The sequence below is a fragment of the Leucopleurus acutus genome (genome assembly GCF_964270905.1).
Source record: "Leucopleurus acutus genome assembly, chromosome: 8".
In the NCBI taxonomy this organism is placed as follows: Eukaryota; Metazoa; Chordata; class Mammalia; order Artiodactyla; family Delphinidae; genus Leucopleurus; species Leucopleurus acutus.
The window spans coordinates 103,438,723-103,561,445 of NC_139151.1; the positions used below are offsets into that span (position 1 = coordinate 103,438,723).

The following is a 122,723-nucleotide window of genomic DNA, read 5'->3' on the forward strand; positions in this document are numbered from 1 at the left end:
TGTATCAATTTACATTCCCACCAACAGTGCAAGAGGGTTCCCTTTTCTCCACACCCTCTCCAGCATTTGTTGTTTGTAGATTTTCTGATGATGCCCATTCTAACTGGTGTGAGCTGATACCTCATTGCCTCATTGTAGTTTTGATTTGCATTTCTCTAATCATTAGTGATGTTGAGCAGCTTTTCATGTGTTTCTTGGCCATCTGCATGTCCTGTTTGGAGAAATGTCTATTTAGGTCTTCTGCCCATTTTTGGATTGGGTTGTTTGTTTTTTTAATATTGAGCTGCATGAGCTGTTTATATATTTTGGAGATTAATCCTTTGTCGGTTGATTCGTTTGCAAATATTTTCTCCCATTCTGAGGGTTGTCTTTTCGTCTTGTTTGTAGTTTCCTTTGCTTTGCAAAAACTTTTAAGTTTCATTAGGTCCCATTTGTTTATTTTTGTTTTTATTTCCATTACTCTAGGAGGTGGATCAAAAAATATCTTGCTGTGATTTATGTCGAAGAGTGTTCTTCCTATGTTTTCCTCTAAGAGTTTTATAGTGTCCAGTCTTACATTTAGGTCTCTAATCCTTTTTTTTTTTGCAGTACGCGGGCCTCTCACTGTTGTGGTCTCTCCCTTTGCGGAGCACAGGCTCCGGATGCGCAGGCTCAGCGGCCATGGCTCACGGGCCCAGCCACTCCGCGGTATGCGGGATCTTCCCGGACCGGGGCACAAACCCGTGTCCACTGCATCGGCAGGCGGACTCTCAACCACTGCGCCACCAGGGAAGCCCTCTAATCCATTTTGAGTTTATTTTTGTGTATGGTGTTAGGGAGTGCTCTAATTTCATTCTTTTCCATGTAGCTGTCCAGTTTTCCCAGCACCACTTACTGAAGACACTATCTTTTCTCCATTGTATAGCCTTGCCTCGTTTGTCATAGATTAGTTGACCATAGGTGTGTGGGTTTATCTATGGGCTTTTATCCTGTTCCATTGATCTATGTTTCTGTTTTTGTGCCAGTATGATATTGTCTTGATTACTGTAGCTTTGTACCATAGTCTGAAGTTAGGGAGTCTGATTCCTCCAGCTTCGTATTTTTACCTCAAGACTGCTTTGGCTATTTGGGGTCTTTTGTGTCTCCATACAAATTTTAAGATTTTTTTGTTCTAGTTCTGTAAAAAATGCTACTGGTAATTTGATAGGGATTGCATTGAATCTGTAGATTGCTTTGGGTAGTATAGTCATTTTCACAATATTGATTCTTCCAATCCAAGAACATGGTATATCTCTCCATCTGTTTGTGTCATCTTCCATTTCTTTCATCAGTGTCTTATAGTTTTCTGAGTACAGGTCTTTTACCTCCTTAGGTAGGTTTATTCCTAGGTATTTTATTCTTTTTGTTGCAGTGGTGAATGGGATTGTTTCCTTCATTTCTCTTTCTGATCTTTCATTGTTAGTGTATAGGAATGCAAGAGATTTCTGTGCATTAATTTTGTATCCTGCAACTTTACCAAATTCATTGATTAGCTCTAGTAGTTTTCTGGTGGCATCTTTAGGATTCTCTATGTATAGTATCATGTCATCTGCAAACAGTGACAGTTTTACTTCTTTTCCTACTTGAATTCCTTTTTCTTCTCTGATGCCGTGGCTAGGACTTCCAAAACTATGTTGAATAATAGTGGTGAGAATGGACATCCTTGTCTTGTTCCTGATCTTAGAGGAAATGTTTTCAGTTTTTCACCATTGAGAATGATGTTTGCTGTGAGTTTGTCATATATGGCCTTTATTATGTTGAGGTAGGTTCCATTTATGTCCACTTTCCAGAGAGTTTTTATCAAAATGGGTGTTGAATTTTGTCAAAAGATTTTTTTGCATCTATTGAGATGATATGTTTTTGTTTTTGTTTTTTTTGTGGTACACGGGCCTCTCACTGTTGTGGCCTCTCCCGTTGCGGAGCACAGGCTCCGGACGCGCAGGCTCAGCGGCCGTGGCTCACGGGCCCAGCCGCTCCGCGGTGTGTGGGATCTTCCCGGACCAGGGCATGAACCCGTGTCCCCTGCATCGGCAGGCGGACTCTCAACCACTGCGCCACCAGGGAAGCCCCCTAACTGCTTTTTGTAGTGGACACATTTAGGTCCAATCCATGACCTTGATGTTCCCCCATTCTCTGAAAATGCACCTCCAATCCATGGGGTTGGACCCAGCAACTATTTTTATATGACGTGATCCTACCTATCTGTAGTTGACTGGCCAGGAGCGAGCATCTCACCCAAGCTGGGCCAGAGTTCCTCCCCTTGTAATTTTTCATCAAAAGTTAGAAATTCTATTCTCAATTTGGACTGGCTTCCTGTAAGGAGAAGATATCAAAACTTGGGAGATGTGGAGCAGTCACTTCCTACCTCAGAACAAGTATGTTGGTCTGAAGGGAGGGAAGAGTGATGCCAACACACAGAGAGACAAAGAGACAAAAAGTGGGGAGAGACGGTTCCTTTCAGGTTCCCGCTGTCTGTTGCCACTCCTCAGGAAGAATTGCTTTCAGGTTTCTAAGGGTGTCTGTCAAGGTTCTTAATTTCAAGTACAGAAGCCAATTCTGGTCAACCTAAGCAGGAAGAAAATTTATGAAGGATACTCAGTAACTCACAGGATCTCCAGGCTGTTCAGGGAACTAGGCACAGTAGCTAGGCAAGTGGAAACACACCCAAAATCGTGACACAGAACTGGTCCTAAGAATACACCACTGCCCACGCTGGGCATAGCATCTTCACCACTGGCACCGCTGGCGGAGGGCTGCAGATTCTGCCGTTGGAAATACTTTTACTGCTACTTCTGAAATTGGACATAGCCACTGTCTCCTCCACATCTGCTTCTTTAGGAAATAGCCTCTGATTCAGTCTGAAGCAGATGCCTCTGCCTGGAAGAATCTAAGACATGTGTCTGCACCCTAGATGCAAGGGATGCTGGGAAAGGGAATACCTGGCATTTTCAACCTTTATAGTTGGAACTAGTCTCTGTCTCATCAAGTTGGGTTCACACACACACACACACACACACACACAGGAAAAGGTTTCAGATTATGGACAGCCAAAAATATATCAAATGTCTCTCACACTAGGATTCTGTAATACCCTGTTGCATCTAATTATGGAATCTCTCCTCTTTTTTTTCCTCCATATACAACCCATAAATAATACAGAAATTGGTGCCAGGAGTGGGGTTTGAAAGTAACAATCATAAAAACTATGGAACTGTCCAAATATGGTAGAGGCTGAGTTGTAAGTAGGGATAATTTTCATGACCTAGGATGGAAGTGGCAGTTCTTGTATACAGTGGCAAAGCAGTTAGTTCAATTATCCCCCAGTGTCTCTTGAGACTTAGGTCAGGTGCCCACCAAGGGTGAAGCTTTGGCATAGCAAAACCAGTTTTCCATGATTCTCCAACTCTACAGCAGAAAAAAGCTATCTCTGAGTCTCCATTCCAAATTCCCAACAGACATAATGTGATTGGCCCAGCCTGGGTTACGTTGGCACCCCTATTCCCTTTAGCTGTGGCCAGGGAATGATATCACAAAGATAAACATGATTGCTGGGGATGCAGCACTGGGGATTAAGGGATTAGGGACAAGTAGGTTCATTGGTGTGACCCAAAGCAAGTACTTAATAACACTGTTGATCAGTGGGTAAATAAATGAATAAATCAAGCTATCAACATTTGAAGCTCTAGGGGCCCTTCTTATCCCTTCCCATAGCTTTTCTTCTGTCTGTGCACCTGCTGTCACTGGCTTCCTCAGCTCCTCTTCACTCACTCTGGCCATGGCTATCTCAGCCTCACCAGCCTCCTCTACATCCTGACTTTTCAGCTGGAACAACTCCCTACCCATTCAAATTACAGAATGTGAGGGTTTGATTGAACCAACTCTTCTTTTTTCTTTCTTTTTTAAAATAAATTTATTTATTTTATTTTATTCATTTTTGGCTGTGTTGGGTCTTCGTTGCTGTGTGCAGGTTTTTCTCTAGTTGCAGCGAGCGGGGGCTACTGTTCATTGTGGCGCATGGGCCTCTCATTGTGGTGGCTTCTCTCGTTGTGGAGCATAGGCTCTGGGTGCGTGGGCTTCAGTAGTTGTGGCTCACGGGCTCTAGAGCGCAGGCTCAGTAGTTGTGGCGCATCGGCTCAGTTGCTCCGCGGCATGTGGAATCTTCCCGGACCAGGGTTTGAACCCATGTCCCCTACAATGGCAGGCGGATTCTTAACCATTGAGCCACCAGGGATGCCCCTGAACCAACTCATCTTATTTTTAACATTTTTATTATAAAATACAATAAACAAACCAAAAGCTCACATAACATAAATGTACAGCTTAACAAACATTAAACGAGCACTCAGGTGAGTGCCACTCTGTCAAGACACCAAACAGCAACCTGGACAGCACCCCAGACAGCACCCCAGAGCGCCCGCTGTTCTCCTTCCAGCCTGATTTTCAGGGTGTTAACTTCCTTGCCTTTCTAATTAGTTTTACCACCAAAGTAAGCATCTTGAACTGACATAGCTTAGTTTGGACTATTTTTGAGATTTATATCAATATAATTATAGAGTATGATTATATAATTAATATAATCAATATAATTATAGAGTATGAATTCTGCTGTTTAGCTTCTTCTACTCAATGTTATTATTTTTTGCTTGTTTTGTTTTGTTCTATTTTGTTCTTTTTTAGTAAAAGCTGTATTGAGATATAATTCACATATCATACAATTCACCAATTTAAAGTGTACAGCTTAGTGGTTTTGGGTATGTTCATGGATACATGTAACCATCACCACAGTCAATTTTGGAACATTTTCATTACCTCAAAGAGAAACTCATACCCTTTAGCTATCACCCCTCATTCCACCATCCCTCCCTGGCTAAATAAGCACTAATCCACTTTCTGTCTATAGATTTTCCTATTTTGCTATTTCTTGTAAATGAAATCATACAATACGCAGTGTTTTATGACTGACTTCTTTCACTTAGCATAATGTTTTCAAGGTTGTAGCATATATCAGTACTTTGTTCCTTTCTATGGCTGAATAATATTCTATTGTATAGATATACTACATTTTGTTTATCCATTCAACAATTGATGAACACTTGGGTTGTCCACGTTTTGGCTATTATGAATAATGCTACCATAAATATGTGTGTAAAAATTTTTGTGTGGGCATATGTTTTCATTTCTCTTGGGCCTATCCCTAGGAGTGGAATTGCTGGGTCACATGGTAACTATGTTTAACTGTCGGAAGCAATGCTGGACTATTTTCCCAAGTGGCTGCAGCATTTTACAATCCCACGGTCAGTGTGTGAGGGTGCCGATTTCCCCACATCCTGACAACACCTGCCTGTTTTTTTTCCTAGTCTATGTGTCATCCTTTCCTGTTGGAAACTGAAGATTTTAGATAATATATTGTGGCACCTTTGCATTTGCCACCCCCCAAGGGCTTACTATTGTTATTTGCTTGTTTAGTGACTGGGTGGATTATTTTAGTAAAGTCCATCCCCCTTTCCCACAGCCTGAGTTTAAAGCCTCTGTCCTTGGTCCTCAGTCTGCATGCCCACCGCAGTCACCTAGGATGACTGATTTGGGCAGAGCTCTCCTTGACTGACTCTTTCCCTGACCACACCCAGATGTTAAACTCCACTCATTGCCAGCTGAGTTCTCTATTGTTTTCAACAATGTCCTAGAACATAAATTGTTCCACAAGCTGATCCAATCAAGTTTGGACTCTGAAGGAATAGGGTTTGGATCCCTAAATCTATCTGAGGGGTCTGTCTTTTCCCAGCCCCACGCTTCTATCTACAACAAGACCTCAAAGGCACAGCTCAGCATCTTAGCTCTTCCTTATCCATTCCTCTGCAAATCTCTTAGCCCAGAAAGTGTTTGTTCTTGGTTTGTTTGTTTGTTTGTTTTCAACATCCTTTCTCAACTAGATGCACAAATACTCTTCCAAACTGTTTATGCCAGCCCCTATCTCTGGGCACTTGAACCCAAGAATTGAAGAAATACGGGCTGTATCTTGTTCCTTTCTTTGTCCCCTTTTTAAAAAGCAATAGGGTTGGGACTCCCCTGGTGGAGCAGTGGTTAAGAATCTGCCTACCAATGCAGGGGACACGGGTTTGAGCCCTGGTTCGGGAATATCCCACATGCCGCGGAGCAACTAAGCCGGTGCGCCACAACTACTGAGCCTGCGCTCTAGAGCCCACGTGTCACAACTACTGAGCCCGCATGCTGCAACTACTGAAGCCCACGTGCCTAGAGCCCGTGCTCTGCAACAAGAGAAGCCACCACAATGAGAAGCCTGCACACCGCAGCAAAGAGTAGCCCCCGCTCGCCTAAGACCCAAAGCAGCCAAAAAAAAGAAGCAATGGGGTCAAGATCTAGATTGAAGAGAGAAGGGAGGGGCTGAACAAAAAGGTTTTCAAAACAATACTGCACATTTTTATCCCACTTCAGGAAGGTACTATTATTATTCCCATTTTATAAATACAGGAAGTGATGCCTAGAGAGATTAAGAAGCTGGAGTTCTTTTTTTTTTTTTTTAATATTTATTTATTTATTTGGCTGCACCGGGTCTTAGTTGCGGCACACGCAGGATCTTTTAGTTGCAGCATGTGGGATCTGGTTCCCTGACCAGGGATCAAACCCAGATCCCCCTGCATTGGGAGCGCGGAGCCTTTGCCACTGGACCACCAGGGAAGTCCCGAAGCTGGAGTTCTTAGGACAGAGCATGGGCCTTAGAGCCAGAAGCCAAGGCTGGGACTTGAGATTCTGTGTCTGTTGGTGGTGTTCCAACTCACCCTTCCTCTCCCTGACCTGGACAATGCAATGCTTCAATCAGGCTCATCACGTGCTCCCAGAGGTCCCTCCTGGTCTGGCTGTACCCACCATGCAGCTCCAAGCCCAGTGCTCTACCACAGGAGAAATCTCTGCCTCCTGGGACAAAGCCTTGGAACCTCTCTTAGCCCTTCTTGCAGTCTGGTGTCAGGTCGTAGCACGGGGGCTCTGGTCAAACGTCAGTTCCATACTTGCCTGGCTGTGTGACCTGGCTGCCCACCCCCACCCCAGCCTCACTTTTCTCATCTGTAAACTGGGAATTCTAACAGTAATTCAGTACGTGTTCACAGAGGGCCTGCTCTGGCAGAAAATATGCTGGAAGCTGGGAGTGCAAAGGGGAGTAAGACTGTCGCAGTGTCCCTGTGTTCTATTATGGCTGTGCATACCTGGCATGCAGGTGGGCATACTGTAGGCAGTCAGGGATGGAAGCTACCCTGTGGTGCAGGATTTGTATGACCTGCTGCCGGCAGCTCAGCAGTCCAGCCTGCCCTGTGGTGGCCTCTCAGGGAGTTTCTCTTTGATTAATGACTGCTTTTGTCCTCAAAGGGTGTGCTGTCAGCTGCTTTCTTGTTTCATCTGGCTGCTGGGGCCCCAGAACAGTTGGCAAAGCAGTTGGTATCTTGGACTATTTTTAGGTGGCAGAGTTAGTGGGGTGTGGATGTGGTGGGGCCCAGGAGGAGTCTTGGAGACGGGCAGCTTCATAAACAACAAGTTGGGGAGACGGAGGGGAAGTGTGCCCCCTCTCAGGAATGTGTGGGCAAACTTTCACTTATCCTTCTTGACTGGGGCCAAAGGTGGCCTCCTCTGTGCATCCTTCCTTGATTTCCTCAATAAAACATGCACTCCAAAGATGCAAATTAAAGGTCCACCCTCTGGGCTTCCCCCAGCTCTTGGTTATAGTTCCAAACAGACCAAGAGATAATGAGCTCTAGGGATCTTATCTGATGCATCTCTGGGTCTCTCTGGCTCTGCACCTCTGAGTGCTGTCCAGCCTTCCCAAGTCATAACAACAAGGTATAGAAGTTAGGAGTCCGGACTTTGGAGTCACATAGCTGAGATCCACTCTTGGGCCCTTTCTAGGAAAATAACCACGACCAAGTCAGGTTCCTAAATCTCTGTTTTCTCATCTGTAAAATGGGTGATTATAGTGCCTGTCTCCCAAGAATTAAAGGGCTTATTTTGTTCAAAGCACAGCACATAGCACCTGGCACAGACTGACAGACGAGATCTCTTGCAAGCCCAGGACCGGAGGGGACTGCAAACCCCCAAAGGTCTCCATCCCCTTTGCGGCATCTCAGGTAGTGTGTGCAAGCTGGCGGGAGAGAGAGAGGAGTTCCTAGACACCTGGGGGGCCCCGAGTCAGCCGGAGGTTGCTCAGCGAGAAAGCAGCCGAGCTCGGTGGGGGAAGACAGGTCTGCTACTGGAGTCAAACGCGGCGGCTTTCCTCTCCTTCCTGCTGACGCACACCCCCTCCTCCGCCTCCTCTAGTATTTTCCTTCTCTCTCCTTCCCGCCCCTGCCTCTCTCCTCTAATTCCGCAGCTTCTCCATCTGGGAGGCGAGTTCTCGGGCAGGAGGTGGAGAGTCCCTGGCCTAAGGTGGGGAAAGGGGCCTCCAGCCCAGTGGGAAGGTCCTAGACCGCGGTGGGGGAGGGGGCGCCAGGGTCTCAAGGAGAACTCGGGAGTCCCCAGAAATGAGGGGTCAGGGGAGCCCGAACTGGGAGAGGGGTCTCGTAGACTACCTAAGAGTCCCAGAGGTGGCGAAGTTGGGCGGGGGAGTTCCTAAAATAGAGTGGTGGGCGGGGCTTCCAAGGGCCCGAAGGCGGGGCCCTATAAGGGGCGTGGTTTCCTGCGAAAGGGCGGGGCTCCGCCGACTGGGGAAGAGCTTCGCCGCAAGGGGCGGAGTCTTGAGTGGGGCGGGGCTTACACGGGGCGGGGCATAAGGACAGGGGGCGGAGCGTGGCTGTTGGCGCCCGTACCCCTCCCCCGGCTCCGGGTGTCTCCGTGACGAGGCAGCGCGGAGCCGCCGCGGGCCGGGCCCATCCCGCCGCGGCAGCCCCAGGGCCGAGCAGGAGCGAGGCGCGGAGGGAGAGGCGCCGAGCGGAGGCCGGAGCTCGGCCAGGTTAGGCCGCCGGGGCGGAGGGGCCGGGGGCTTCGCCGGGCGGGCCCCAGCGGACGCTGGGGGCGTGTTTGAGTGTCTGGGTGGCAGGGGTATTTGGCCTGAGGGCGGGCGCCTGTGGCTCTTTGCGCGATCGCGCCTGCTGTGGCGGGTCGAGGGTGGACTCTGCGCCCGTCCGGGCACTGCCCGCGGGGCTCGGGTTGTGCTGGACTGTGTGTGTGAGGTGTGAGCGCGCGTATTTGTGTGGAGGGGCCGCCGGGTGTGTATCTGCGTATGTGCTGGGCTGTCATTGTGCCTGCCCCGGGCGCGGGGCGCCGGCCTGCCCCGGCGCAGTCCCTCCTGCGCTGGGATATTTTCCAAACAGGCTTCCTGCGGGGACCGGCTCTGCTGCAGCCCGAGCGGGAGGGGGGAGCGCCGCCCCCACAGGCCTCCAGAGACCCGGGCGGCCCGGGGACTGCAGACTGACACCTGAGGGAGGGAGGGGGGTGCACCGGGGAGGGGTCCAGAGGCCTGCCCGCAGGGCGAGGACAAGATGGGGAGACTGGGGCAGATGGATGGGGAGGTAGAGGTGGCCAGACAGCCGGAGATGGGGAGGAGCGTGGGTAGAGAGATGGCGAAAAGGACAGCGGCGGGGACAGAGAGTCACTGAGAAAACAGACAGACAGACAGAGGCCTAGACCGGCAAAGGGGCAGAAAGATTAAGATGGACAGGTAGATTCCAAAAACCTGACAGAAGTGTTACTCAGAGGTCCTGGGGCTGAGAGCCAAACCCAGGAACTGAGTGAAGGATGAGCAGTAAGGGCCCCCAACTCCTGGGGTGACTTTCTTCCAAGCACATCCCAGACTGAGGTCCTGGCCAAAAAGAAGCTTCTGGCCACCCCAAGTTGGTCCATCCCTCTGCCCCTGCCAAATATTCTGACCCTCTGTGCAGCCCCACCCTCTTGGTTCCATCCCATCCATCTCCCTTCCCTGGTATCCCAGCAACCCTGTCAGTTTAGGGGAGGCAGAAGTGAAGTGGTTGCCATAGCAACAGAGTGGGTGAAAGGTCACTCTGTTGTTAGCCTAGGTGGCCTGCAGCATGCTGGAGCTGCCATTGAGGGGGCTGGGGTGGGAGGCTGCAAAGCTCTTTTTCTCCTCTCCCACTCTGCCCAGAATGGTGTTGGAAGGAAACCCTGAAGTGGGCTCCCCCCGAACCTCAGACCTCCAGCACCCAGAGAACCAGGGCTCTTGTGTCCTCTCTTCTCCCAGTGAAGATGCACAGCCAGGGGAGGAGCCCATCAAGTATGGTGAACTCATCGTTCTGGGGTGAGCCTCCCTGGTTCAGGTGGGGCGGGGCACCAGGCACCCCACAGGACAGCCAGACCAAGGGCCCCGGCTCTCCCCACTTAGGGCCTTCTGCTGTTTGTCCCTCCTCACCTTCCCAGCTGAGAGACAAAGTTGACCAAGCCCACCTCAATTCATAATTATTATTTTATCTTCCCATTTTTCATAAATTACTGAGACAACTCTAACTGCCCACCCACGTTTCTGAGCAGAAGAAAGTAACACCAGCTGCCTTTCATAAAGCACCTAGTGTGTGTAGTCTGAGGTGAAGAACTCTGGTTCTCCAGCAAAACTGCTTGGTTCAAATCCTGCCTTGCAAGTTGCTTAACTTCCCTGTGCCTCTGTTTTCCCATTTCCCAATAGGGATGCTAATAATAATACCTCAGAGGGTTGTTGGAAGGAATGAATGAGGTGATTTCTGTAAAGCATGTAGGACAGTGCCTGGCACACACCAAGTATTCTGGGAGGCAGGCCTGTGCCGAGCCCTTTCATGGACATTATTTCATTTCAATCTTCACAAAGATGCTGTGAGGAAGGAGGTGAGGAAACCGAGGCTCAGAGAGGGGAAGTGACTGGCCCAAGGGCACACAGCTGGTAAGTGGCAGGGCTGGGATTTGGACCCAGGGCTTTTTACTCTAGGTCTAGTGAACTTTTGCTAAGCTACAGCTGACCCTCATGCTACAGATGAGGAAACTGAGGCCAGGAGAGAGGAAGAGACATGAGTTGGTGGCTGAGTAGAGCTCATCCCTTCCTGGTCTTCACCTGACCAGGATCTCTGCACCACCCACCTAGCTCTTGCCCCAGGCAAAAATTCCTCTCCTTCCTCCCCTGTCTGTACCTCCTTTTGGCCTCTCTCTCTACCCCGAAGAAAGTATATGATAAGCTATGTTATCATTGTGATGATTATTTAGAAATAATAATGGCTACTGTTTGTTGACATGTACATGCCATGTACTTTTTTTTTCAGTAATAATAATAATAATAGCTAACACTTACCAAGGGCTTGCTATATATATGCCAAACTCTGTGCCAAGCATTTTTAAATGCTTTATCTCCTTTAGTTCTCACAATGAACCTGTGAGGTAGGTCCTGATAAATTAACCCCATTTTACAGAGGTCATATGATAAGCGGGAAAGCCAGGATTTAAGCCAGGCCAGTCTGAGCCCCCAGCCTGTGTCCTGAACTGTCCCACCCCCCATATGTGGGAAGAGCTTACAAGGGCAAAAGTGATGCCCCTCTCAGGGGTGCTTGCATTAGAAAAGCAGCTGCTTCAGAATTCCCTGGTGGTCCAGTGGTTAGGACTCCACACTTTCAAAAAAAAAAAAAAAAAAAGCAGCTGCTCGATGTCCCAAAGGAAGAGCTGGCATTGCAGCTGAGGGTGAGGCCACTGATGAGGGAGAGCTCAGACCTAAGGGGACAGGCCCTCTTGACTGCCATTTGTTCTCTGCAGGGCAGTGAAGCCCCACACTGGCTGGACATCAGAGCCACCTGGCGAGCACATTGGAAAATACCCATTGACAGGCCCATCCCAAACCTACAGAATCAGAATCTCCATGTGTGAGGCCGGGGAAGATTCTGATTCAAGTGGTCCTCAGCTGTATTTGCCAGCTATTCATCCTTTTCACTTCCTGCCGCCAAACCTTCCATGGCTCCCCACTGCTTATGGAATAAAGTCCGGAATCCTCAGCCTGGTGTTCAGGGCCCTCCCACCAAGTTCATTTTCCCCTGCTGCACTTTACCACCCAAATCATCACTCTGTGATCTCACCAAACCCTTCCAGCCTCAAGGCCTTTGCTCAGGGTGAGCCCTCCTACAGAAAGTCTTCTGCAGAAGAGGCTGGAGTCAGAGAGACCCGAGTTCACATCTAGACTTTTCCCACTGACTAGCCTGGGACCTCAGGCAAGTCATTTTATCTCCCTGAGCCTCAATTTTCCTCATTCGTAAAATGAGAAGAAAGATACTTGCCTGGCAGGACGTTGCACACGTTCCATTAGGTAATTAATAATGCGAAGCACCAAGAACACGGGAGGCTCCGGTACATGGCAGCGATCAAGGTTATGACTCACTCCATCTTTGCCTTCCACAATCATTCCCTCCGGACGAGAGCTGGAAAGGAAGGTAGAAATTTGATGTGTGTGGCGATATGGAGGTAGTGGCATTGTGGGTCTGTTTTTTTTCTTTCATTCTGGTTTCCGGTAGTACTTGTGATACAATTAATGACAGTTTGCTAAAGGTGAATCCTTTCTAGCTCTTCAAGGCCCAGTATGGGTGTCCCCTCTCTTAGAAACCCAATCCTGGGGCCAGAATTCCCTTCTCCTGTCTCTGGGCCTGGGGCACACTTGGCTTGTGCCTGGATCATGGCAGGTGGCACCCAGGTTCCTTGAAAAACTTAGGGCACAGAACTGACTGTGGTGTGTCACTATACCATGCCAGCACCTGGCACCTGGCCAGGCATGGTTCAGGAATCCAGAAAACACTGGTTAATTGGATGCAAGGCCTTTTGAGGATATTCTGACCCCCACCCCACTCCCCGAAGGCACCAACTGGATAGAGTAGGGTCTTCTAGTTGTGGGTGGTTCTAGGGCTTGTTTATTAAGGTAGGATCTGCCCAGAAGTTGGCAGTTCCTCCTAGTCTCTCAGGGGCTCACTTTCTCTCTCTCTCCCTGCAACCCTTTCTTCTTATCCCTCACATCCACAGCTACAATGGGTGTCTGGCAAGTGGGGACAAGGGCCGCCGCCGAAGCCGCCTGGCACTGAACCGCCGGCCACACGCCAATGGAGTGAAGCCAGACGTCATGCACCACATCTCCACGCCACTTGTGTCCAAGGCAAGCAGCTTGTCCTAGCAGTCCTGGGTGCTGGTCTTCCCAGTCCTACCTGCCCACAGCCCCGCTGGAGCAGGGGAGCCCACTGTGTCTTCACTCACTGCCCCAGAGAAATGGTGCTGGTGGGAGATCCCTTGCCATGTGTTACAGTCTGCACAGTGTTTCCTTGACCACCAGACCCCATCCGTTCGATGGAAGTGGTCAGCATCATTTTAGAGGTGGCCAAGGCTCAGAGAGGGGATGTGACAGTCACACAGCAATGACAAAGGAAAGGCCTTTGGCTGCAGAGGGTTTGGGTTAGAATTCGGGCTCTGCTGTTTCCAGCTGTTAGACCTTAGGCCAGTTTCTTCTCCTCTTGGAGCTGTATTTCCCTCAACTGTAAATCGGGAATGATAACCATGCCTCCTTCGGGTGGCTTTAGGGATCAAACAAGGTAACCTGTGTAAAGTGTCAACTGCACAATACACCCTCTGCAAAGGGTGGAGCCGCCCCTTCCCTAGGAGTGGCCACTGGGCCTTGGGCTCCAGCTTCTGGCTTAGAGGCTCACCCTTCTCCTGGCCACATGCCCGGGAAAGTGACTTCTCCTTTCTGTCACCAGGCACTGAGCAACCGTGGCCAGCACAGCATCTCGTACACACTGTCCCGGAGCCACTCGGTCATAGTCGAGTACACACATGACAGTGACACAGACATGTTCCAGGTATGCTCGGGCACCTCCACAAGCCTTGGCCACTGGACCACCAGGCCTGGACACTCAGCTCTGCAGGTGTTCCAGGGGGCGGCTCGTGGCCACGGGGCAGGTACTTTGTGTCCTCAGTGCAGTGGATCACTCTTCAGATGAGGAAGCAGGACACCCTAGTGAGGGTTGTTGACTTCCCAGTCACACAGGAAGTCAGTGGCTGGATCAAGATTCAGACCCAAGCCTGGACTCCCACCTGCGGGAGGCATACAGTTTAGGAGTTCAGAGTGTGTTGTGAGAGTCGCACTGCCTGGCTTCTGCTCCCAGCTCCGTCAGTTAGTAGCTGGATGACTTTGGGCAAGAGTCGCTTAACCTCTCTGGGCCTTGGTTTCCTCATCTATAAAGTGGGGCCCATTATAGTCCCACCCCAGGACATCGTTGGGAAGATTAACTGAGATATTGCACACGAAGTGCTTAACATGATATATAGTAAATATTTACCAAAAATTCACTATATTCTACTAACATTTGAACATTCCCAGACTATGGGTGTCAGTTACCCTTTCACTGTTCTATCCGCAAATCAGCTAGTTTTTAATTGACTGGGGTGCTTCCAGGGACTGGGGGGGAGACAGAGAAGGAGAAACACAGACACCAGTGATTGGATGTGGAGACCCCCAGGGAGCTGGGATGGTGCTGTCCCCTCCTTGTTTGGTGACCCTGCACACAGAGCAGCTGCTGGGAACCCTGGGATGGGAAGCCCGCAGGACTGACCTGTGCACACAGCATTCCTGTGCCTGCCCTCCCCTCCCTCACAGATTGGCCGCTCCACGGAGAACATGATCGACTTTGTGGTAACAGACACGTCCCCTGGAGGAGGGGCTGCCGAGGGCCCCTCTGCCCAGAGCACCATCTCCCGCTATGCCTGCCGCATCCTCTGTGACCGCCGGCCGCCCTATACTGCCCGCATCTATGCCGCTGGCTTCGATGCCTCCAGCAACATCTTCCTTGGAGTGAGTGAACCCCCCGGGCAGGGACCAGCACTACATCTGAGAGTGAGCCGAGGGGTAGGCTGGGGAGGGGCAGCATCCTGGGGTGATGGACCAGCCTGCAGTAATCATAACCATGACCTATGCGGGGATTAGCAACCCCACTTAACAAATGAGCAAAGCGAGGCTCAGAGAGGTCAGGTGACGCCCAAGGTCACGCAGCGCCAATTCTAGTCCTCTCCGGGCCACCTCTGAGCTCGAGGGTAGAGGGGCAGCACTCCTGGCTCGCAGCCTGCTGGGGGCCACTCAGGGATGTGATCTGATCCCACGTGTGGTCCCAGGAGCGGGCAGCCAAATGGCGGACCCCTGACGGCCTGATGGACGGCTTAACCACCAACGGGGTCCTGGTGATGCACCCAGCAGGCGGCTTCTCTGAGGACTCGGCCCCGGGTGTCTGGCGGGAGATCTCGGTCTGTGGGAATGTATATACTCTGAGGGACAGCCGCTCGGCACAGCAGCGGGGGAAGCTGGTAGGTGGCCTGTCCACCCTCCTCCCCACCCCCTCATCCTTCCTGGGTCCTCCCAATCTCCCCTTCCCCCTTCCCAAGCCAGGACAGATGATCTCCAGTCCTGCTGCACAAGGGATCCCCAACAGGGTCCATCTGGGGGCACGTGCCACTTGCACCACAGAGGGGAACAGACCAGCATCTCCAAGTGTAGCCCACATACTGCCGGAGGTCCCTGGGGTGATGTGAAGTGGCACCCACACAAACACACCGTGCAGTACCAAGTGGCTTTGAGGATGCCAGCAGCTGAAAAATTCACACCCTCCTATGAGGGTGACACTTGGCCTGTATGTGAGCAGTTTGTAACATGTCTGTCACGTTCACACGGGTTTAGCTTTATTCTCTCCCAGCAGGAAAGGGCCTTGGAGTAGTTCTGACACAGGTGACAGTGAACGCTCCATGTGGTACAGACCAGAGAACTAATGTTAGGGGCTGGGAGAGTCCTAGAGAGACATAGGGGCTTTGCCCAACGTCATGTGGCGAAGATCCTCAAATGGGCCACACAGAGCTTTTCCTAGGTATGAGCACCTCGGGCAAGGAGATGCCAAACCTCGAGGAAAAGCATGGCTTATCTTTCCAGAGCATCAATTCTATTGGGAGATCTGGGGAAACATTACTTTTTAAAAGGACACACTTATTGAGCACCTACTATGTTCTGGGCACCGTTCCAAGTGTTTACATTGATTCATGAAAACCACTTGCTATACAGGGAAGTAAAATCCATCTTGAGGATAAGGAAATTAAGACACAGAGAGGATAAGTTACTTGACCAGGGACACAGAGTTAGTCAATGCTGAGGCCAGCATTCACACCCCGACGATCTAGTGCTAGAGTCCTTGCTTTTAACCTCAACCCTTAGGACCCCTGCTTTGGGCTAAGTCCCCAGCGTTTTGGACAGAGGAGTTTCTGGCCTCTGCCATTAGGGGAGAGCCTGGGAAAATGTTTTAGAAAACTCCCATTTTGGTCCAGGTCTTCTGATTTGACAGATGAGGTGACCAAGGCCCACGTTCCACTGAGTGTAAGGAATGGTGCCTGCCTGGGTGTTTTTTGTTGTTGCTGTTTTTTCGGACAGTGCCTGCCTGGGACCACTTGCCTCCCCTCCCACGTGGCTTCTCAGTCTTTTCTGCTGCTCTTCCCCCACCCTCCCCCCTCCTCTGCCCCAGTCCAACCCCCTTCTCTGCCCCAGCCAGCCCCACGGGTCCAGAGTGCTCTCTCTAGGGAGGTTCAGTGGGATGGATGGGTGGCTTGACTGGGGTCACGACGGCCCAGTGGCAGGGGGTTCAGGAGCCTCTTGGGCAATAAGGCTCTTCTGCTGCCCTTGCAGGTGGAAAACGAGTCCAACGTGCTGCAGGACGGCTCCCTCATTGACCTGTGCGGAGCTACGCTGCTGTGGCGCACGCCGGCGGGGCTGCTGCGGGCGCCCACGCTGAAGCAGCTGGAGGCCCAGAGGCAGGAGGCGAATGCAGCGCGGCCCCAGTGTCCCGTGGGCCTCAGCACCCTCGCCTTCCCCAGCCCGGCCCGTGGCCGCACAGCACCTGACAAGCAGCAGCCCTGGGTCTACGTCCGCTGTGGCCACGTCCACGGCTACCACGGCTGGGGCTGCCGACGCGAGCGGGGCCCCCAGGAGCGCGAGTGTCCTCTCTGCCGCCTCGTGGGGCCCTACGTGCCCCTGTGGCTCGGCCAGGAGGCCGGCCTCTGCCTGGACCCCGGGCCGCCCAGCCACGCCTTCGCACCTTGTGGCCACGTCTGCTCTGAGAAGACTGCCCGCTACTGGGCTCAGACGCCACTGCCCCATGGCACCCACGCTTTCCACGCTGCTTGTCCCTTTTGCGGGGCCTGGCTCACCGGCGAGCATGGCTGTGTCCGCCTCATTTTCCAGGGGCCGCTGGACTAGGCTCCCTGGGGGCCCCCTGCTGCTGCGCCCGCCTGCCCACCCAGGTCCCCCACCTCCTGCAGCCCAGAGGGAGCTCTGCATGTGGGACTCTACCTGCTGGCACATCGCCACACCAGATGGACGGGTTGGATGGATGGTGCCCTTCCCCTCTTAACTCTGGCTCCAAAGGGGGGTCTCTGGGACCCCTACCTTGGTCAGAATGATGGGGCCCTCAGCACCAGCTCTGTCCCGGGCTGATGGAGGGAGGCTCACCCCTACGCCCTGGCCCTTCCTGGGGCATCCCACATCATGCCACCTACACTGTGCCCCTGGGGGAATGAAGGGGCCATGGGCCCCTGACCCCCAGCTTAGGCTGGCTGTGCCCTGAGCCTGCCGACCCAGTTCCAGATAATCACCCTGCTGCTGCCCTGGGTTCCTCTATAAACCTTGCTGCTCAGCTGCCCTCACAAATCCCTCGTGTCCTGCATGTGTGCAACGCCTCCAGCCCCTAAGGGAGTGCCGGGTGGGCAGCAGGCTGGGACCGACATCTGCGGATACCCACTGTGGGCAGGACTCCTTGCCAAGTGGGATCTGGGGACACAGAGACAGTCAGACCTGGTTCCCTGCCTGGTAGAGTTCACAGCCTAGTGGATGACAGACCAATTACTGAAGGACAGCATGGCTTCCTGTGTGCTGGGATCAGAGAATCACCAGGAGCTGTGAAGCTGGTCTCACTGGAGGGTAGAAAAGTGAGGAGTGAGAGAGGCTTCACTGAGGAGGCGCAGAAGGATCCACAGGAAGTGGGGGGGGGGTACTTAAGGCAGAAGGGAGGCCGAGCACAGGCTCAGGTGTAAGTATGCAGGGAACTGAGTGAGAGGTTCAGAGTGGCTGGAGCATGGGCTTCAGGGGGCAGAAAGGTGGCTAGAACGAGATGCTGGCGCCATGCTGACAGGGAAGATGCTGGGTGAAAGTTCCGATTCTCATTTCTGGACAGTCAGGAGTTGAGCAGGGGCGGGGGGGCGGGGAGAGGACTCATGGTTCCAGAGTGTTGGCTGTGACACAAGGGCTACCATCACCGAATGCCCACTGTGTGCCCTGCACTGTGCTAATGGTAATAATAACTGTGTTCATTGAGCACTCACCAGGCACCAGGCTCTGCTTCTCAGAGGTTTTATTATTTAATCCTCCCAGTAACCCAGGGAGGGAGGTGTTACCATTTCTGTTTACAGGGAGATTAAAACACATGCTCCAAGTCACACAGCTGGAAAGTGGCCAAGTCAGATTCGAATCCACAGCTGACTGCCTAGCCTCAGAGCCTGCCCTCTCCTCCATCACACTGGGCTGCTTTCCTTGGACAGGGATGGAGGGGTCTGGAGGGCAACCCAGGTAAGGGGAACAGCATGGGCAAAGGTGTGGCAGGGAAAATGCTTGATGACCAATGAGGTGGGTGTGGAGGAGGCAGAAAAGAGGAATGAGGGCTGGGAATGTTGGGCTGGGGTCTGGTGGGCCTTGGTTGCCATAGAGGCCAAGTCTGAACTGGATCCCTATTCATCTTGGCTAAGTGTCGCCTCTTCCTAAGAGCCAAGGCAAGCTCGGGGTGCTGCTGGGATTGCCCCAGAGCTTTCCTGGGGCAAACAAGTTGGAAAGACAGGTAGATGGAGGTTCTGGAAATATAAAAATCTGAACAAGAGGCTCTGAGTACCAGCCTGACCTGGGCATCATCCCAGTGGAAGACAGAGCCTTAGGGAGTACAGATTCCAAGGGGAGGGACCTGCCCTAATCCACACGGTGGGCTGCAGCCACAGAGACCAGACCGGGGACTGTTGAGAGGAGAGAGGGCACTTGCTGGTGGTGAGAGGAGGTGATCAGACTCTTGCTTCTAGGGCATCACACTGTCACAGAGGGGCCCAGATGGGGATGCTGGGGTGGACTTGGGAGCATTGCAACTACACACACACACACACACACACACACACACACACACATACACACACACACACACACCAGTAAGAATCCAACTCTTTCCAGTTCCTCTCTTCTCACTCTTTTGAGAACCAAACGGGGGAACACTCCCATGCCATTTCTATCAGGGAACCTCAGACTCTCTAGGAGGAGAGGCAAGCAAAAGGCACAGGTGCCACACGAGGGAGAACTCAGAGGTGTTGGTGGAGGGGGTCAGACAGCCCTGGTCTTGGTTCAGCTCTACCCCTTTCCAACTCTTGGAGCCTCAGTCTCCTTAGCTGTTAAATGGAATAACAGTCCCTATGTTGCCAGATGGTTGTGAATGTATGGAGGACACCTGTAACATAGTATGTACTTAATATTACTTCCTCACCTTCTCCTTCATTCCCATGGGCAAGAGCCAAGGTTGGGGATGGTCATGACTCCAGGGATTAGACTGCTGCATGTGATACTGTGCGTGTGTGTGTGTGTGTGTGTGTGTGTGTGTGTTGGGACAGGTGGAGGGGACAATGTGGTGGAAGGCGAGACCCCAGTTCAGGGACACCTGAGGACTTCCTGGGTGGCCTTAGGGAAGTCAATGAATCCATCAGCATCCATTTCCCCATATGTGCAACAGGTAAAATGATATCCTATCTCAGGGTTTCTGCAAGAATTAAATGGGATCCTCCATGTCAAGCTGCTAGCACAGACCCTCAGGAAGTGCTCATATTAGCTGTGAAGATAAAAATGCAGCTTGGTTGGGGGTTTCCCAGAAGTACTGGGATCTTTCCTTGGCCTGAGCTGCCCACTGGTGTCCATGGAAGGCACTTCCTTCTTTATCTGTGTACATTTCAACCTCTCCCAAGTCAAGGAAGACTTTACACGCATGTTAAAGACAATGAAAATCGAGGCACAGGGAAGAAAAGTGATTTTCTAAGGACACAGACCAATTTATTGAGCTCCTCCCTACAATGAAAATCACCATCAGAGTCAACAGTTCGCACCACTGTGCCAAGCAGGGCCTTGGGCACTTTTTGTGAATGAGAAACTGGTGCCACTGGTGGGCAGCTGCTGCTCTGGGCTGAGACACAGGTGTGGCCAAGGCTGGCAAGAAGGGTATCCCCTCTCTTCCACCCCTCTCTGCACAACACTAGGGGGCAGCACTACCCTGTCAACACTTCACTCAAGCCTACAACATCCCTCCGAGTAAAGACAATTTTTAGCCTGGTTCTCTGGCTGAGGAAGCCAAGACTCAGAGAGGTAAAGTGTCCCACTCAAGGACACACAGCCAGTAGGCAGGGGAGGCCTGACTGGACCGTAGATGGCCTGGCTCTGCCCCACCACTGACTTGGGACCCTCACCATGTTCCCCATTTCGCCCAGGCTGGGCGCTTGGCCTTTCCACGTACCATTCCCCGCCCAGGCCATCCTCCTGTGAGTCTCTCCAGACATCCAAGGCTCGGCTCTGCCCTGGGCAGCCTTTTGGGGTCACAGGCGGCTTTCTCATCCGTCAGGCACCCGGCAAGCACCGGGGAACTGCCAGGCCCCTCGCCCCTTTGTGCTGAGGAAACTGAGGCTCGAAGATACTCAGCTGCAGCCCCCATCAGGCCCACGGTAAGTCGGTAGCGGTGCAGGGAAGTACTTGGGGGCGTTTCTCCGCGCCCCCCACACGGTAGGACCATGTCAGCCCTGGCAGGAGCCCGCTCACCTGTAGCCTCGATTCCCTGCGCGAAGGGTTTTGCAGTCTCGGAAGAGTCTCCGCCCCCTGGCCCTCGACTCCACCGAGGAAGGACCACATCACTCCCACGGTGCAGGTTCCCCCATACAAAACTGAGCTCGGGGGACTGGGAGAAACCCCAAAGGAGAGCGGAGGTCAGGACTGTGGGGGGGGAAATCCCTGGTGCTCTGTCCGCGACAGCTACGCCGCCCCGCCTGGACTCGGGGTCCCTTGCCAGCCCCGTCTGCCGGAACTAGGCCGCCACCGGCCCGGCCACTGAGGTTCCTGACCCCCGCGCGGGCGCCACCTGCCGACAAAAGGCCAAGGCCACAGGGGCCGTTCTGCTTACGACGCCGTGGTGCCTGGGGCGGGGAGCCGGCATGCCGGAGAAGCTCGCCTCGGCGCGCCTATTGGCTGAAGGCGATGCCCGTCCGGGCCCCGAGGCCCGGCAATTGGCTGGTGGGGGCGGAGTTCGCGGAGCCCCAATGAATGGGGGGGAGCCGGAAGCAGGAAGTGAGTTTGCGATCGGAGCAGCTGCTGCAGGTGAGGTGAGGGCGCGGCGCCCGGGTTTTGGGGTCACAATGTGTCATCCTCGGGAGACAGGGCGAGTCTGGGCCGAGCGCAAGATCATTCTCTTTCTGCCCCCCCCATCCCGTACCCCTGCCAAATTCATCGCGGCCCCGAGGCCAAGGAATGCTCCAGGCAGCAAAGGGTTAACACTCCTTTTAGAGCCCAGGGGATTGTGCTACTGGGGAGCAGCATCGGGAGGGGCGGGGGAGGTTGGAAACTCATTCCTAGTAAGAGAGGGCTTTGTGGAGTATACTGGGTTGGGAGACACCCGGATCCCAACCGGGCAGTGAGACCTTCGGCAAGTTGCTTGGCCTCAATCTCCCTAACTGTAAAATGAGTTTTCTCCCAACTCTGAATTTCTGTAGCTAGGGTAGCTCCTCTCGCCCAGTACAGGGAGAGGACAGGAGGACGGAGGACCGAAGAAAAGGCAGAGGGATGAGGGTGGGACAGATCCTGCGATCAGTGAGAGAGGAAGAGTTCAGGGAAAATCATTTACTGCTGTAGGTACATTCCATTCGATTGGGGTGACCCTGTGACCTCGTGACCTCATCTAATTTGCATACCCACCTGGTGAGGCTGGGGTTACTATCAATCTCATCTTACAGAGGCTGTAACGGAGGGGCAGAAAAGTAAAACAATTGACTTGATATTAGGAGTCTGGGGCTGAGCCAGGATTGGAACCTGGGTCTTCCAACTGGGACTTTGTCCTTATGAGCACAGTGGTGGGCAGAATTGAAGAACCCGCAGGATGATTCTGAAGGAGGAGGCTAGGAGGTCAGAGAAGGAGGAGGGGAGGAGTGAGGCCTGGGGCTGGGAGTCCAGAGATGCAGATCTCTGCTTCTGACCTCTCCCTTGTGTTATTAGGCAAAGCTCTAGCCTCTCTGGACATGTTTCCCCAACTGTAATACTAGGTAGTTGGATTCAGTCTTTAAGTTTGAGAGGCCATGGGCCAAACATTGCCTACCAGAATATTTTGTAATCTCCTTGGGTGAGTCACCTAACCGTCACTGAGCCTCAGTTAGCATATCTGGTGCATGGGTACAGTGGTATTCCCTTCCTCATGGACTTTGGAGAGGATTAAATCAGACTGTGAGAGTGCAGAGTCAGGTGTGCAGTTGGCGTACGATGAATGATGGCTGTGATCATGGTGATGGTTCTCAGCAGGGCCCATGGCGGACACCCAGTACATCCTCCCCAATGACATCGGCGTGTCTAGCCTGGACTGCCGCGAGGCCTTCCGCCTGCTGTTACCCACAGAGCGCCTCTATGCCCACCACCTGTCACGGGCTGCCTGGTATGGAGGCCTGGCCGTGCTGCTGCAGACCTCCCCTGAGGCCCCCTACATCTATGCTTTGCTCAGCCGCCTCTTCCGTGCGCAGGACCCCGACCAGCTGCGCCAGCATGCCCTGGCTGAGGGCCTTACCGAAGAGGAATATCAGGTCAGTTCTCTCAGGCCAGCCTGCATTTCCTGAGTGGCTTCTGGGTGTGAGGGGCCAGGAAGCAGGGGTACAAAGGACTTTCTGTCTCTTTGCATTAGACGAAAGGTTTCAAACACAGGGACATCCCCTCCTGGAGCTTCAGTCTTCTCATCTGCAAGATATGCGTGAGGATAGTCTGTACCTCTTAGGGTTGTAGCAACCTGATGCCAAGATAAGTGGTGGCTGCTGTGATTATAACAAGGGCTGTGGAGTAAAGGAAACAGCTGTGGAGATTCGGAGGCGGTAGAGGAATGAGTCCAGTGTAGGAATCAGGAGTTCTGTGTTCTGACCATATCTTCCTCTACCGTGTTGTGTGTCCCTGGGCAGAATGTTCTGCCTGTCCCCTTGTTTTTGTCTGTCTGTGGGTCTGTTGGCCAAGGAATACATTAATGCATTCTTAATGCATTACAGAAATGCAGAAAGACACAAAACAAAACAAAAAGATCATTTGTTCTCAGTGTCCTCCCCAGAGGTAACCACTGAAGATGGTGGGATATATAACCTTTTCAGTCCTCTGCCTGTATTGCATACCTGTACATGTACATATGCACATGTATTAGTTCCTTATTTTCTCTTTTACATATGAGATCACATTCTATGTATTCTTATGAGTTCTGCTTTTTTCACTGAACACCATGTCTTGGAGAACTTACATGGGGTACGTATAAATCCAACTCATTCTTTTTTATTGGCTGTGAAGCATTCCACAGCAATGTACACTATAATCAATTTAATCTTTTCTTTATTGATGGACATTTAGGTTTTTCTCTACTCTTCTTACAAACAATACCACGATGAGCATACTTATGCACATGTGTGAGTAGGATCTATTTGTAGAAGTAGAATTGCTGGGTCAAAGGCTCTGTACATTGGCAATTGATTGGTGCTGTTAAATCATCATCTGAAAAAGCTTCACCAAGAATGTATGAGGATATGGTTTGTCTTTCTATATGTAAAATAAAGGGATTGGATTGCTTATCTCTGCGCTGAGGCCCAGGCTGTTTCTTCTACGTTTTTTTGAACTGTGAGTAATCACGTCCCGTCTCTAGGCCTTGATTTACTCATTAAAAGAGCTAATAGCTGGGGAAGTACTTATTAATGGAAAAGTGCTACCCAAGTATTCATTATTTTCAGTGGGATTCTTTTGTTTGTAAGTAACAGAAACCCACCTCAAATTGGCTTAAATGAAGAAAAAAAAAAAACCTTGACTCCCAGTCTGGTCTGGCATGTAAGGAAGCTGAAGAAGTTGAAAAATCAACAACTCTTCTTAGATCCTTAAGAGAAGTGAGGTCACAGGGCAAACTGCTGCCCCCCAAATTGGAGAGACAGACAGGCAGGTACAGAGAATCACAACTTACCAGAGCAAAAATTCATGAGCAGAAACCTCACAGAACCAGTGCTGGGGTAGGAAAACCTGAACTGTAACTGATGAATTGCTGGAGGCTCAATGTGGACAATTCTAAGAGTTAAAAACTCTAAGGGGACCCAGTCATAAGGGGGGCCCACAGTTTGGGGGATTTTACATCCAGGAGCTTGACCTGGTTCTCATAATGAATTTCAGAGAAAAAGTCCCTCATGCTCCTCACAGGAGGAGAGGAAAAGTAACCATTTTTGAAATATGCTAGAACATTCTGTTCTTCCTAACACAGTCAGCCCTCAGGAAAAACTGTTTAACCAGAACCAAACCTGCTAGGGTTTTATCAGAGCCTAACTGATCTGGAAGAAGGGAAATACCCAGCTCCATAGCTCTGACCATCTGTCCCACCTAAGAGGAGTGGTGGGAACATGGGACTGAGAAGCACATGTGAAGTTCATAGTCCAGCAGCAAAGGCACACTAAAGGACTGAGACCTAATCATGGGATTCTAGAATGCTTCCCCTGCCCCCACACCTTACCATCACCTTAATAAAGGCCTATTTATGACAGTTCCTTTTACCTAGCACATCATGTCTGGCTATCAAGAAAAAAATTCCAAAACATTCTTAAAGGCAAAAAACACAGCTTGAAGAGACAGAGCAAGTATCAGAACCAGACTCAGATATGGCAGGGATGTTGGACTTATCAGACCAGGAATTAAAACTACTATGACTAATATTCTAAGGGTGCTAATGGAAACAGCATGCAAGAACAGGTGGGCAGTTTGGGATTAACATATATACACTACTATATATAAAATAGGTAAACAACAAGGACCTATTGTATAGCACAGGGAACTATACTCAGTATCTTGTAATAACCTATAATAGAAAAGAATCTGAACAAGAATACATATATAGGGCTTCCCTGGTGGCACAGTGGTTGAGAGTCCACCTGCTGATGCAGGGGACACGGTTCGTGCCCCGGTCTGGGAAGATCCCACATGCCGTGGAGTGGCTGGGCCCGTGAGCCATGGCCACTGAGCCTGTGCGTCCGGAGCCTGTGCTGCGCAATGGGAGAGGCCATAGCAGTGAGAGGCCCACATACCTCCAAAAATAACCCCCAAAAATCCATATATAGATATATACATATAGATATATACATATATATATCTGAATCACTTTGCTGTATACTTGAAACTAACACAATATTGTAAATTAACTATACTTCAATTAAAAAAAAAGAACAGATGGGCAATGTAGGCAGAGAGATGGAAATTCCAACAAAGATCCAAAAAGTGCTAGAGATCAAAAAAACACTAATAGAAGTGAAGGACACATTTGGTGGGCTTATTAGTAGACTTGACATAGCAGAGGAAAGAATCTCTGAGCTTGAGGGTATCTCAATAAAAACCTCCGAAACTGAAAAGCAAAGAGAAAAAAGACTGAAGAAAACAGAATAAGATATCTAAGAACTGGGACAACTATAAGCAGTGTAACATATATATAGTGGTAAAACCAGAAGAAGAAAGAAAGAAACAGAAGAAATATCTGAAATAATAATGACTGAGAATTTCCCCAAATTGATGTCAGATACCAAACCACAGATCCAGGAAGTTCAGAGAACACCAAGTAGGATAGTAAGTGCAAAACAAAAAAGAAAAACAAACAAAACCTACATGTAGGCATATCATGTTTAAACTACAGAAAATCAAAGAGAAAGAAAAAGTCCTGAAAGAACCCAGAAGGAAAAATTATCTACAGAGGAACAAAGAGAAGAATTACATCTGACCTTTCAGAAATCACGCAAGCAAGAAGAGTGGGCTGAAATATTTACAATATTGAGATAAAAAGCCACCAACCTAGAATTCTGTACCCTGTGAAATTATCCTTCAAAAGTAAAGTGGAAATAAAGACTTTCTCAGACAAACAAAAATTGAGGGAATGTGTTGCCAATAGATCTGCTTTGCAGGAAATGATAAAAGTTCTTTAGAGAGAAGGAAAATGATATAGGTCAGAAACTCAGATGTACAGTAAAAAAAGGAAAGGCACTGGAGAAGGAATAAGTGAAGGTAAAATAAAACCTTTTATTTTTCTTATTCTTAATTGATCTCAGAGATAACAGTTTGTCCAAAATAATAGCAGCAACATATCCAACTATGTGTGCTTATGTGTACATGTATGTATATGCTTATGTACGCTTATGTAGAAGTGAAATGAATGACAGAAGTGATATGAGGGAGAGGAGGCAAGAATTAGGATCCTTTTGTTATTGTAAGGTACTCAAACTGCCCATGAAGTGGACTTGAATTAGTTGTAAATATATATTGCAAACTCAACCACTGAAAAAACTAGAAAAAGAAGTACAACTGATATGCTAAGAAAGGAGAGAAAATGGAATCATATAAAACGCTCAGTTAAAACCACAGAAGGCAGAAAAAGAATGGAAGACAGGTGCCAGCATGGTTGGGTTCTGGTGAAAGCCCTCTTCTGGGTTGCAGACTGCTGACTTCTCACTGTGATTTCACATGATGGATCATTTGAGCTGGCTCTCTGGGATCTCTTTTGTAGGGGCACTAATCTCAATGAGGAGGGCTATTCCCTCATGATCTAATCTCCTCCCAAAGGCCCCATCTCCTAATACCATGGCCTTGGACGTTAAGTTTCAACATACTGATTTTGGAGGGACACAAACATTCAGATCATAGCAATTGATAAACCTCTAGCCAGGTTAACTAAGAAAAAAAGTGAGAGGTCGCAAACTGCTAATATCAGAAATGAAAGAAGGGACATCCCTACAGATCCATGGGCATTCAAATGATAATCAAGGAATACTATGAAAAATTTTATGCCCACAAATTTGATAACCTATATGAAATGGACCAATTCCTTGAAAGACATAATCTGCCAAAACTCACACAAGAAGAAATAGATAATCTACATAGGCCTATATCTATTAAAGAAATAGAATCAATAATTAATAAACAACCTTCTAAAACAGAAAACATCAAGCCAATATAGGTTCACTACTAAACATTTAAGTTAGTAGTACTAACTTAATTGGTACTAAACATACCAATTCTCTACAATCTCTTTCAGAAGAGAAAAGCAGAGGGAATAATTTCTAACTCATTCTGTAAGGCCAGTATTACCCTAAAACCAAAATCAGACAAAAATTACAATGAAAGAAAAGAAAACTACAGACCAATATGTCTCATGAGCATAGATGCAAAAATCCTCAATAAAATGTTAGTAAATTGAATCCAACAACATATAAAAAGAATCATGTATCATGACCAAGTAGGATTTATCCTGCCAATCTGGTTCAACATTCAGAAATCAATAAATGCAAATCATCACATCAACAGGCTAGAGAAGAAAAATCACACGATCATATCAATAGATGCAGAAGAAGCATTTGGCAAAATCCAACACCCATTCATGATAAAAACTCAGAAAACCAGAAATCTTACAGCTAACATCATATTTAGTGGTGAAAAACTTTCCCACTAACATCAGGAATAAGGCAAGGATGTCCCCTCTCACCACTACTTTTCAACATTGTACTGGAAGTCCTAGCTAATGCAATAAGACAAGAAAAAGAAATAACAGGTACACAGATTGTGAAGGAAGACATAATACTCTCTTTGTTCACAGATGACATGATTGTCTATGTAGAAAATCTGAAAGAATCAACCCAAAACTCTTAGAACTCATAAGTGATTATAGCAAGTTTGTAGGATGCAAAGTTAATACACAAAAGCCAATTGCTTTCCTATATTCCAGCAATGAACAAGTAGAATTTGAAATTTAAAACAATTCCAGGGCTTCCCTGGTGGCGCAGTGGTTGGGAGTCTGCCTGCCGACGCGGGGGACGCGGGTTCGTGCCCCGGTCGGGGAGGATCCCACATGCCGCGGAGCAGCTGGGCCCGTAGGGCATGGCCACTGAGCCTGCACGTCTGGATGACTGTGCTCTGCAACTGGAGAGGCCGCGGCAGTGAGAGGCCCGCATACCGCAAAAAAAAAAAAAAAAAAAAAAAAAACAGAATTCCATTTACAATAGCACTCAAAAATGTTGAAATACTTAGTCGTAAATCCAACAAAATGTGTGCAAGACTTATATGAGGGAAACTACAAAACTCTGATGAAAAATATCAAAGAAGAACTAAATAAATGGAGAGAAATTCCATGTTTGTGCATAGAAAGATTCAATATTGTCAAGATGTCACTCCTTCCCAACTTGATCTATAAATTCAATGCAATCCCAGTCAAAATCCCAGCAAGTTGTTTTGTGGATACCGGCAAACTGATTCTAAAGTTAATATGGCGAGGCAAAAGACTCAGAATAGCCAACACAATAATGAAGCAGAAGAACAAAGTTGGAGGACTGATAGTACTCTAGTTCAAGACTTACTATAAAGTTACAGTAATCAAGACAGTGTTCTGGGGCTTCCCTGGTGGTGCAGTGGTTAAGAATCCGCCTGTTGATGCAGGGGACACAGGTTCAAGCCCTGGTCCCGGAAGATCCCACATGCCGTGGAGCAACTAAGCCCATGCACCACAACTTCTGAGCCTGTGCTCTAGAGCCTGTGGGCCACAACTACTGAGCCCACGTGTCACAACTACTGAAGCCCATGTGCCTAGAGCCCGTGCTCCGCAACAAGAGAAGCCACTGCGGTGAGAAGCCCACGCACCACAATGAAGAGTAGCACCCGCTCGCCGCAACTAGAGGAAGCCTGCGTGCAGCAATAAAGGCCCAATGCAGCCAAAAATAAAAATTAATTAATTAATTAAAAAAAAGACAGTGTTCTATTGGCAAAATAATAGACTAATAGATCAGTGCAGTAGAATAGAGAGCCCAGAAATAGACCCCCATAAATATAGTCAACAAATCTTTGACAAAGAGCAAAGGCAGTACAATGAAATAAAAATAGTCTTTTTAGTAGATGGTGCTACAACAACTGGGCATCCATATGTTAAAAAAAAAAAAAAAGAATCTAGACACAGACCTTACATCCTTCACAAAAATTAACTCAAAATGAATCACAGCCTTAAATTTAAATACAAAACTATAAAACTCCCAGAAGATAACATAGGAGAAAATCTAGATGACCTTGGGTATGCAGGTGACTTTTTAGATACAACACCAAGTATGATCCATGAAAGAAATAATTGATAAGCTGAACTTATTAAAATTAAAGTTTTCTGCTCTGTGTAAGACACTGTCAAGAGAATGAAAACATAGGTCACAGACTGGGAGAAAATATTTGCAAATATATGTCTAATAAAGGACTGTTATCCAAGATGTACAAAGAACTCTTAAAACTCAACCGTAAGGGCTTCCCTGGTGGCGCAGTGGTTGAGAGTCCGCCTGCCGATGCAGGGGATGCGGGTTCGTGCCCCGGTCCGGGAGGATCCCACGTGCCGCGGAGCGGCTGGGCCCGTGGGCCATGGTAGTGGGAGGCCCGCGTACCGCAAAAAAAAAAAAAAACTCAACAGTAAGAAAATGAGCAACCCGATTTAAAAATGGACAAAGACCTTAACAGATATTTCACCAAAGAAGATATGCAGATGGAAAATAATCGTATGGAATGGTGCTCCACATTGTATGTCATTAGGGAATTGCAAACTTAAAAACCAAGTTGCCATTATATACTTATTAGATCAGCCAAAATCTAAAACACTGACAACACCAAATTGGCAAGGATGTGCAAAAATAGGAACTTTTGTTCATTGCTGGTGGGAATGCAAAATGGTACAACCACTTTGGAAGAGAGTTTGGCACTTCCTTATAAAATTAAACGTACTCTTGCCATACGATTCAGCAGTCATGCTCCTTGGTATTTACCAAAGTGAAAACTTGAAGTGAAACTTATGTCCACAAAAAAACCTGCACACAATTTTTTTTTTTTTCGGTACGCGGGCCTCTCCCTGTTGTGGCCTCTCCCGTTGTGGAGCACAGGCTCCGGACGTGCAGGCTCAGCGGCCATGGCTCACGGGCCCAGCCGCTCCGTGACATGTAGGATCTTCCCGGACCGGGACACAAACCCGTGTCCCCTGCATCGGCAGGTGGACTCTCAACCACTGTGCCACCAGGGAAGCCCCTGCACACGATTTTTATAGCGGCTGTATTCATAACTGCCAAAACTTGGAAGTAACTGAGATGTTCTTCAGCAGCTGACTCAATAAACAAACTGTGGTACATCAGATGATGGAACATTATCTAGTGCTAAAAAGAAATGAGCTATCAAGCCATGAAAAGACATGGAGAAAGTTAAATGCCTATTACTGGGTGAAAGAAACCAATCTGAAAAGGGTACATACTGTATGATTCCAACTATATGATATTTTGGAAAAGGCAAAACTATGGAGGTAGTAAAAAGATCAGTAGTTGCCAGGCATTGGGAGGGAGGACGGGCACAGAGGATTTTTAGGACACTGAAACTACTCTGTATAATACAGAGTAATGTATCGTACGTAATGGTAGATATATGTCATTATACATCTGTCTAAACACATAGAATGTACAACGCCAAGAGTGAACCCTAATGTAAGCTATGACCTTTGGGTGATGAGGTGTCAATGTAGGTTCATCAGTTGTAAGAAATGCACCAGTCTAGTGCGGGCTATTAAAATGGGGGAGGCTGTGCCTGTGTGGGAATAGGGGACTTTGGAGTAATCTCTGTGCCTGCCGCTCAGTTTTGCTGGAAACCTAAACCTACTCTACAGAATAAAGTCTATTTAAAAAAAGAGAGAATTACTGGCTCACATAATTGAAAAGTCCAGGGCTAGGGAGGCTTCAGGCACGACCAGATTCAGGGGCTCGGTGATACCATGGTGATGCAGTCTTCATCTCTCAGCTTTGCTTTCTTCCGTCACCCCAGTAGGGGAGCTCCAGGGGACTCAGGCCTGATGAGTCTTGGTATAAACCGGAGGCTCGTTGCCACTGGGAAATGTCCTGGTTGGGCTCTTATTGGCCACCTTGGGCCTGTGTCCAGCCCTGGAGTTGGGCAAGGGAGATTTCGCCCTATCCCAAAAGGAAGATGTGAGGCCTTATTGCCAGAGGAAGGGAGCCTAGATTTGGGGCCGGCAAAAACCACAGAGTAGTTGACCAAGGCCCCTCCAGCCCTAACGTTTGATGCTTCCGGTGCTGGCTGCCTGCCAGGTGAGGGCAGTGGACAGCCCTTCCTGCAGAAGGAGGTGGTGTTTGCACTGGGCCTCGGGGGTCACATGAGAGGGCGGCAGGTGGCTGGGAGGGTGCTGGTGTAAAGGGAACAAGGTACATGAGGGCTTGGATGTATTTGGTAGCTGTTGAGACCAGTTTGGCTGGACGATGAGTGTGTGAAGACTGGGCTGTGAAAGCATGTTGTGGCCAGACTGGGGCCTCCCAGGATGTGGGTCCCGCCCCGCCAGTCTCCCAGCCTCACCCATACTGCTTCCTCTGGGGTGTTAATATCCCAGGAGGGAACCTCCGTGGGGTAGGGAGGCTGTGCTTCCTCTGACCCCCTTTCCCCCAGGCGTTCCTGGTCTACACTGCAGGTGTCTACTCCAACATGGGCAACTACAAGTCCTTTGGTGACACCAAGTTTGTTCCCAACCTGCCCAAGGTGAGCTGAAGACGGCTGGGAAAGGTGGGCAGTTTGGGGCCGGTGGGATGGGGGGGCGGGGCATGCAGCAGATGGAGCCCCAGTGGGAGTCGGGCCCTGAGAGGAGCTTTGACCTTGTCACTACCACACTGCACGGCCTTGGGTGCTGCAGCCACCTCCTGACCCTGCTGACCCGAGGGACGAATGAGCGGAGGCTGTGAAAGGGCTCTGTGCGCTGTTAGGTGCTGCAGAGACGGAGCCTGCCTGTCACCACTGAGGACAGCGGAGGAGCCTGGGCATGAGGAGTCCCTCTCTGGGACCACGGGGCTCAGGCCCATCTGGGGCAGAGGCAGCTCTTACACCAGGGCTCTCAGCCCCTACTGAGTGCACGAATTGCCTGGCGAGCTTGTTGAAATGCAGCTTCTGACCCAGCAGGCCTGAGCAGGTGGGGCGTGAGGGTCTGCATTTCTCGGGCAAAGTCAGTGCTGCCGGTCTGTCAACTGCACTCTGGGCCAGAAGGTCTTAGACTGTGGGAGAAGAGCTTGGGGGTCGATGGGGGCAGGGAGGGGGGCACTCCAGGAGGCAGGTTCGGGTGGTGTGGCCAGGCCACGGGCCTCCCTTCCCCTGCAGGAGAAGCTGGAACGTGTGATCCTGGGTAGTAAGGCCGCGGAGCAGCACCCGGAGGAAGTCGGGGGCCTCTGGCAGACCTGCGGGGAGCTCATGTTCTCTCTGGAATCGAGGCTTCGACACCTCGGGCTGGGGAAGGAGGTGAGGCCCCCCCAACCACACTGGGGAGTGGAGGGCATCCTTGGGGGCTGCCTGGTATGGAGGGAGGGGCACCCGATGGGGAGGCAGCGGGCTGTCCGTCATGCCTGAGGCCAAGCTGCCCTCCACTGCAGGCCTCAGCGCCACCATTTGTAAGCAGGTTGGATGGAACGCTTTCTGAATGCCCTCCCAGTTCTGACATCCTGGGATGCCATGTGCAGGAGGAAGGAAGGAGAGAAGCTGAGAGCTGGAGGGAGCTGAGGAGGGGGCATGGGAAAGGAGGGGGCCAAAGCTTCCCACCTCTGGAGGCTGCTTGGGAGCTGCGTGGGGTGAGGGATGCAGCAAGCCTTAGGGGCGGGCCCGCGAGAGGCTGGCACAGAGCTGCAGGAAGGCTGGACTTGGGCCTCTGTTTGTTGTTTGTGTTGTAATTTTTTCCCCCTGGAAAGAGTTGGAGAGGGACAGTGGAGGCTGCTGAGAGGAAGTGGAGGAAGCCAGAGGCTGGAGAGGGTGGCTGGGAAGGAATTCACCAGCTTCCCCAACCCAACTCAGCAACTCCTATTTCCCATCTGCCCCTTCCCCGACAGGGAATCACCACCTATTTCTCTGGGAACTGTACCATGGAAGATGCCAAACTAGCCCAAGACTTTCTGGACTCACAGGTTTGGGGGTTGGGGAACTTGGGGTGGTGGTTTGTTGGGGTCCCCTTGGCACTGGCGCCCACTCCTGTGTCTCAGCTTGGGCCCAGAGGCATGGGCATCTTGGGTCCTTGAGGTGGAGAAGACTTGGGAATCCTCGTCTAAGGGTCAGCCTGGCGTGAATGAAGATGTCCCCGTGTGTGCCCTGATGGAGCTGCCCCTGCCCCACCCTGGGCTGAAGGGCCCTGTGACAGCCTCAGGGCAGGAGGACACAGGACATCAGAGCTGCTTGGATTGGGCTGTGGCATCCATGTGTCACTTTCACCTCCCAGCTCAGCCGCACAGCGACATTTCCTTATCTGTGGGATGGGACCTGCCTCCGGTACCCCGGGTTAGCTGAGGTCACGAAGTGTCTTGCACAGTGCTTAGTAAAAGTTAGCGCTCAGTGTACTGAGCAGAGCGGGAGTCTGCCCTGGCCTGACCCTGCTCTCTCCCCTCTCAGACAACTCAGGCACGTCCACCGGAGGCCCCGGACTGCTTTACCTGTGTATCTTCTCTCCCTGGTGTGACCCACTTTCCTTCCCCCCACCCCATAGCCCGCTCTGGACTTACTCTCCCCCAAACCCCTGCCCTGGTCTTTTCCAGAACCTCAGTGCCTACAACACACGGCTCTTCAAGGAGGTCGGCCAGGATGGGAAGCCCTGCTACGAGGTGCGGTTGGCTTCTGTGCTGAGCACAGGTGAGCTCACGCCCCTTCTCCTCCTTCCTGTGTTCCTGGACCAGCGTGGAGGGGGCCAGAGCCCAGGACAGGGTTAGCCGACTACGGTAGCTGCAGGCAGTAACCACAGTTGTAATAGTTACGGCACACGTTGATCGAAGGCTTGCTAGGTGCAAGCCCTAGTGCTCAGCAAATGGTGTTCCTGTGAGGTGAGCGTCCCCAGCCCCGGTGCTGCTGGTGGTGATGTAAAGCTAAGAGGAGGCTCAAGGGCAGGGGAAGGGCCTTTGTTCCACCTGGCGAACATCACTGCTGCAAGCCTCTGACAGGGACCACATGTTGGCCATGGTCCCCATCCTCCAGGCAGTGGCGCAGAAGATACCAATCCATGTAAACAATGGAAGTAGAGGCTGGACCATAAGTCCCATGACAGCCTAGAGGAGAAATCCAAACTGCACATCAGTGAAGGCTTAATGGAAAAGGTGACCACTTGGGCTTCCCTGGTGGCGCAGAGAGTCCGCCTGTTGATGCAGGGGACGCGGGTTCGTGCCCCGGTCCGGGAGGGTCCCACATGCCGCGGAGCGGCTGGGCCCGTGAGCCATGGCCACTGAGCCTGCGCGTCCAGAGCCTGTGCTCTGCAACGGGAGATGCCACAACAGTGAGAGGCCCGCGTACAGCAAAAAAAAAAAAAAAAAGGTGACCACGTGTGTCTTGGAGGTTGGGGACAATACAGAAAGGTGGGGGTGGTGAACTTACTAAAATCCACTTCCTAAATATCTCCCCAAGTACCTTCAAGGCAAAGCCCAGATGCACTTCTAAGGGCTCCATCATTTGGAATTTCTTGGTTATAAGTGAGGAAACCTATTTCAAATTTGCCTACAGCAAAGGGGACTTCGTAGGCTTGAGTAATTAAGAAGCCCAGAATACAGTAGCTTCAGGCACAGCTGGATCCAGCTGCTCAAACAGTATTCTCAGAAATTTCTCTCTCTGTCTCTTGGCTCAGCTCTCTTTGACTTCACCCACAGCAGGCTGCTCTCATCTACATGTCCAGTGGTAGATGTTAGCTGTTGGCTGGGGCCTCGGCTGGGGCTGTCAACCAAAACACACAGCCTGATAGCCACCAGCTGGGCCATTCCAGCAAAGAGAGCCCTTTGCTCCCCGAAGTAGTGTCTTAATGTCTGGGAGTGGCTCAGGTTTCTCTGTTTCGGGTCCCCTGTTTACCTGTGAACCAGTCCTTGTGGTTAAGGGACCCTGGTCCCAAGCCTACCTCACAGCCAGGTGGACTCACAGCCAGGTGGACCCACCACCTGGACTCGGGGTGGTTGTGAGGGGGTGGTTCTCAAAAGAAAACTGGCGTCTGTTACCAGGTGAGGGGGATACAGATGCAGCATTAAGAGAAGCATCCAGGCCCCTGTGAGGACCTTTGTAACCCCATCCTCCCTTCCACACCCACCTCCCACCTCCCAGCCCCAGCCTCCCACTTAGACTTTGGGCTGCAGCCACGCTCAGCAGCTTCCAATTCCCTGAAAACCCCATGTTCTCACCTACCCCCTCCAGGCCTTTGCACGGTCTGTTCCCCATTGCCGCTTGGAATGTCCTCCCTCCCCTCTAGGTGTTCCACTGATGAACCCTAATCATCCTATAGGCCAGGCTTGGACCTCACCTTCCCTGGACCTGTCCCTGTCTTCCCACAGCCTCTTTGCTCATCAGCACGCCCAGTAATTTCCCAGTTATTTTTCTGTTGACTTCAAGCTCCTTGAGAGGAGGAACTCTGTGTTTCATTCACCGGTGCCTTCCCAGCAGCTCTCCCTTCGTTGATCCTCAGATACCAAGCACAGGAGGACAGGTCGGGAACAGCACTCCTGGTGGAGGGAACAGCATGAGCCAAAGCAAGGTGGTGGGAAGGTTTAGGGATCAGCACATACGTAGTGCGATTTGACTAGGGAAGAGGATAAGGGTTCCAGGGAATAGGAGGGGATCACACGGGAATATGATCTGGGCCTCTAGGATGCAGCAGAGGACAGTGGTTAAGAGTGTGGCTCTGGAGCCAGGCTGCCTGACGTAACAAGCGCCCCCATTTGTTTAGTGATATAAAGCCACCTTTTCATGCTCTGGGCTCTGTGGGTCAGGAATTTGGATGAGGCACGCTAGGAACAGCATGTCTCTGGCTGACCATGTCTGAGGCCTCAGCTGGGAAGACTTAGAGGTGGCAGGTGACTCAACAGCTAGGGGCTGCATCCTCCGCCTGCTCACCGACTCACACGTCCAGTGGTAGATGTTAGCTGTTGGCTGGGACCTCAGCTGGGGCTGTCAACCAGAACATCTCACACAGCATCTTCATATTGCTCATGGTGGCTGGGCTCCAGAGCGAACACCCCAAGAGAGCCAGGCAGACGCCGTGTCGCCGTTTGTGACCTAGCCTCGGCAGTCATATGGCATCACTTCTGCTGTAGCCACAAGCCTGCCTGCCCCGCTTCAAGAGGAGAAGTCCTGATAGGAGAAGTCACTTTGGGAGATGGGAGATACTGTGGCCATCTTTTCTTTTTTCTTAAATATAAGCTAGAAGTATGTTTTATGGATCAGAGACAACAGGCAAAATACAACAGTGTTAATATCCCATTGCGGACTTCCTGGTGGCGCAGGGGTTAAGAATCCGCCTGCCAATGCAGGGGACACGGGTTCGAGCCCTGGTCCGGGAAGATCCCACATGCCGTGGAGCAACTAAGCCCGTGCGCCACAGCTACTGAGCCTGCGCTCTAGAGCCTGCGAGCCAAGGCTACTGAAGCCCACATGCCTAGAGCCCATGCTCTGCACCAAGAGAAGCCACCGCGATGAGAAGCCCGCGCACCACAACGAAGGCTGGCCACAACTAGAGAAAGCCCACGTGCAGCAACAAAGACCCAACACAGCGAAAAAAATAAAATCCTTAAAAAAAATATATCCCATTGCTTCTGTAACAAATCACCACAAATTTAATGGCATAAAACAACACAAATTTATTCTGTTACAGTTCTGGAGGTCCAAAGTCTAAAAGAAGACTCCAGTTCCTTCTGGAGCCTTCAGGGGAAATCTGTTGCCTTGCCTCTTTCTGTCTCTAGAAGCTGCCTGCATTCCTCGGCCTGTGGCCCTTTCCTCACATCTCTCCCTCTTCTTTCTTCTCTCATCACATCTCCTACCTCCCTTCACCCTCCTGTCTCCTCCTTATAAGGACTCTTGTGATTACATCTAGGGTGTGGCTAGCTTTTTAAATACAATCTGCCACACTGGGTTTGAATCCGACTCTGCTACTTGCTGCTGTGTGACCTTCAAAAACTGACTTAACCTCTCGGTGCCTTAGCTTCCCTGTCTGTAGAACAGAGATAATAATTTCCGTCTCCCCACAGAGCTGATACAAGGCTCAAATGAGTTAACATGTAAATCACTTAGAACATTTCATGTAACATAACATTGGGTTGGCCAAACAGTTCGTTTGGGCTTTTCTGTAAGGTGGTACGGAAAAAGCCGAATGACCTTTATCTATATTTTTGAAGATGAAAGTTTATACTAATTTCTGTGGGCAGTGGGGAGCCATTGAAGGTCTTAGAGTAAAGGAGTGTCACAGCGAGAAGCCTGCTGGGGTGTCTTATATTAGCCTTTTCCCTGAGCCATCCTTTTTCCCTCAGAGCCTATTCTGGACTCCGAAATGAATTCCAAGCTGAAGAGCTATGAATTCCAGGGAAGCAATTTCCGGGTGACCCGGGGAGACTATGCACCCATCCTCCAGAAGGTAGTGGAGCACCTGGAGAAAGCCAAGGTAGGGCTGGCTAGGGGCTGAGGTGCTTCTCCAGGCCCCTCTGGGCAGCAAAGGTGGGTATGGGGATGGGTGGGTAGCCTGAGGTTGACCAACCCTTGCTCACCCCCAGGCCTATGCAGCCACCAGCCACCAGGAGCAGATGCTGGCCCAGTACATAGAAAGCTTCACCCACGGCTCTATCGAGGCCCACAAGAAGGGCTCTCGCTTCTGGATCCAGGACAAAGCCCCCATCGTGGAGAGGTGAGGCGCCAGCCTTCACCCCGCCCTGCCCCCTCCCCCCACCCCGCCTCCATCTCAGCCCTTCTCTCCCCCAGTTACATCGGGTTCATCGAGAGCTACCGAGACCCCTTTGGCTCCCGCGGAGAGTTTGAAGGTAACTTCTGGGAGGTGGGCGGTCGGATGGAAACCCTTACCCTTGTCCCCTGAGGACTCTCCCCTCCCCGCTCCTCCCTCAGCAGTAACAATAACAATGACAACAGCCATTGATGATTTGCCATGTAGTGGACACGTAGCTCATTTTGACACCATCATCCTATGAGAATGTCTCTCCTCACTTCACAGATGTGGGAACTGAGGCACAGGTGGTGGGTGGCCTAGCCTAGGCACCTTGGCTCTGAGCCACTTTGCTGTGCAGCCTCTCGTGTCTGGTCCAGGCATAGGCTCCAGCTTTGTCACTTAATGGCTGTGTGACCTTGAGCCACTTAACCCCACCTCTGCGCATCCGTCACTCCTTTTTGGGTGTCGTGGGAAGTGAGGTATTATATGCAGACGGCTCAGCACAGTGCCAGGCATGGAAACGGTGCTGAGTTGATGGGAGCAGAATTAACACTGGGACTATGAACTCGACGCGGCTGCTGTCATCTCAGGACAGGTGGCAGGCTGCCTCGGCCCTTGTGTCCAAGCCGCCATGGGACCCACTAGTGCAGGGCAGGGCATCCAGCCTGAGGATTTAGACTTGTTTCTGCCAAGCTTCATCCTCCCCAGCCCCTGGATGGAGAGTCTGGAGCATCCAGCTGCCAAAAGCCCGCGAGATTAGCCTTGGAGGAGAGAGGAAAGCCCCGACAGCCCATGAGGGCTTGGATCTGAGCCCAGAGATCCAGGCCCAGGGACAAGGCATAAGGGACAGGCAGTCCAGGGGCCAGAGGGTGAGACAGGTTTCCTGCCTGGGTCCTGATTTGCCAGGCCTGCTCTGAGGGCCAAGCCCCCAGGGCCTCCTCAGCAGCCTCAGTCTCAGAGGTCCCCCCCTTTTTACATAACTCATTGTGATTATTAGAAAAGTAGTCTCTGTTCATGGTCAAAAATTATGAAAATACAGACCCAAAAAAATCAACTGTGATTGTACCCACCCCAAGGTTAAAATTTGGAATGTACTTTTTGTCTTCTGTTTTTATATAGTGCTATGCTTAAAAACGTGTGTGTGTGATTTAAAATCTGCATTTGTTGCGAGTAATTGGAACAGTACAGACGTATGTAGGATAAAATGTGAAATCCCTCCTTTACTATCCTCTCCTATGTCACACCCCTCCTGAGATCACCACAGCTCGCAGTTGAGTACAGGTCCTTCCAGGCCTTTGTCGAAGCATTCACACACACACACACACACACACACACACATTCCTTTTTTTTTTTTTTTAAATAAGTTTATTTATTTTTGGCTGCGTTGGGTCTTCATTGTGGCACACAGCCTTTTCATTGCAGTGACTTCTTTTGTCGCGGAGCACGGGTTCTAGGCACGCGGGCTTCAGTAATTGTGGCTTGTGGGCTCAGTAGTTGTGACTCGCGGGCTCTAGAGCCTAGGCTCAGTAGTTGTGGCACACGGGCTTAGTTGCTCCGTGGCATGTGGGATATTCCCAGACCAGGGCTCGAACCCATGTCCCCTGCATTGGCAAGCGGATTCTTAACCACTGCGCCACCAGGGATGTCCCCACGCGTTCCTTTTAACTCATCCAGGTAAATGAGCTTATATTCTGTGTATTGTTCTGTCACTTGGTTTTTTCACTTAATCATGTATCGTGGATACTTTTCCTATCAGTATATATAGACCTACCACATTCTTTTTAATAGATGTATAGTATTCACAATATATCATAAATAATTCCCCACAGCATTTGATATTGTATTACATATCTAACAGCTGCATGGCATGCCATCACATAGCTGCCCCCTGATTTATTTAATAATCCCCAATCATTGGACATTTATTTAGGTCGCTTTTCCTTCTTTGCTATTTTAATCATCCTCTCTTCCTGCCCTGGTGTGATGATTTCATCAGACAGAGCGAATCCAGTTGGAGAGGCATTGCCAAGCCCATCCCTCGGCCAGGTTAAGGTTGACCCCTTCCTCGGTCTAGGTCAGGCCTTTCCAGCGCACAGTCCCTGCAGGGTTAGCAGGAATTACATCAAAAAGGATTTGTTGCTGAGCAGCAGGGAGTCTCTGCTTGCAGGACTCTTTAACGTGCAAATGTGCATTGCAAACCTTTAAGAAGATGGAGGTAGAGTGTATAGTTTTGCCCAAACTTATCTGACCAGGGAGCGCTTTCTTTATGAAGGCTCTCATAGAAAATGTGTTCTATGGAGTACAATTTTGGAAATTGTACTGCTTTGAGCCAGGAACTCTAACTGCACTGAATCTGAAAGGATCAGTCCCAGCCGCCTGTGTGGCAGCCTCACTCACCACCGCATAAGCCAGGTGCACTAGCCGTGCAGGACAGTTCACAGTTCCCCCAAAAAGGAGAGCATCTTTTTTTGTTCACGTCGTCCCTTCCACTGGGCATCTGATCCTTTCCCCATCATCCCCTATGTACTCCCCCACAATCTCCTTTAAGATCCACCTCAGGTGTTACTCAGCGAAGCCTTCTCTCTGTACCCCACCCATCCCAAAACAGTGACCTCGTGGAGGCAGGGCCCAGGTCTGGGTCATTGTTCTCCCGAGTGGCCAGCACAGGGTCACTGTGCACAGCAGGCATTCAATACCTGCATGACAGCTGGAGGGTTAGAGGGGTTGAGGAGGGTGTGGGATCCCTTCCAAACCCTGCCAACCCACAGCCCACTCTGTCCCCCCACAGGCTTCGTGGCCATGGTGAACAAGGCCATGAGTGCCAAGTTTGAGTGGCTAGTGGCAAGTGCGGAGCAGCTGTTGAAGGAGCTTCCCTGGCCCCCAGCCTTCGAGAAGGACAAGTTCCTCACCCCCGACTTCACCTCCCTGGATGTTCTCACCTTCGCCGGCTCCGGCATCCCTGCCGGCATCAACATCCCCAACTGTGAGCTTCCGTGGGCCCTGCCCCTCGAACACGACAGGATGGCCCAAACCCCCAGGAGACCCCACTGAGAGTCGCACCCTCCGCCTCCACACACTCACCCTGACCACAAATCACCCTGCTCCGCTCACCATCCCGGCCTGTCCCTCTTGTCCAGACTCCTCGTCTGTGACCCTTGACCTTTGCCCCTTCTCCCTGGTCCCCGCCCTCACCTTCTCCAGATGACGACCTAAGGCAGACGGAAGGCTTTAAGAACGTGTCGCTGGGGAACGTGCTGGCCGTGGCCTATGCCACACAGCGGGAGAAGCTCACCTTCCTGGAGGAGGAGGACAAGGTGGGCACCGGCAGCCCGAGGGCCGGCGCTGGGCCTGGCCTGACCTCAGCTGATGCAGGAAGGCGGACAGGCCAGCGCAGAGGAGAGGAAAGAACATGGCTTCGGGCCTGGCTCTGCTGCTTCCCTGCTTGTGACCTTTGACCTTGTGTCTTTGGAGCCTGTTTCCCCAGCTGGCAAACAGTGGAGGCAGCCCCTTCTTCGCAGGTTGCTGCAAGGAAGGGATGGGCTTTGCGGTGCCCAGTGTAGTAGGCCTTTAGCAAATGTGTGCATCACGATGGGCCCTCGGCCTGGCACGGGGTGTGTGGGCAGGCCGTGTGGCCGTGGTGGGACAGTGGGCAGCATGGGTCTCTGCTTGTCTCGGCAGGACCTGTACATCCGCTGGAAGGGACCCTCCTTTGACGTGCAGGTGGGGCTGCACGAGCTGTTGGGCCACGGCAGCGGCAAGCTCTTCGTGCAGGTAAGAACACGGGGCTGGCCGTGTGCCCGCAGGAGCCTCTGCAGAGCCAGGCCTACGGCTCCCCTCCTCCACAGTCAGCCCCTCAGGGGTGAAGCTGCTCCAGTCTTGGCCCTCAGTGTCTCAGCCTCCCCCAAGATGTCCCAGGATTGAGTGGGACCTGCAGGACTATCCAGCTAAGGTCCCCCCACAGGAAGAATTGCTTGGTTCAGGCCAGGGAAGCCTGCCCTGAGGGTGTGACCCAGGCAGCCCCAGGGCTAGAGAGGCCAGGAGGGGGCAGTGTCTGGAGCCCCTAGTCCTGAGGCTGCAGCACTGTCTGTCTTTGCACTGCTGTTCCCTGGAGCCTGTACCTTTCCAGGTATTGAAGGGGGCCCCTTCTTCCCAGAGCTGCCCCTTCCTCCTGGCCAGCCAGAGTGACTGGAGCACCCTCAGCACCCACTCAGGGAATATGAGAAGACAGACAGCCTTTCTGGCAGGCCGGGAAGAGCCCATTGTGGACCCCCAGCCCGGAGCTGCATGGATGACATGACTGGGGGTGGGTGGGGCAGGGCTGTCAGAGAGTGCAGCGTTGGGCCTGCTCCTTGTGGGGTGGAGCTGCCTCCCCAAATGGGGATGGGCTTGGCCTGGAAGTCAGGAGGATCCAGAGAGCAGCTGATGGGGGCACAGCTTGGCATTGGGCTTTGTCCAGGCTTTGAAGTCCCAGGGAAGCGGGGACACATGTGGCCCCTCGATGGCCTTGCACAACAAGACAGTTCCCCTCCCTGAGCCTCAGTTGGCCCATCTGTAAAATGGGGTTCCTGACTCCTATGGTATGGCTTTTGTGAGGAATAAAGGCAAAGCCCTGGGATTTGCTTGGCACTCGATAGGCCCTCTGAAAATGGGTGTTATTGTTAAGAGACAGTGTGCACAGACATTATGTGCTCTGATTCCGCTTTGGGGTTCTTAGTCTCTGAGCCTTAGTTTCCTCCTCTGTGAAGTGGGGTAGTAATAGAATGTTCCTTGGAGTGTGGTTGCAAGGGTGAAATGGGTGGTGCACGAAAGACACTTGGCACATGGAGAGGACGGTGAGGGTGATGCTTCTGAGGCAGAGAGTCACATGCTGTGACCTCCTCTGCCAGCAGAGGGGCCAGGAAGGTGAGAAGCGGCCAGGCCTTCTGGTCCACCCACTGGGACATCTCCAGCTGGGCTCTGGAGATACTGAGTCCAAGTCTTCATGTGACTTTGGGCATGTGCCTCCCCATCTGGCCTGCAGTGTCACTGTCTGTGCAGGGGTAGGTGCCTGACGTTCTTCTACCTCCGGGGCTTCTGAGATGTGTCACAGGACAGGTTTGGAGGCGGCAGTGTGTCAGTGGCCCTGCTGCTCCTGCCGTCCACTCACTGCTCCCGGTCACCTTTCTGAGCCACTTGGATCCAGGGCTGAAGGCCTGGCCCAGGGCGGGGGCACCTTGCCCTCCCCTGCCCCACATTCATGACCATTCTCCTGCAGGATGAGAAAGGAGCATTCAACTTTGACCAGGAGACAGTGATCAACCCAGAGACAGGGGAGCAGGTGAGGGTGGCCTCGGCGGAGCCTTGGGGTGCTGGGAGTGGGGCGGCCCAGGGGGATGGCAGGCACCCCTAAGCTTGCTTCCTGGGCCTCCCCTCCCAGATTCAGAGCTGGTACCGGAGCGGGGAGACCTGGGACAGCAAGTTCAGCACTATTGCCTCCAGCTATGAAGAGTGCCGGGCAGAGAGCGTGGGCCTCTACCTCTGCCTCAACCCCCAAGTGCTGGAGTACGAGCAGCAGGCCTGGGGGGGGGGGCCTCCTCTGTGGATGGAGGGGGTGCTGGCAGGGAGGGCAGGGCCCGGGTAGCCTCTGGCCCCCCTCCCCCCTGCCACTTCCCCTCCCTCCCCCAGGATCTTTGGCTTTGAGGGGGCTGATGCAGAAGATGTGGTCTACGTGAACTGGCTCAACATGGTTCGGGCCGGGCTGCTTGCTCTGGAGTTCTACACCCCTGAGGCCTCCAGCTGGAGACAGGTGGGGGCCAGGGGACCCCCTCAGGAGGGACGAGCCTTAGGTGGGGACCAAGATCAGGATTCTGGGTGTAGGGAAGGGACAACCATACCTACGAGGCGCATAAACTGGGTTGATCCCAGAGTCCACTGCATATGAGGGCAAGTCAGGTCACTGTTGTGAGTCTCGGTGTCCCTGTCTGTGAAATGGGAGTAATAATCTCCTTGCCCACCTTTGAGGGTGAATCAGATGAGATGATTTTACTATGATCACTAACAGATGACTTGCATAGGACTTACTCTGTGCCACTTAGTTCTAAGCGCTTTATGTGATTAACCCATTTGTCCCCAGTGTCAACCCAGGAGGTAGGTACTGTTATTACCCTCCTTTTAGAGATGAGGAAATTGAAGCACAAAGCGATTAAGTAACTTGCTGGTAACAGAACCAGAATTCAAATCCAAGCAGCCTGCCTCCAGAGCCATTAGGCTACACTGTTCGGTGATGAGAAGTACTTTAGAGATAGGGCAAGCAATTGAAATCTTTTAAGAAGTCAAGTAAGTCTGTTTGAGGAGGCAATATTGTGTCATCAAAAGAACACACGGAGACTTCCCTGGTGGCGCAGTGGTTAAGAATCCACCTGCCAGTGCAGGAGACACAGTTTCGAGCCCTGGTCCAGAAAGATCCCACATGCCGTGGAGCAACTAAGCCCCTGTGCCACAACTACCAAGCCTGCTCTCTAGAGCCCGTGAGCCACAACTACTGAGCCCACGTGCCACAACTCCTGAAGCCCACGTGCCTAGAGCCCGTGCTCCGCAACAAGAGAAGCCACTGCAGTAAGAAGCCCACGCACCGCAACGAAGCGTAGCCCCCGCTCACTGCAACTAAAGAAAGCCTGTGCGCAGCAACGAGGAACCAAAACAGCCAAAAATAAATTTAAAATAAATTTATTTTTTAAAAAAACACTTTTTTTTTTTTTTTTTTTTTGCGGTACGCGGGCCTCTCACTGTTGTGGCCTCTCCCGTAGTGGAGCACAGGCTCCGGACGCGCAGGCTCAGCGGCCATGGCTCACGGGCCCAGCCGCTCCGCGGCATGTGGGATCTTCCCGGACCGGGGCACGAACCCCTGTCCCCTGCATCAGCAGGCGGACTCTCAACCACTGCGCCACCAGGGAAGCCCTGAACACACGTTTTAGAGTCAGGAAACTTGGGTTAGTCCTTGCTCTCTCCTATGAGCTGTGTGACCCTGAGCAAGTCACTTCACCTCTCTGGGCCTCTGTTTTGTCATCTGTAAACTGCGGATAACGGTGCCCTCTTGATCCCACTGTTGAATGCAAACAGGATTGTGGAGAAGAAAGTGCTCGGGGTCCTGGTGGCGAGGGGCCCTCTGGGGGTAACTGTTGTCATGAGGGTGGGCTGTGGAGCAGCAGAGGGGATGGTGGGTGACAAGGGGGAACATGGGGCTCTGGGTCCTGCCTGGAAATGGCCTTCCTGTCTACCAGGGCAGCCTGCCCTCCCTTGTGAGAGGAGAAGGGAAGCATTTGAGGGGAGAAGATTAGGCACAAAAGGACCCACAGGCTGGGGAAGAATAAAACGACAATAATAATTGACAATTAGTGCGCACATATGATATATCAGGCCTTGGAATGAGCTCTTGATACTTCTTGCCTCGGGGTTGCAAATGATTCCTTTCTCTTTGGCCCCGGCAGGCCCACATGCAGGCCCGGTTTGTGATCCTGAGGGTCTTGCTGGAGGCCGGCGAGGGACTTGTTACCGTCACTCCCACCACAGGCTCCGATGGGCGCCCAGATGCCCAGGTCCACCTTGACCGCAACAAGATCCGGACCGTGGGCAAGCCCGCCCTGGAGAGGTTCCTGCGGAGACTCCAGGTAAACAGGGGCCTCTCACCTTGGAGGCCCCCTCCAGCCTCACCCTGTCTCCCCACCCTGTAACAGGGAAGGCTTCTTGGAGGTGGTGGTATTTAAGCTGGAATTTGAGTGCCAAGGAGGAACCAGCTATTAGAAGATCTGATAGCAGAAGAAACAAAGCGTAAAGCCTGGTCTTGGGACTGGAAGGAGCTTGGTGGGTTGAGAGACAGAAGGAGGAAGCCTGGAGCTTGGTGAGTGAAGGAGGGAGGGACAGTGGTCACTGCAGCCCTGACGTCCCTCCCAGGTAGGGATGTTTAGAGTCAGTAGACCTTTTGGGGTTCTGGTGCCAGTACTAACCAGCTGTGTAATTGGGGTAACATACTTTGCCTTGCTGGCCTCCACTTTTCTCATCTGTCAAATGAGGTACATCACCTGCCTCACCTGGTAGGAATTAAATGAAACAACATATATGTGGAACTGAGCGATAGAATGTCGTGTTATCCAAGCCAGTGTGACACAAAGTGTGGTCCAGAGACCAGCAGCAGCATCGCCCACGACATGCAGATTCAAAGGCACCACCCCAGAGCTCCTGATTCAGAAATTCTGAGTGCGGGGCCCCGGAACCTGCACGTTTACTAGCCTGCCAGGTGATTCTGACACTCAACAAAGCTGGAGGACCACCGATGGTGACCCACTCCTTACCGGGAAGTGCCTTCCATCAGAACAGGGTCCTGCTGGCTTTTTCAACCTGAAGAAGGCCCAGCCTTCAATTCAGCAAATATCTCTTTATGATTGTACTCCCACCTATTTCCAGAAGGGATGTTAGGCAGTTTTCCTAAAAAGATAAGTTTGGCCATTAAAGTAAAATAAAATTAGAAATTAAAAATCATTAGATGCAAAACACAGTGCAGTGTCTTGGGTCAGATTCCGGAATAGATAAAAGACATTAGTGGGAAAACTAGTGAAATCTAAATAACGTCTAGAGTTTAGTTAATACAAATGTACCAATTTTGTAAGATGTTAACAACAGGCAAAACTGGGCCAGGGCCACACGGGAACTCTCTGTACTATCTTGGCAACTTTTCTGTAAATCTAAAATTATTCCAAAACAGTCTATTAATAATAATAATAAGTCACTAGATAAAGGAGTCAAATCTGCCAAATCTTCAGCCAGTATTGAACTGTGACTTAGTAGTGAGTGAACACAGAGCATTCCGTTCTAGAGATTGAAGCAGGTGGGTCTCTGTACGAGAGGAATCATTCAGCAGAATGGACAGTGTCTGCAGCAGTAGTTTTACAGAAGATACGGAATATGGAAGCATTTTTGGTGTTGCTGTTTCTTTTATTAGCCCCCAGGAAAAGCCAAGAGCAGAGCAAGGAGCCAGCCCCAGGGAAGATGAAGGCTTTTCCATAGGGAAAGGCTTCAGCCATGGGTCACAAACACAGTCATAGCTTTGGCCTACCCGTATTATAAAAGTTGGTGAGGTGAGATACAAATGTGTATTTCTGACTTCTTTGAAGGTCTGACATCAATAGACGTAATTCCCACGTGAATGATGGGCTGGAACTGAGCATCAGCCACTGCATTTGCACACTTGGACATTTGGACATGGCGTGACTCTCCAGTTTGCCGGGTCCACTACCTACCTGCCTTACTCACTTGTTCATGATAACACCTGGGTCCCGTCAGCACCCCTGTTGCCAACTCTTTGGTTTAAGCTCCTGGGGTCTAACCTGTCGACCTGATGAATGTGTGTTCACATTCTGGGTGTTAAATAACATGCAGAAGAGAGAAAGGTGAGGTATTCTCTCTAACCTTCCCCCAGGAGTTCCCAGTCGGTTTTAATTACTCCAAAGCTAGGGAAAATCATTCTAACCCTGGGTCTACGAGCGGGAGGCTTACCTGGAGGGTGCCCTAGTAGGAATCCTACTTTGCCACCTGCAAATTGGCAAAAGAAGTAAGGATCAGAGCCACAAAATGTCAGATATTTGGAAGAGAGCTACATAGACCTCCTAGCAATAATCTTTATAATCACTGAAACTAAAAATAGGCAGCTGAAACAGGGTTTAAATCAGCTGAATATAAAGGAAGTTATACAGCACAGTATAACTGTGCAGCAGTTATACTGCACAGTTATGTAGCACAGAGACACAAAGCTAGGAAATTTAAAAGAGAGATTAAGAGACATGGAGGATAGTGTGAAACGGTCTAATGGACATAAACTGAAGTTCCAAGAGGAAAGGAGAGAGAAAAGGTAAGAGAGGGAATATTAGAAGAGATAATGGCTGAGAATTTTGTAGAACTGATTAAAGACCCAATTCATAAATCCAGGAAGCTCTAGAGATACCAAGAATGACAAGCGGAACCCCTGTCTAGAAACATCATAGAATGGGAATTCCCTGGTGGTCCAGTGGTTAGGACTCTGCGCTTCTATTTCAGGGGGCCCAGGTTCAGTCCCTGGTCGGGGAACTAAGATCCCGCATACTGCGTAGCCAAAAAAAAAAAGTGAAGGCAAAATAAGAGTAGAAATTTAAAGGGGCACATAACTGTAAATATAGCAGGAATTTATGGCAATAACTTTTTAACTTGGATGAATGGACAAATTCCTAGAAAAATGATAACATTAAAATTGACTCATGAATAGATAGCTTGAATAATCCTATAGCCATTACAGAAATTAAATCGGTGGTCTAAAATCTTCATACAAAAAATGCTAAGCTGGGACTTGCCTGGTGGCGCAGTGGTTAAGTATCCACCTGCCAATGCAGGGGACACAGGTTCGAGCCCTGGTCTGGGAAGATCCCACATGCTGCAGAGCAGCTAAGCCCGTACGCCACAACTACTGAGCCTGTGCTCTAGAGCCCGCAAGCTACAACTGCTGAACCCCATGCGCCTAGAGCCCGTGCTCTGCAACAAGAGAAGCCACCGCAATGAGAAGCCTGCCGCATCACAACAAAGAATAGCCCCCCCTCACCGCAACTAGAGAAAGCCCATGCGCAGCAACGAAGACCCAACGCAACCAAAGATAAATAATTAATTTTTTTAAAATGGTAAGCTCACAGAGTTTTACAGATGAATCCTACAAAATATTCAAGTAACAGATGGTATCAATTTTATATAAACTCTTCCATACAATAGAAAAAGAGAGAATGTTCTCTACCTCCTTGTAAGTTGCCAGTTTAATCTTGATACCAAAATCGAAGATAGTTCAGGAAGGGAAAATGTAAATGCCAAAATTCTAAAACAAAATCTTAGATCAAATCCAGAAAATATCAATTTAGGTTTAATCCCAGAAATGAAAGGTTTATTTAACATCATAAAATATATTTATGAAAATCACCATATTAAAGGAGAAAAACCATGATCATCTCAATAGATTTAGAAAAAGCTCTTGAAAGTCAACATCTATTTATGATAAAAAACGCTCAGGAAACTCAGAGTCAAAAAGAATTTTTTTTTTTTTTCAAAAAGAATTTCTTTAACCGATAAGAGTTGTCAGTCACTGTTAGACTGAGGAACAAGTCCTGAGAGCAGGTGAGGGGATTAAGCAGAGACGGGGTCAGGAGGGTGGTGTACAAGCACACACACACTTTATTTCCCATCAAAACTCTTTATATATTGCAGTAGGCAATACATGTTTTAGTTAAAATCACAAGACAGAATCATCAGACAGTATTTCCTTAGTGTTGAAGTTATAGTACAAAACATTCTGCGAACCAGAATATAAACATGCATGAGAACAGACTGTGATTACCGAAACATGCCAGGGACAAACTATAGTTAGAGAAACCGCAAGCAGCCTCACGGGCCAAGACTCATATCTTCTCTAATAATCTTTCGGGTCCTGTCAAGAATTAAGCAGGACTTTGCCATGCTTTAAGCTGCAAGAACTGTCAGCTTGCAGCTGGTTCCCGACAAAGAGTGTCTCAAAAAAAGAAAGTACAGTAAATGTCATTTGTTGAAACACTAGAACATTCCTTTTAAAATCAGGAAGAAGACAAATATACTTTCTGTTTCCACTTCTGATCAACAGTGTACTGAAGGTCCTAGCTTTTAGAAGGAAACAAGAAAAACAAGTAAAAAGTTTAGGCATTAGGAAGAAACAAAACTCATCGTTTTGGGAATTCCCTGGCGTTCCAGGACTGTGCTTCCACTCCAGGGGACACAGGTTCTATCCCCCGTCGGGGAACTAAGATCCCGTATGCCATGTGGGCTGCCAAAAATTTTTTTTAAAAATTAAAAAAAAAACCTCGGGCTTCCCTGGTGGCGCAGTGGTTGGGAGTCTGCCTGCCAATGCGGGGGACGCGGGTTCGTGCCCCGGTCCGGGAAGATCCCACGTGCCGCAGAGCGGCTGGGCCCGTGAGCCATGGCCGCTGAGCCTGCGCGTCTGGAGCCTGTGCTCCGCAACGGGAGAGGCCACGACAGTGAGGGGCCTGCGTACCGCAAAAAACAAACAAACAGGCAGAAAAAAAAAAAAAAAAAAAACCCATCGTTTTGCAGATGATATGACTGTCTACGTAGGCAAGCCAAAAGAATCTATAAATTATTGAAAGTAATAAAAGAGTTCAGCAAGGTTGAATAAAGGCCCAAGAGGGTTTTTCATGGAACTCTACAAGCTGATGGTAAAATTTAGATGGAAGCGTAAAGGACCATGAATCAGAGCCAAAACACGCTTGAAGCAAAACAGGCTGGGGACTTGTTCCACCAGATATCAAAGTTTATTCTGAGACTTCTAAATTCAGTGTGGCACTGGGGCAGGAATAGAGACAAATTGACCAGTGGAACAGAACCAAGAGCTTTGATTGGTATATGACAGAAGTGGTGTTGCAGACCACTGGGGAAGGAGGGACCATTTAATAGTGGCCCTGGGACAATAGATTATCCTTATGGAGAGACACTTTGGATTTCTACTTTATACCACACACAGAATTCAATCCCAGAGAGATTAAAGGCTTACACATGAATGGCAAAGTTTTAAACTGAGAAAAGAATATCTTTATGACCTCAGAGTGGAGGAGAATTTCTCCGCATACAAGAAGCACAGGCCATCAAGGAAGAGATCGATCCCTTTAACTACATTAAAAATGACCTTTAGGGACTTCTCTGGTGGTCCAGTGGTTACGACTTTGTGCTTCCACTGCTGTGGGCCTGGGTTTGATCCCTGGTCAGAGAACTAAGATCCCACAAGCCATGTGGCGCAGCCAAAATAATAACAATAATAATAACTTTTATTCATCAAAACTTACCATAAAGAAGGTGAGAAGATGAGTCTTAAACTAGGATAGGGTATTTACCACATATGTGTTAACAAAAGGTTAGCATCTAAATATATAAAGAACTTTTTAAAAAAAAAAAAAGGGAGGAAAAGACAACCCAACAGAAAAATAGGCAAAACTCATGAACAGAAGAGGAAAATAAGTAGCCCACCAACCTGTGGGATGCTATTCCATCTCGTTAGTCATCAGAAAAGCACAACTTAAACAACATGAGATTTCCACCCACCATCTTGGCAAAATGAAAAACTGTCAACGCCACCCTGGTGTGCCGAGCCGGACGGACTGCCAGCCCCTGCTTCTGGGAATGTAAACAGGTGCAACAACTCTGGAAAACAATGTGGGCATCGTCCTTTAAGGATGAGCATTCACGTGACCTCCAGACCTTGATTCTCTGGGGAAACCTGCCTCTGAGCATCAGGAGACGTACAGGATGTCCCCAGCAGCCTCAAAGGGCAAAAAGCACAGGTTACACAGCAACAGTGGAAGAGATGAAACTGTGGCGTGTTTGTAAGTGGAATACGTACAGCTGGGAGAAGGGTGAACTATAACTACACGCACAAACACAGATGAATCTCAGATGTAACTCGAGCAGAAAAAGCACATCACAGGATGTGGGCGAAATTTATGGTTGAGAGTAAAACTCGGGGAAAACAAGGGACTAATGAGCACCAGGTCGAGTGCTGATTCCTCAGATGGGGGAGACCAGAGTGCAGTCAAGGAGGGGGCGACTGGACTGACTCTTAAGCTGGGTGGTGGTTGTACGGGTGTCTTATTCTTTATAACATACATACTATATATTTTGGGTGTGTGAAATGTTTTACTAAAAAAAGAGGGTGGGGACTTCCTGGCGGTCCAGTGGTTAAGCCTCCGAGCTCCCACCGCAGGGTCAGTACCTGGTTGGGGAACCGAGATCCCGCATGCCATGCAGCCAAGGAAAAGTATTTGTTGAACACTAAGGATAATTGCCTGAACATTTGTCATGGTGAAAATAAAACTGTTTTTATTTATTTTTATTTATTTATTTTTAATCTATTTATTTATTTATTTCTTGGCTGCATTGGGTCTTTGTTGCTGCGCACAGGCTTTTCTCTAGTTGCGGTGAGCGGGGGCTACTCTTCGTTGCAGTGCACGGGCTTCTCATTGTCGTGGCTTCTCTTGTTGCGGAGCAGGGGCTCTAGGCACTCGGGCTTCAGTAGTGTGGCACATGGGCTCAGTACTTGTGGCTCGCGGGCTCTAGAGCACAGGCTCAGTAGTTGTGGTGCACGGGCTTAGTTGCTCCGCGGCATGTGGGATCTTCCCTGGCCAGGGCTCGAACCTGTGTCCCTTGCATTGGCAGGCAGATTCTTAACCACTGCGCCACCAGGGAAGCCCAATATTTATTTATTTATTTGGCTGCACCGGGTCTTAGTTGCGGCACGTGGGATCTAGTTCCCTGACCAGGGATCAAACCCGGGCCCTCTGCATTGGGAGCGCAGAGTCTTAGCCACTGGACCACCAGGGAAGTCCCTAAAAATGTTCAAAAAAAAAAAGAGGGTGATGATAATACCTTCCTTGTCTACAGCTCAAGTGAGACACGCAGAGGAGAACAATTAGCTTCACTTTAGTGTGGGCACTTACTCTGTGCTAGCACGTGATCCGCATTCCTCGCGTATTCAGCACAGGAAAGCTGCGAGAGAGTAGATGTAGTCCAGGGCTGGGCGCTGTTGGCTGTAGCCCCTGGCAAAGCCCTGTGGATGCCGGGAGGGCGCCCATGATAGGCACTAACTGCTGCCTTCCCACAGGTGCTGAAGTCCACAGGGGACGTGGCTGGAGGCCGGGCCCTGTATGAGGGGTATGCGGCGGTCACCGATACACCCCCCGAGTGCTTCCTCTCCCTCAGGGACACAGTGCTGCTCCGTAAGGAAGCCCGGAAGCTCATCGTTCAGCCCAACACTCGCCTCGAAGGTAATGGGCTCCTGAGCCCTCACTGATGGGGGCCGTGCAGAGCCCTCTGGGAGCACAGAGAAGGCCTGGAACCAACGCGGGCTCAGGAAAGGCTACCTGGGGTGGCCCTCCTCCCCATGCCAACCCTCAGGCCCACACCTTGGCATCTACCACCCCCCACACACACGGGGTCAAGCTGCTTCTCAGACGGCAACAGAAGGTTTGAGGCAGGCCAGCTGAGCAGGGACTAGCAGAACAGGCAGACCCCGGGCCTGTGAGGAGGCCAGGCATCATACTGGAGAATCAGGCCTGTCGGGGGCCCAGGAGTGAGGTCAGCTCAGGCAGGGAGTTGGCACCCAGCAGGCTGAGTTGAGCCCAGGGGACAACAGGACTCGGCAGAGCCCGGAGAGAGATCAGCACCCCCGTGGTCCTTCTCCCTCCTCAAGCAATGATGCCGTTGCCAGAATCCCTGGCCCTGTCTGCCTTGCGCTTGTACCTCTTGTATTAAAGGCCCTTTTGTATTAAGAGCGTTTGCTCCTCACTGCCATAGTCATGGGCAGTTGTGAGGGTTAAATGAAATAATTACCTCCTCCTGGTGAGGAAAAAGCATTTAAAAGGTTTATTCTAAACTCTACTCTGGGGAATTCCCTGGTGGCCCAGTGGTTAAGACCCGGCGCTTTCACTGCCAGGGCATGGGTTCAATCCCTGGTCAGGGACCTAAGATCCCCGCAAGACGCGTGGTGCGGCCAAAAGAAAAAATTAGTAACAATGAAAATACACCTCATTTAAAAAATAAAATAGAGGAGTTTGGCCCCCACCCCTTGGCAACCCTCTCCCCGGCTCCCCACCCTCCAGGCACACCCCCTGAGCTATCACCCAGCTTCCTCTTCTTCAAACGGCTGTCACTCTGCCATTTTCCTGTCTGCTCGTCTGCTCATCTCCATGGCAGCAGGAGCAGCACATCCCTGACACCTGGCACAGGGCCTGGCCCACAGAAGCCTCTCAATGCCTGTCAAATGAGTGAGAGAATGGATCATGCCGGGCACATAGTCAGTGCTCATTACATGGACAATATCGTCATTGCTTTGACTGTCCAGCCCTGGGCAGGCATTGGGGTTGGACTACTCACTTCAAGTAGTTCACAGCCCATTAGGAGTAAGCCAGAGAGAGAAATGATCTTATAAGGGAAGTGTTCATGGGTGCCCAAGAGACACAAACAGTGGTCTGAACACTTAGAGAAGGGAAGATCACCTCTACTTTTGAGGGACTCAGGGAAGGGTCTGGGGAGGAAGTGGGGGTAAATCTTTAAGGCCTGAAGAACAGGTTGAATTTTCAAAGGTAGTGGTAGTGATGTTGATGAAGATGCTGATGATGATTGTAGCTAACTTTTGAGGACTTCCATGTGCCAGAGTCTGGGTAAAAACTTTCCATGGATCAACTCCCAACAACTCAATGAGGAAGTTATTATCCCCATTTTTCAGCTGGAAACTAAGACACAGAAGGGAATGTACTTGCCTGAGGTCACACAGTTAGTGGGTGGCAGGACCAGGATTTGAACTTGGGCCATCTGAACTCAGAGCCTGTGCTCTTAGCTGCGTACATCCCATGATGCCACAGGGCACAACAAGGTGCTGTGAGTGGGTAGAGCAGTGGAAGGATGTTAGAGGGAAGTGCTTCCCAGGAATATTCAGGAACACCCCATAAGTGAGATGGGTACCCTGGGAACAGCCTCACTTAACAGGTGAATAATAGGTTCAGGGGTCGTGATGCTCGTGGTAGCTGGCGCCTGGTGAGCATTCCCTCAATGCATTCTTGTATTTAATCACCACAGCTTCTTGAGACAAGTACTGTGCTTGCCCACACTTTACAGATGAGGAAACTGAGGCTTAGAGAGGATGAGAAACTTGCCCAGGGTCCAGCAGTAGACAGAGATAAGGCAATTCCTGGAGGCCAAGGACTGTGTCTGTTTTACCTAACATGGCACTGGTGTAAATCTTTATTAAGTGAATGAATGAGTGCAGCAATTCACTGAATACCCCCCCTTTAATATTCCTATCTCATAGGATTATTTTAAGGATTCAGTTAGATAAAGAAATATTGAGGGGCTTCCCTGGTGGCACAGTGGTTGAGAGTCCGCCTGCCGATGCAGGGGACACGGGTTCGTGCCCCAGTCCGGGAAGATCCCACTTGCCGCAGAGCGGCTGGGCCCGTGAGCCATGGCCACTGAGCCTGTGCGTCCGGAGCCTGTGCTCTGCAACGGGAGAGGCCACAGCAGTGAGAGGCCCACGTACCGCAAAAAAAAAAAAAAGAAATATTGAGCACAATTTTTAGCACATGGTAAGAGCTCAGGAAGAACTAGCTGCTCCTATGCTTATGATTATGATTCTGCTTCCCTATTAAGACCTTTTCCTGCTGCTGTTTTTTTCTCCATCTCCTCCCCAGGCTCAGAAGTACAGCTTCTTGAGTATGAGGCCTCAGCTGCTGGCCTCATCCGATCCTTCTCTGAGCGCTTCCCAGAGGATGGGCCCGAGTTGGAGGAGATCCTCACCCAGCTGGCCACAGCTGATGCCCGGTTCTGGAAGTGCCCCAGTGAAACCCCATCTGGCCAGGCTTGAGACAGATTTGCATGGCCCTTCCCCCACTCCATTAAACCAAGGCTGCAAGTGGCCCCCTTTTTGTCCGTGTCTTAGGGGCTAGGGGAGGGGCAGGAGCTCGGACCTTGGTGCTACCTCAGCCGAGGGTGGCAACACTAAGCCCTTCTATTTGACAGCACTTTCCAGCTTACCAAGTGCTTCCCCTGTGTTATCTCATCTGATCTGCACTGCCCTCTGTGGGGTGAGCAAGGCAGGACTCCTTATCCGGCTTCCCAGATGAGGCAATGCAGGTTCTGAGAAAGTGACCTGGCATCCTGCAGGACTCAAAACCTCTCCCAATCCAGTGCTCTTCATGTATTACTTTTATAACCAGAAAAATAAATATTAGAAACCACCACCATCTTTGCAATTTGTGTGGTTCTTCCTTGCCTTTACCTCACTTCTCATTTGCTCCCAGCAAGGTGCGGAGGGAGAAGGAGGGTTATTTTTAGGCTCCCATCCACAACGGGATTTTGACATCACCTCTAAATGTGGATATACAGAGAGTCAAGAGATGAACGTAGCACAATTTTTGCCGTCCTCCTTCGTGGCTTTTCTTCTATTTTAAAATATTCCAGGAACCTAAAACCTGGAAAGCCTCAACTTCAGCCACAATCCTAGGATTTAATCTCTTACCCTTTGTGTTTTTTCTCTGAGCCTGGACCTCTAGAGTAAGGAGGGAGAAAAGGAGTGGCCTCTTTTCCACCCGGTTAACCATGAGGATGAAGAGGGGAGGAGTTAGTTTTGCTGTTCATAAACACTACAAGGGCTCGTTTCCAGGGCTCAAAGCCAGAGGGCCCTGCTGCTGACTCTGAGCTGCAGGGCCCAAAAGCTCCTACTGGAAGGATCAAGGATAAATGATATGAGCTGGAATGAGAGATTGCATCTCAGTAGCTAGAAACCCGGCACAAGCCAGAGCATCCTGCTCGCTGGCCTCTGCGTCCCGGGCCGGAAAGCTGAGCGCCCGGAACCTTTATACGCGAGCTTTCCAGAACCCGGTCTCTATTAGGCGCTGCGCGGCGGCTTGCGGGAGCTGGTTGCCAGGGTGACGCCTGAGAAGATGGCTGCTGCGCCTTCGTCGGATTCCGACAGCGGCAGAGCTGAGAGGTGAAGGCTGGGGTCCTTGAGGCCTCTTTTCCTACCTATGTAAAGAGGGTGCCCTGGTCCCCGGGATCTGGGCTCCTGCGGTTCTCAGCAGCGCTGGCGGTCCTGAAGGGCTCTTAGAGATCAAGTGGGGAAACTGAGGCCCAAGGAGTGAATGGGTGCGTGTGGGTGACTCGAGGTCACTGTGCGCCGGTGGTGGAGCCTGGAATTGGACCCAGATGTTCTATACCCCTAGTTCAAAGCTGCCTACACACCTCATTCTCAGAAACCAGCTCCGGCAAGTTTTCTTCCCCTTCCTTGGGATTCATCTTCCGCGCCCCCCGCAACTCTTTCCCTCTTCTCCCAGCAGTGAAGCCAGTTCGAAATGGCTGGATGCACACTACGACCCCATGGCCAACATCCACACCTTTTCCGCCTGCCTGCGTGAGTCTCTGGGACCAGGAACCCCGGTTCTTGGGGGACGGAGGAGTCAGATGGTTCTGTAGGGAAGCCTCTAGAATTCTGAGACCCTGGCTTATGGCTGTTTTATGTTTTCCAGAGCTGGCAGATTTGCATGGTGACGGGGAGTACAAGGTAAGCATATCACCCCAGAGGTGAGACTTCCCGATGGCTCCAAAGAAGCTCAGCATAATCTGGAATTAACGTGTACTTTGAAAAAGCACATTTAAATTTTATTTTTAATGTGGAAAGTGAAGAGAACCTGTTGATTTCACAGTACAGACTGCGGAAAGTAAAGCAGAGCAAAATGCTGCCGGAAATTATACTAAGATAAAGCATCTTAATTTTGTTAACTTGAAGTAATTCTTTACTGGAAGGGCACATCCCTTGGTTGGGGGTGGGGCGTTACTCTGGAGGGAAAGTAGAAGGGAGGAGAGTGAGAGTTTTATGTTTATCAAAAGGACGGGAGAGGCCACAACAGTGAGAGGCCCGCGTACAGCAAAAAAAAAAAAAAAAAAAAAGGGCATAGGGACTTCCCTGGTGGTCCAGTGGTTAAGACTCCATGCTCCCAATGCAGGGGGCCCGGGTGTGATCCCTGGTCAGGGAACTAGATCCCACATGCCTCAACTAAAGATCCCACATGCCCCAACTAAAGATCCCACATGCCACAACTAAGACCCCAGTGCAGCCAAATAAATAATTTTTTTTTTTTTTTAAGAAAAGGGTATAGATTTTAAGATTAGCCATGAGCTAATCATTGTTGAAGCTGGATGATGGGTATTTGGGGGTTCATTATATGAGTCTCTCTACTTTTGTATATGACTGAAAATTTTCCATAATAAAAAGGTTAAATTTTAAATTTAATTTAAAATATAAAAGTAAGTAAATAAAATGTAAATAAAGAAATAAAAAATTGGGGGACTTCCCTGGCAGTCCAGTGGTTAAGAGTCCACACTTCCAATGCAAGGCGTGTGGGTTCGACCCCTGGTCAGGGAACTAAGATCCCACATGCCGCACGGGGTAGTCAAGAAAATATTTAAAAAAGAAGAAAAATAGGGCTTCCCTGGTGGCGCAGTGGTTGAGAGTCCACCTGCCGTTGCAGGGGACATGGGTTCATGCCCCGGTCCGGGAAGATCCCACATGCCACGGAGCAGCTGGGCTTGTGAGCCGTGGCTGCTGAGCCTGTGCGTCTGGAGCCTGTGCTCCACAACGGGAGAGGCCACAACAGTGAGAGGCCCGTGTACCGCAAAAAAAAAAAAAAAAGAAGAAGAAAAATAGATAAAAAATTTTGAAGGCACAGGTTTTTAAAAGTTTGAGATATATATTGGGCTAAATAAAGGAAGTTAACATGTCTGGAGTAGACTCTCTTTGAGGCAGTTTCACATACATAGATATTATTTATTAGTGGGAAAATAGATTCTGAGAGGCTGAGTTTACCGAGTTTGTAAAAGGTGGCAGACCTGGGTCTGTCAGCTCAGCCCTCAGCAAGGGCAGTGAGCCCACAATGGGTGTGTTATGTGGGCAGCTTGAAGGGAGTCATACCCTACATGGACTGTGCAGTCAGATTTGGTGACTTTGGCCCCCAAATTCCTATCCATAAATCATTCAACAATTCGGCAAGCATACAGTGAACCCCTTCTGTGTGTCAGGTGTTGTGCACACACTAAACTTAGAAATGAGCCAGTCCATAGTCAGAAGGAGATATAGACAATGCCCTTAATTCATCCATGATGTTGACTGAACACCTAGTGTATGCTTGGCGCTGGGCTGACAGCAGTGAAGGGTAGAGAAATCACAGACCCAATAACTAATGTGAAATGGTAATGCTTTTGTGTAATAACTTTTTCAGTGGCTAGTTTGCTTACTGTCGATTCCAAGCATCTAACCCAGTGCCTGGCACAAATTAGATAATTGATAAATATTTTTGGGGTAGATGAGTGGATGCTAAAATAGAATATATGGAAATTATTACAGGAGCACCAATGAAAGAACAGTGACTCTATCAGGAGGCACTAGAGGGCAGTAACATGAACTGGTGCTCAAGGATGAATGAAGTGTCCCAAGAAGGCATGGAAGAGAGGAGGGCATTCCAGGCAGAGGGAACAGCACAAGCAGAGGCAGAGAGGCTTGGAAGTTCACAGCATATTTGGAAAGAGCAAATTTTAAATTAGAAAGTTGAGGCCAATATGAAATAATAGTTAAGACCACCGGCTTTGGATCCAGACAGACCTAGTTTCAGGTCCTAGCTCTACCACTTACTAGCCGGGTGACTTTTACCTAACATCTCTAAGCCACAGCTTCCTCATTTGTGACATGAGGCTAATAATCGTACCTACCTCACGGGTTGTTGCTAGGATTAAATGAAAGGATGCATGAAGTTACTGGTGTGGCTCCTAGCACACTGTACATGCGCAGAATCCGGGCATTCTGTGGCCGCCCGCATTCTGGCTGGGGCATAGCATGGATAGGGAGGTGTTAGAAAACAAGTTGGGAACCAGAGCAGAGGGGCCTTGAAGGCCTCACTCAGGAGAATGGGTTTGCATGACAGCTACGGTGGCTTGGAGGGTGGAAAAGACAGGCTGAGGAGCTTGGTTCTCTCTGGGTCCATAGAGCACATCCTGCTCTGCGTGACTGGTTCTGCATCTTTAGCTCTGTTCCCATTTGGAAGCCAGGCCTCAGAGCCCAGATATGAGTTTCAGGCCCCCCACTGACCTCAGCAACTGTTCCAGTGTCTAGAACAGTGCCTGGCATGGAGCAGGCCCTGAAGAAATGTTTACTGAACAAGCAATGAAAACATGAGCTGCCACCTACTCCTCGCTAGGTTCTCTAGTTGATTATCTCATTTGATTTTCACTACAAGTGTGGTATGGTAGGTATTCCCCTTTTGCACGTGGGAAAACTGTGGCTCAGGAAGTTGCATCAGTTTTCCCAAGGTCACACAGCTTACAAGCCTTCTTGCAAAGCCTTTGCCCTTCCCCCACCCGCCCATGGTGCATTGTGAGCGTATATGAATGTGCACCAGCAAAAAGCTAAGCCCAAGAAGAGGGGCAGTAGCGGGGGTGGTCTTTAGACCCTGAGCCAGGAATCAGCCCGCCTCTCTCTACAGCTGGTGGTGGGGGACCTTGGCCCAGGTGGGCAGCAGCCCCGCCTGAAGGTGCTTAAAGGGCCCACAGTGCTGAGCGAAAGCCCGCTACCTGCCCTGCCAGCCGCTGCTGCCACCTTCCTCATGGAGCAACACGAACCCCGGACACCAGCGCTGGCACTCGCGTCAGGCCCTTGTGTGTACGTGTATAAGAATCTCAGGCCCTACTTCAAGTTTAGCCTGCCCCAGTTGCCTCCAAACCCCCTGGAACAGGACCTTTGGAACCAGGCCAAAGAGGTGAGTGATGTGCGGGATGAGAACAAGAAGGCGAAGGTAGCAGCCTTGGGGTTGTCCTCGTTCCCTGCCTGGCTCTGGTGCTCACAGGCTGTACCTTCTTCCCATGCTGGCACAGGACCGGATTGACCCCCTGACCCTGAAGGAGATGCTGGAGGGCATCCGGTGAGATCCCACTTCCCCCTTCGTATGCCTCCCACCCCTCCCTCATTCCCCCACCCCTACGCCTTCATCCCAGAGCCCGCAGTCTGAACCCCAGGCCCTGTTCCTTAACTAAACCTGCCATGATGGTCCCTCTCCTTACAGGGAGAAGGCAGAGGTGCCTTTGTCTGTACAGTCACTCAGGTAAGAGCCCTCTGGAGGGCCAGGGCTCCAGAAGCTCCCAGCGGGGAGGGAGCGGCCCTGGAGTGGCCTGGGGAGGGCAGCCAGGCCCAAGGCATGCAGGTGTCAGTGCTCTGTGTGTCCAGGTTTCTGCAGCTGGAGCTGAGTGAAATGGAGGCATTTGTGAACCAGCACAAGTCCAAGTCCATCAGGCGGCAGGTACTGCCCCTCTCTCCTTATTTCCCTAGAAAAAATATGGACAGTTTTTTAAAAAGACCATGTAACGTTAGTGGTAAATTCTACAGCCAAATGCGACTAGTTTTACTTTGCAGTTACCCTTCCACATATATAGTCACAGAGCTGCAGGGCTTCTACTTTCCAGTTAACAGTAACAGCTTTTTTTTTAAATAAATGTATTTATTTTCATTTAAAAATTTTTTTGCTGCATTGGGTTTTTGTTGCTGCACGTGGGCTTTCTCTAGTTGCAGTGAGCGGGGGCTACTCTTCGTTGCGGTGCGCAGGCTTCTCATTGCGGTAGCTTCTCTTGTTGCGGAGCACGGGCTCTAGGCGCGCAGGCTCAGTAGTTGTGGCACACGGGCTCAGTAGTTGTGGTGCACGGGCTTAGTTGTTCCACGGCATGTGGGATCTTCCCAGACCAGGGCTTGAACCTATGTCCCCTGCACTGGCAGGCGGATTCCTAACCACTGTGCCACGAGGGAAGCCCCACAGTGACAGCTTTGAATTGTTATATAGTTATGTAGCTTTATATAACTTTTATCATCTTGGGGGTAAAGGTAATATATTTTCATTAGAGAAAACTTTGAAAATAAAGAGAAATATAAAGGAGAAATATAAGTGACTACACTCACTACTCAGAGGTACTCTTACCAGTTTGGTACATTTCCTTTATAAATATGCTTTTATATCCTGCTTCCCTTGAGTACATAACATTATATCTTGAGCATTAGTCTTGAAGAACTCCATTTTTAATCAAGTGACCCCTTGATTATTTCATTGATTATTCATTATTTCATTCACAGTTTATGTAACTATTCACATGCAGGTCATTGGAGAAGAAATGTCTCCTTTTTATGCACTTCATATTTTTCTTAGTTATGCTTTTAATGGCTTTATTGATGATCCTATTCGTTGATGAACTCCAGTGGTTCCTGACCTAGGGGTTCCTGACCCTAGCCCAGGGATGGGCTCCCATAGCTGTGCCTGCATTTCAGAAAGCCGCAGGGGAACCGGCTACTTCCTGTAGAGGCCACGTGAGCCGAACACACTGACCAACACATACCTCAGCCTTTGGCTAGCCTTAGACAATTCTGTGAGAAACATTGTTCTCTCCTGCCGAGCAGCAGCTGAGGTCCACAGGTGTCACTATCATTGAGTACTTTTAAAATCAGGAAGTAAATGAAGTAAGTATTGCTTAAAAGATGCAGTTTTGGGGAGGCCATCGTTCCAAGTATGTGCATGGTTACATGATTGGGAGCCACTAACATCCATGTTTCTATAACTTTTCTCCTTCCACTAGGCACTGAGGATCATTCCTTTTTTTTTATCTTAAAGATAGTCACACAATGAACAGCTTTATCCAAAGAAACATTTTAGTCCCGCTAAATTACTTCCATAGGAGAAATTCCTAAAAAAGGGATCATCCCCTTCTCTTTTGTTTTCTCTCCAATCACAATTAGAAAAAGAACATATGCCCACTGTAGAAACTGTAGGAAAGCACAATGGAGAAATTAAACATCATCTATGATCTCATTGTCCAGAGATAACCAGTGTTTGTATTTAAGGGTTTAGCTTTCCAGCATGTTTTTTTATTCATATATATTTTTTAAACTGGGATAATACTAACGTAACTTTTTACCTGTGTTTTCTCTTAATACGTTAGAAGCATCCTCCCTGTCACTGAGTCTTCTTGTAAAATGTGATTTTTGTAAATGACTGCATGGGTTTTTTATCATACAGATAGTTTATAATTGACTTAGACAATCCTCTTTTGTTAGAAAGTTAGGTTTGTTGCAGTAAACACCTTTGTACATAAATCTTCTGTCACATCTCTGATACTCTTCCTCCTCCTTTGCCCTCTTTCTTCCTGGGGCATCCTGGGAGTCTCTGGGGGGATGGTGTGAGGGGAGCTACTGGGTGACCCCTGGAGTCCCTCTGCAGACAGTCATCACCACCATGACCACCTTAAAGAAGAACCTGGCTGACGAGGACGCTGTGTCCTGCCTGGTGCTGGGCACTGAGAACAAGGAGCTCCTGGTGCTGGACCCAGAGGCCTTCACTGTTTTGGCCAAGGTCAGTGTGGGGCTTGGCCGTGGGCACACCCGTGGCCTAGGCTCCATTCCGTCCCCTGTTCCCCAATATCTCCTGCCCCCCAGTTAGTTCTTGGTAATATGTGTTCATTGTAGAAAATTATAAAATGTAGATAAGCGTAAAGAAAGAGATATAGGGACTTGCCTGGCGGTCCAGTGGTTAAGACTCTGTGCTTCCACTGCACAGGGCACGGGTTCAAGCCCTGGTCGGGGAACTAAGATCCCACATGCCATGTGATGGGGCCACAAAAAAAAAAAAAAAAGAAGAAGAAGAAAAGAAAAAGAAATATATCCCCAAATCCCACCACCCACAGATAAGTCTTTGGCATAAGTCTTTCCAGACATTCTCATATTTAGACACAGATATATAACTTTACGTATTTTTTTTACTTTTTTTTTTTTTTGCGGTATGTGGGCCTCTTACTGCTGTGGCCTCTCCCGTTGCGGAGCACAGGCTCCGGACGCGCAGGCTCAGCGGCCATGGCTCACGGGCCCAGCCGCTCCGCGGCATGTGGGATCTTCCCGGACCGAGGCACGAACCCGTGTCCCCTGCATTGGCAGGCGGACTCTCAACCACTGTGCCACCAGGGAAGCCCACGTATTTTTTTTTTTTTTTTACAAATATGGCCTGTTGGTATAGGATCATGTAAGCTACTGTTTTCATGTAGCAGAAGCTTATCAATATCTTTCCATATCTATATAAAACCACATCAGCCTTTGCAAAGGCCACACAACATCGATTATATAGATGTACCCTGTCACCTACTGTACATTTGTTTGCAGTTTTTTTGCTATTATTAACACCACCTCGGTGGGCTTCCTTGCCCAAACATCTTTGCGTGCTTATCTAAATGCTTCCTTACGATGCATTCCTAGAAGTGGCCGAGTTTAGTCAAAGGGCTACATATTGCCGAGTTTCCTTCCAGAAAAATTGTACAAGTTTAAACTGTGACCAGCAGGGTGTGAGTGAGGAGATTGGGACTTGGAGGAATTACTTCAGGTCAGGGAAGGGCTGGGGCTCCAGGGAAATCGGGATGTTTGAGTCTGTTCTTTGCAGATGAGCCTACCCAGCGTCCCCGTCTTCCTGGAGGTTTCTGGCCAGTTCGATGTGGAGTTCCGTCTTGCTGCTGCCTGCCGCAACGGGAACATCTATATGCTGAGAAGGTAGCCACATCCGTGGTCTCTGGGGCTAGAGGAACATCTCAGAAACCTGGTGGTCTTGAGGGCTTGTAAGATGAGCAGGGGGCTTTGGGGCTGGAATGTGGGAATGGAAAGAGCTGAGAACTTCATATAGGAGGCAGAGCCCTTGAGCACAGGGGACATGTGGAGGCTCGTCCGATGGGGCCTGGCAAAGTGAGAGACTGGGCCGGGTGGCCGTAACACAAGTGATGCAATCAGATATTAGAAGAAATGAAAATAGTCTCTCATACTTGTTCTGTTGCTTTTATAGGTTTGTGACATTTCCTTATGCGTTAGTTTGATATTTCTCAACAGTCATTTTTTTTAATTCAAGAAATGTTTTCGAGCACCTACTATGTATTAGGCATTGTATAAGGTATTGGGGATATATTGATGAACAAAACACTAACAAAGTCCCTGCCCTTGTGGGAAGATAGATATTAAAGTCAACAAACCAAGGTAATATTGCAAACTGGATGCATGCTATGGAGGAAAAATATAGGCTCAATGGGGAAAAACAGTGGGGTCAGGGTGATCAGCGAATGCCTGTCTGGGGAGATGACTTGAAGGTTAAGAAGGAGCCAGTTGTTCAGAAAGTGAAGCAAGGGCTTCCCTCGTGGCGCAGTGGTTGAGAGGCCGTCTGCCGATGCAGGGGACTCGGGTTCGTGCCCCGGTCCGGGAAGATCCCACATGCCGCGGAGCGGCTGGGCCCATGAGCCATGGCCGCTGAGCCTGTGCGTCCGGAGCCTGTGCTCCGCAAAAGTGAAGCAAGAGTGTTACAGGCAGAGGAAATTTAAGCGAACTCTAGGTGGGAAAGACATTATCTTGTGCCACTCCCGGCAAGACATGACGTAGAGACCAGGGTCGGCTGATGCAGGACCTGGTGGGACATGGTAAAGATTTTGGATTTTATCTGAAGTGCAGTAGAAAACTATTATGGGGTTTTACTCAGAAGAATGACATGACCCGTTTACATTTTTTAAAGATTACCGTGCTGGGTGGAGGGTAGATTGGAAGGAGTCCCGGAGACCAGTGGGGAAGCTCTCAGAGGAGTCATCAGGTGGGAGATGACTCTGGCTCAGACTTAAGCAAGGTGGGCTAGAGCCTGTGATGGACAGACAGGAATTATCCCTACTTTCTGGATAAGAGAAATTAAGACTCAGAGGCCAGGAAACTGAGAACAGTGCATTTACACAGAATAAACTCCTCATGCTTTTCTGATGAATTACTAAACTGCGTCAGTCCGTTACTTTGTCTAACCTGCAGTGCACTCACTGTAAACTGGTAAGTGCCAGGTTATCACACAAATTACTGTGGTAAAGTTGAGAGGAAGACTAGGAGGGAAGACACACTTCCTGTTATCCAAGGTCATGCAGCTACTAAGTCACAGAGGTGGAACTAATAGCACAGTCATCTGCTTGTGGGCCAAGGTTCCTGCCAGGAGAGTCTGTGGGGCTTGGAAAGAGGAGGGTCAGCCGGGGAAGGAGAGAGGGTTCCTCTGGGGCTGGGAGAGTGTGTCTTTATTCCACAGAGACTCCAAGCGCCCCAAGTACTGCATCGAGCTGAGTGCCCAGCCTGTGGGGCTCGTCCGGGTTCACAAGGTCCTGGTGGTGGGCAGCAACCAAGACAGCCTGCATGGCTTCACCCACAAGGTGTGGCCTCTGGGCAAGCACCAGCCCCAGCCCCTCCACCCGTGCCTCCTTAGTCCCCCTCAGCAGGCGAGCCCTTCCGGCCTTCCCTTCCCAGCAACTCCAGCCACCCCTTCTTTCCACTCTTAAGCCCTGAGCCCCCTGCAGACATTTAGCCGTCCCCTGCCCCCCACGCAGGGTAAGAGGCTGTGGACAGTGCAGATGCCCGCAGCCATCCTGACCATGAACCTCCTGGAGCAGCGCTCCCGGGGCCTGCAGGCCGTCATGGCCGGACTGGCCAACGGAGAGGTCCGCATCTACCGCGACAAGGCCCTGCTCAGCATCGTCCGCACGCCGGTGAGCTGCTGCCTCCTCCTTGCCCCGCTCCCGCCTGTGGGGCCCCTTCGCTGCCTCTCCTGACCCCACTCCACCTGCCACCCTTAACTTCTGATGCATTTTGAAAACATTCGTTGAGCATCCCATATGCACAACTCACTGTATTAGAAGGATAAATCAGTGACTGAATCCTTACTGTTGGGGAACTTACAGCCTGAAGTGATAGCCAGCTAGAGACACAGCCGATTCAAATACAAGGCAGACTAAAGCAGGGCAAAGCACTGAAGAAGCACAGAGGCAGCCCAGTGACTGGGGCTGGGTGGGGGGGGAAGGATAAATGGGGACGGGACTCAGGGGCCATTTCACAGGGCAAACCACAATTCAGCTGGGCCTCGAAGCAGTCTGCTTCGATAAATGGAGTGGATAAATGGAGATAGAATATTCCAGACTGGAAATAACATGAACAAAGGCTGAGAGGCATGAGTGTTCTTTAAAGGAGTCCAGGTAGTTTGATGAATCTGGACCAGACTTTTTCAAACAAAATCAATTTAATAGGCCAGCAACAGAACCAGAAAAAAGAAGTTCAGAATATATCACATGTGAAACTTTGTGTACCTGTATGTATAAAGTGTCATATGTCACAATGTAAAATTGGAAAGCAGCTGGTTTGGACCACAGGCTGCTGGGAGGGCAGGCGGTGTGGTGCGTGGGTTGGGGAAAGGGCAGGGAGAGAACTGATAGAAAAGGCAGGTTGGCGTCAGATGCGGAAGGCCTTGAATGTCCTGACAAGGAGGGCAAAAGCCACTGGAGGTTTTTCAGCAGGGAATAGGTGTGGTCATATTTGTATTTTTGAAAGGCAGCAGAGGCAGCAGTGTGAAAGACACTGGGGAGGAAGACTAGGCTGGGAGACCTCTTAGAAAGCTGACCCCAAAGCCAGTGATGTTCAGTCTGGAACTGTGGCCGCGGCAGTGAGGAGGGGGCTGGGATTAGAGGCAGCGTGGCTCCAGGCCTCGCCTCACATCTCACCTCTTACATCGTATCTGGGGTCTCCAAGCCTTATCCCCCTCCCCCCAGACTTGCTCTCCTCACTGAGTCATTTTCCCAGCTAAACTCTGACATCGCCACCGTAGGATGCAGTGACCAGCCTTTGCTTTGGCCGCTACGGGCGGGAAGATCACACCCTCATCATGACTACACGAGGTGAGGCGAGTCAGGCCTGGCAGGGGTTTTAAAGTTGGGAGTCAGTGAGATAGGCCAGATCCTGGGAAAGAAGAGGCGGATGTGGAACATCGGTGGGCCTAGGTTTGGAAAGCAGGGCTTGCAGACACCTCCTGTCTGGGCTGGGCCTTCACTGGGGACAGCTCACCAGCAGTCTGATGTCACTACCTGGGGGCCAGGCCCTGGCTGTGTCTCCAGTTCACCCCAGTATCCGCCACAATGTGGAACTGGAACATCACAATGGTCAATAGATAACTACTAGGGAATTCCCTGGCGGTCCAGTGGTTAGGGCTCTGCACTTCCACTACAGGGGGCCCGGGTTCGATCCCTGGTCAGGGAAGTAAGATCCCGCAAGCAGAGTGGCGCAGCCAAAAATAAACAAGTAAATCAGCTGCTAAATGAATGTATGAATTAATGGTAGGACACACTTCATTCCTTCCAGAAACTCAGAGTCTCAGCAGGAAGACTGAAATGGGTCGATATGAGACAGATTGTTTGGGAAGAAAGAATGGGAATGTAGGGTAGAAATGGGGAGGACAAATCTGCTTCTGCCTGTCCTCCTCCCTAGGTGGTGGCCTGATTATCAAGATCCTGAAGCGCACAGCAGTGTTTGTGGAGGGGGGAGGTGAAGCAGGTCCCCCACCAGCCCAGGCCATGAAACTCAACATGCCCCGAAAGACCCGGCTTTACGTGGATCAGACACTGCGAGAGCGGGAAGCCGGCACCGGTGAGATTCAGGCTGGCTCCTTCCTCTTCCTCCTCCCTTGTGCCAAAGCAGCAGGAACTGGGTGAATGCCGCCTGGGTGCCCTGAGCAGTGGGAGGAGACCTGGGTGAACCGGGTGGGTCTCATGCCTCTGGAAGCCCAGAGACAGCCTAGGAGGTACACCCTGCCAACAAAGAGCTACAGCTCAAGGGGGAAGGTGCTGTGGGTGAGGGCGAGAGCCCTTAGAACTCGAGGAGGGAGCAGCCACTTTTAGATGGAGGAATTCTCATGAGAGAAGTAGAATCTGATCGAGGTTCTTCCTTATCCTATTTAATTTTCCTGCTCTTTTGTTCATTCATTCATTCATTCATTCACTTAATACCTATGATTATGCCAGGCCTTGTGCCAGGTGCCTAGAATTAGGCCAGTCCCTACCTAAAGAGCTCAGTAGACCTTGCTAACTTCATGTTGCATGACACGTGTAGAATAAGTCTCTGCAGAGGGCTGTTGAGACACACAAGGGAGTGTGTTTGCCTGGGAGCCTGGGAAAGGCTTCAGAGAGAGATGATATTGGATTTGGCCCCAAACGCTGATTATAAGCCTACCAGCCAGAGAGGGAGAGGGGAGGGCGATTTAGGAAGAGGCTTGGGAAAAGGTGCAGGGCCCTACCTGGATCTAAGCAGCATCTGTCATGTAGCTGCGGGTGCAGTGCAGGAAGGCTCAGTGGCCAGCGGGGAGGCTGGGAAAGCAGGTCAGCTGGCTCCGAAAGGGTCTGGAATGCAAAGTTAAGATGTTTTGGTTTATTCCGTGTAGTGGAGAGATGGGAAAGATGTTAAGCAGAAAAATACAGTAACTCAACGCCCTCTGTCTTTGAAAGGAATCTGGCTTACAGTTTAAAGGATAAATTACAGGATAAAGAAAATAGCTAGCAGGCTGTTGTAGCTAGAGAGCCCAAGAGAAGCAGCCGATATATTAGAGAAATAATTAGGGAGTTCTCTAAGGCATAATGAAAACAGCAAGAATCAATAGCTTTTGTATATACCAACAGTATCCAGTTAGAAAAGAGAAAGTGTCCATTCACAATAGCAAAGAAATCCTTAGACGTAAACTTAACAAGAAAACATACAAAGTCTAATAAAGAAAATTATAAAACTGCTTTAAAGAACAGGAAAGACCACCTGAATATTTAAATGATGAGACTTACCAAGTCTCAGGGTAGTAAGACCTAAAGTTGTAAAGCTGTTGATTAGTTAACAGCTTCTGAAATTAATCTAGAAACATAGCAAAGTTACAGTTAAAATCCCAACGGGTTTTATTTTGAGGACTTGACCAGTTGATTCTAAGAGTAAATCTAAGAAGTTTGGGGAAAACAAGAATGAGGAGACTCAGCCTATCAGATAGCAGAATGAACTATGAAGCTGTAGGAATTAGCAGCTGTGGCGTCAGTATGGGAATTGATACAGCTCAGTGGCACGTTTAGGAAGTCCAGAAACAGACCCTTGTACGCGTGGGAAGTCAGTATATGATAGATGTGTCATTTCAAATTAGTGGGGGAAGGAGAGACTGTCCAAGAAACATAATTAGGACAACTTGTTTCTAGAAAAAAAGTTAGAACTCTACCTCATACCAAACACAAAAGTTAATTCTGGGTAAATTTAAAATAAACTGTGAAAGTATTAGAGGAAAAAGGAAAGATGAAAGGATGGGGTAACATAAAGATGAAAGCTTCTGAATGGCAGAAGGCTCCTCGCAGGCACAAGGAACAAGGACAGACTGGCTGACCAAGGTGCTCAGTCTGGAAAGTAGGGACAGTGGGATGGAGGGGAGGGTGCGGGCTCTGGAGAGGCCCTGAGGAAGGGTCATCCGACCTTGGCAAATGATTAGCTGTGAGGGGTGAACCTGGGTGACTTGATGGATGGGGATGCAGTGACGGAGTTAGGGAAATGAGGTTGGTTTCCGCAGCGTTGAGCTCCAGGGGTTGATGGGACGTCCAGGTGGAGGTGCCCATCAGGCAGTTAGAAGCAGCAGGCAGGCCGGGCGCCGAGCTGCCCAAGATGAGTGCACAGTACCAGGTGCAGACGCGGGCCGGACCCTGATGCACCCCTGCCCTCAGGAGCTCGCGGTTGTTCTCTTTGGGGTGGTCACAGCTGGGGCAGGACATGGATGGGGCAGCGAGGAAGACAGAGGATGAGAAGAAGACCAAGGACAAAACTCGAGGGAACCCCAGCCCTTACTAGAAGGAGCCAGCACAGGAGGCTGCGGTTGTGTGGGCAGCCAGGTGGTGCGAGAACCAGGAAGCAGGAGCAGGGAGTGGTCCGCAGCGTCCAGTGTCACCAGAGGCTGGCTGTGGGACCTCAGTCCTCCCGTTGCCCACGTTCCCAGCCTCTGCCCACTGTGCCTTCCTCTCGCACTCTCCCCACGGCCGCCTGAGCAGCACCCTCTCCCCCAGCCCTGCCCCCTCCTCCTGCCTCACGTCCAGCATGCTCACGTCCAGCATCGGCCCTTTGTGTGCCTCCTCAGCCATGCACCGGACCTTCCAGGCAGACCTCTACCTGCTGCGCCTCCGGGCCGCCCGTGCCTACGCGCAGGCCCTCGAGTCCAGCCTGAGCCCCGTGTCTGCGACGGCGCGGGAGCCACTCAAGCTGCACGCTGTGGTGAGCACCCACGTGGCGGGGGCATCAGGCCACCTCGGGGCCAGGAGGGCAGAGGTCAGGGCTGTGCGGGCACCCCTCGACCCAAGAGCAGATCCCAAGGCAACTAGGCCCCGTGCCCCTTCTCACCTCCCCACAGGCCCAGGGCCCAAGTCTCACGTCCTCCTCTGTGAGAGCGCTCTCACCTCTTTCCTGTGCCGCCTCTTCCCCTTGGCTGGCCGCAGAGTGGGGCACGCTCTCCAGCCCCCTTATTCCATGCGGTGCCTCAGACGAGCCCCCAGACTTGGGGCAGGGCACACAGGTAGTCACCTTGGGCTGTTTCTTCCCAGGAACCTTGAGGGACTCTTACAGATGTGGTACAGGGAAGAAACCTGTTCATTTCGGTAACTGCCAGCAGCCCAAGGAGTTGGGACTGCCCAGTACTGGGAAGGGGCCATCCTGAGACTTACACTGGCACAAGGAGGATAAGGGCCCCTTGTACTCAGACACAAGTGACCGCAAGGTCGTCAGGGCTCCAGCCGGCTCTGAATGGGTCCCTGAGGTGTGCTGTCTGATCCAATTGGGCTTCTGATATCTCTTTCCTTAAAGAAAGTGGATAGATACAGAGAGGAAGCGGCTGCAGAGCAGTCGAGGATAAGAGGGAGGAAAGTGAAATCCTTGCAGCCACCAGAGGACGAGAGGAGGAGGTTGGGCCAGGCCCTGTGAAGAGCGGGGTGGGGCAGGGCACGGACACAGGTGGGAGCCAGGGCCGGCTTCCCCAGGCCAACTGTGCCTCCGACCAACTTGCTGAGTGGCCTCGGTCGAGCCCCTTCTCCTCTCTGGGATTTTGCTCATCCCTTGCACACGGAGCCAAGCTTCTGAGCTCCGTGCCTTTTGAGGGGCGGATGGACAGTGCGTTAGAGTGGTTCGAGGAAGGTGACTTGAGGGCGCTGATGGGGGAGCGGGCGGGCAGGGCCAGGGTAGGCCGTATTCGGCCCCCAAGGCCACTAGGTCCTACGGGCTTTCTCCCCACCCCACCCTCTGCACAGGTTCAGGGCCTGGGCCCCACCTTTAAGCTCACCCTTCACCTGCAGAACACCTCAACAGCCCGACCCATCCTAGGGCTGCTGGTCTGCTTCCTGTACAACGAGGGGCTCTATGCTCTGCCCCGGGCCTTCTTCAAGGTACTGGACCCACCTTACTGAGACCTAGAGTGAGAAAGGGTGGGCGGGGCCGGATTAGATGTCCGCAGGTCAGAGGTGAGGGAGCTGGCAAGTGGCTACAGCCACAGACCAGACTAGGGTACAGCAGGGGCCCTGGGGAGAGCCCCCGAGACCTGCCTCAGCTGCTTTTCTCCCAGCCTGTGAGAGGTCTCAGGGAGGCACACCGAAGGTTCTGGGAGAACAGTGAGAGTCCAGGCCTCACCGGTGCTGCTCTCAGAAGCCTGTTGGTGCTCTGGGGTCCCAGAGCCCGCCCTGTTTTCTAGCCACTCCTGCAGCAGGGGTGGGAGCCCCACGGAGACTCTTCCAGAGTGAAGAGCCTTGTTTCCCCCCAGGTCCAGGTTTGACCCTAAGTTGGAAGGACCAGAAACTGAGAAAGACTTTGGGATGTGGAAGAAATAGCCCTGGACTTGGTTGGAGGTTTAGGTTTAGGGACTTCTCTGGTGGCCCAGTGGGTAAGACTCCACGTTTCCCCTACAGGGGGCACGGGTTCGATCCCTGGTCGGGGAACTAAGATCCCGCCTGCTGTGCTGTGTGGCCAAAAGAAAAAGAAAAAAAAAGGTTTAGCTTTAATTAGGGACATGCATGCAGCCCTGCGGCATTCACTCCCCCCACTGAGCCCACATCCTCCTCAAACTGGCTTGTCATCCCTGCCCACCCTGCCAGGGCACACTGAAGTTCAGCTGGGACAACAGGTATGAGAGTGCTTTGGAATCTACCAAACACTGTCTAGGCGTGAGGGCTGACTTCTTTACCTCTTTGTCCCCAAACTTAGGTCCCCTTGCTGGTGCCAGGGCTCAACTACCCCCTGGAGACCTTTGTGGAGAGTCTTAGTGACAAGGGCATCTCAGACATTATCAAGGTAGGTTGCCGGTTGGTACTAGTTGGGGAGGTCAGTGTGAGTGAGTGCGGACAAGGCCCCCGGGTGGCTGCCAGGATGGGGTGGGTGTCTGCCCAGTAGAGGCCTCCCAGCCTCCCCCTCCCCTTTGACAGAGCCCTGCACTAGGGCCAGTGCAGACCAGACCGTGCTTGGCCTTTGCAGGAGCAGGGGTAAAGGGGGAATGCCCCCTACTACCTGGGGCACCTTCTCCATAGGTGCTGGTGCTCCGAGAAGGCCAGAGCGCACCCCTGCTCAGCGCCCATATCAACATGCCTGTGAGTGAGGGGCTGGCAGCTGCCTGACGCCTGAGCCCGTGTTAAAGCCCCTGTGGAATCAGGACCAGGGAGTTCCAGCCCCTCCCACTGAGCCGGACAGAGTCCATGGCCCCAGGCCCACTCCAGTGCAGCAGTGTGCTGGGCAACAGCCTCCCTCTCCTCTCCTAGTGCCCCTTTCTCACCACCCTGACCACTGGGTGACCTGTAGCAGCAGGTCAGTGAGTCCCCAGGAGGTTGGGCTCCGTCCTCCTCAGGGAAACCCAGGCATTGGCCCTTTGGGCTCTCTCTTCTCCCCACTTTTCCCCAGAAGCCACTCCCAGGTCTGAAGGCAGAGTTCTGAAGTGCTCAAGGTGAGATGAGGGCATAGGCCCAGCCTCCTCGTCTGCCGCTTCCCTTAGGCATGTCACTCTGCTGCTGCTGCAGAATTGGCTGGGGCCTTGCCTGAGACAATCAGAGGCTCTTCTTGGGTGAGACTGAGCCCCCTGTTGCTCCCTGGGGTTCCAGAGGCTTGGCTCCTCCCAGCTCAGCTTGCAGGCAAAACACATGCTCTGATCTCCCCTCTTGAGCTCAGCAGGGGGCCCCGGGAATAGCTGCCTTCCCACCGGAAGTCTTGGGCTCAGCCAAGGTCTCAGGCCTGTGATGCTCCGTGAAGATCACCAAGGGAGAAGCTGCTGCGGGGGGCAGAGAGCGCCGTGCAGGAGCTAGTGGCCCCAGCCCCCACCAGGCTTCTGAAGACCACACAGCTGCTGCTCCTGACTTGGATGCTCGTGCCCAGAAAGCATCCCAGGAGAGGAAGGCTCAGAGAGACAGAGCAGAGGTGGGGCCGCGGCACACAGGAGGGGCGTCTCTGGGGTCCTGGGGAGGGGCTTTGGGAGGCAGAAGCCTAGAACTGCCAGTCAAGATGCTCTTCTGTGCCCCGGAGCCCAGATCGGTCAGGTGAGTGGCAGGTTCACTGGGCAGTGGCCACAGTGTGAGATTCACTGGAAAGGCATGGACCATAGGTGTTGAGTCAGGTTGAAGACTGAATGAAGGTACATGTTTAGACCTTAAGCATCAGAGACCCACAGTCTGGGCCCTTGGTGCTTCCTGGAGCCCCCTGGCTAGTCTGCCTGGCCCGCCTCACAGCCTTCTTTTGAGTTAGCGCTACCAGGGCCGCCCTGAGCCATTTGTGAGCCAGGAACCCTACTGCCTGAGGAAGGACCTATATCTTCTGTCTGACCAGGTACAGGCTAGCATGTGGCAGACAGCTCAGGCTTGTGGGAAGTACCCAAATCCCTGTGTGTTTCAGTTTCCCCAAGCGTAAAATGAGGCAGTTTGACCAGATTCAGCTCTAACATCCTAGAGTTGGCAGCCCCTCTAGAGGAAACAAGGAGTCAACTCCAGAAAGTAAGTGCAGGAGTAAGTGCAGAGCTTTTGCTCTTGAGACCAAGGGCCCCAAGCTGATTGATTCTGCCGGGCAACAGCCTCTGTGCCGGAGACAGTGAGGGACAGCCCACAGTCACCCCCTGTCCTCCCCAGGGAATGCATTCTGGGGCCAGGTTAAGAGAAGCAAGGGGACTGGACCAGAGAAAGAGCCCCATCCCCCTCCTCTCTGCAGAGTCCAGCCACTCGCAAACAAACCAGTTGGATCAGGGTGGTCTAGACTTTCTAGATCAAGCTGACTGAGGCACAGTTGGAATAAGCAGGACGTTTCGTCTGGAAATGGAAAGACAGGTAGAGCGAGTGTCGCTGTCAGAGAGATTTCAGCTTAACCTGAAGAGTCTTCTGAGACAGCTTATCAGAGATGGAAGGGCCTGCCCTAGCAGGTATTGCGCCCCTTGTCACTGGAGCTGTGGCACTGGGGCTGGGCCAGATGACCTCACAATCCCTTTCACCCCAGTGAAGTGATGAACTGTGTGAACAAAGAAGTCTGATCTGGGTTCAACTCATAGTTATTCATGATGATGAAAGTGGAGAAACTATTCCTAAGCCCAACCTAACGTGAATTTATATGATATAATACAATGTACCTATTATTAAAAAATATGTGAATTGTACTGGTCTGGACAGTGTAAATAAAGCAATACAAAGCAAGAAACTGTGCATGATACCCCATGCCCTCACCAGTTAGAGCTCCAAGAAACTGTACATTAAGGATGAGGAGAGTGGTGCTGCCTTTTTTTTTTTTTTAAGTATCTAAAAACATGTACCTACTTGGTACTATGGAATTAGGCAGTTTATAACAAGAAAACAGCCTCTCAGGAATTTCCTGGTCTAGCAGTTAGGACTCGCGCTTTCACTGCAGCGGCCCGTGTTCAATCCCTGGTCAGGGAACTAAGATCCTGCAAGCCTCTCCCCATTCCCCAGTACTGCCTCCATGCTACAGTTCTCTTAGCTATTCTTTAAATATGTTTATGCTTAGACATTATTTCTTGGCTCCCTATCGTAATAGATGAGGCTTATAGCTCTCTTGTGGGAGCACCCTGCCCTCTCCTTTTCTCCCCAGTTTTTAGGTAAATTCATACTCACTGTTTGGATTACTGTGTGAAAGTTATCTACTTATTACAGAGCCAAGAATTGGGCTATAATTGAATTATCTTTTTTGTGTACTTATTTTTCATGGAGTTAATAATTGCCCTGTTTTTTTCATTTGCTTAGTTTTCTATATTATACCGATTGCTAATTCTTCCTCCTCCCAGTCCGACGGTTCCTCTTTTTTCTGTACACTTCTGTTCATCCCCCGCCTAAGTGAATGCTGTTGGCTCTCTAGAACTGCAGCGAGCACTTCTCCTGGGAGTTCTGTTTGCCATGTTCTGGGCTAGATTCCCTAATTCCTGGACCCCCATGTCTTTTTTCATAATTCTTCCATTTTTGGTCAGGGAACTAAGATCCCACATGCTTCATGGCATGGCCAAATAATAATAATTTGAAAAAAACACTTGGGCTTCCCTGGTGGCATAATGGTTAGGAATCTGCCTGCCGATGCAGGGGACACAGGTTCAAGCCCTGATCCGGGAAGATCCCACATGCTGCAGAGCAACTAAGCCCATGTGTCACAACTACTGAGCCTGCACTCTAGAACCCGCGAGCCACAACTACCGAAGCCCGCACACCTAGAGCCCGTGCTCCGCAACAAGAGAAGCCACCGCAATGAGAAGCCCGCACGCTGCAATGAAGAGTAGCCCCCACTCGCCGCAGCTAGAGAAAGCCCGTGGGCAGCAACAAAGACCCAACGCAGCCATAAATAAATAAATGAATAAATAAATAAGCAAACAAATAAATTATTTTTAAAAAAACTTAAAATGTAAGCAAGAGTATATGAGCAGGCAAACTTGAAAAAGAGTATATGAGCAGGCAAACTTGAAAAAGAACCAAACAGAACCTCTAGAAATGAAAAATAAAACATTTGACACATAAAACTCGATGAGTTGGTACAACCACTAAAAACAAACAAAAACCAAAAAAACTTCAATAGATTGGTTTAGCAGTTGATGAAAGACTTAACTGGAAGTCTTAACTGAAAGACTTAACTGGAAGACTTAACTGAAAGACTTAACTGAAAGACTTAACTGATGAAAGACTTAACTGGAAGATAGATTTGTGGAAATTATTCAGAATGCCAGAAACAGAGAAAATAGGAGCTATTAAGAGACAAGGAGGGGGACTTCCCTGGTGGTCCCGTGACTAAGACTCTGTGCTAGAACTGATGAAAGACATCAATTCATAGAATCAAGAAACCTAAGGAATCCCATTTAGATAAATACAAAGAAAACCACACTTGGACACATCACAGTAAAATGTAGAATACCAAAGACAAAAAAATCTTAAAAGCAGTTGGAGACAGAAAGTATCTTCAAAGGAACAGTAACAACAAAACAATGAGATAGATGACAGCTGACTTACACCAACAATAGACACCAGAAGACAGAATAAAATTTTCAGTATATTGACAGGAAATAACTATTCGCCTAGAATTCTATACCCAGCAAAAAAATAACTTAAAAGGGTAAAACACTAGCCAAGATAGGACAACAGCACAAAATAAAGGAGTAGAAATATATCCAAGAACGTTAATTACAATAGATAAAAATGACTAAATACTGGGACTTCCCTGGCTGGCAGTTCAATGGTTAAGACTGTGCTTCCACTGCAAGGGGCACAGGTTTGATCCCTGGTCAGGGAACTAAGATCCCACATGCTGTGTGGCGTGGCCAAAAAGAATGGACTGTACTTCAGTTATTAGAAGACAAAGATTTAAACAATCCGTCTACAGGCCATTCTTAAGAGGCAGAGAATGAAAGTAAAAGAATCAAAACTCAACATACTTGGAATAGAAGGGAACTTTCTCAGCCTAATAAAAGTCATCTATTAAATAAAAAAACACAGCAAACATATTTTATGGTGAAATATTGAAATCATTCCCTCTATTGTGAGAAACAAGTCAAGGGTAGCCACCCTTTCTTCCACCCAGACAGAGGCAAGAAAAATAAGAGATAGTTCCCTGGTGGTCTAGTGGTTAGGATTCTGGGCTTTCACTGCCACGGCCTGGGTTCAATCCCTAGTCGGGGAACTGAGATCCTGTAAGCCGCGTGGCACAGCCAAAAAAAAAAATTAAAAATAAGAGATATAAAAATTAAAAAGGAAGAACAAAACTATCTTTTCATAGATATGATTATAAATACAGAAAACCCAGAAGAATTTTCAAGGAAATAAATAAGTTTTACATTTGCTGGACATAAGAAAATTATTTTCATAAACTATGAATGATAGCATCACAATATCAAATACATAAGAATAAATCTAACCAAAAAAGGCATGATCTTTATGAGAAAACATACATAACTTTATTGAAAACATTACATGGAGAGATACACCATGTTCACGAACTGGAAAATTCAATTTCATGTGGATGTTGATTTTCCCCAAACTGGTCTATAGATTCAGTTGGGTTCCAGTCACAATTTCAAGGGGGGCGTTTATTGGTGGAACTTGACAAGCTGATTCTAAAATTTATATGGAAGAGCAGGGGCCAAGTAGATCTTAGGAGATCATACACAGGGGTGGATAAAATGATCAGTGGGACAAGAGAGGAAAAAAACTGTGGTATATTCAATGGATCACTATACAGCAAGGAAAAGGAGCGCTCTACAGCCACACACGTTAATTTGGATAAATCTTAGAAATATTGAAGGAAAAAGCAAATCAGAATAAACATGGCGTGGCTCCGTTTATATAAAATTCAAAAACATGCAAAACCAGTACAAACATAGCTAATAAAATCACAGGGCAAAGCAAGGGGATGATGAAGACAGCACAGTGTTTCCTCTACCAGGGAGGGGCACAGCAGGGACCTCAAAGGAAACAGTATCCATTTCTTAAATGGGGGTGGGGAGGGTGTTGTTTCTATTTTATAAATATTTCCTTATCTTTTCACTATAAAAAAAAAAACAAGAAAAGATATTCTGGAGGGTGAGGGGTAAAGCAGTAGAGGAAACAGAAGTCTTCCAATGCTTATGTACGGCACAAAGTGATAGGTACACCAAGTTCCTAACAGAGTTAAAAAATAGTAATAGAGCATGCTGTTTAGAAAAACAAAGAAGTCTTAGCAGCTCAAACCTTTGTGGGCATGGGCGGGGCCTGTCAGAAGGGTGGGCTTCTCTGCGGGTTCTTGGAAGGCAAGCCTGCCATGTCACTGAAGGACTACCCCCCTCTCCCAGCAGCACTTGTAGGTTTTCGCTTAACTCCATTTTTGGTCCAGTCCCTCACCCCCACCCTCCCCAGGGCCCCCCCGAGATGCAAAGCTTCTTCGAAAAGCCCCTGCCTCCACCCCAGCGGGGTAGCGAGGGGTCAGGTGGGTCCTGGGGGGCGGGGCAACCTAGCTGCTTCTCATAAAGACCTTGAATCAGTCCCGGCCCTTCTGTCAGCCCCAAACCTTGCCTTCCACGGTGAACCTCTCCAGGGCTCCTGGGGGTAATCGGGCTGCCTCTTAGCCCCTCCAAGAAGGGAACGCTTAATTTCAACTTCTAATTCTCTAAGAGAGTAAATGAGCCTCTATCCACTTTCCATCTTTCAGAATGTTGTCAGGCTCTTTGGTCTAGTGCTGTCTCCCTCCTATTTTCTTTGTCTTTGTAAATTTACATCATTTTTAATTTCTTTACTATCATTTTAGATTTTAAGAGGAAACAAACTCACATGTTTAAACCTGCCACATTTAACTGGAAATGTCTATTTACTATATTTATTTATTTATTTTATTTACTATATTTAAATAAAAGTGTTTAACAAGTAGCTCCTGAAGTGTCCAGAGAGGAGGAGCTTAACATTCTCAGCACCATCCAGCCAGCACAGATGCTTGAACAGCCCCACCTGATCTCTCTGCCTTGATTTTTTCGGCTGTTCAAGGGTGAAGGAGAAAGCACAAAGGTCTGGGTTCAAATCCGGACTCCTCCATTTACTACCATGTGATCTTATCACATCAACTCTCAGAGCTTTATCACCCACATAATTGCTGCCCAGTGCACCAGGTTAGCTGGAGAGAAGTTCACTGAAATTGTTGCTGTGAAATGTTCCTAACTATAAAGCACTGAACCTGGGGAAGAATTCTGGATTCTCATACCCTGGAACACTACATTCTGCCGTAAGCTGCTGGCCACCCCCCGCCCCAAGGCCGCAGGAGGCAGAGCCCTGGCTGCTCGCACCCTCAGGCATTCTGTGGTTCCCAGGCCTGCCAGTCAGAGGAACCAAAAACAGCAACCCTGGAAACAGTGAAGGTCCAGAAACCCACAGAGACGGAGGGAGTCCAAGAACCAAGTGGGCACTTTATTAACCTGGCAAAGGGGCAGCTGGGCAGGCCGAGCAGCCCCCTGCCAGACCCTTTGCTGTACTCAGGGGCCACTGATAGAGGCAGGGCCGCAGGGCCCAAGCCCTGGACACTAGGAGTCCAAGCTGGGCAAGGGCAAGGCTAAGGGCGGGGCTGGAGTTGCCGAAAGCAGGCATCAAGTACCAGCGTACCAGCCTGCCGCCCCTTCTGAGGCTGGGGGTGGGCCTGAAATGAGTTATCTGAGTCCCCTCTCCTGTTCCCCACTCCTTGTACAGCTCAGGCTCTTCCTGGAGTCAGGAAGCCATGAGTCCCACATCAGCTGTGGTCTGGAACGTGATGCCGTCCCCCGGCAACGGGGAGGCCAGGAAGGGCCAGAGCCAGACAAGGACCCAGCGGGGCCCCAGGGCCGCCTGCAGGTTGTGGGAGAGGCCCAGGTCGTAAGAGCGCTGGCCCCGAGCCCACTCCCACGTGGTCTGGCCCCTCAGCAGCAACATCCCATGGAAGAGCAGTCCAGCCCCGCACAACAGTGCACCCGCCACACACGTGTCGGTCACGAAGGCCAGCGCGAACTGCGCCAGAGACACTCTGCCTGCAAGGAGAGAGCAGAGAGGGTCAAGGAGAAGCAGCAGGCCCCAGCCGTCCCAGAGCCCAGCTCCTGCCCTCCTCCCGTCCCCTACTCCACCATGAAGCAGGGCGCATTCCTCCACTCAGCAAACACTGAGTTGTTGCTCCCTGGCCAACCCATGCCGGCTGATGGGAACACACTAGTGAAACGGGCAGACACAGCCCCCTGCCCTAGATGCGACTTTCACTCATGCATCACAAACTTGTGAGCACCTCCTATGAATACCAGGATGAATGGCAGGTAGCATGTCCGACCTCAGGGAGCTCACAGACAGACATTCAAGAGATCATGTCTCAGTTACTTAATTACAGCTATGATGTGTGTGACAATGCAAAAGTACAGCATCTTGCATCATCTTGACCCACAGAAGGCAGTAAGTATCAGGTGAACTAATGAACTACAAGATGCCATGAAATGTGATGTCAAGCGAGAGAAGGCAGACACAAAAGGTTATGTATCGTATGGTGCCGTTTATATGAAATGTCCCAAACAGACAAATCCATAGAGACAGAAGATTAGTGGTTGCCAGGGGCTGGGGGCACTGGGGGAAATAGGGAGTGACTGCTTAATGGGTTCTGGGGGCGATGAAAAGGGTCTGGAATTAGACGGTGGTGATGGCTGCACAACACTGCGAATATACTAAACGCAGCTGAACTGTGCACTTGAAAATGGTTAAAATTATGAGTTTCATGTTACGTGAATGTTTTTCCAATAAAAAAAGAGAGCCTACTGGTGGGGAGATGACATGGAAACTTATTAAGAGGCTCAGGGAAATAAACTTCATCTATTTTGACAGGGATATTTTGGGTGATGCCTGAAGGTTAAGGAGGTATTTGCTAAGTGAAGAGGGGAGAACACATTCTGTGTGAAGGTCCTGAGGCAGGATGGAGAGGTGCCTGCGAGACAAGTGAGTGGACAGTTCTGGAAGCTCAGCAGAGAAGCCCAGGCTGGATACGCAGATTTGTGAGCGGTTGGTACCCAGGCGGTTCCGAGACCCGGCAGAGTGTGGAGGGAGATGAGAAGGGCATCTCGACCTCAGCCCGGAAACCAGGTCCTTAGGGATCAGATCTAGGGAAACCAGGAAGGAAGGAGGAAACCCCAAAGTACAAGCCGTCGGGGATGTCAAGCATAGAGCCCTTTAAGGAGGCTGAAGGCCAGCAGTTTTATGAGGCTGAAAGGTCTCATAAGCAAGAAAAGAACACAGAAGGGTCCTCTGGGTTTTGTGGAGACAGAGGCCTGGGGACTGTGGCAGTCTCGGAGGACGGGTGGGGGCAGAAGCCAGTCTGGAGCAGGTGGAGGAATGGGTGGGAGGCAAGGAAAAGCAGCCTATAGCCCAGGCAAGTCCTTTGACTTGGCTGCTGATGGAAGAGCCCGAAGGCATGAGCTGGAAGAGGAGGACGTGGGGTGAAGAGAGGCTTTGTACCAGCTGGGAAAACCCAAAGGAAGCCAGTGGAGGGAGCCTGGACTGGCAGGAGGAGAAGCGACCCACGGTGTGAGGGCTCCCAGCAGGGAGGAGGGGTCGGGCACCAGGAGAAGGCGGGGCAGTGAGCTTCTGCCTCCAGGACGGGACAGCCAATTCTGGACGTGCCATCTGATGACTAATTTCCTCTGTGATGTATTTTCAGGAGAGGTTGGGGCTTGGAGGACAGGAAAGTGGGAAGATTTGAGCTGCAGCCATTAGGGGGAGGAAGCTTATGAGAAACCAGGGCAGCCAGGCACCGCTGAGGGCCTGTTGAGGTCAGCAGCCATGAACGTGACGTGACACCGACTGCCACATAGTACCAGGCATCTCTGGCAGCTCTCCGCAGCCAAGGGCAGACACAGAGAAGCCAGGAAGGCACAGCGGAAGGAAGACGGAGCAAAAAGTCTTGAGACGAGATGCTGCGGAAGGCTGGTGGAAATGAGGGCGCTACGCTGGACCTGGGGTGGTGAAGGGGGAAGGTGCTGATGGACAGAAAGGTGAGGGCCAGGAGCTCCAGAGGGGGGTCGCGGAGCACAGAATGAGAGATAGATAGGAGAGGCGGTGGGGGCAGAGAGAGGGGTGACATGGGGTGCTCTGGGAGGTGACACATTTTGGATTCTGACACGACTGGGGTGGGGATGTGGGAGTAGGGGAAGGGAGGAGGGGAGGAGAAGGTCAAGAAGCTGAGCGACTGGGGCCATTCACCCACGCTTTCAGATACCTATGCCTTCAGCAAGGCCCGGGGCTGAGAGGGAGATGAGGGGCCGGAGCCCAAGTCTTCGGTGACTGCGGGGAGCGAGTGGGAGATTGTGGATGACCGGGGGTTGGGAGCATGCAGACAGGAGCAGCTGGAGGGCTTGAGTCTCAGTGGAGGCAGGGGGGTCATGAGGAGGGCAGAGGAGGGCTGCTCAGGAAGCCAGTGTGGGCACAGGAAAACCCTGACAGCCCCACTGGGCCTCCCAAGACGCCCCCTGGGCTGCAGGGAGGGGGTCCTGGGGACAGAGCCGGGCTTGGATAGGATGAGACAGAGCCACTATTCAGAGTTGTCAGGGAGTTTAGTAATTGCAGGACAAGGTTACAGAGAGGACCGTGGACAGGTCAGGAGGAAGGAGTCAGGGAAAAGCAAGCCCGAAGCGTTTTGGGGGGCAGAGAACAAAGTATAAAAAACCAGTGGGGGGCTTCCCTGGTGGCGCAGTGGTTGAGAATCTGCCTGCTAATGCAGGGGACACGGGTTCGAGCCCTGGTCTGGGAGGATCCCACATGCCGTGGAGCAACTAGGCCCGTGAGCCACAACTACTGAGCCTGCGCATCTGGAGCCTGTGCTCCGCAACAAGAGAGGCCGCCATAGTGAGAGGCCCGCGCACCATGATGAAGAGTGGCCCCCGCTCGCTGCAACTAGAGAAAGCCCTCGCACAGAAACGAAGACCCAACACAGCAAAAATAAAATAAATAAATTAATAAACTCCTACCCCCAACATCTTCAAAAATATAATAATAATTATTATGTTTAAAAAAAAACAACAGTGGGGTTTCTACCTTGGGTGGTGTCAGAAGAAAGTGTCAACCAGAACACAGCCTCTCAATCAGTCTCCTGATTCAAAACATCCCCTCCCCACTTCCAAAGACTGGACCTTCCCCTGCCTGTAACTTTCACTGGCTCCCCACTGCCCAGTCAAGTAAGGACCAAGTCCTCACACTCCATTCAAGGCCCTCCACCATCCAGTCCTCACTTACTGCCCTAGCCTTAATTCTCACAATTCCCACCAAATGCCTTCACTACTCCGTGCCCAACCTCCAAGCCTTTGTTCACACTGCTCCCCTAGCTCCGAATGCCCCCCACTTAGAATGCTCTCTCACCGTCCTATCCCCCTCTAGGTGAAATCCCACTAGTCTTTCCTCCCCTGAGTCTCTCAGCCAGAACCCTGTACCTATGCTGAGGCCCTGTATTTTACCAGACTGCACACCCAAGTGAATACCAGGCTCCCTTCACCTCCTGTAATTGACGTGGGGACTAGGTCCCCAGGGCGCTGCCTGGAGAACCAGGCGGAAATCCCATCGCCTACCAGAATGGGCCTCTGCCTCTCTGTGGAGGCCTCCCCGGCCCCCCACCTGTGAGCAGCATGAGCCAGGGCAGCAGGAGGAGGGCGGCGGTGTGGAGGGGTGTGTGGGCTCGCAGCAGGGCCGACAGGGCAGGGCCCAGCAGCACAGAGACGTGCAGCAGGACGCCTGCGGCGTGAAGCAGCAGACACAGGAAGGGCCGGTAGTTGTGGAAGCCCACGCAGCGGCCCAGCAGGCGGCAGTGGTGGTCCCGGCGAAGGATGCAGATGCGGCAGGCAGAGCAATGCCCGCTGCGCGGTGGCACCTGGCTTTGGCACTGGTAGCAGTAACTGCAGGGAAGGAACCACAGGGTCAGTTCCCCCAGCAGCTCTGAATGCCCCATTTCATGCCCGGTCAGCCCCTGAGCCCATCCTGGGGAAGCAGGCACAGCCCCTGCCCTCTCTAAGCTTCAGGTTCTTCACAGGTAAATGCAGGCTAAACACCACTTCCCAGGCCCTTCCATTCCTGGCACAGCAGGTCTGAGGGCTCTTCCAGCTCTGAGAGCCCCAGTCCTGAGGCCTTTCTCTGGTCTCTAACATCCAGAAGCAAACTTCTCCTGTCCTCCACTGTTACCACCTCCGTCCAAGTCACCATGAGCTCCCCCCTGGATTATTGCAACAGCCTCTTGCCTGGCTTCCCTGACTCCACCTTTGTCCCAACTGGTGTAGTCTCACCCCAGCAGCCAGACTGATCCTTTTAAAATCTAAGTCAGGGGAACTCCCTGGAGGTCCAGTGCTTAGGACTCCGCGCTTTCACTGCCGAGGGCCCGGGTTCGATCCCTGGCACGGCCAAGAAAAAAATAAATCAAGTAAATAAAATCTAAGTCATGTCCCTCCTCTGCTCAAAACCCTCCAATGGCTCTCCGTTTCACTTCTAGTAAAAAGCAAAGTCTTCGAGGTCTTACAAGGTCTTTATGTCTCTGACTTCTCCCCCCTCACTCCACTTTGGCCACACTTGCTGTTCCTGGAACATGCTGGGCAAACAAATGCCTCAGAGTCTTTGCATCATCTGTTCCCTCTGCCTGGAACGTTCTTCCCCCAGATGACTGTGGCTAACTCTCCCCCCTCCAAGTCTTTGCTCAAATGCCACCTTCTCAATGAGGCCTACCTTGACCACCCTATTTCAAACTGCAATTTGAGTCTCCTTTATCCTGCTCTTTCTGTTTCCTTACCACCAACACCTTCTAACATTCTACATTATTTTCTGATTTATTACGCCTAAAGTTTATCATCTGCCCCCTCCCTGAAATCAGGAATATGTTTTATTGTACCTCCAGTGCCTGGAATAGTACCTTGCACGTAGTAGGTACTCAAATATTTGTAAGTGGATGAATGATACTCCTTCTGCCGTCTGGTTCAAGCGGATCTTACTGTAAACTGGTTCTAACATCTTCAGGTCCTGAGGCCCTCCCCCTGCCCAAAGCTCCCGCTTCTCCCCCCGCCAGATCCCGTGCCCCACTCACGCCCAGCCCTGGCCCAGACCACGGCCGGCCAGCATCACACCCCGGATGCTGGGGTCCGAGCGCAGGAAGAGCCCCACGTTGCCCAGTAGATTGAGCAGCTGAAAGGTTGCCAGCGCAAGCTGCAAGGTCCGGGCCAAGGGTCCCAGTGGGGGCGGCCCGGGACCCAGTACCAGCACGTAGGCCAGCTCCAGGCCCACGGCCGCGGCCCACAGCGCGGTGAGCACAAGAGGAAGCCGGACGGACGCCGCCTCCGCGCTCCCCACAGCCCTGCGCTGCCCCATGGCCTGGACCCACTAGCGGTCGGATCCCGGGTACCCCTCCGCTTCCGTATTGGGGCGGGGAGAGTGGCAAACGGATGTCTGCTACGACCAATAGGAGCTCTGAAGGGAGTGAGCGAGCGTTGAGGTTCACGGGGAGGGCCCGCAGATACGGAGATGTGATTGAACGGCCGAACGAGCCAAAGAGATGCTTGGAATCTCGTTGGCGCTAGAGCCGGTAGGGCAGCGCGGTTACAGCCCACCCGCGCAGGCCCCGCCCCTCCCGCAGAAGCTCCTCACGCTGGTCCCGCTGGCCCGCACTCCGGGAGGATTGAGTTGCAGTTTGGGTGCTGTTGGTGTTTCGCGGCTCAGCACATTCCCCCTCTCCCTCTAGTCGCCCCGATATTAATAGCCCTGTTTCGGCCCATCCAGCTGGCTTGGAGCCCCTCCCCATGCTCTAGTGTCTCCCTTCATCACCCCAGAAAACGTTCAAAACAGCTCGGCGCCTCGGTGTTTCTGACTGTGAAATGGGAATAGTGCTCCCTGTTTCCCACCAGCGCGACGCAGGAAAAGGGTCATGAGGCCCAAAAGGTAGCTTCTAGAGCAGTCTGCAGCCACTATTATCGTCATCTTCGTTGTACATGTGAGGAAACAGAGAGGCCCCGTGGCTTTCGCAAGAGTCACACAGCGCCCAAGCTGCGGAGCCGGAACGCGAACCCCGGATCTCCGTCACGGGGTACATCCCAGTGCCCCCAAATTCTGCAGTCTCCTAGCCTCAGGACAACCTGCTGCCTGGTCCCGACCCGAGTGGCCTCGCCCCCATCCGGCCCCTCCCTTCTCTCCCATATTTAGCAGGAATCCGATCCGGGGCTGGGCCGGGTGCTACTTAACGCGGCCCCCGTGTTCTGGAGCGCGCCGAACGGAGCGGAGCCAGGAGCCCGAGCGAGATGATGATGGTTATGCAGCCCGAGGGTCTGGGGACCGGGGAGGGGCCCTTCGCGGGCGGCGGCGGCAGGGGCGGCGAGTACATGGAACAGGAGGAGGACTGGGACCGCGACCTGCTGCTGGACCCGGCCTGGGAGAAGCAGCAGCGGAAAGTGAGTGCTAGCCCATTTCCTGATGGCAAAACTGAGGCCTAAGAAGCCAGACGGTTTGTCCTTGGCATCTCAGCAGATCAGGGGCAGAGCCTGTCTTAACCCTCAGTGCCACTTCCTCGCCCAGGCTCTGACCATCAGTCCTCTGCTGTCCCCCAGGGCCCGAAGAGAGGGCTGGAGACCCTCACGAGGGGTTTAGGAGGACAAGAAGAGTTTCAGGGGTCCCCACCCCACAGGGTTCATTCCCCTGGGCCCACTGCTCCACTTCTGCTAAGGAATATGGTTTGGGCAAAGCCCGGGAGATCCAAGTTCAGGGTGTGGGTGGGGTTGGGAAGAATGATCTTTGTCTCCACAACCCCACTCTCTAGTGAAATATTCCCAGACCCCACCTGCGGACTTGCAGCCAGGCAGCTAGAGGACTTGGGAGTGTGGGGAAGGGGTAACCGTCGCAGACCCCTTCCCCACCCTCTCTATGTTCTCTCCAGCGTGGTGTCCGTGGTCACTCTATCCCAACTGTTAAATGAGGAAACTGGGGCTGAGATAGGAGCCAAATCATATGCTGTCAGAAAACAGGGCGCCCCGCGACCTGAGGGGTTTTGCCCGTTGCTTGCCCCACCCCCATTCTTTCCCAAGATACCCCTCCTTACCCCAGGGGCCCTGAATCTGCTGAAAAGGCCACAAGGTCGGGGAGGAGGGGAGCCCTGGGTTCCCTTTCAGGTAGGTAACCTGACTCTCTGGCCAGATAGACACTTCGTGCTGAGGCAGCACCTTGGAGAGCTGAGAGGGGCACATGGGCAGCTGCTGCCCAGGCCCAGCCTTGTAAGGCACTCGGGCCTCCCCTCCCCGATCTATTTTCACTCGCAGACTTTCCCAAGTGGAGGGGGCAGGACACCTGGGGACCCAAAAGAGAAAATGATCCAGGCTGGAGTGAGGAAACTTTGGGGAGTGTGGCAGGACAGCGGTAGGAGTGTACCACGAGGTCATTAGACCCTGCTCAGCACTTGCCAACAGTGTATGAGTCCAGGAAAGGGCAGGGGAACAGGGGTGTTTGGTGGAATTTTCAGGATCTGCGAATCCCAGAATTTAGAATCAGAGCATTTCCGCTGGGTTAGTTGATAGGAGATGACCCCAGGGGCTGGGAGGCTCAGCTGACTCGGCTAGGGTGCCCGGGGTGACACGCCTCCCCCCAGGCTCCTCCTGCACCTGTCTCCAAGCAGGGCTGTGGTCCTTGGGTCCAGCAATCTCCCAGTGATGTCATCCCTGCCCCTGGCTCCAGCTGCCATCTGCTCTGCAACAACTCCTATCCCCCCCACCCACCCACCCAGGCCTCTCCCAGATCCAGGTCCACATGCCCCTCATAAGATACAGGCTAGTCTGTAACTTGCTTTCATCACTTGAAATATCAGGAGCATCCTTCCAACCCAACTTACAGCCACCCACCTCACTGACTCATTCAACGATTGCACAGAGTAGACGCTCTGTAAATTCATCAGCACCCCCTGGAGCTGGACATTCCGGTTGTTTCTCATCTAACATTGTTTATTACAATGTAATGAACATCTCTGTGCTCAGCTTTAGTCCCGCCCCCATGCCTACTTCTCCTCCATGTCTTGAAGCCCTCCTGCCTCCCCCACCTGATAACCGAGTCCTCTTCATTCAACCTCATTGCAAAATTCATTCATTGTTTCTTAGGGAGGTCCTAGTATGTGCCAGCCACTGTTTTAGGTGCCAGCAAATTCAGCAGGGGACAAAATTAAAGACACCGCCTCAGGGAGCTTATATTCTTATAATATATATATTATATATATTTGTTATATATATATTTATATTTATTTATATATATATATTTATATATATTTATATAAATATATATATATATTTATATATATTTGTTACATTCTAACAAATGTTTTCATCTCATCCACTTGATCCTGCCCTGTCCCACTCACTGACACCTTTCCTCCCTCACCCTGGTCTCAGTCGGCACCTCCTCACTTCTCCCTTCTGCTCTGTGAAGCCATTTGTCTCCCCTCTGCAACCAGAATGAGCTTTCTAAAACACAGTGCTGCCCCTCCCTGTCCTGTGCCTGAAAGCTTCCCTTGTTGCCCTCAGGATCAAGTTCAGACTCCCTGGCTTAGCACTCAAGATCGTGCATGACCTGGCCTCTGCCGCCCCTCCGGCCTGCCTCTCACCACGTATACCCCAACACCCCCAGAGCAGTGCCCAGATAGCTGTAGCTCCGCAAACCTAGTAACTGTTTCTCATCGCCAAGCACTTGCCCGTGTGGCTGCCCCTGCCTGGAATGCCTTTGCCTGCCCTTCCCTGCCTGAGTAACTCCCGCTCTTCCATCGCAGTTCTGATAAATTATTAACCTTCCCCAAGAGGTCCCCCACTTGATATGAAGAACTCCTCCCCTAGTCTCCCCAATACTAGTCTCTCCCAGCACTTCTCAGACCAACAGGACTCTTTGACTGACTGTGAGTTCCTTTAGGGCAAGGAGCAAATCTCATTAAAAGTCATGTTTGTCAAATGAAAAATGCCCCTTCCTCCACCACGGAGGCCTCACCCAGTCCTGCCTTTCCTCCTGCCCCATCTCGACCCAGCACCCACTTACACAGCGGAGGGAAAGAATTCCAAATGATTTCCAGGGCCACCTCCCTGGAGTATCTGCTTTGCGGTGGCGGCGGGATGCTCTCAATTCCAGAATCCTGCAAGGTCAGGGGAAGAAGGACCTGAGACATCACTGAGTCTGAACCCTTAATTGTGCAAATGGAGAGACTGAGCCCAAGAGAGGTCAAGGGGCACATCCCAGGTCACAGAGAATGAGTAGCTCAGCTGGGATTGGAGCCCAAGTATGGATTCCACCAAGGACTGCTGATGGCAGAATCCAGGGCCTCGAGGCTTGGTAGGTTGGTAGAAACTTGTGCACTAGGTCACTGCCATCCCCCAAAGACACGCAGCCATATACCACCCCTCCCATCTCAGACAGAGGCTGAGGCGGAAGCACGCTCTGGCCGGCGAGGGAGGGCAGTCTCCTCCAGGAACTAGGTCAGGCTGGGCCTGAGTGTCCAGCTGATCCTCTACAGCCTGCAGAAAGCTCTTGCAGCCTCAGGGTCTGCTTGAAGGCCAGTTCACAGCAGCCTTAAGGGATCGGTGAGCCTGAGATAATAAAAACACGGGTGCACAGTCCCTCAGAGCCATCTGTGCTTCAACACAGAATTTTTCAGATTTGAGGCAGTATCACCTGCACTGACTCTTGTGCCTCAGAGAGCCCCACACTTTGGAGTGTCTGCTTTACAGGTTTCTAATTCCCCCTTCAGTGCTTGTTGTGCCGGCAGTGAGGCACCCCAAGTCCAAACTGGGACCTGAATGGGCCCCAGACCCCATTTCTCCTTTTCCAGGAGAATTAAATCTCAGAGAGGGAAAGGGGCTGGCCCCAGATGCACAGCAAGTCAGTGGCTGAGCCGGTACTTGAATCCAGGGCCTTGGGCTCTGAGATCTGCCCTGACAGAGGAGCCAGGGCGCTGTCCTCAGCACTAGGGTCTGAGCACTGTCCTCTGCCCCCAGACCTTCACTGCCTGGTGCAACTCGCACCTGCGCAAGGCTGGCACCCAGATCGAGAACATCGAGGAGGATTTCCGCAATGGCCTCAAACTCATGTTGCTCCTGGAGGTCATTTCAGGTGAGGGGTGCAAATCAGTGCACAGGGACCCCAGGACACAGGGGAAAACCCAGAGAGCTGGAGGAGTAGTGGCATCAGAGTGCTGGAGGGGGATTGCTGAGGGAGGGGGAGGTTTGAGGACCATGTCTTCAGCTTCCTCTCATGACCTTTGACCCTTGACCTCTCCCCTCACACCCAGGAGAGAGGCTGCCCAGGCCAGACAAAGGCAAGATGCGCTTCCACAAGATCGCCAATGTCAACAAGGCCCTGGACTTCATTGCCAGTAAGGGGGTGAAGCTGGTGTCCATCGGTGCCGAAGGTGAGGCGGTGGCAGGAGGAGGCCTGGGCAGGGGCCGGGGGTGCGGTCCCTCATCTCAACAATGGGGATAACCGTCCGTGCCTCGCAGGAGGGACTGTCCGGAGCGAAAGTACCCAAAGTGCCAGCGCAGGACCTGGCGCCCAGTAGGTGTTCAATGAATCATTTTGAAGGAAAATGATTGAGCACCTACCTACTAGGTGCCGGCCCTGGGATGGGGACAAGGGCCAGAGGGCGGAGCAGGGGGAGGGCAGCCAAGGCCTCAAGTGCCAGGTGGAGTGTGTCTCCACCCCCCCACCCTGCAGAGATTGTCGACGGGAACCTGAAGATGACCCTGGGCATGATCTGGACCATCATCCTTCGCTTCGCCATCCAGGACATCTCCGTGGAAGGTGAGAGGCAAGGAGGCAGGTAGGGTGAGAGGGCTGGCCCAAAGCCCTCCCCAACCAACACTCACCCCCGTCCCCGCCCAGAAACCTCGGCCAAGGAGGGCTTGCTCCTGTGGTGTCAGCGGAAGACAGCGCCATACCGCAACGTCAATGTGCAGAACTTCCACACCAGGTCCGTCTGCCCATCAGCGTGTGGGGCCTCAGCCGGGCTCTGGGCCCTGGCATAAGCCACAGGGCAGGAGGGGTCACAGCCAACTTCCTGCAACAGTGTCTGATAATAGGAGGACTCAGTCAATGTTGAATCGAATCCAGGAGGGCAAGGGGAAATTCCTGGAGGAGGGAGCACAGGAGACATCGCGGGAAGGGTGTTCCAGCCAGAGGGAACCTTGTGAGCAAAGACCTGGAGACCAAAAACATCTAGAAATTGGTGTAGCTTAAGCACAAGGATGTGAAGGAACCGTGATGAGCTTGGAGGAAACGGTCCCAGGTTGGCAATCAAGGGCCTTAAATGCCAAGCCAAGGAGTTTGGACTTTACTCCATTTTACAGATGAGGCCGTTCTGATAGGGGTGCTCCTGGGACGAGGGTAGGACAGGGCTGCAGCTTGAACCCAGGCCTGACGCCCACACCCCCCTTCTGTCTGTGCAGCTGGAAGGATGGCCTGGCCCTCTGTGCTCTCATCCACCGGCACCGCCCCGACCTCATTGACTACGCCAAACTGCGCAAGGTAGGCCTCCGCCACCCGCAGCCCCGACTCCCCAGTCTCTGCCCTCAGCTGACCTTTCACCTCTCCCCCCCCACCCCACACACCATCTAGGATGACCCCATCGGCAACCTGAACACTGCCTTCGAGGTGGCAGAGAAGTACCTGGACATCCCCAAGATGTTGGATGCAGAAGGTGAGAGTAAGCCTCGCCTGGGCGAGGACTCCCCTTACGCACCAGTCGGCATGGTCCTACCTCCACACCTTTGTCCCTGCTCCTCCCTCCTCCTGCAATGCTCTGCCCCTCACCCTGCTCCCTGGGCAGAATCCTCCCTGCCAACAGGCCCCCTTCTCCAGGAGCCCGTGGCCGGTCCCCATCCCTCTCCACCCAGTGGAACCAGGCTCTGCCGCCTCTGCCTTAAGTAATGGCTCCATCTTCTACCCCATATCCCAGTAACCTGGGTCACCTGGCGGCATGATGGTCACCCATCCTGGGAGCTGCTCTCCGGTGGGTCCTGCCTCTTGTCCCTGGGCCCGTAAAGGCGTTAGTCAGTTGAACCAGCAAACATTTTCTTTGCACCTACTGTGCCTGGTACCCTGGATGTGAACTTAGGAGAAAGACAGACAGGCAGACAGACCAAGGTATGGGATGGTTAGAGACACCAGGCAGTGCGGACTGGCGCCTCATCAGGGCTACAGTGTCTGCTCACTCACCCACACCCTCATGCTCTCCTCACCCCATAGCGGGGGAGGTTGCTAGGCCCTGGGGTGATCCGAGAGGACTCCAGGGAAGAGCTGGGTTTGGAGCACCAGGCAGCTGGTGGCCATGACTAGATGTCTGTGCACCCTACCGTCCCGAGGGAACTCTCTGCCTGGGTGGGGACAGGAGCCCACTCCCCACCCCGGCTTCGGCCAGTCGACACCTCGCTGCCATCCCGCAGACATCGTGAACACCCCAAAGCCCGATGAGAAGGCCGTCATGACCTACGTTTCCTGCTTCTACCACGCCTTCGCGGGGGCGGAGCAGGTAGGGGCTCAGCCGCTGCTGCCTGGGCTGGGCGTGTGGGCCCAGGGGCCCAAGCTGGGCGGCATCTCCACGTTAGGAGGTGCCAGGCCCCATGTGGGTGGGAGTGCCACTGTCCCAGCCGCACATACTCGATCCTTGGGGGAGCTCCGGCGCAGAGGCCTCTGGCCTGGGAGCCCATCCTTACCCTACAAGATGTGCCCCCTCATCCTCTCCTCTGTTGCATGGGCCCAGGTTTGAAGGGTTTACAGAGGGAGGCTGGGTCGGGGGTGTCTGTGGCAGCTTGCTCTAACGCCAGCCCTTCCGCCCACTCCCACCACAGGCAGAGACAGCTGCCAACAGGATCTGCAAGGTGCTGGCCGTGAACCAGGAGAACGAGAAGCTGATGGAGGAGTACGAGAAGCTGGCCAGTGAGGTGAGGCTGGGGCTGAGAGGACCTCCCCCTCTCCCCTACCTGTGCTCTCCCAACCCAGCTGAGCCCTGGACTGGACCTGCAGAGCCTACCTCTCCTCAGGGTAGCCGTGGCCTCTCCCAGCCTCCTCCTGCCATCTCTACCCACCCCCGGCCCCCTTCCGCCCACCCAGGCTCCTGTCATCCACTCATCATCCATCCAGTTACTCGTTCATTTCTCCATTCATTCATCTTTAGGCAGTCTCCTGGCCCTTTGTGCTTTGCCGACCTACACTGGTCCCTGGACTCAGAAGTTAACCGTCCTGCTCCTGCCCTGACGAGCGGGGACCCCCACTCTGCTTGAGGCCCGGCCTTCAGGCCACAGCTTGGGTGTGGGTGGAGCGGGGTGGGCGAGGTGAGCAGGCCCACTCAGCGCTCTCTGCTCTGCCCCTGCCTGGCCCCGCAGCTGCTGGAATGGATCCGCCGCACCGTGCCGTGGCTGGAGAACCGCACGGGCGAGCCCAGCAAGAACACCATGCAGCGCAAGCTGGAGGACTTCCGGGACTACCGGCGCCTGCACAAGCCGCCCCGCGTGCAGGAGAAGTGCCAGCTGGAGATCAACTTCAACACATTGCAAACCAAGCTGCGGCTGAGCCACCGGCCCGCCTTCATGCCATCTGAGGGCAAGCTGGTCTCGGTGAGCCAGGCCAGGGGAGGTGGTGACCCCGGCCCTGCCCACATCCTCCGGGTGACCTTGGACTCTCTGTCCCCGTCTGTATAACGGGTGAACTGTGATGGCGGGCACCTCTGCCTGCCCCATAGGACATAGCCAACGCATGGCGGGGGCTGGAGCAAGCGGAGAAGGGCTATGAGGACTGGCTGCTCTCGGAGATCCGGCGCCTGGAGCGGCTGCAGCACCTGGCAGAGAAGTTCCAGCAGAAGGCCTCCCTGCACGAAGCCTGGACCCGGGGTAGGTACCTCTGGGGCCTGATTCTGTCCTGGTGTTCTGCAAGGAAGCTGGAGATCTGTTTTCTAGTCCCACCCTGACTTGCTGTGCAGTCAAGTCACTGCCCCTTTTGGGGCCACAGTTTCTTTATCTGTAAACTCAGGCCCCTAACTTTCTCCTGGCTCTGGTCTTCTGTAGGTCTGCTCTGATTAATTTGTCATTTAGCACTTTATTTGTGTATGTGGCAAGTGTCCAAAGGTGAGTCCCCCCACTAACATCACTTACATTATACCCAAAGTATACTGATGCCAAAATATTGCATGAATCAAATATATCACTGGGTGCAAACATTCGCTCTGTATTCTATCAAGGATTTTAATCCTATAACTGAATGAGTCCTGCTGAAAAAAATAATGAACGCTAATAATGGATTATGGACATATTGGATAGCAGTGGTTTGACAGAATAATTCCTTAAATATATGGCCATTTATGTGATCCTGACAGGTCTTTGAACTTCTAAACCTCAGTTACCTTCTCTGCAAAATGCAGAGGCACTCAATAAATGGTTGCTGCTGCAATTACTGTGACTGTGGTCTTATCTGCATAATTATGGTAACTGTCATTCTCAAAGCACTTTTACATTCATTATTCATTCATCTAACAAATATTCATAGAGGGTCTACCAAGTGCCGGTCACTGGGTAAGCAAAGGAAAATGGATCAAGGGCTCACTGGGTTCACAGAGTCATTGGAAAGCACTTTGCGATCGAATAATACCAAAAGTGTACCAAGGGCCACCCCAAATCGTGCAGGGTCAAGGGACCCTGACATCACTCACAGGCCATGCCCTGGAACAGGAGCTTCACTTAACTTTATCATACTAGTGTCTCAGAGCAAACCCCGAGGGTAGGCTGGGCAGGTGTGATCACCTACATTTCACAGATGAGGACCCTCCATGGTCACACAGCCCGGCTTGGACCCCCTGCTCCTGTCGCAGCTGCTGCTTGGTGACCTGAGCCGGGCCTCTCTCCGAGCAGGGAAGGAGGAGATGCTGAGCCAGCGGGACTATGAGTCGGCTTCGCTGCAGGAGGTGCGGGCGCTGCTGCGGCGCCACGAGGCCTTTGAGAGCGACCTGGCGGCGCACCAGGACCGCGTGGAGCACGTCGCTGCGCTGGCCCAGGAGCTCAAGTAGGCGCGGATTGCTGCGGGGCAGCCGGGGGTGACCACGCCCCTACCTGGCCCCACCCCGTCTCCCCGCTCCCACAGCCCTCCAGACCTTTTGCTTTCCCTGGTTTGGTAACCCTGCCTTGGCACCCATGTCCTTCCCCGTCACCACTTACTCTGCCCTCCTCCTGTAACCCTCTCCCCATCTCCGGAGCGCGCTCTGCTACCCACGTTCTTCCCACACTGGCGCTCGACCTGCCCCCAAACCTGGCGGCTCCCTTCAGCTTCAGGCAGGCCCAATCCTCACCAGCAGCCTGGGCCTTGTGCCACCTCTTGGAAACCGGCCCCCGAAACTCCAGGCCCTGCCCCTCCACCCAAGCTCCTCCAGGGACTGGAGCTGAGGACTCCCTTCTCCCGGGAATGCGCTGGGAAGCCCCTGCGCTAGGAAAGCCCCGCTTCGCCCCCACCTCCCCTGGCTCCCTTATGCCTTCACCACCACTATGCCCAGGTTCCAGCCCCTGGAGGGCAGTCAGGAAGAAATCTGGGCTGGAGTCTGGCCCCAAAGTTGCCCCCCTTCCCGCCCCCAGTGAGCTAGACTACCACGAGGCAGCCTCAGTGAACAGCCGCTGCCAGGCCATCTGCGACCAGTGGGACAACCTGGGCACATTGACCCAGAAGAGGCGGGATGCGCTAGAGGTGAGGCTGGGGGCCAGGGAGGTGGAGGCTGGACACTGGAGGAGGTGAGAGGGCCTGCTGGGCAGGCTGCTGACTGGCCATCCCTGTGGTCCCTAGCGGATGGAGAAGCTCCTAGAGACCATCGACCAGCTGCAGCTGGAGTTTGCCAGGCGGGTAGCGCCCTTCAACAACTGGCTGGATGGTGCTGTGGAGGACCTGCAGGACGTGTGGCTGGTGCACTCGGTGGAGGAGACCCAGGTGGGCACAGGGGTTCCAGGTGTGGGGCAGTTGGAGGGGATGACAGGGAAGCGGCCTGTTTCTGTCAGCCACCCCTTTGGGCTTCTGGGAAATGGGGTGCCAGAGAAAAACACCAGTTCCCGAGTGCTGGGAGACGGAAGGCCTGGGTTCTCCTGCCAGTGCTGCCCTGGCCCCACTGGATGGCCCGGAGCACGCTGCTGCCCTTTGTTGCTGCAGTAAGTGGGGGCGCTGGTTGATGCTTCCTGCCTGCCCTCCCCAGAGCCTGGTGACAGCACACGAGCAGTTCAAGGCGACATTGCCCGAGGCCGACCGAGAGAGGGGAGCCATCCTGGGCATTCAGGGTGAGATCCAGAAGATCTGCCAAACATATGGGCTGCGGCCCAGCTCCGCCAACCCCTACATCGCCCTCAGCCCGCAGGACATCAACACCAAGTGGGACACGGTCAGTGCCGCCTGTGGCCTTTCCCTGCCTCCCCCGACTCAGATGCATTCTAACCACCCTGATCTGTAAAATGGCCGTAACAGCAGCATTTTCCTGTGAGGTGTGATTTTTTCTTTCTTTTTTTTTTGGCTGTGTTGGGTCTTCGTTGCTGCACGCGGGCTTTCTCTAGTTGCAGCGAGCGGGGGCTACTCTTCGTTGTGGTGCACAGGCTTCTCATTGAGGCGGCTTCTCTTGTTGCGGAGCATGGGCTCTAGGCACGCGGGCTTCAGTAGTTGTGGCGCGCAGCCTCAGTAGCTGTGGTGCACATGGGCTTAGTTGCTCCGCGGCATGTGTGATCTTCCCGGACCAGGGCTCGAACCCGTGTCCCTTGCATCGGCAGGCGGATTCTTAACCACTACGCCACCAGGGAAGCCCCTGGCAGGCCTGATTGAAGCAGACTTAGATCTGGTGTGTGGACATCCTTTATAAAACAATCTAAGTTCATTAAGAATGATGTCATGGGCCCCATTTTGCAGATGAGGAAACGAGCCTAGAGAGGCTGAGTGCTCAGAGCTTGGCCCCCACAGAGCCCTGAGGCCTTGGCTCAGAGCGGCGGGAGCAGTGTGAGGGGCTGGAGCCCATCTCCCACTCCCAGAGCTGCCCCAGCACAACCAGCCTCCCTCCCAGGTCCGAAAGCTGGTACCCAGCCGTGACCAGACGCTGCAGGAGGAGCTGACAAGGCAACAGGTGAACGAGAGGCTCCGGCGGCAGTTTGCAGCCCAGGCCAATGCTGTCGGGCCCTGGATCCAGGGGAAGGTGGAGGTAAGGCTGGGATCATGGAGCCAGCCCGGGAGAGTAGGGCCAAGGCTGGGCCACTGGGAGCTGGGAGCCCTCATTCTGCCCGGCTCTCCCTGCAGGAAGTGGGGCGCCTGGCAGCGGGAATGGCCGGCTCTCTGGAGGAGCAGATGGCGGGGCTGCGGCAGCAGGAGCAGAACATCATCAACTACAAGAGCAACATCGACCAGCTGGAGGGTGACCACCAGCTGCTGCAGGAGAACCTGGTGTTCGACAATAAGCACACCGTCTACAGCATGGAGGTGGGATCACACCCGCTCAGGACAGAGGAGAGGCGGCACTGGCTGGGGAAGCCTGGGGTGGCCACAGCTGGACACAGCACATCTGCCCCAGGGGTTCCCCAGTTCAGCGTGGCCAGGTCCCCCAAAGTACTTGTGGGGATACTGAGACCCAGCGAGTGAAAGTGACCTGGCCAGTCACAGAGCAGTCTAAACCCAGGCCTGGATTGGCCATGGCTGGTTGATCAATACATAATACATAATAAATCATCAAACTTTAAGGCAGGAAGGGCCACTGGACGTCACTCTGTGGAACCTCCAGAAGGGGACAGACGCCCAGCAAGGGGGAGGACTTGCCCAGGGTCAATACAGTGAATTGGGGGTGGAGCCAGACCTAGTGGCCAGGCACTGGCCACCCACTGACCCAGCCTGTTTTCTGCTTTCCCAGCACATCCGTGTGGGCTGGGAGCAGCTGCTCACCTCCATTGCCCGCACCATCAACGAGGTGGAGAACCAGATACTGACCCGAGATGCCAAGGGCCTGAGCCAGGAGCAGCTCAACGAGTTCCGGGCATCCTTCAACCACTTTGACCGGGTCAGCAGGGGCTTAGCCCTGTGCGGTGGTGGACTTAGGGGCAGCGGCGGGGCGGGTGTTGGGGACTGAGCCTGACATCTGCTCCCTCACTACAGAAGCGGAATGGCATGATGGAGCCCGACGACTTCCGGGCCTGCCTCATCTCCATGGGCTATGACCTGGTGAGTGTCCCCCAGCCGCGTCCCAGCCGTCCCACCTGTGCCTGTGTCCCTCCCACCTCACACACGACCTCATTTCCTCCTCACCCACCCGCTGGGGCTGGGGAGAATTACCCCATTTCACACAGGGGCTACCAAAGGCTCAGAGAGGTAAATTAACTTGCCCAAAGACACTAGATTTGTACCTTGTTCTGTGTGACTCCAAAGCCTGAGCTTGCAACGTTTCTACATCACAGAAACAGCACTACAGAGGCCCAGGAAAAGGTCAGGACCGACGGGCAGCAGGAAGCACTGCCGCGGGCAGGAAGCAGAGCACAGCCTAGCAGAAAGGATTTCCCAGACCTAGAGCTAAGGCTGCAGCAGATGGTCTACGGAGAAAGGGGGCACCTTGTCACTGGAGCTGTCAGGCCAGGGGGACACTGGGAGCCCTCCTGGCTTAAGCACCCCCGGGCACGGTGCCCGGCCTCTAACCCTGCAGGGGGAAGTGGAGTTTGCTCGAATCATGACCATGGTGGACCCCAACGCAGCTGGGGTCGTGACCTTCCAGGCCTTCATCGACTTCATGACCCGAGAGACAGCCGAGACCGACACGGCTGAGCAGGTTGTGGCCTCGTTCAAGATCCTGGCGGGAGACAAGGTGAGTCCCTGGTGGTGCAGGGAGCTGGCGGGCGGGGGCAGGGAACAGGACCTGTGGGCCCTCAATCCCTCTTCTTCCCCAGAACTACATCACACCTGAGGAGCTGCGGCAGGAACTCCCAGCTGAGCAGGCCGAGTACTGCATCCGCCGCATGGCGCCCTACAAGGGGGCCGGGGCTCCAGCTGGAGCCCTGGACTATGTGGCCTTCTCCAGTGCCCTCTACGGGGAGAGTGACCTCTGACCTCGACCCCTGAGGTTCTCTACGCAAGTCCGGAGAGAGGGTGCTTCCTCTGGCTGATCCCATCCACCCCTCGGAGCAAGGGCCCTAGAGAATGACCGGCCAGGTGTTTCTCAATAAAAAGCCATAGTGGGCCCCTCTCCATCTCCTTTTGCTTCCTGAAGCAGAAGCTGGGCCCTCAGGCTTCTGGGCAGGACCAGTTGCCCGACCGTGACCCTCCTCCAGGGGTCCCCACCACCCCTCCTTGCCCTCAGGGTCCAACATTCACACCACACTGGGCTCTAGGACACCTCTTTATTGTGTTAGAAAAGGTTGGTTACAACAGTTTCTCTAGACATGGAAGGCAACACTGTCCCCAGATCCAGGGGGGACCAGAAAATTTATAGCATCAGAGGAAAGCCGGGGCAGGAAGCCTGAGCCTACAGAGGACAAAGCTGGCTTTAAGGCCAGAATATTTTCTTCCCCCTGCTCCTTACCCGAGCCCAGGGTTCTTGCCCCAGCTTTGGCTGCCAAGACATCATCCTTCACCCCAAGATCCTCCTAGCTACCACAATTCAACAAAGGTGCAGTTGGGGAACTTCGGGGTGGGAGTAGGGGCTGTGCCCCTAGCCCAGTGGCCTCTGCTCACCCTGAGGTACCTGGTGCCCGTCCCTCAGCCAGCTGTGCCTCCTGGGGAGGGGCCTGGTCATGCAGGTCAGGCAGGGGAAGGGGCTGCTCTGGTCAGCACCAGGCCCTGAGCCGGTGCGCCTCAGTCCACCACTGCTGAGCTGGCCATGATGTTCACACCACAGGCCCCGGAGCCACGGTGCAAGTAGTAGTAACCCTGGGAGACAGGGGGCGTTGGTGAGGGCACCGGGGCAGGATGGGGGCTGGAGGGCTGGGGCCAAGCGGGCGAGACTCACCTCCTCGCCCCAGTCAGTGCCCCAGCTGTTCTTGATGGCCCAGAAGGGAGTGGCAGAGCCTGAGGAGCAGTGCAGAGAGCAGGGAGTCAGGGCCCCAAGCACTTTGCACTCTTCAAACATCCGCTGTGGGCCTACTGTGTGACAGGTACTAGGAAAAGAGCAGAAAGCAAGACAGGCCCACCTACCACGCTCCTGGAGACCTGGTACGGCTCTGGGGTTTGGGGAGGACACCCCCCACCCGCCTCTAGCAGGGTATCCATTCATAACACCTCAACCTCCCAGCGCCTTGGCTTTCCCATTCATAGAGAGGATGGATGATCCTGCCTGGCCCATAGCCCGAGGCAGAGTTTAGGACAAGGTTCCTTGGTGTTCCCCTGATGCCCCCTCCAGAGGTCCTGAGATGCTGTGGTCCAGCCTCTGCCTGTGACCGGGGGTGGATGGATGGGCAGAGCAGGGTCAGCGGAACTCACGGTTGCCGTAGCCCACGAGCAGCACAGCGTGGTCGATGAGCCAGGGGCTGCAGAGGGGCCGCAGTGGGTGGGAGATCCCATGGCGGTAGAACTGAGGGGGAGAAGACGAGTAGGGGGCCAGCTCTGAGAAGTGGGGGAAGAGTCAGCAAGAACCGGAGCAGCAGTGAGGCTGGGGTCCTACCTGCATGCCAAAGGCATTGATGGCAACGGAGATGGGGCCCTTCTTGGCCAGCCAGGCCGCCAGCTCTAAGACAAAGGAGGGGCAGTGTCAGGGGCACCCAGGCCCCAGCCCCACCTGGCCTGTCCTCACCCCCTCACCCCTCCCTCACTCACTTTGCTCATTGTGGCTCAGCTCCACTGAGTCATTGATGTAGGCCTTGGCCTTGTCTGCAGAGAAGCTGCAGGCCTGCAAGTGGCCGTGGTAGCTGTAGTCGTCCTCTGTCTCCAGCCCTCCTAGGGAATGGCGGGGGGCAGATCGGGGGTTAGAGAAAACGTGGGCCCCAGTTCATAATACTCATCTGCTCCCAGCCAGGGGCTGTGCTAAGCCCCTCCTACACAAGGCCTCATGTTCTCTATCCACCCCCAGCTATAGGCCATCCTCTCTGAGAGAGGCCTCATTCTAGAGGTGACACAACTGAGGCCCAGAGAGATGGGGGAGCCACCAGTGAGAAATGCGGCAGAGATGGAATCCAGCTCCCAGCTTCTGACTCCTCACTCATCCCAGCATTCCTGGGACTCCTGACCTTGGCTTGCTTGTCCGGCCCTGACAGTTTGCTCCCAATCTGGCCCAGACCCCTGCCAGACTCCCTCACCAATCTTGGTACAGCCACCTCAATCCCTCAGCCCTCATTTTCCTGCCACTGCGACCCACTGCTCAACTGAATTACCAATTTAGGACAATGCCTCCTCTCAGGGGTGAGGTGTGCTGCTCCCTGGTTTAGCAGCATTATAGAAATACAGACCGCCAAGCAATACTGAGACCCCCTGCTGTGCACCAGGAACTTTACATGTATTTCCTCACTTGACACTTAAGACGATCCTACAAAGTGGGCATGAGGAGCCCCATTTCCCAGGTGAGACAACTGAGGCTCTGAAAGAGCTGACCTGCCCAAGGTCGTCAGCCGGTAAGGGTCAGCAATAAGACTCGAACCCAGTTCAGGTGACTGCCATGCTCATGTCTCTCCCCTCCCAAAGTGACTTCCTGTGGAGGGAGCTGGGGCTCCTGCTGCCCCTCCTGAAGCCCATGAATGCATACCCAGAGTCCTTATGGCTGAGTAGGCGTTGGAGGGCAAGCCACCCAGGCAGGCCTTGTCCACCTTGTCACAGTCCAAGAGCTCTAGGAGACAGAAGCCTGGTCCCGAGGAGCCCTCCGGAGGGGCTGGGCCGGGGACAGGGTGGGCAGAGTGGGACGCTCACCCTGCTCAGAGAGGGAGAGCAGGGACCCCCGTTTTAGGAACCACTGGCCCTCCACGTTGCCTGTGACTGAGAAGGCCCAGCAGGAGCCGCACATGCCCTGCAAGAGACAGGGAGAGTCAGGGCTGGGTCCCTTCCAAACGCCAGTGCAGTCCTCATGTCCCACCTCACTTCTTGGGGGTCCAACCTGGTCCTTGACTTTGGTGACAGCCCCCTTACTCCTCCAGTCCCACTCAGGTGGAGGAAGGTCAGGGATGGACTGGGCTAGGCGCATCCTCTTGCCAGGCTCCTCTTTTAGGAGGGGATTCAGGTAGATGGTGCGGAACTCCTCCTCTGTGGGCAGGGGATGGGAAAAGAGTATTCTAAGCCAGTCCTGACCAGGGGCCTTGGGAGCAGGCCCTGTCTCTTCCAGGTACCATGACGGCTCTGACCCTACCTGTAAGGTCACTGAACTTGGTGACCCCATACCGAGCTGTGCCACGGTCCAGGGCCTGGATCTTCTGCGCTCGCACCATGTTATTGGCAAAGACGGACATGCGCCACCTGGCTTCTGAGGAGCGAGTAGAAGGGAGGCTTGGGCCCCAGGCAGATCATAAAAGGAGAGGTGCTTGGGGATAAGAGGCAGAGGTTTCCCTGGGGAATGGTAAGCTCTGGATCAGGCCTGAAGCTTATTTCAAGAAGGGCAGAACCCTGGGGTGGGTGAGGGTAGGGGGCCAGACCTGCAAGTGACAATGGGGCCAAACCGGGGTGATGACTTCCCAGGTATGAAGGCAGAACCGAAATGGGCTCCAGAGGACATCCTGAGACAGGAGGTTGTGGGAAAAGGCCACCATGCCAGGGGTCCTCCAGCAGAGAGAATCTGGCCTTTGCCCCATCCCACTCTACCCAGGATGATGGAGACCTATGGTTTCTGACTAGGAAAATCAGATGGGAGAAGGGGCCAGGTACCTGAGATGGCTGCCAAGTCCTGGGAGGCTGAGCAAGAAGTTGGGGATTTAGGGGCCCTTGAAAGGATGCACTGCCCCTTGTGCCCTTCCCTTCTCCCACACCAAGGTGCCAAGTTGGGGGGAAGGTCCTGATCTGATCGGGACAGGTACAGCCAAGGCTAGGTCCTCACCCTCCGTCGTTTCATATGTCCGGTTATAGGTGGTGACAAAGTCCTTGAAGATTGAAACCATCTTCACAGAAAAGTCCTGGAAAGGCAGAGGGGTCTTTACAAGGCTTCCTTCTCAGAATGACCCGGGAGCCCCAGGCCAGGTTGAGGGGAAGAGAGGGAATATAAGGCAGCAGCCAGTTCCCCAGACAAACAGGCTCCTCACCTGGGGCAGGGGATCCTTGTTCAACAGTGGAAGGAATGAACTGAAAGTCTCATTTTTGTCATCTGGAGGAGAGGGTTGGAACAGAGAAGAATCAGGACTGACCCCTGAGGGAAGTCTGACCTGAGCTATCCCAGCATCCCTGGGCTATCCCAGCACCTGTAATCTTCGTATCCACTGGGCCACAGTCCTGCCTCAGCAGCATGTGTTTCCCCAGCTCATCCAGGACTTCAAAGCTGCAAAGCTGGAGGAAGAGGAGGAAGCCCGTTGGGGGGCTGGGACAGGAGCAAGGCCTTGGCAAGATGGAGCCGGAGGGTCCCCCAGTGAGGACCACCTCCAAGGCAACCATCCCCATAGAGGAGAGCGAGGCACAGTACGGGAGTAAGCACCCAGACACCCTCCCCTTTTACAGCTTCTTGGTCTCTGGCCTTCCAGGCCTGGGGAGCGACTCACGGTGGGGTAGCTGCGGCCTCAGATCCCTCCCTCTGGACTTGACCGATCATCCCAACTACTGCCAGACTCAGTCTGGGGGCAGGGTATCGCAGGAACCCCATCACTCACCAGGGTTTTCTTGGACACACGGAGCTGGCACACCGTGGGGTCGTTGCAGGGCGGCTCCACCAGGGTCGCCTTCAGGGAGTACAGCGACCCCCGGCCCGCCTGGATGGGGGGTGGAGGGGGGCGCCGTGTGGCGGGCACAGCCACTCCCTCCCCAGTCCGGCCTTCGTGGAGCTCACAGCCCCACCGTGCCGTTCCCCTTCCCAATCCGTAGAGGTCCAACGCCCCCATCCCAAGTCAGGCGTACAACGCCCCCGCCCCAAGTCTACCCCAAAGCTCCCAGCCCTCGGACGAGAGTCCCGCTCACCCCGCACCGGGCCTCCACCCACCGCCGCCGCCGCCGCCCCCAGCGCGTCCTCACCCGGCGGACGCGACCGCGCACGACCCTCAGCGTAGCCCGCGTCCTGGCAGCCCGGCCGCGGTTGTACATCTCTAGGGCGAAGCGGGCGGGCTCCAGCAGCTCCGGGGACTCCAGCTCCCAGGCCTGTGCGCCGGCCGCTCGGGGCTCGTTGGGGGCCGGAGCGGCGCCCGGCAGCAGCCCCAAAAGCAACAGCAGCTGCAGCCAGGGCGCCATGGCGAGGGCGAAGCCGGCGTCCCGTCCTCACGCTCTGACAGACGCGCGACCCAACCGACCGGGCTGAGCAGCCCGCGGTCGGGGGGGTCGGGTGGGTTGGGGGAGCCCTGGGGGTCCCTCCCTCCGTCCCTCCCTCCGTCCCTCCCTCCGTCCCTCCCTCCGCTCCAGGGCGGCGGGGTGCCGGCCAATGGGCGCCGGTTGGGGACGCCTGCGCGCTCGCTTATTCACGTGAGGCTCATGGGTCGCGCTGGCTGTGCAGGCATCCTGGCGCTAGTCCCGCGCTGATAACGCATCCTTGCACCAGCCGGGTCTGAGGAGGGGTGGCCCCAGACGCAGCCTTGAAGTAATCTTCTTACGTCTTGGAGCTGCTGTTTGTGTAGCAGGAAGAGCCAGTTCTGACTCCCTGTTGGATCTGTTTCTTTTACTTTAACCTTTGCTTTTCGTTGCTTTTGTTATTATAATCACTGTCTGTAGCTGTGAGCATCCTGCCACAGGGAACCCTGCCCCTCTGCCTGTTAAACTAAAGTGCCTTTGTTCAGCTCACAGAGAGACATTCTGACCTTGTCCATCTGTGAGTGGCTGCACAAAAGAAGAGATTAACACATCCCCTCCTATTTTGCAAGATAAATGGTATTTTTACTTTACTTCCTCACCTCCTCCCCGTCTCTGTTCTATAAAAGAAACTGGCATCCAGACCCCGATAAGATGTTTTTTGGGGGACCCTAGTCCACCATCTTCTCAGTCTGACGGCTTTGTGAATAAAGTCGTATTCCTTGCCTCAACACCTCGTCTCCCGATTTATTGGCCTGTCGTGCGGCGAGCAGGGCGAGCTTGGACTTGGTAACGTTTGGGGAGGAGAAAGGATGCCGGCCTGAGAATAAAAATAACTAGCATTTATTGCATGCTTATTATACATGTTATATGCCATCTCCCTTTAATCTTTGTAGCAATCTTGTGAAGTAGATGTTATTATCCCCGACTTATAATTGAGAAAATACAGGTTTAGGGAGATTAAGTGGCTTGCCAAACAGCTGCTAAGTGAAAGAGCTGGACTTGAACCCAGAGAGTTGGCTTCAGAGCTTGAGTTCACAGCTCCACCAGCTCTTTGAAGCCCCTCTTCTCATCAGCAAAATGGCAGCTAAAATTCCCTGCACTGGTACTGCCTCAGGCAGTCATGGGGATCAAACACAAACATGCAAACAGCGCACAGGGTTGGGACCGTTCTTTTGTTCCACCAAGTATTCACCACTGTGTTCAAGGCCTAGCAAGAAGAAGCATGAACAGATACACTAGGCATAGTGCTGCCTATTCGGAGCTCCCAGTCTAGTGGAGAGAGATGAGTAAAAGGAATTTTCCTCCAAGATGTTACCAGCTGTGGGACAGGAAACAGGGAAGAGAGTTTTAAGGGAGTTGGGGAAGACCCAGAAGTGGGTAGAGGGTTAGTTTGGGCATGGAGAGTGGGGAGAGCAGGTCCTAAAGATCATCCGGTCCACACCTGACTTCTTTTGGTAGCAGAGGGCTATCGAGGCGAAGGGACTTTCAGCTACTCAAAACTTAGTGCTGGAGCCAGACCAGAGTCAGCTCCAAGCTCCCAGCTGATGTCTGAGAGGGAAGGGCCTGAGGGAGCCCAGCAGTGGCTGATCTCCCCCTGCTTGTGCCCTCCCCAGTTGCAGCTCTTCGGGGCTCCCTTTGTCTCTCTTGCAGGAGACAGTCCCAGGTCCTTAATCTGGCTCCTAAGGCCCCCTTCAGGTCCAGAAGCACCTTGGCTGTCACCTTGTGCTGTGCACTTGACACTCCAGTCTCACTCTATTTGCAGAAGTTCGAGCTCTTGCGCACCCTGGAAGCTTCACATTGCTCTTCCCTTGGCCAAACTCTCAGACACCTTTCAGCTCTCGGTTTAGAGGATGATTCCTCAGGAAGGCGTCCCTGACCCACCCCTGAAACAGGAGGGAAGGGGGCAGGGCACAACCTCTGAAAGAATGACACAGCCCGAGGACATGACATAAACTGATTAGAACCAAATGGGTCCAAGATGGCGGACAAGTCGCCTTCCACTAGACCTTGAGCCTCAGTATACCTCACTGTAACACGTCAGCAAGCTAAATGACATACCTACAGGTGCCATGACAGTTCCAAGCCCAACCACAGGGATCAAAAAGTGGGCGATGGCCCAATTCCTGGAAATCACCGCCCCTTCCCGAAATAGCTGGAATACTCCTCCCACTCATTAGCCTAAGAAATTACCCACCCTTATGAAAACTGACAACCCCATACCCTGGGGCCACTCTTGCCTTCTGAGATGGCCTACACTCTGTGGAGTGTGTTTCTCTCTAAATAAATCCACTTTTTACCTATCACTTTGTCTCTCACTGAATTCTTTCTGCAGTGAGACATCAAGAACCTGAGCTTCATTAAGTCCTGAAAGCAGGTGTATGGCCTCAGTTGGAAGACCAAGGCTTTTGGTCGGGTGTGAGTCCTGGCTGTGTGGGTTCGAATCCCAATCTGAGGTGCACGGTTTCACCCCCACTGCCCCTGGTTGAGCTCAGTGCCATTGCCTCTGTATTCCTAGACTCTTAGCCCCGTGAACTGCCTCCTCCTGAAAGGTCTAGCAATTTCTAAGGCCCAGCAGGGGCAGTGAGACTTTTCTTAGATCTGGGTTTCCAGAGATCCACATTGCTGTCGTATTTATTTCACCTTCGTGGGAAACAGTCATCTTCCCCAAAGTCTGTTCCTTGGGCACCGGAGCCACCTAACAAGTGTCTGGGGGAAAGGGTGCCTCATTTTCTCATCAGAGCGAGGGAAGAGCGCATACTTGTAATTCACAAACGAAAGGGAGGAATTTTTTTTAAGTCACACATATGTTATCTCAGGCAATTCTCACAACAACCTTCAAGAGAGAAACCGTACAATTACACATGAGGAAAGTGAAGCCAGGGGCATGGCAACATCAAGGCGCTGAGCTGAATAGAGGGAGGCAGCAGAGGAGACTGGGAAGAAATGGACATTGAGAGAGAAGGAAGTCTGAGAGGATGAGGTCAAGAAAGTAGAAGAGAGTGGATTTCAAGAAAGAGGAAGTGGCTGGCTGTGTCAAATGCCACAGAGAGGGCAAGTAAGATGAGGAGACAGAAGTGACCTTGGGATTGGGCAACATGTAGGTCATGGGGGACCTCATTAAGAGTGGTGAGTTGGGGGCTTCCCTGGTGGCGCAGTGGTTGAGAGTCCGCCTGCCGATGCAGGGGACACGGGTTCGTGCCCCGGTCCGGGAAGATCCCACATGCCGCGGAGAGGCTGGGCCCCTGAGCCATGGCCGCTGAGCCTGCGCATCCGGAGCCTGTGCTCCGCAACAGGAGAGGCCGCAGCAGTGAGAGGCCCGCGTACCACCAAAAAAAAAAAGAGTGGTGAGTTGGGAATTCCCTGGTGGTCCAGTGGTTGAGACTCCATGCTTCCACTGCCAGGAGCCCGGGGTTCGATCCCTGGTGGGGGAACCAACGTCCTGCATGCCTTGGAGCACAGCCAAAAAGCGTGTTTTTAAGATGGGAGACACTGGAGTATGCTTATGAGTTGATGGAATAGAAAGGGAGATACTGATGATTCAGGAGAGTGAGGGGAGAATTGTAGGAACCAATAGTTTGCAAAGAGAGGGGTGGTGTATCAGTTTTCTATCACTGTGTGGAACATTATCACAAAATGAATGGCTAGGGCTGCAGTCTCATTGGAGGCTGGACTGAGGAAGGATCTGCTTCCAAGCTCACGGGGCTGTTGGCAGCACTCAGCTCCTTGTGGGACCTCAGACTGTGGCCTCAGTTGTTTGCTGGCTGATGGCTGTCTGCCACCCTCAGCTCCTTGCCATGTGGACCTTCCCAACACAGCTGCTTGCTTCCTCAAAGCAGGTAAGGGAAAGCGAGGATATTAAAGTCTTGGCTAATATAATCACACATGTAATCACTTGTATCAATCACCTCTACTGTTTTTCCTTTCCTTTTTTTTTTTTTTTAACTATTTATTTATTTTTGGCTGCATCGGGTCTTAGTTGCGGCACCCAGGATCTCTTGTTGTGGAGTGTGGGCTTCTCTCTAGTTGTGGCACACAGGCTCTCTAGTTGTAGTGCTCAGGCACCAGACCATGTGGGCTCAGTAGTAGTGGTGCACAGGCTTAGTTGCCCAATGGCATGTGGGATCTTAGTACCCTGACCAGGGATTGAACCCGTGTCCCCTGCATTAGCAGGCAGATTCTTAACCACTGGACCACCAGGGAAGTCTCACACTTCTGCTGTTTTCTGTTGGCTAGCAGCAAGTCACAGTTCTCTCCCATACTCAAGGGGAGGGGAGAGGATTACACAAAGATGTGAACACCAGGAGGTGGGGATCATGGGGCCCACCTTAGAGGTCTGTCTGCATGCGTGTTCCCCAGAAGAGAGCCTGATACACAAAAATACTAACAACAGTAAAAATAATGTCTAACATTTAATGAGCACTAACTACATGCTAGGCACTCAGCATTCTCAGTACATGCATATGTATTAGCCCACTGAACCCCACAACAACCCCACAAAACAGCTATGATGCAGATAAGGAAACTAAGGCAACAAGAGATTCAGTTACTTGCCCAAGTTGTAGAAAGGGTGAAGATGGAAGCAGGGTTTGAATCCAGTTCTAATACAGATAGAGATTCTGCTTCTCAAACTGGCTTCTGCAGAACCCCGGGGTACAGGAGGGGTGCCATTTAAAGCCAGAGGATAAACAGAGCATTGTTTTCCCAAGTAAGCTCAATGAACTAAATAGATCAGCCACCAGAATTCCCTGGCCCTCCGGTGGTTAGGACTCTGTGCTTCCACAGCAGGGCGCACAGGTTCGATCCTTGGTCTGGAAACTAAGATCCTGTAAGCCGCGCGGTCAAAAAAAAGAAAAGAAGAAAAAAAAAAAAAAGATCAGTCACCCAGTGGCCAGGGGGTGTGGAGTGAGGAATGGGGGAGTAGTTGAAAATGCATGGTCCCGGCTTCTGCTTCAGTAGGTCTAGGTAAGGAACTTGGAATATGTGGGTGAATCTTAGAAACATTTATGTTTGAAAAGTATGCCCTTATATGTCAATTTCTACACTGAGATGAAGTTTATTTTAAATTTATTTTCTATTGGAATGTCCCCCAAATATTAGAGATGGTGTGCAAAATTTACAGTTTTTTTTTTTTTTTTTTTTTTTGGCCGTGCCAAGTGGCTTAAGGGATCTCATTTCCCTGACCAGGGATTGAACCCAGGCTGTGGCAGTGAAAGCACCAAATGAATCCTGACCATCGGACTGCCAGGGAATTCCAGCAGCACTTCTTTAAAGACCTGAATTTTCAATGAAATGGTAGTTGCTTGCAGCTCATCCCTAGGTTCCAGGATAAGGGGTTGATTTCGCCCTCTTCTGCCACTAGGGTTTGAGAAGGTCTGCATTTACACTGAAGCAAATGCTACCCAGAAATGAAAATGTCTAGGGGATGGCCCAACACCCTGGACCTGGCCAAATGGAACTTCCCTTTCTAGGACAAGGTAGGGCAAACAGCAGGGTTTCCTTCCGGGAATTTCACCTGATTTATAAAAATGGTAGTTAACAGCTGTATGGTCTGAATTTATTCCAGATCCCTCCAGCTCACCTCCTGACCCTTGGAAATGGTGGACACTTCTAAAAATTTTACCCAGTAAGTGAAATACTTCAGTTTCCTAAGACTTGTTTCCCCAAGACTGAGAGGTAGGAGAAAGTGAGAAGGGATTAGAAAAGAGGGAAAAATCACAGGCTTTAGAGTCAGACTGACTAGCTTTTAATTCTGGTTTAGCCACTTCAAATTGGCTGTGTGGCTATGAGCAAGTTACTTTACTTCTCTGAGCCTATTTGCAGAAATAAGATAGAAATGTACCTCATTCATTACCTCAGTTCTAGTCTTCTAGCAACAAACAAACAAACACTTGCAGAGAGAGTCCTAAAGGGTGGGATGAGAAGTGAGAATGTGAAAGCCCAGATCCTTGTGGGGGGGGGGGGGGACGGGAGAGGGGGGCTCGGAAAGAGGAGAAGGCCAGTTAAGCAAAGCTTAGGTGGCTAGGCTTTCACATACACCAGAGGTTTCAAGGGAGATCTACTGTCCCTGGAAATTTGAACTTGGAAATATGTAGGGGCATTTTTGTTTTCACATTGATAGGGGCTCTTCTGGTCCTTAGTAGACAGGCGCCAGAGATGCTAGACATCGTTCAATGTTCAGGACAGTCCCACATTACAGAATTGTTCCGTGTCCTGCACAGATTTCTAATGTCCCACTGGTCATTTATGTAAAAGGAAAAACCTGTTTATAATTATCTGCGCCAAGAACCCTAACTCTGTTATATATGTAAACATGTAATATTATGTGCAGTTATAGCATACACTAAATTTTCCAGGAAGTCTACTTCCACGGAAGTCTACTCCAGGGAAGAATTTTCCTTGTATGAGTTCAAATCTTTACAAAGGGCATTCACTGTAAGGTCGGATCTTAACAAACGGCACCACGAAACAGAGGAAAGCTTCAAGTGAGCTTTATTAGGGAGCGCTCCCGGGCGAGGTTCACTGGCCCGAGAGAAAGGGGCCAGAGAAGTCGCACCCGGACGAGGGTTGGGCAAGACTTTATAGGGGAAGAAGGGAAAGGGGTGTGGTGAATGTGGGAGGGCGCAGGGTATTCCTTATTTGGTGGTCTTTTCGGGTATCCTGGGGAACCGTTAGTCCCGCCCCTCGAAAGGCGGGGAAGGCTGGGCCGGGTGCAAAGTCCCCAGGTCAGTTCCTGGAACTGGGTGGTCCGGAATGTCTCCAGGTCAGTTTCTGGAACTGGGTGGTCCAGAGAGTTTCGGTCTGATGCAACCTGTGAATCTGATTGTGTTCCCCTGCCTCGGGCCAGTTGGCCTTACATTCACCATTTCAGAAGATCATGTTTCAGACTTCCCTGGTGGCGCAGTGGTTAAGAATCCGCCTGCCAAGGCAGGGGACACGGGTTTAAGCCCTGGTCTGGGAAGATCTCACGTGCCGCGGAGCAACTAAGCCCACGTGCCACAACTACTGAAGCCCGCGCCGCCTAGAGCCTGTGCTCCGCAACAAGAGAAGCCACAGCAGTAAGAAGCCCACGCACCGCAAGGAAGAATAGCCCCCGCTCAGCACAAGTAGAGAAAGCCCACGTGCAGCAACGAAAACCCAACGCAGCTAAAAATTAATTAATTTAGAAAAAGAAAAGAAAAAGATCATGCCTAGATCAGTATTTGGGGTGATCCCAGTTTACAATAATCACCTTGTTACGTCTTCCGATGTGATCCTGACTGAGCATGTACATGTGGAAATGCAGATTTCTTTAGCACAAATTGCTTTCATTTTCTTTTTGCTTGATTTAAAAAATTATGTCGTTAGGTAGGATACTATCCATGAATTTTCTTTCATTCATTTAACAAATATTGACCGAGTGCACAGTAATGCATCAGGCACAATCCAGATGTCGGGATGTAAAGAGGGCATTGTAAAACATTTACTGTTAAAATGGCGTGTTGGATCTAACAGAATTGAGATCCATTGGTAGGCTGACCTGGGTTTTAATCCTAACTCCACCACCATCTACTATTGTATAACCTGGGACACATCTTTTCACCTCTCTGAGCCTCCTTGTATTGATGCGTGTAGATTACAAGGGATCATGCGGCTCCTCCTATCTGCTCACTGAATGGTAGCTGTCAACATTATTATTATGTTGATTGATTCCTTTATGGCACAGGTACAGTAACACCATTTTATCTTTCTCACATAATTCCTCAAACTCCGTTGCCTAGCTACCTCTTTCTTTTGAGGCTCCTCATCTCCCGCCCACTCTGAGTTGTCCAAAATCTGCAGCGATTTACTTAGTCCGAAAGAGGCGCTGGTTTCTGAGGGTATTTCCTGTGGTCTGACCTCTTTCCCCACCTTGCAGGCAACTGAGGTCTGGAGTCCACTGCTGTTATGGCTTATTACCACCACACGATGGCGCTGTTGAGGCTTGGTCCTGGACACTTCCAGGGTCTTGCGCCTGTAAGGAAGTTGAGGGGCGCTCTCTCCCTGCTCTCTCACCTCCCACCCAGCCACTTCCCTCAGGAATCCCACATCTCAGCATATGGCATCACTGTTCCCTCGGTTGTTCAGTCCACAGACCTGAAGCGTCCTTGATTCTTCCCTTCCCTGCATGCCTCACATCTAATCCATCTTCAAGTGCTCTGGTTCCACCTCCCAATGTCTCCAAGAATCATCCACTTATCTGTATTCCCACAGCCATCACTCATGGCCAAACCACCATCACTGCTGGCCTGGCTGGACCCACTCTTCCCTCCAATAATTCTCTCCACGCAGCAGCTAGAGGGGCCTCCTTAAACATAAACTGGATCAGGTTGTGGGCTGTGACGCACAGACCAGATTCTTCTTCAGGGATGGACTTGGTGTCCAGCTACTGGCTCACTGCCCTCCGCTGTCAACCCCTCAGGGCCTCGGCTGAAGAGTCATGCCCACTCCCCCAGGCAGCTGCATCTAATGACAAATCTGAAGGGTCATCCCAGCTTCAGAATTCCCTGCTGGGTCAGGGGAGGTGCCCATTGAGACTGCACGCAGCTCAAATTCTCCCTCTGCTCAGTCTTGCCTCCCTCCCCTCTCTTCCACCCGTGTTGATCCTGAGAGCACTCCTTAATGGACCTCCTGCCCGCCAATCACCCTCTCTGAATCTGCTCCCCAGGGAGCCAAACCTAACTGGCACTCTCCACTTAGAACAAAATCTCAACTCCGTACCATGGCCTGTACGGCTAGGCATCACCTGGCCCCTGCCCTCCTGTCTGAACTAATCTCGTGCCCCTCACTCAGCCCCTGCCACAATGACCCTCTTCCTGTCCACAAGCTAAGTGCTTTCCAGGTTCAGGGCCTTTGCACTGGCTGTTCCCTCTGCCTGGAGAGACTCCCCCTGCTCTGTAGGGGGCAGGTTCCTTCCCAGCTCTCCTGTCTCAGCCTAAATGCTATTTCTTCAGAATAAGGACCACCTCGTCTAAAGGAGCCCCCTCCCTCTCTCTCAGAACACTGTATCTTTCAACATCCATCATACCCTGTCCTTACTTTGCTTATTCCCACTGGACTGTTTTTTTGTTTGTTTTTTCTTTATTTTTACATTTTTCTAGCAAATCATAGTTTAAACAAGTTACATGAAGTCAGATAATTTCAAAAGCAAAACTATAAAGTTTCTTTCAAATAAATTTACAGCAAAATATTATTTGATGTGGGACATAGGTGCATTTGATCAGATGTGAGAAGATGTGGGGTGGGGACCCCAAAAGTCTGACAGACTAAGACCAACAAGGGTCAAAAAATGACCCTGCCTTGGCCCTTAGTGGATTTACTGTAATATTTCTTCGATGATTTGATGGATGGATGGATGGAAATTCTGGGCCCAAAGTCTTGAGCCCAGACTCCTTTCCTAGAGGTGAATATATCTCAGGGAACATCTCTCAGCCTTGAGTGAGCAGCTCTGGTCCACTTCCAGGTCTCCCTGGCTGAATCATTAGGCCTAGGGTTAGTGTACTGACCTTCCCCACCTCCACCCCCAAGGGCTCTAGAGCTCCATGCATAAATCGATGCATATCCTCACTGCTTTGTGGCTAAGATCTCAGGCTGCAGCAGCTTCAGAAAGCCCCTGAAGATTCTTTTTTTTTTTTTAAATAAATTTATTTATTTTATTTATTTATTTTTGGCTGTGTTGGATCTTTGTTGCTGTGCGCGGACTTTCTCTAGTTGCAGCGAGCAGGGATTACTCTTTGTTGTGGTGTGCGGGCTTCTCATCGTGGAGGCTTCTCTTGTTGCGGAGCACGGGGTCTTCAGTAGCTGTGGCACGTGGGCTCAGTAGTTGTGGCGCACGGGCTCAATTGCTACGCAGCATGTGGAATCTTCCCAGACCAGGGCTCGAACCCATGTCCCCTGCATTGGCAGGCGGATTCTTAACGACTGCGCCACCAGGGAAGCCCCCCTGAAGATTCTTGTTACACCCTAATCCCAGAATGACCTCACCTCACTGTTGCATAACTCCTAGGAATCATCCGATAACAGCAACAACAATAATAATAACGCATAGCTAGTGCTTACTCTGTGCCCCATCTTACACCCTTCATAGGAATTACCTTTTAATTTAGAAAGGTCATCTCCAAGTGACCAGAGGCCTTCAAGGTCCTGAAGTAGGAGAGGATGACATTTTAATAACTCCCTCAGTGGAACCCACTTCAATCTCTGCCTTAATCAGCCAGCAAGTTGTTATTTTGGGGAGTTTGGTCAGATGAGGTGTCGCGATTTAAAACCTGAAACTAGGGGCTTCCCTGGTGGCACGTGGTTAGGAATCCACCTGCCAAGGCAGGGGACACGGGTTCGATCCCTGGTCCGGGAAGATGCCACATGCTGCGGAGCAACTAAGCCTGTGTGCCACAAATACTGAGACTGTGCTCTAGAGCCCGCGAGCCACAACTACTGAAGCCCGTGCGCTTAGAGCCCGTGCTCCACAACAAGAGTAGCCACTGCAATGAGAAGCCCATGCACGGCAACGAAGAGTAGCCCCCACTTGGCACAACTAGAGAAAGCCCACATGCAGCAACGAAGACCCAACGCAGCCAAAAATAAATAAATAAAATTTTAAAAAAAGAATAAATTGGGTTATTTGTCTTTATTATTGAGCTGTAAGAGTTTTTTATATAGTCTAGATACAATTCCCTTATCTGATATGTGATTTGCAAATCTCTTTTCCCATCCTGTGGGGTGTCTTCCACTCTCTCGATGGTGTCCAGGGAAGCACAAGTTCTAAATGTTTATCTATCACTTATTAACTATAAGACTTTCAGCGAATAGCTCTGCTTCTCTGAGCATTTCTTCATCTGTAGGGTAAGCATATAGATGTCTTGCAGGGACGAGATGAGAGTACAATAAAATGAGGCACATAAAGCCCAGGTCCCAGGTCCCAGGGCTTGGTTGGGCTTGAACATAACCTACCTGCTCCTAAGTCTCTCAAGGCAGGAAGGGAGGCTCAAGGTCACGGGTGATCCACAGGCCTCTCCATTACTTCTACTCGCTCTTGAGGGCAGAAACCCTGTCAGCTTTGCTCATTCATTGCTTTCGCCTCAGTGCCTAAGCACAGCCATAGCTCACTGAATATGCGATAAATGAATGGGTGAAAAGGAGATGGAATTCATTGCCCAAGGTCACAGACAATGAATGGGAAATCTGGAACTTCTTTTTGTTTGTTTTGTTCTTTCTACAAGTATTTTCTCTTCTTCCTTTTTTTAAAAAAATTTTTATTGGAGTATAGTTGATTAACAATGTTGTGTTAGTTTCAGGCGTACAGCAAACTGGATCAGTTATACATATACATATATCCACTCTTTTTTAGATTCTTTTCCCATATTGGTCATTACAGAGCATTGAGTAGAAGTTCCCTGTGCTATACAGTAGGATTTTATTTTATGTTATTTATTTTATTTTATATTTTTCATTTCATTTTATTTTATTTTCTGGCCACACGGCAGGCAGGATCTTACTTCCCCGACCATGGATGGAACCTGTGCCCCCTTCAGTGGAAACACCAAGTCCCAACCACTAGACTGCCAGGGAATTCCCTATTTTATATATAGTAGTGTGTATATGTCAATTCCAATCTCCCAGTTTATCTCTCCCCCCGTTTCCCCCCGGTAACCATAAGTTTGCTTTCTATATCTGTGACTCTGTTTCTGTTTTGCAAATTAGTTCATTTGTACCATTTATTTTAGACCACATATAAATGATATCATATGATATTTGTCTTTCTCTGTCTGACTTACTTCACCCAGTATGACAATCTCTAGGTCCATCCATGTTGCTGCAAATGGCATTATTTTGTTCTTTTTTATGGCTGAGTAATATTCCATTGTACAATATGTATGTACCACATCTTCTTTATCCACCCCTCTGTTGATGGGGGAAACCTGGGATTTCTGACTCCCTGGCTGGGATATACCTGATGATGCCTGTCTCTGTCTGCTCAGGCTGCTGTAACAAAATACCACAGACTGGAGGCTTAAACAAACATTTATTCCTCAGTTCTGGAGGCTGGGAAGCCCTAAATTAAGGTGCCAGCAGACCAGTGCCTAGTGAAGGCCTTCTTCCTGGTTTGTCATTTGCTGCTTTCTTGCTGTATCCTCCCACGGTGGAAAGAGAGGGGGCTCTGGTTTCTTCTGCTTCTTATAAGGGCTGGGGCCCCACTCTCAAGATCTCATCTAACCCTAAATATCTCCCAAAGTATCACCGAACATCATCACATATGAGTTTTGGGGGGGACACAAACATTTAGTCCATAGCAATGCCTAACTCAGTGGTATTAGGTGAACTTTGTATTTAGTGAATAATAGCTTTTAAAAAAAAAAGTTTAGCTTTGGTAAAATTGTAAACAAATAATTCTTTTACATATTTTAGGCCCCAGGTTGACCTAGAAAATTAGTCTGTGATATCTGAGCAGTGACATAAGACATATGGATATAAGTATGCTGTTTAAAGATTTCCATCTTTAGCAAAATTTCTGTCCATCTAAGAAAAAACATTTGCCTCTGGATCTCCACTTGGATGCCCTGCAGGCACATCAAACTTAACTTTTTTTTTTTTTTTGCCATGAAGTTTGTGGGATCTTAGTTCCCGGACCAGGGATTGAACCCGACCAGCCTGCAGTGGAAGCGTGGAGTCCTAACTACTGGACCACCAGGGAATTTGCAAACTTAACCTTTTCAGGGCTGAACTCATCATCTCCCCCCACTGCACTCCCACCAAACCCTCCATCCTCTCGTTTCATGAAGGGCTCCACCAGAGGCCCAAGCCAGACACCCAGGAGGACACTGAGGAGGTGCCCTTGACTCTCTACCCTCATTCCCCACAGTCTTCACCAAACGCTGCCAAATTTGCCTCCTAAACACTCCGTCCTGGCTCATCTTCCCACCGTGGCAGCCTCCACCCTTGTCTGCTAGCCTCCAACCCGCAGCCTCCTAACCCTCACCCGTGGGGCAGCCAAATGTCACTCCTCTGACTAAAGCCTGATAAAACCCCCTTATTTCTCTGACCTAATTCCCAAGCATTCCCCACCTGGTCCGTGCCACTCCAGCCACACTGGCCTCCTGACTCACCAGGCACACACCCGTCTCAGGGCTTTTGAACTTACATTAGCCCCAGCCTAGAATGTTCATTCCCAGGTATCACACAGCTCTCTTTCCACTCCTTCCAGTCTTTGCTCAAATATTGCCTCTTTTGATTCCCCTATTTTCTTTTTTTTTTTTGCCGTGCCCCGGCTTGACCAGGAATCAAATCCGTGCCCCCTGCGGTAGAAGCGCAGATTCCTAACCACTGGACAGCCAGGGAATTCCATGATCCCCTATTTTATAAATTTATTTATTTTTATTTATTTTTAGCTGCTTTGGGTCTTCGTTGCTGCGCACAGGCTTTCTCTACTTGCAGCGAGCGGGGGCTACTCTTCATTGCGGTGTGCGGACTTCTCATGGCGGTGCCTTCTTTTGTTGTGGACCACCAGCTCTAGGCGCGCGGGCTTCAGGAGTTGTGGCTCACGGGCTGTAGAGCGCAGGCTCAGTAGTTGTGGCGCATGGGCTTAGTTGCTCCGCGGCCCGCGGCATGTGCGATCTTCCCGGACCAGGGCCCGAACCCGTGTCCCCTGCATTGGCAGGTGGATTCTTAACCACTGTGCCACCAGGGAAGTCCCGATCGCCTATTTTAAATTGCTTTTCTCTGAATTTTCTCTTGCCATTTTGGCTTTTTTCCCCTGTATCATTTGTTTTACCTGCCTGGCTGTTGTGTCCTCCCCCAGAACACGAAGCGTCCTTGTCTGTATTGTGCAGTGTGGCGTCCTCAGCACCTGGAGCAGCCCCAGGCACCGAGCAGGTGCTCGGTAGGTATCTGCTGGTGAATACATGGCTTCCCAACACCTACAGAACAAGGCCCACACTGGACCTGGCCCTGCCTCCGCCTCCGCCTCCGCCTCCCTTCCCGGCCTTTTCAAGGCTGATTAATGCCAAAGTACTTGTAGTTCTCCCCCATACACTATGCTCCTCTCCTGTACCTTTGCTCACGCTGGGCTTGGAAAGCTCTCCTCTTCTCCTCTGCCACCATGTGCCTGCTGACTCCCACTCAACCTTCTAGAATTTAAACTCCAATTGAGTGTGGCCTCCTCCAGGAAGCTCTCCCAGATCACCCTTCCCCTATGCCCCGGCTCTGTTGAATGTCCATTTTGTGGGCTCCCACCGTACCCTTCACTTGCCATATTATTGAAATTATCTTCCCTACTAAACTTTAAACTCCTCGGTGACAGTGACTGGTTCTTTCTGGTTTCCTCTGGCTCTGCTTCCCACCATCCCCCCCCCCCCCCCCCCACCAAGCAGTGTCTGCCACTTGGGAGGAGTTCAGTGCTCCGGGCCTGAAAGAAGAATGATGTGGGCCTCAGAGTCACCGCTGGGAATCAAGTGGGCTGTCCGAAAGCCTGATTTCCTCCGGGGACAGGTAACGATGAAAGCCGAAAATCTGATCATATTCAGCTTCTCCCCATGGACTTCAACTGGGCAGACCTGTTTTTTTTTATATTTTATGATAAGAAACAGTACAGTGGTTAAGAGAATGTACTTGGAGTCAGACCTCTGGGTCTGAATCCAGACTCTGCCATGTTCCTAGTTGTGTGACCTTGGGCAAGTTACATAACCACTCTGTGCCTCAGTTTCCTCATCTGGGCCTTGAAATAACAGTAGTGCCTACCTCACTGCATTGCCATGAGGACTCAATGAATTACTGCATGAAAAGTGTTTAGAATGGAGTCTGGCACTTAATAATCACTATATAGTATTAGCTAGTGTGATTAAAATTGCCTTTTAAAATAAGTTTTAAAACAGAGTCAGTGGGCTTCCCTGGTGGCACAGTGGTTGAGAGTCCGCCTGCCGATGCAGGGGACACGGGTTCGTGCCCTGGTCCGGGAAGATCCCACATGCCGCGGAGCAGCTGGGCCCGTGAGCCATGGCCGCTGAGTCATGGCCGCTGAGCCTGCGCGTCCGGAGCCTGTGCTCCGCAAGGGGAGAGGCCACAACAGTGAGAGGTACCGCGTACCGCAAAAAAAAAAAACAAAAAACAAAACAGAGTCAGTATACTCAGAGACGTAGAGGACAGACTTGTGGTTGCCAAGGTCGGGGAGGGAAGGACTGGGGGTTTGGGGTTAGCAGATGCAAACTAGTATATCTAGGATGGGTAAACAACAAGGTCCAACTGTAGAGCACAGGGAACTATATTCAATATCCTGTGATAAACCATATAGAAAAGAATATAAAAAAGGATGTATATATGTGTGTAACTGAGTCACTTTGCTGTACAGCAGAAATTAACACAACATGGTAAATCAACTATACTTCAATACAATTTTCTTAAAAAGGGAGTCAACATAAAGAAAAGTGTTTGATAAACAACAGTACAAGGAAGAGGTGGGCCAGGCACAGAAACCCCAAGACCAAGGGGGTGGGGCTGTAGGCTTAGTGAAGTCAGAAGCACCTGGGCCTAGATTCAGTCCCCGCCAGCACTGGTGAACCGTCAGGACTGGACTTCAGCTCTGTGGGTCTCAGCTTCCCAGCGTGGCCAGATCACCAGAAGCCAATGTGCTTGTCCAGCAGCTGAATGACCAATTTGCAGAATTGCCGATTGCTTTTTTCAAGTTGTATTTTACCTCTGGCTTGACATTTTATAAGCAAACAAGCTGGTCACCCAACCCTTCCCCCCTTTCACTGCCCCTGCCCCAGCAACTGCCCACTCCCCCGAATCATGTCTCACAGTCCTTAACACCACCCTCACTACTGCCTTTGCTCCCACCTGTGCCCCTTCCTCTATTTCAAAAAATATACAAATAGGGCCCCCCCAGACCCTTTCTGGGGTTTCATGATATCAAAACCATTTTCAGGGCTTCCCTGGTGGTGCAGTGGCTGAGAGTCCGCCTGCCAATGCAGGGGACGTGGGTTCGTGCCCCGGTCCGGGAAGATCCCACATGCCGCGGAGCAGCTGGGCCCGTGAGCCATGGCCGCTGAGCCTGTGTGTCCAGAGCCTATGCTCCGCAACGGGAGAGGCCACAACAGTGAGAGGCCCGCGTACCGCAAAAAAAAAAAAAAAAAAAAAAACATTTTCATAATACTGCTGACACGTTATTTGCCTTTTCTACCCTCCCTGTTTCTGAGTACAGTGTTTTCCAGAGGCTGCATGACATGCAATATCGCAACAGATGCAGCAGAAACATGAGAATCCAGTTGTCTCCTATTAAGCCAGACAGTCAGGAGATTTGCAAAAGAGTAAAATAGCCACTCTTCACTACTTTAAAAAAAAAAGTTGTTTTTCATAACATATATTATCTCTGTAAACACATAATGGGATTAGTGTTAATTTAAATAAATAGTAAGGAACTTCCCTGGTGGTGCAGTGGTTAAGAATCCGCCTGCCAATGCAGGGGACACGGGCTTGAGCCCTGGTCTGGGAAGATCCCACATGCTGCGGAACAACTAAGCCCGTGCACCACAACTACTGAGCCCGCGCTCTAGAGCCCGCGAGCCACAACTACTGAAGCCCGCATGCCTATAGCCCATGCTTGGCAACAAGAGAAGCCACCTAAATGAGAAGCCCGCGCACCACAACGAAAAGTAGCCCCCGCTAGCCACAACTAGAGAAAGCCCGCGCACAGCAACAAAGACCCAACGTAGCCAAAAAAAAAGAATAGTCAAAACCAATTGAAAAGTGGGCAAAGGGCATGAGAATTTTACAGAAAATAACCCAGTTTTTAAATATCTAAAAGATGCAACTTCACTCATAAGACAGATGAGAACACAACTCAAAGGAGATGCAATTTTTTCACCTATTAGATGGTAAAGATTAAAAATTTTGATAACACTATTGATGAGAGTGGGGAATTATTATTATCATCATGCAGTGCTGACAATAATGCAAATGGTTACAGCCTTTGTGGAGGGTAACCAGTAATATCTATCAAAATTACAAGTGCTTATGCTTAGATATGATTCCACTTCCAGGAACTTAAACCATAGAAATAGCTGCACATACTAAAGAGATGAACAAGGATTTTTTTAGAGCATTGTTTTTGTTTGTAAATGTCCAACAATAAGAGACTGGTTAAACAAAATAAAAATACACCCAGAGAATTCCCTGGCAGTCCAGTGGTTAGGCCTCCACGCTTTCACTGCTGGGACCCAGGTTCAGTCCCTGGTTGGGTGACTAAGATCCCGCAAGCTGCGTGACACAGCCAAAAAAAAAAAAACCAAAACCAAAACCACCCAGTGGGATACTAGATAGCAATCAAAAAGAATAAGGCAGATCTATGTGTACCGACGTGGAATGAACTTGAGGCAAGCTCACTGGGGAAAAAAGAAAGGGGCAAAACACGGGACAGCATGCTACTGCTGGTGTAAAGACATGTGTATAGACAACATATTCATGTGTGTTCATACATGCATAGGCTATCTCTGAAATCATTTTTACAATGGCCTACAGGCCTTACATAATCTAACCTGCCCCCTGGCACCTTGTCACGACCCCTCTGACTCATCCCTCTTTCCCCTTAGCTCTGCTCCACCTGCATTGGCCACCTTGCTTTTCTGGATCACCCCAGGCACCCGCCTGCCTTACGCTTCCCAATAGCTGGCAGGAACACTGTTGTCCCAGATGTCCATGGGGCTCACTTCCTCCCCTCCTTCAAGCCTCCGTTCAAATCTCCCCTTCCCAGTGAGGCCTACACAGACTACCCTAATAAAGCTACATCATTCACACTTTATTTCCTCTTGCCCTTCTCTATTGATGCATGAGTTTTTGGCT

General features: G+C 51.5%; 6 protein-coding genes across 8 annotated transcripts; 4 read left to right on the forward strand and 2 right to left on the reverse strand.

The window, feature by feature from the left end:
• Positions 1-8,875: 8,875 nt before the first annotated feature.
• On the forward strand, positions 8,876-17,651 carry PELI3 (pellino E3 ubiquitin protein ligase family member 3). Its single transcript, XM_082844445.1, has 8 exons — positions 8,876-8,971; positions 10,121-10,273; positions 10,814-10,885; positions 12,991-13,120; positions 13,716-13,817; positions 14,615-14,809; positions 15,127-15,315; positions 16,676-17,651. The coding sequence occupies exons 2-8, from the start codon at positions 10,122-10,124 to the stop codon at positions 17,243-17,245; spliced, it is 1,410 nt and encodes a 469-aa protein (XP_082700571.1). The 5' UTR covers positions 8,876-8,971; position 10,121; the 3' UTR covers positions 17,246-17,651.
• Positions 17,652-21,380: 3,729 nt separating this feature from the next.
• On the forward strand, positions 21,381-55,868 carry DPP3 (dipeptidyl peptidase 3). Of its 2 annotated transcripts, XM_082844776.1 has the most exons (18): positions 21,381-21,424; positions 22,616-22,890; positions 31,802-31,891; positions 32,501-32,638; positions 33,220-33,294; positions 33,916-34,009; positions 37,648-37,778; positions 37,888-38,018; positions 38,093-38,151; positions 40,843-41,037; positions 41,256-41,368; positions 41,733-41,825; positions 43,309-43,371; positions 43,471-43,595; positions 43,719-43,839; positions 45,521-45,700; positions 52,738-52,900; positions 55,322-55,868. In XM_082844776.1, the coding sequence occupies exons 2-18, from the start codon at positions 22,621-22,623 to the stop codon at positions 55,492-55,494; spliced, it is 2,214 nt and encodes a 737-aa protein (XP_082700902.1). In that variant the 5' UTR covers positions 21,381-21,424; positions 22,616-22,620; the 3' UTR covers positions 55,495-55,868. The 2 variants fall into 2 exon arrangements, with proteins under 2 accessions (XP_082700902.1, XP_082700903.1); XM_082844777.1 differs by lacking the exons at positions 37,648-37,778; positions 37,888-38,018; positions 38,093-38,151.
• Positions 55,869-56,532: 664 nt separating this feature from the next.
• Positions 56,533-73,184, forward strand: BBS1 (Bardet-Biedl syndrome 1). The gene is made up of 17 exons (XM_082844625.1): positions 56,533-56,619; positions 56,963-57,039; positions 57,155-57,189; positions 60,161-60,433; positions 60,549-60,595; positions 60,737-60,775; positions 60,898-60,970; positions 62,930-63,061; positions 64,136-64,242; positions 65,789-65,909; positions 66,084-66,242; positions 67,352-67,421; positions 68,008-68,166; positions 70,664-70,797; positions 71,823-71,957; positions 72,769-72,855; positions 73,089-73,184. Exons 1-17 carry the CDS (start codon positions 56,573-56,575, stop codon positions 73,173-73,175), a joined length of 1,782 nt encoding a protein of 593 aa, XP_082700751.1. The 5' UTR covers positions 56,533-56,572; the 3' UTR covers positions 73,176-73,184.
• Positions 73,185-79,947: 6,763 nt separating this feature from the next.
• ZDHHC24 (zDHHC palmitoyltransferase 24) lies at positions 79,948-85,898 on the reverse strand. Its single transcript, XM_082844620.1, has 3 exons — positions 85,594-85,898; positions 84,144-84,421; positions 79,948-80,536 (listed from the first exon to the last, which is right to left on the reverse strand). Exons 1-3 carry the CDS (start codon positions 85,872-85,874, stop codon positions 80,241-80,243), a joined length of 855 nt encoding a protein of 284 aa, XP_082700746.1. The 5' UTR covers positions 85,875-85,898; the 3' UTR covers positions 79,948-80,240.
• Positions 85,899-86,797: 899 nt separating this feature from the next.
• ACTN3 (actinin alpha 3) lies at positions 86,798-99,595 on the forward strand (the record flags this gene model as incomplete). Of its 2 annotated transcripts, XM_082843887.1 has the most annotated exons (21): positions 86,798-86,947; positions 90,512-90,626; positions 90,805-90,924; positions 91,227-91,313; positions 91,395-91,482; positions 91,958-92,036; positions 92,127-92,208; positions 92,954-93,039; positions 93,359-93,451; positions 93,893-94,123; positions 94,249-94,396; positions 95,411-95,561; positions 96,125-96,233; positions 96,330-96,470; positions 96,730-96,912; positions 97,579-97,713; positions 97,809-97,988; positions 98,413-98,559; positions 98,655-98,720; positions 99,196-99,354; positions 99,437-99,595. In XM_082843887.1, the coding sequence occupies 21 exons, from the start codon at positions 86,798-86,800 to the stop codon at positions 99,593-99,595; spliced, it is 2,709 nt and encodes a 902-aa protein (XP_082700013.1). The 2 variants fall into 2 exon arrangements, with proteins under 2 accessions (XP_082700013.1, XP_082700014.1); XM_082843888.1 differs by lacking the exon at positions 98,655-98,720 and having other exon boundaries at positions 86,855-86,947.
• Positions 99,596-99,878: 283 nt separating this feature from the next.
• On the reverse strand, positions 99,879-104,910 carry CTSF (cathepsin F). The gene is made up of 14 exons (XM_082844161.1): positions 104,613-104,910; positions 104,255-104,353; positions 103,853-103,937; positions 103,697-103,758; positions 103,495-103,570; positions 102,814-102,927; positions 102,565-102,710; positions 102,381-102,477; positions 102,220-102,300; positions 101,298-101,417; positions 101,146-101,210; positions 100,965-101,055; positions 100,495-100,553; positions 99,879-100,415 (listed from the first exon to the last, which is right to left on the reverse strand). Exons 1-14 carry the CDS (start codon positions 104,823-104,825, stop codon positions 100,341-100,343), a joined length of 1,383 nt encoding a protein of 460 aa, XP_082700287.1. The 5' UTR covers positions 104,826-104,910; the 3' UTR covers positions 99,879-100,340.
• Between the last annotated feature and the right edge of the window lie 17,813 nt (positions 104,911-122,723).

Bases quoted from the DNA above. Each gene is read 5' to 3' on its own strand.
- BBS1 (XM_082844625.1), top strand. From the start codon at position 56,573: ATGGCTGCTGCGCCTTCGTCGGATTCCGACAGCGGCAGAGCTGAGAG. The intron at 56,620-56,962 runs GTGAAGGCTGGG...CTCTTCTCCCAG, and splicing joins GACAGCGGCAGAGCTGAGAG to CAGTGAAGCCAGTTCGAAAT. The intron at 72,856-73,088 runs GTAGGTTGCCGG...CCTTCTCCATAG, and splicing joins GCATCTCAGACATTATCAAG to GTGCTGGTGCTCCGAGAAGG.
- DPP3 (XM_082844776.1), top strand. From the start codon at position 22,621: ATGGCGGACACCCAGTACATCCTCCCCAATGACATCGGCGTGTCTAGC. The intron at 32,639-33,219 runs GTGAGGCCCCCC...CTTCCCCGACAG, and splicing joins ACCTCGGGCTGGGGAAGGAG to GGAATCACCACCTATTTCTC. The intron at 43,372-43,470 runs GTGAGGGTGGCC...CTCCCCTCCCAG, and splicing joins ACCCAGAGACAGGGGAGCAG to ATTCAGAGCTGGTACCGGAG.
- CTSF (XM_082844161.1), bottom strand. From the start codon at position 104,825: ATGGCGCCCTGGCTGCAGCTGCTGTTGCTTTTGGGGCTGCTGCCGGGC. The intron at 101,056-101,145 runs GTAGGACCCCAG...TCTCCCCCTCAG, and splicing joins TCAATGCCTTTGGCATGCAG to TTCTACCGCCATGGGATCTC. The intron at 100,554-100,964 runs GTGAGTTCCGCT...ACTGCTCCTCAG, and splicing joins GCTCGTGGGCTACGGCAACC to GCTCTGCCACTCCCTTCTGG.
- PELI3 (XM_082844445.1), top strand. From the start codon at position 10,122: ATGGTGTTGGAAGGAAACCCTGAAGTGGGCTCCCCCCGAACCTCAGAC. The intron at 10,274-10,813 runs GTGAGCCTCCCT...ATCTTCACAAAG, and splicing joins GGTGAACTCATCGTTCTGGG to ATGCTGTGAGGAAGGAGGTG. The intron at 15,316-16,675 runs GTAGGTGGCCTG...CTGCCCTTGCAG, and splicing joins CACAGCAGCGGGGGAAGCTG to GTGGAAAACGAGTCCAACGT.
- ZDHHC24 (XM_082844620.1), bottom strand. From the start codon at position 85,874: ATGGGGCAGCGCAGGGCTGTGGGGAGCGCGGAGGCGGCGTCCGTCCGG. The intron at 84,422-85,593 runs GTGAGTGGGGCA...CCTTCCCTGCAG, and splicing joins GGTCTGGGCCAGGGCTGGGC to TTACTGCTACCAGTGCCAAA. The intron at 80,537-84,143 runs GTGGGGGGCCGG...CTCTCCTTGCAG, and splicing joins CTGGCTCATGCTGCTCACAG to GCAGAGTGTCTCTGGCGCAG.